Here is a 133,692-nt window from a genome sequence, read left to right as displayed (position 1 = left end):
TGCTTGCTTTAAAAAAAAATACAACATTCCTCCAAAGATTAATTCAACTAGGAAGGACTAATGCCATAACAATTGAAGTAAGGATGCACGTGTGCTCTCTGTTCTACATCCTGTTTTGATAACTTGTGTGTTTCATCACAAAGGAAGGATTTTCCTTATGGAAAGCTTCCATTTTTAGAACTGTGTATGCTTTTGATAATTATTTGTTCAATGATTAATAACAAGATTAATAAAATGTACAGAACTGAGCTTTGTGCTTTCATGGTACAAATCTCTGCCATTTTTTCCTACTGCAGGATTATGTCTGACCTATCTGTACCACAGTGTTCATTAAAGACAAAAAAGGCAGATATTAAGGAGAAAGAGAGGAAATGATAATATAGACAGACTGCTTTATCCAGCTTGTTACTGAGACCAAAGGTGAGCATTGTCTGCTTTGTCCAATGACGGAAACAGAAGGTTAGCACTGCTGTCATAGGGTGGAAATGGAAGACAAAGAACTGCAAAAGTTAGGCTGTGGCTTGCCAGAAAGGATTAACTTTTCCTTACAAAGAATAAGTTTTTAGTAAGAAAGGTTTCACCTCTGGGAATGTCTCTTTGATTTTAGGATAAAATTTCCCTTATTTTGTCTCCTCTAGTGTATTGTTTAGTGTACAAGCACCAGTCACTTTGGAGATCTGTCTGGGCCCCAGACTTAAGAGGAAATTAATTTCTTCCATCTGCATAAGAGTTTTGCATTGTTTTATACAGAGGGTTTAGGTGTGATAGGAGAAATAAACCTCAGATATTAGGGGCTACTTTCAGTTTTTGTAGTCTAAGAGACATGTTGCATCCAACATACACTTACAGCACTGATTTCCCATGCTTTATTTTATACTTAAGAATTCTAAGTACATGCAGCGTTATACCCGCGGGTTTTCTTAAACAGAGTAAATGTTTCTTGAGTGCCTTGTGTTCGCATGCAGCCTCGCAGGATGAGATTTCTCTGGTTAGAGGTGAGTTCTTGTAGCTCACAGAACAGCTGCTGTATTTTCCCATATGGTAGTACACCTAGGAGGCTTGCTGTTTTCTGAAGTGCTTAAGGACAGCTGAACAATGAAGGGTACTATGTAAATCAAATTATTTTCCCACTACATAATCACTGCTGTCCTTTTTCTTAGCTTTTATTTTTAGACATAGAGTGAAAAGTTGTACCCATGTGAAGACCAAATGTTAATTACAAATGCACCTGTGCTGAACTGTCAAGATAAGTTACTTCATTTTTACTTCATGTAAATTTTAGCAGTATTCTTTAATTTCTAAGTATATTTCTGGAATGTGGTTATGAATCTCAGAAGCAAAAATAAATTTCTAAATCAGATAAGGCCTTCTGCAGGGAAGTAACAAATAGTACTTGGGAAAACTGAAGTGATCAGAGATGCCTAATACTACCATAAATTTGAAAATGTTTAAATATTTCTTTCATATTGAATATATAAACAGATGACTGTCATGGTGAAAGTAGTTTGAAGGAAAGTGTTCATGTTCATTCTTTGAAGATTTTTCCCGGGTGGGATATAAAGATGTGCTGTTACACATAGCCTTGCTGCGAGAATGCACTGGATGCCACTGAAAATTTTCAGAAATTAAGCATAATGAAGGAGCTGTAGAGAGACAGGACAGAGAAATTAGAATATATTTTTTGGATCCTAGGGAAAAAAGTCTGAAATAAGCAATTTTTTTGTTTTATTTTCTTTTTTCACAAGCTAGGTCTTCTGTTTGTGTTTATTTGCATATATTGTTCTATTTAAAATTGGTTTCATTTTAGCAGGAAGGTAAGTGTAGCAGTGTCCACTTTTCAATAGTTTAATGAAAGAAACTTTTTTATATCTGATACTGGTATCTCTGGGAAATGAGGACATAAAGAGAAACATCACTTTTTTCTTCAGGAAATAAATCCATCCTATCTGTATTTTTCTCTGGGTTGAATATATAATACTCACATGTACATACTTCTTTCAAGATACATTTTTGGCCTGATTTCCGCTTTGCAGAGAAAGGAGAGGTTACTTTTTTCTCCCCTTGCTGTTTAACAATGAGGGTTCTTTTTACTTACGTAAATCATTAGCTGCTGCTCAAAATAGTACCGTTCACTGGCATGGAGTTCACACATCAATCCCCCCAGTCAAAAGTGAGGTTTGAGTTTTACTTACGTGGAAATAATGTTCATTATTCTTTTAAAGTGTGAAAATAAAAGGACTGTGAAAAAAGGATGGTATTGTCCCTGTCAGGATGTTATTGTCATGCTGTTAGTAATAATGGATATACTCTGAAAACCTCTGGAAGAATAGGAAGTCATTCTGAGGTATGTTTGGGAGAACTGTTCATAGATGTTATGCAAGGAGATGTTACTCCTTGCCATAACTTTTCTGTGTTTAACACTTGTGAGCTACAGCATAAAGCAGTATTAAACTGACTGAAGTATTTCATGCTTCCCTTTGCGTTTGCTGGGACTGAATCTTTTTAATGGCTTGTAGTTCAGTTTTTCTGGTGAAAACGCAGGCCCAGTGTTACATCAGTAGAGTGCAAAGAGTTTGTTTTTTCTGCCCTTGCTGTAAAGTGTAAGGTGATTTCCTATCAGGTTTGACAACCTGGATTCCATTGCCTATGGACCAGAGTTCTGGGATTTAGAGAACAAATAGGAAAAAAGCTCAGCTTTTTTAAGAGAACAGAAAGAATCCAAGAGGTTCAGGCAAATAAAAATAATGAACAGAATTCTAAATAGGAATGACTGAAATGCTTTAAAACATGCCTAAAAAATAAAGGCAATACATAACAATGCTAATTTCATGCAACTAGAGAGGTCGATAGGATGCACTTGCCAAGGAAGAAGGCTTACCTACCACACGGAAGTTGTAATTGCATCCCCTAAGTGCTCAGAAATAGTGCTTTAATCTTTGGCCACCTGAGTGGGGGTAGATAATGGAAAGCAGCAACTGTATATACTGTTGATTTCCTGGGAGTCTCTTGGGTTATGCAGATATGACCTCGGTGCTCAGCAGTGTTGACTGACTGATACACCCACGCAGAGTCTTTGATTTCTCATAGCTCACTGTTACTGCTGTGTTCTCTTCCTGAAGCTACAGATTGGGTCTAGAGAGTAGACCAAAAAAAGCCAAGCTCACTGCATCAGATTATCACTTTGCAATTATTTGTCAGCTTTGGCTAATTAATTCTTCACTACTTCTTGTAGCAGAAGTTCTAAAATGCTCTGGGCAGAACTCAAGTAGTGCTGCATGTTTTTTTAAAATTTTCATTCTAGATCTGCTAAGTTACAACTGAGTCAGTCTTGTCAGTGATTCAGCATGTTAAGTCAGTATGTAAGATTTTGTTGATGATTTGCTCTACTTGCAAGGGTCAAAAAAGGGTTTCTCTTTGTAAGGGAAAATGCAGAACGCAGAAATAATTTCACTATTCTATGCATGAAGAATATTTCTTATGTGCCAGAGCAGTGCTGCCCTTTAGCTTTTTCCCTAAGAACATCCTCATAAAGTTTGTAGATTCTTTACAGATGTCACCAAGTTTATTACTAACTTTTTTGTTCATTATCTTTGGAAGAAAAATACTTGCATTACTCAGGTGTTAGAGCACATATGCAAATTTGTGTGTTCAGTTGCACACCTAGTTGTTTGCTTCTGTGTGTGTAGTAATACTTACCTGGAAACTAAGGGGTTTTTTTCAAACCTGAAAATCTGGTTTTCTGTGCAGTGTCCAGTTCTAAAAAAAATGACTGTATAGTCTTATAGGCTTCTCTTTTGGGATGAAGAGAGTAAGTGTAGTCACTGAAATGGTTGTGCTTTTTAGCTGTTACTAGTCCTGTGCTCATTTATTGGGGTGTGTGTGTGAGGATAGGGATATTGGAATGTTATGCACCTGGTTGGTCTACTAAGTAATCTGCCCACTGCTGTTATACCAACTACAAGTTTGGGAATTCTCTCAAGCATTTTGTATTTCACATTTTTAATTTGCTGAAGAGTAAACATCTACCTGTAGTCAAAAGCTTTACGAGGACTACAAAGAATTAACTTTAAATTCTGCTTCTCCATAGTGGGCTTGGGCATACCTTGTGGGCTTGAGCAGGCCAAGTCATCTTTATTCCACCTGTAAAATGGGTAAAAAAGTTTCTTTTATGAGAGGTCTGATTTTTAATAGAGACTTGCCCCAGCATTGAGAGGGGGGAGCTCCTTCCAGTGTCTCGGAAAATGTGGGATTCATTCAGCTTTGTTTGCAGTGAGGAGCGGGGTATACTGACAGGCTTTCTGCAGGATTTGGCTGAAGATGCAGGCTTTGCTAGTCAGACTGATCTGACTAGCAGACAACCCTGATGGCATAAGTATTTTAAGAGTGAAAAGAGCATCAGTGGTGATAAAGTTCAAGGTGTAAATTAGCATCTTGTCCTTGTGAGTTCTTTAGGAGACTAGACTCAATTTTTAAGCAGGCCTTTAAGTCCCCTAATGGGCCTAGTCATGGGGTTTTTTTGGAGTGCAGAAATGCCAAATTCAAAGTATAACTCCTGACCACCTGGAAGTTTTGAGCATTTTAACTTTAAATCATAGGAGACCTGGGAACAAAACTGGTTTAAGAGTCAAAGTAAAAATACCCCGCTACTTAAAAATTTACAGTGTAGTAAAAAATCACATCTAACTGAGTGGAAAATTGCTTTCCTTGGAGAGCTGGGATAAGAGGGAAGGTACAGTCAGGTGAGGACAAAATTCCCCTGATAGCTGTTCACTGAAATTCACTTTTTGCCTCATACTGTCTTGCTTTAACTAGATTCCTTGTATGTTATGAATTGGGAATCAAGAGCTTTCTGACTGACAAACCATGCAAACCTCTCCCTCACTTGGTGTCTATAAATAGGGATAGTATCTGTTTATGTTACAGTAATGTTGTGGACATTAGTGGCTTAAAAACCTTAAAGATCAAAGAAATACGTTTACTAACAGATGTCTCTCTGACTCTGTAGGTTGGCAGCACAAAGCTTCTAAGTGTTCAGGAGTTTTGAGATCCTGTCAAAGAAAGTTTCTATTGCTGTGTATACATAGAAGGGAAATCCTGTAAGAGAAAATAGGATAAGCACTATTGTGAAGTGCATATGAAAAGAAAGTTGTAGCTAGTCATGCAACTGGGAGAACAAGAGGAGAGACTGAGGGGACTCAGATGTGGGAAAGGAAATGGCATCTCCTGTCCCAATACAACAACATATTTGAGATGTGTTTTTGTGGACCTAAGTGTCACTGCAACCTCTTTTGTCCCTTTTTTTCAAGCCCTGTAAAGGTGTTCTTCCCCGATTACTAATCTGCTTTGTAAAGTCTGCTCTTGGATTCATTTAGCACCTTATCTTGAACTGGAATGGTTCAAGATACATCCAACTGAAATGCAAATTAGTCTTAGATGTCTCTCTTCAATTCACACTTCTTGGAAGAAGTGACACAGTTCTTGAAAATATCATAATGATATTTCTGTGACGTACAGGCTCTTTGTTGCATACATAGTATAGCTAATCTGAATCATACCAATATCCTTATGGTCTGCCTGAAAGTGTCATGTATGCAAGTTGCACAGCACGTGATGTTTTTCACTGAGTATATGATCTGGTGATCTCGTGTAAAAGAAATCCCTTCAAAGACGGGGGAGAAATAGGGATGAGGAGTGGGATGGGAGATAGGTCCTTTTCCAAGAAGGGACTAAGCAAGCCATAGCAGTTAGTGAACATATGCATGGCAGCTCCTAAAACTTTTTCCTTTTAACTTAAAAGCCTAATCAGTTTCTAAATATAAGTTTATTAAAATAAGTTTAGCAGAAATGGTTTCTTTATGATGATTAGTTGCATAGTGAATAGATGTAGCTGACTCATTCCAAGTTCTCTTTGGGTTTTGCTTTCTGAATTTTTAAATTATACATTTTCCTATTTTAAAATGCCTATTTTTAAATTACTCATTTCAAAACCATGTTGCACTGAAGTATTCTGACCCATCAAATGATAGAGTATCCTTAAAAATAAAATGCTTATTCTGTATAACATCTAGAAAACTGTTTTTTTCTGTTTTTTAAAGATGCTACTTTCCAGAATATGAATCATGGAGAAACCTAATTTTGCAGCCATAACCATTTTCTGCATCTATTAGAACTAGTAACCATGATCAGAGAGCATTGTAGTAGGTGCATCAAAATATACCTACCACCTCAAAGAGCTAACACTCATAAGCATAAGAAAAAGATAAGATATGGTAGAAGAATTAAATTCTTTTGCTGTTGTGCCATGGAGAGAACTTGAGGAGCAGGTGAACACCAGTTGGTTACTCAGGGGCAGTGGCTGGTATGTGAAAGAGGAGAGCTTTATACAGACCCTGGCCCCTCACCTTCCATACTGCAATGTTATGGTGCTATTGTTTGACAGTTCTGTGTTATGTGGAGGAGACTGGCTGCTTGTAACACAAAACAGCCATGTAAGCAGGATAAATTTAGCATACCCTAAATAGTAAAAATGTAGGATAGTGGGACCTTAAATGCATGGTGTTGTATCTTAATGTCTTGCTGACCTATGTACCACATGTTGCAGAGGTGAGGAAAAGGAAGCCTTGTATTCACAGAGGAGGTAAAAGTATGACTTACCTCGAGGAAGTTCTTTTCCCAAGAACGAAACCCCATCTGTTGTGTCCTTCTGTCAGCTGAATCCTGGAGCTTTCAGGAATGACACCAACCTTCATGTCTTTTTCTAAGGTGCGTCCAGAATGAAGAGTTTGGGAGTGAAGAGTCACTGCCTTTCAGGGGTTAAGCTAGCATCATTTAAATTATTTTTACAAACCCTTTGAGCTGGTTTGGAGATTACTGACCTACCTAGCCTGTGTTACAGTCAAATACTTCTGCAGCACTGACAGAGAACTCTCACCTCACACATGGTGGCAGGGGTGGGAAATTAAAATCTTTTAATACATGAAGAAACTTCTGCACATAATGCAGACCTACTGTAGTTCTTTCTTTTTTCTTACTTCCAATCTTGTATGTTAATGAAAGTATAAACCAGAAGCAATTCCTTTGGCAGGGTGGCTGAAAATATTTGTATGATGAGACTGTAGCCATCCAAGCTGAACTATTCATAGGGTCCCAATAAATAACTATATTTGTTAGCAGTTTTCCATTAATAAGATGTTCTGGTGTAGGAGTCTGTGTATTTGGCTTTTTATTCACGCTGATGATGTTTGTTTCAGTAGAAGTGTGGTGTTTCGACCATATGCTCAAATGTTAACATGTTTAATGCCAGCAGCAGATTATTTACATTAAAGGACTTGGAGCCAAGTTAAACTCAGTTGCAATTTTATTAACTGAATTACAGTATTACTTGCAAAAAACAGCTGTGATAATCAATTGAGTATATCTTGCTTTTTTTTCCTGTCTAATTTTTCAGATGGGCTGAGGCAGACTTGTCCTTGTTAGACAATGCTCTAATCACTACTTTAATCCCTTGTGCAGCAGTGTAGAGGGGGAATGCAAAGAGGTATTCTGCTTGAACCTGAAGCTCATGAGAGTGAGGGACAGGAAGGTGAGTATATCCAGAATTTTATTCCATCCTCCCTCCCTCTTGTTAGGGGACTAGAAAATGTTACATGTCTTTCTTTTGACAATGCACAATTTAGCTATGTTAAATTAAGCAGTAGTTCTGGGAGGGAGATTTTATGGGTAGGACTGATGCAGTTGAGTAGACTGTCCCCAAAAGGCTGTTGATGCACAACATCTGAATGTATCAAATGCCTCATGAACTTTCCACCTCTCAGATCAGGCTTTCAAAGTGTTATAGCTTTGATTGTTTAACTGAAGCAAGGGTATTTTGATAGAAATGTCTATCAGAAGGATAACCAGACTGAACAAGTCAGCAGATTTGAGGAAGTGGTAACTGAGCAAAGCATGGTGTGAACAGTTAGTGATGGACATCTCTGTTGCAGCCAGAGGAAATGGTCTGTTCATAGATTATGTCAGAACTGGAACTGCAATGCAGGAATAAAATCTCTAGACTTTGTTTTAAACAGTAAGGAATAGGGCATTACTTGGTGGGATCACAGTAGTGGTAGGATGATGTGACTAACAACCTCAAACCCTGGATGATAATTAAGCCAGTTTGGAAAGAGGATCAGGTCTTTCTTTATACAGTTCCCCTTTCCATCTGAAAAAGAGAACCATCTGAGGAAGGCAGAAAGGAGAAGTTCAACGGAACTTTTATGGTTTGTTTGTTGGCAAACACTAGGCCATTTTTTTTCTTTCTTTTTTTTCCTCCCTCCCTTTTCCCCTTCCAAAGTTGTTAATTCTAGTTAGGCCCATTTCAGATGTTCATGGAGAGGCCTGACAAGGACTTAGCATCATAATATGATCCAGCCACTAGTGATTTCTGCAGAAGATGGACTGTTGGCATCCCATGTGAAATATGTCTGCCTCCAGAGGCATTCTGACTGTTTTTGAGACAAGAAGGCAGCAGAAGAGCTGTACAATAGAGAATGAAAAGCTGAGGAATTTACACAGGGGAAAAATTGATCTGCATGTGGATTAGGCAGCAGTAGAGCTCTAGAGAGTTTTTTCCTTGCTGAGCTGTTGCTTCTGAGACTGGGGATAGTGAGCGTGCAGGCAAGCTGAGGGCTTGTGCGCTCCTTTTTGGAGAACATAGATTTGTAGGAAGTGTTGGAACTGGAGTTGTCTGGGTGCTGAAGGTGAAAGAAGGTGATATATATGAAAATGAGAGACTATGCCACCTTGTGCATTACAGTTCTGATTTTATACTTGTAAGCAGGAGTGAATGAAAGAGGGCCCATGTGCTCGGGTTTGTGTCTCAGAGCCCATCATCTTTTCTATATCATTTGCAAAAACCCCGTGACACACTGACCACAGTAGCTTGTTTCTCATTCTGAGAACACGGTCAGACTGTGGTGAGGGGTTAGAGAGGTGGTAGCCTCAACTTCCCCAGATATTTTAGGCCCCAACCACTTCTGAAAGGAGCATGATCTTAGGGGGAACATTTGATTCATTCACTTCTTAAAAGCTGCCAAGCTCTCAATCTCAATTGTGTTATTTTCCTAGTTACAGTGTCTTAAAAAAAGTTCCTGTAGGGTGCAGGCATTGATCCAGGAAGAAAAATGGCAGGTGGAAATGTCAGGTGGAACAGAAGTAGTACTTCCATGTTTACAGAAACCTTTGATCATGCATTCACCATGTTTTTTTTCAAATTTTTGTCTGCCCTGTATCCAGTGGCCTGGTGCAATTCCTTGTATCGAGTTAGAACAGACAATGGTTTATTTCATTAAGGTGATCACTTATGGAAGTTGGTTGGAGAGCACAGTTGAGTGGTGTGGGCAAATGAAAAGAAATATGCTTGAAGGAGGGAGCTATGTAAATATTAAGTCACATTTAAAACTATCAAAAACAAACAGTGGTCTCAAGTCTGGTGTAATTTTCCCTTCTGAAATACTTGGAAAATTGTCTCTTGCGTTCCAGATCCCAAATTTGAAGCATGGTCACGCTTTGTGAAACTGAAGACTTACTACAGATGTTGATTTCTATATGTGATTTAGTGGTCTCAGCAAGTGGCAGATTTACAGCATCAGGACTTTCAAGTTTTATTGCAGACGGAGTCATTTAATGACCTTTGGGTGACTCTCGGTTAAGCACCTACACACAGGGAGCGTGGCCTTGAGCAGTGGGGGACGGCAGCCGCCTCCCGGTGCTCCCGCAGCGCTTGGCCCGGGGCCGGGCGAGGGCAGAGCCGGCGCGCCCCGCACTTCTGCCCGCCAGCAGCAGGGGTAGCTCCGCCGCTGCTCCCCGGGCAGCCGCTCCCCTCCCTGCCTCCTCCTGCTTCCCTGGCAGAAGGGGCCAAGGCAGCAACCACAGAGCTTCTCCCCCTCGCTGCCTGCGCTGGGACGGCGACAGGAAAGGGGAAGTGGTGCAGGGTGTCGGCTCAGAGGACTGCTTTTCTGGGAGTATGCTGCGGCCTGTGGAGGTGGGCATGGAGATGGGAGTTACTGCCGTTGCTTTTTCTTTCTCCCACCCCCATGCAGGACTTGGTTATGAAGTTTTGCTTTCTTGATGTTGAAATGAGTTTGTGGCAAATGCTGCAATACCCTGAGTGGAAAAATGCTATTTGAACCTACAGGAGGCTTTCATGAGGTATGGAAAGAAGGAAGGTGAGCTGAGGGAAAGCAAATGACAGCTTCATCCAGATTAGCTTCCAAGTTAATGCCACATGGCAGTCAGATGACTGAGCACAGCTGCATGGCTGCATGGTCACATTATTCACATCCTCACTAAGTAATTTGTTGGTTACCTCAGAAGCACAAGTCAGGGAAGGGGAAAGCAGAGGGACTGCTGGGACCCACTGTCATGTAGCACGGGAGAATCTGTGGTGCTGTACTTCATGCTGGATAGTGAAAACAGTGAAATAAATACCCTTGTACACAAAGCCTGCTTTTGTGAAAACCCAGGCCTAGAGGACAGCAAAAGAAATCTTGTCCAAATGAGTAAACGCTCAAAGATTGTTTATTTCCGCCTTCAGCATTAACTTTTTGCACACGAAGAGACATGGTAGCAGGTCTGGGACTGCTGGCAGGCACAAGAGGAAGAAGCATTGAGCTGCATGGGCAGTATTTGCTGCTCCTATTTCCTCCACAGAAACAACTGTGGGCGGGTCTGGTTTTAGTGCATATCTCTCGAGTTGGCTTTGCACATCATGCATGGTGTGGAAACCACGGGTTGGGAAACCTGACCTAGATGAAGGGAAGCTGGTGAATTACTGCTCTTAGCCTGTTTGAAACTCCAGTGTCACAAGGGAATGCTGCTTCTAAAAGGAGTTGTTACCATTTAGGTGCGGCAAGCCAGTGGTGGTGTTCCTTGTGTGATCATTAGCAGAACTGCTGAATCAGACAAGAGTTTCTCTAAACTTAGTCCAACACTAAATGCAGAAATCGGGTAGAGGAGATAGAAGCAGACAGGGTAGTGGCTGATTTAGATCTGTTCCTGTAATTCTCAGGCTTCACAGAACACATCAGAAAAGGATGTGAGAGGCACCTATGGGTTGTGATGAAGCAACTTCTGGAGAAAGTGCGTGAATTTGAAAGTCACGGAGTAGTTGAGACACCAGCTTCATTTCCTGTAATTAGGAAAAGGGGAGAGAAAACTGGAATAAGGGGTTAGACTCTGGCTAAAGGCAAGTCCTGTGAGGCAGAGGATATCCTCAAGGGATGTGGCCCTACCAGTGTCCATGGCCACTTCTCTGTAAGGGCAGGAGTAAGAGGCTCTTCACTACTGGCTGCATAGTATTTCACTGCCATTCTGCAAATGGCAAATTTTCAGTACCTTTTGCTGAATGTATATATAAAACAGCCGTGTTTATTTCATGTGGCTATTATGAAACGTCTACTCTTGTTTTTCGTGAAAGCTGCTATGCTTTGGTAAAAAAGATTTTATGAATTTGAAAGATCTCAAACAAGTTGGTTGTGATCTCTGCATTTTTTTCTTGAAAAACCCAAAGCGAACAAGCCTCCTCAAAACACAAAAGACGTTAAAAACAAAGGTAATTTTCTCATTGGGGAATTTTGAAATGTTCAAACCAAGCAGCTGTTTTTTCAGCTCTTGCGGGTATTAAACAACAGCAAGAAAATCCTCTGCTATGACCTGTCACAAGAAATAATCCTTTCTTGATCATGCTGAACAGCCAGGTTCATTGCTTCTCCTGCAGTAGTAATATTCAACTTCTCGACTTGTTACCTGCACAATGACTCATCAAAATTTTAAGCTAATGGTATAAAACATAAAATAATGAAATTGCAGATTTTTAAGTGCATCCTTGGGATTCATAAATTATGGGAGCTATAGTGAATTGTTAGGAATGAATTAGGTGTTTGGAAGTGAGTAACTTTGAAGATATTTTTTCTTTTTTAAAAATGCTGAATGCTTTTGACCTTTCTCCCCATTGCAATGCAAGTGAACACCTAATAACACCACTTCAATTTTGTTGCTTTTTTGTGATAATAAATAGCATTTACTTTCCATGGTGATACTTCAATTATGCAAATCAAATTCTCACTAATGGCTTTTTTTCAGACCCCATAAATCTGGAGTGTAATTTGTTTTTTACTAAATAAGTCAGGGGAAATGCAGCACTGACAAAGGTGGGCAGATGTATTTTGGATCCTCTGTTTAACTACATCTATGCTGTGTAATCACTTAGGAAAAAAAACCCCAAAAGTCAGAAAACCCAAAAAACTAGTGGTCTCTATAAATGTTAAGAAATGGAAATAATTATTTAAAATTACTATGGTTTCTGTTGTTCTTGTCAATAAGGGAACTGTTGCCAATTTATTTCACTTTACAAATTTCAGTGGAGCCAATCCTGAAAAATATTACTTTGTGAATATCCTGTAGGCTTCCTTTACTTGGAGACCAATATTTATTTCTGGCTTCAATCTGCTTATTGTTTAGATTAAAATCTGCTTTGCATGGTCAACATAGTTAAAGGCAAGCAGATTGGCTTCTGACTCCTACATTATCAACATAAGAGTAATTGCAATCACAAACAAAAAGGCAGGAAATAACTTGCATTACTTGAAAAAGAACACACAGCTTTCATGTACACAGATTTTTAAGGTTAACAATTACTTTCCCTTCTCTTTCTCCTGTTTTCAAATCAAAACAGAATCCTATCCTTAAAAAGCACTAAAAACTCAGGAACAATCAAACCACCCCAAAAGCTGAGAAACAGGCAGTGATCAGTAATTGCTGGTACAAATAAAAATGGACTTCTGCTGTGTCAGTTCTAGAATAATATTTAAGAATGGTACAGTGATTGAATGGTTGCTGCAGAAATAAAAGCATAGGAACATACTGAGGCAGAGCTACTTCAGCCAGACAGACCAGAAACAGTGCACTGCAGAAAAGTTTAAATGCAGTATGTAGCAATATAAAGTAATTTCTCCACACCAACCAAGGTCACTTCAGCTGGATGAGAGTCTAGAAGATTAATATTAGAAATGCAGGGTTGTGAGGAGGGGACTCGGGAGGAGTGCAGTGCTTAGGACCATCCTGTGTCTGTTGAGGGTCCTGTGATAGCTACAAAAGGTGCATTTGAACAGAGAAGATTAGATGTTTTCCGTTATATGCTTGTACTTTCCCTTTACCATCTTTTTGACATTCTAATATTTTATAAAGAAAATTAGAGTGTAAGAGCATGAGATGCCTTAAAGAATCAGTAGGTGAATAGCAGTTCTTTGAAGATAAGCACACTCTGGCTCAGAGGCCCTGTTGATTATCCAACAGCAATTTGATCTTATGCTCTGTTGGTTCAGTGATTTGACACATGGTGTTGGAATTGTTATTTAGGGTGTTTTATGTAAACCGGTAGGAGCTGGTTTATCCTGTTTAGAGTGTAAGCTAGTTCTCCCATTCTCCCAGCTGAACCTAACAATTCCACTACAGTGAGTGCTTTCCTTATTTGTCTCTGAACTGTTAACTGTGATCACAAAAAAGCAGCTATGACCTCTGTCTTTGACATGAGGTTGTCAGACTTTTCTTAACACAAGATGGGATGCTGCCTTGCCTTGCTTTGGATAGTTGTTCCCCATTATCTTCAGAAATTAAATATTTTTAGAAAAGGATGGTAGTATTTGAAGAACCACCATTGTTCAAGTGTTTCTCAGGCTGCAATCCTGGATTGCTGCTTGGCTATAAAACATGGGAAATTACAGGCAAATTATTAGCAGGTACACAGTTTTAGCATTGTTTCTTTTTGGGAAATTTTAATAAGTAACAGGGAAGCAAGCATGGCCTTGGATATTGTTTGTTTAGTTTTCTGAATGAACAGCTAGTCCTATGATTTATTTATGTCTGGGTTATTGGGAAGCACTCTGCTTGGGCTCTGTTCTGGTGGGCCTGATTATCATGGATATGAGATGCTGTCCATCCTGCCTCTGATCTGGAGCAGGGAAGTCACAAGCACTGGTCTGCAGGAAGAACTAATGCAGCTCCTATTGCAGCCTGCTTGTGGCCATCTAAATTTAGAAACCATATGATCCTTAGTTTTCATACATAAATCCTTGGACTTGGACAGTCCTGCTGTTGCCATTGTCATAAACACTTCTGGTTTTTTTTCTTCATGGCTAAGTGCTGTGGCACATCTGTGTCACCTGAGCCATACACAGGCTGCTCTCCCTGCAGTGCTCTATCCAAGCAGCTTCCAGACAGGTCATTTTACACAATGATTCAGAGTGTTCAGTTCTCCAATTTCTGAGGAAATTCAGCCCTTGCAAAACTGAACAGATGGATCTGAGTTCCAGCATGTAGACACGGAACTATGTTTTATTCCCACATCCTGAATGAGTGCTGTAACTGCTAAGGAAGGGCAAGGAAACTGCTGCTTCCTTTGCTCATGCTGTGTAGTGGAGATGTTGCCCTTCCTCATGAGAGCAAAGGGGTAGGCAGGGCAGAGCTCAGCATGCTGAACTGCAGATGAAAAGCATGGGCTCCTGTTGCCCTGCATGAACAGCCTGAGCCCCTGAAGAGGGGGATTTAAGGAGCTTCTCTCTACTCGGTGCTCCCTGGTGCTGGTTGAACCGGCTCATGCTGCAAAGAGCAGTTTACGTGGACTGTGCTCTTTCCTGCGCATTGCATGCGGAACTTGCTTGCTGAAATCACAACTGTTGCTTCTGCTGCAAAATCTGGATACTGCAATAGTTTTATGTCCTTTTGTGCAGCCCTGCTGCGCCAAAAACCTAGGTCCACAAAAAGATTAACAGCTTGTTTCTTAGGGGACATTAACACCATAACACTCTGGAAGTATGTGCTTTTACAGAGGAAAAGTAGCATTTGGCACTTCTTCCTTCCCAAACCTTCCTCCCAGCAGGCTGCATATAAAATATACATTAACTCCTCCAATAACTATGTAATTATGACAGTTGAAATAGAATTAGAGGAGCTACCATAAAGCCCAGACCCCATGTCCCACCTTCACCGCAGGCTGCTGGTGAAGCACCTGTCAGTTGTGATTTGCATCTGTGCAATTGCTTCTTCCCTGAAAGAAAAACAGAAAAAAAGCAGGCTTGCTTCCAGCCAGCTACCCTGAAAATATTACCAGTCACAGCAACAGCTATGAGACATAGCCAAGATAGCTTCTAATGTGTGCCATCACCATGCTCTTATAAGCACAGCACTGACAATCAGTTCTTTGCATCCTGTTGCACTTCAGCCGCCGGTGGGATGTCTACCAGCTGTGACAAAAAAAAAATCCAGCTGTAGCATATCCAAAGTCTGCACTGATATTTTTGTCAATCAATTTCTTAGTCCTCTATTAAGAAAGACTGTATATAGAGTACACAATATATACATATATGTACAATATACAACATACTGTATATAGAGTACACAATAAAGTAGTTGTACAAGAAAGAGTCCACTTTCTCTAGAAAGCTCTAAGCTGCCTGGGATGGTCTAACACCCAGAGTTCTGTGATATATGCATTAGCATCATTCAAGAATAGATGGCATCTTTCTCTTGAATAGGCAACATGCTTAGCAGGAGAAATAAGAAAAACTGTCTTCCAAATACCTGGTATAATGCATTGGCATTTTCAGAGGTTGTTTTGGACTTTGAGAATTTGTTCTAACTCTGAAATATCAGTATATTGTATTCATTGCTTTAGGTGGATCCCCTTGTTCTAAACTGAGACCAAGTTCTAAGGCAGTTGCAGTTTAAAGATAATAATGTCTTTAGCTAAATAAGCCCAGGACTGCAGCTTTTTTTTAAATGTAGCTCTAACCCATTTGTTGCAAATTATGACTTTCTGTGTTTGCACTGCTGTGACTATGCTGGTTCCTGATGTGGGCTCATTAATAGATTATTTCCTTGTTAGCTGTAGGTAAAGCTTTGACCTAGAGCTGATTAGGGAAAAGAACTTCTGTATCTATTATCTTTTCTCTCTCATAATTAGTATAATTATGCTTCTCTGCCCCAGACAGCAGTCTCAGACAGTCTGCTGTGGAGCCACAGAAACTGTCTGGACTCCCAGAATGGGAGTTTGCTGTTAAGCAAGGCATAGCTGGGTTCTGTAGTGTCAGGGAAAAGCTGAATTACACCATTACACAGAAAGTAACCAAACCAGTGCAGAGAGATTTCCCTTCCTCCCCACCCAGTTAAATCCAATTAATTGTGAGGAATGCAAAAAGCAGGTTTTGTCATTTCCACTTTTTTAAAGGTAAACTGGCATACCTATGAGACAGAATCAGTCAAAGGCACAGTATTTCAGTTTATAGGTGAAAATGACAGGCATTGTTGAGGAGGAGAGCACCCAGCTGAAACTGCTCTGGTTTTGACACAATACTGCAGCTTTTTAGTAATGTGTTCACCTGTTCTCCCTTAGCTGATTGAGAGGGTTTGCAGCTGGGCAGAGTGGGTTTGACTGGGACTAGTCCAGCATTGGGCTGGGGGCTGCTCTCTAGCAGTGAGGGGAGGGTTTTCCCGTCCCAGGGTACACCTGCTGCCTCTTAAGTGAGGTTACAAAATAAGAGCAAAGGAGGAGAGGTCTCTTTCCAAGGTAGATCATGGCAGCTTTTAGGGGGAAAAAAAGTTAAGAAGGTGAGTTCAGTTTAATACAAACTGTTGGTGAGTGTGGAAGGCATTGAGCAGTGTAACAGGCAAGAAATCTTGTAGCTTAAAATTTGAAGGATTTTAAGAGTGTGTTGGAGAGCAGTACCAACTGTCTTTTCTGTTGCCTCTTACCCTTCCCACCATGTCTGCACCTCAGAGTATGTGTTACTCTTCCTTGCAGTGTGACTGCTCTGACAGGATTTAGCAGGACTTTTTCTTTACAGCCATCTCGGGTATCATTGCTCTGGTACTGTGGAAGTGTAATTCCCATCATGAAATGGTAGCTGTGGCTGAAATGCGAAGCTCAATTAAACGGGAAAGATGATGGTAGTAGGTAATTGTGAGGAGGCAGCAATTTAACTCCTTCCTTGGGCTCGGGGCTTGGAGTCCTTGCCTTGTGCCTTACAGTGGAGTTTTCCAGTGAGGTAGAAACAATTGGTTTTTCAGTGGGAGCAGCCTTCATCGAACTTTTTGAATTAATCTTGCAGCCTAAGAGATCTGTAGTCTGAGTGCCTGTATCTGAAATGAAGGGGGAGGCTCTAGTGTTTCATGCTCTTCTCCATATAATGACAAATGCATGAGCAGCCACTGGAAGAGTTGAGAAAGCTCAGGCTCTGGGATAGAGCCTGAGCTTCAGTGTTAGGATGCTTTCTTGGGAGCTAAGAATTATAAAATTGTATCTCCTCCGAAATGGAGAGGGTTTAAGCTTAATCTACCACATCTCAGCTAAATGCCAAATGAGTCGTGGTCTAAAAGCAATGACTCCTGCCTTGAAAGTAGGACTAGAGGTGTTTTTTTTTAATCAGAGGATGTGCATCATAGACCAGTGATGCTGCTTCTTCAAAAAGACCTGAAGGTCCCAGGGAGGCTGGGCTCTGCCACTTGCCTGCATCTCCTGAGGAACCTGATTGTCTTTGGACTTTGGGTGAGCTCAGTGATTCTGTTGACACAGTCCCAACTTCCACCCAAGGCCTTGTGTTTGGTTAGACCCTACAATGCCACCTGTGGAGCTGCTCGAGTCCCACTGTGGCTGAATTCATTGCTGTTAGCTCTCAGCACTGTCAGAAAAGAAATCACTGAAACATGTGAAAATACTTTGTGTAAATAAAGCACCTGGTAACTGATAATGGATAGTTGGATTTTATTTTTTTGGTTGATTGTTTTTACTGTATGACTTCTAAAAAAATAAATTTAAGGAAACCCATTAAATATAACCCAGTTGGAAAATGATAAAACCACTCCCGGTTATGCTGTGCTGTAACTACCCATGTTCTTTCTGTGCTCCACATGTGATAAAATAGCCTGGGAGAGGTCTGTAATACAGTCCCAGCCTGCTTGCCTGGAGGTGTGAGCAAACCCAAGGATGGGCCGTGATGAGGGGTGTGACATCTGTTCTGGTTTGATGAGCAAGGGAATGAGTGTGAGGCTGTGATTAAGGCTCTTCTGATGGGCTGTGAGAAAGTGAAAAGCTTGTTTGTGTTGTCACTGGAAATTGAAAAGGGCTTCTGTGATTTATGGACAAGTCTGCTCCTGCATTTAAACTTTTTCAGGCTGTGATTAAATGCTCTTGAAGCTAATGATTGTCTGGTTGATTGGTTTGTTTGTTTTTAATACAGCATTGGTAAGACTATTTTGTTAATATAGTAACACATTTTGGAAGTAAATACGTGATTGAGCACAAGAGCTCGTGTGTTTAAATTAGGTTAGTGTCTTGGGGCCCAAGAAAACAGGTAAAACCTCCTCTCAAGGGGAAGGATGCCATTGAATCCTGGGTTATCAAAGAGAAATCTGAGATGCTGCCTGCATGTGGAAACATTTCAGGTTTCAGCTAGATCTTTACTAACCTTGGGACTGAATTCCAGTTAAGGAGCATGAATTAGTTTATTAACTGGCTGGTACTGACCTTTCTCACTGTTTACTCACACTGATAATGCTTTCTGTGCCTTACAGAAGGAGCCACAGCTTAGGCTCTCTTCCTGTGGATCTTGCAAGCATTTACTTTGGCAGGGTGAAACCTCTCCCTTCAGCTGATAAGGAGGACCCTGTGTTAGAAGTGTAACTATTGGAACTGAGACAGCTCCCAATTGGGCAGGGTGGAGGCTTGCAGTGCTCATTAGCAATGGAATGTCCCCGTTCCAATGGGGACAAGCCCAGCGTGAGCAAGGCTGGCACAGAGCAGGTGAAGGAACCTGGTGATCTTACAATGTTTACACAACCTACTGCCAGTTGACCAAATAAATAAACTTGCCTGCTGACTGTATCCAGAATGAGTCAGGCCATTTTACAAGAGGTCTGTTTTGGCTACAGAAGTGTAGGCGTTTTCTTCCTGTGAAAGACATTGAAAAAGAGTGGGACTGACTTGCTTGTAATGTGTAGGGAAGTTCTGGCATTTGCTCCTTGGGTTTCCTTACCTCCTGTTTGCTAGTTACATTAGAGTGTATTACTTTTTTCCTAGACTTTCAGAATATAATTTATTTCTATTAGCCATCTAGTCATCATGCCATCTTCCAGCCCAAGGGAATTAGTCATCCCCAGCTCCATTTTAACTTTCTCATTTTCAAGATGTCTTAAAATAAAAAAGTTAAAAATTTAAGGTTTAGATCTTGGTTTAGATTCCATTCCTTGCCACTCTGTGAGATAAGCTTTTTTATTAATTTTCTTACAGGTCACAAGTATTCTTTTTATAATGCTGTTTTCTGTAGGCATGATAGACAGGTTATTGAGTTCCTGAATAGGTATGATTCTTTTGGAACTTCTGACAAGCATTTTGGTGGCTGCAAAAGCTGGTATGATGTTCCCTTGTAGAGTCCTGTGCGAGCTCCTGTTGATGGTTGAAGGCTTTTGTTAATTTCCTGGGATTAGTATTGATGGCCACAGTATTAAAGATCCCCAGCAGGAAAATGTCATGAAGGCATAAGCAGGTTTGGGCATTTTTTTGACTGATGGAAGGTAGTGCACAAGTATACAATTTATTAAAATATTCCACTGTGAACAGAAATAGCACGATGGCAAGTAGAATTCACCTAATAGTTCTCAGAATGGCTTTTTATTTTTGCTCTTAAAATTTCTTTGCCAGCTGATGCTGTTGAGTTAGAGTGGTGATCCAGGCAGAAGAGGGGACAGCTCTGAAAGGCTCCTGCAAAGCTGCAGTCACAGTGCAGTGAGGTTGAAAGGTCTGAGACTATTGAGGGATGAGGAAAACAGGATTTCTTAGAAGATGTAAGAGGTCTTGTTACTGATGCATAAAAGTCTGGTGCAGGGAACGCTGGGTTCCTGAATGGTTTGGATGGATGGAGATGAGTGATCTCTGAAGTCAGGTCTTAGAAAATGTGATTTATTGTAAAAGGTGAAGGGCCCTGCTTGGAGTTGCTAGCCGCAACTCGTGGCAGGCCCAGGGGGAGAGAGGGAGAGAGGGTTCCAGGTGAGGGTCCCAAGAGGAAGGTCCAAGAGAGCGTCCGGTCCCTCGGCCACACCTTATCAGGGGGCTTCAAGGTGGGCTGGGACAGGACTTGGGCCAATGGGGTCACAGATACCTGATACTTCAGGGGAGGGTTACGGGTGTGGGATGAACCACACATTGGGGGGTGAGACAGAACATTCCACTTGACCTTTGGATCTATCTGTAGGTAAAGGACATTGTTTAATCAGAAAAGGGGGATTGCTTTCAATCTGGCTGTACTATTGTTTTCTAGTTGCTCAGTAATTAAGGTTTGGTATCTCAAATCTTGTTCTCATCTCAATATCTGTATTTTCTAAATCTTTTGCCAGGCCATCATATTTATAGGGCTTTCCTATTTCATCTTCCCCAACAGTCTGGGTGTCCCAAGCAGAAGTAACAGCCTGGGAAATGGTGTTTACTAAAGACCCTCCTTCTCTGTTAGGAGAAATGTGTTTCCAACCTGTTGTGCGACTAGATCTCTTCAGCACCTGAAAATGGATGCAAAGAAGGAAATCTTCAAAATCCCTGGAGGAATTTGCAAGCTGCAGAAACTCCCTGAGCCCTGCACAGAATTGAGAGTTTTTTGTAGGTTTTATTGACGTCCTGGTAGTCCTGTGCTGCAGCTCTGAAGCCTGAATTCTGGCTGCTGGGATCGATTTCTCTGCCATTCCCATGGATGCACCAAGCTCGGTTCCCAGGGGCTGCTCTGTAGGTACTGCTGTCTCGTCACGGTTTGTGTGGCCCATGGAGAAACTGGACACTCAGGAGGTTGTCTTTGCAGTGTGAATGATCCTCTTTGTCTCGGCCTGACTCCTGCAGCTTGGAACAGGCAATGGTGAAATGGCATCCACAGCAAAAAAGTCACAGTTTCTCCCTTCAGACTGTCCTCCCTCTCCTTCCTCTTCCTGTGTTGTGCCAGAATTGTGCTGTTTTTCACCATTTGTTACATTTTTTTTCTTTTTCCATAGGGAGAATATGGAATGAGATGAAGCATTTTCCTTTTTCTTTCTTTCATGCCAGCCTTTCCTCTGTCACATAGGATCCACTCAGAAATCCCCAGTCCACATCTTACTGTGATTGGTAGCAGTTACCAGATGGTGCTTCTGGTTCAGTGTAGCTTGTGTGCATGTTGGAGTAAAGGCTGTGGTGAGCCTGGCTGGAGTTGTGCAAACTCTGCCCAGTTGTTGTACTGCTGACTGATGGGCAAGGGTGAGTGCAGTTCACTCACATCTCTGTCAGTTCTTACACCTTTGTGGTTATTCTCTAGCGCTCTGCAGAATGGCTACATTGTCTTGCCTTGAGCTTTCCCACAAGTCCCATATCCACTATCATCTTAGTGCTTTCAAACTTTATGAATTGCCTTTTGGGAAGGACCTTTGGAGAACTAGGCTGTTGTGAGAGTTTCTTGGATCTTAAAAGGACAAGAGTGTCACAGCAGTGCCATCTGAAACAGCTCTCACTTGCTGAGCTCAGCCCTGTAAACCAAGGCTCTGAGAAAGCTCTGCATTTCATAACCAGTTCCCAGAATCTCTACTACTTATATCCCAAAACTTAGGTTTTGCAGTCTATCTGGACTGTTCTGTGAGCAATCAAAATTTGTTTAAAAAAAAGGTGTACTTTGTAAATCTACAGATTACAGATTTCTTCCCCCAATTACAATTGGAGGAAGAAAAAAAAATGTTTCAATAAGTATGGAAATGGTTGTTACTGTAGTCTGATCCACAGTTAGTCTGCACTCAAATACTTCTCAAAGTGGCCAGCTGAGTGTTGGCTAGTTAATGTGAGATGTTAAAAAGTAGTTGAAGTACCTGTTTATATTCCAATAATCAGGTGGCTTTCCAAGGTTGTCAGCATGCACAGCTTGAAGCCTTTTAAGGTTCCAAGAGTTTGTAGTGTATTTGGCCACGCTTTTTCTATAGACTTCAAGATTTGTTTCATTCTTTTGCAGAAAGTTCTGAATTGGAAGGGACCCACAGCGATGATCAAGCCCAGCTCTAAAGTTAATGGCCCTTCAGTCTCAGTGATGGGGGGTTTTGCTTTCTGCACACATGGATTTACACTTGAGGAAGAGAATTTCAGTGTCTTCACCTGTAATAATCTTACCCCAATGGGCCAAAGAATGCATTTGAGTAGAAGACTGTCGGAACCCAAGGTATCCCTCAGACACTCTTGGATGTTTTGGGTCCAAATCAGAAGCATCTGAGACCCTGGCAGGCAGCCGGAAACCCCTGTGGTTTTGAATTTGACCCATGGAACAATTTACCAACCTTGCAGGAAGAACAAGAAATCACAAAAGTTTAGATATTATAATAGAAGTAATCACAAAGTAAAAGGTAGGATTTTGGAGTGCTGTACAGGGGGGTTTTAGGCTTTGTACAGAGGGGTCTGAGTTTTGTACATGGGGGTCAGAAGTTCTAAGATGGAGGGATTTGGGCGTGCCCTGTCCTCCTTCTTTCTCCTTCCTAACCCCCATGTTCATGGTGATGTTGGCACTCACAGATTGGTTTAGAGTAGAAAGTCACTGTTCAATATAGGTGATAGGCATTGGGGAAAAACTATAAACATTTAATACATAATGTGTGATATAAAAGACGGCACCAGCCCTTGGGTGGGGGAGACGGAGAGAGAGAGACGGAGAGAGACGCAGAGGGAGAAGGAGTCAGGGAGAATGCCAGGGAGTGTGTGTGCCTTGAGATAACATGCAATAAACTACCTTGAGACCAGACAACTGAAGACTACTGAGTCTTTCTTTGAAGGCCAGGGTTGGAGGAGAGATTTTGCCACCTCCTGGGGTCACCCCAATCTGGGAGAGACTCCAACAGAAGACACCTTTTGCCCCAGGGCCATTTGCAGTCCCCAACAACTCTTCGAGGTCACTGCTGATGAGTTGGGATAGGCCCTTTCTGCCTCTAGAGCTGTCAGCCAGTGGCAAGATGCACTTTTCAGCTTGACATTTGCGGCAGTTCATTGCAAGCTGGTAAAGTTTGCGCGGGGGGCTGCTTTGTTTAGTGTTTCATGCTGTTGTTTCCAAACAAGGGAATACACTGTGTTTGTAGTGCTGAGAGCCAGTCTTGTAACACTGTTCTGGCTGTTGAGGCAACTACAAGCATGGTTGTTGAATTGTGTGGCACTTGTCCAGCTGAAAGTTGATTCTGGCCAATGGGCTTTGTTTTTTTCCCCTCACCAGTACTTGATTTGATTAGAATTGGAAAGGAAACAATTTTGTATGGACTTTTACTGGAGAAAAAAGCAGTAAGTAGATCTGCATCTCTGTTTCTGGTGTTTTTTAGTATTTTGGGTTGGTTTTTTTTCTGTTCAGCATCTTTCCCATCTTTTGATGATGCACATAGGATTTTATGGGTCATAGTGAATTATTTGATTGATCATATTATGAAAAATCAACGAAAAATCTGACAGTTTTGTGCTGCCTACTATGTATGCAGTGATGGGTTTAACTGCTCAGCATTGTGAGCAAGAAGAAAATTCCTTGGGGTGCCCAATTATAGCAGCAGCGAGAGGAAATTCAGAAGAGTAATTTTGGCTTCCTTCATTGCCTTTATGTTGGCCTCTGAGCGAGTGGCCGTTCCACTCCTTTCAGATTTCACAGCAGCAAGAGCACTAATGGCAGCTCTGTGCAATCCTGACTTCTCGTGTCTGTGAGACTGAATCAATGCTTTTCCTTCCACATTTGGTAAAACAATTTTACACACACACTGAGCAGCTATTCTTGTCTATACCTGCTTTGAGGTGGACTAGATGAGCTGGAAGATTTTACAGAAAGCTGTCTCTTTCATTCATTCTCCCTCACCCACTCTTTCTTTTTCTTTCTTTTTTTTTTTTTAATAAACTGCTTGACAATAGAACAGTTCTCTAAAGGAGGTACTTTTAAAGCAAAGATGAGGAAAAGCCAAGGGGTTTAATAGGGCTTACCTCATAACAGGGGAAGTTTAAAGCAGGAAAAAAGAAAGTTAACATTAACAGAAAAAAAAAAGTTGATCTTGCCCAGATCAAGCATACAAAAATCAGATGCTGTTACCACAGTATCTGAACACTTAAATTGATAATGTGTTTATTGCTGTAACATTCTCATGTGGTTTGGAGCAGAACCTTTTGGAAGGGAACTGTGACCTAGAAAATGAGTTTAGGGGTTTGGATATCTGAAGTAGGCTCTAAGCAGAGTTTAGATGCTGAAATCCAGACTGCAGTCTGTCTCGTCCCTCTTCAGTCCCTACTTACCCTTGGAGATGAGGAACCTCCCTGACATCTATGACCAGCTGGATTTTCCTTTCGTACCCACTCAGGACTGCTTAGAATGGGAGTCCCACAGCACAGCTTATAGGGAAATGTGACCTGACCCCAAAATGAAGAATTTCTTTGCCTAAGTTGTGATCAAAGTAGACTCAATGCTCGGGGGAACCAAGCTCCTGATAAGCATCACACCTCTATTTTGGCTGCTTTTAAATTGTAGCTGGGAAAGGAGAGAGCCTACGGGGGAAGGTTCTTGCCTGTGAAGAGGAAGGCAGGGGTCAAGTGCTATTTCTGAGCACTGTCTTTTAATGTGCTGTTTAATATTAACATCACATCCATAAGCAGAAATGAGAATAGGCAGCAAAGATCTTCATTCCCATACTACAGAGTCATGCTTCCCCTTAGGCATAGTTCTCTCCCTCTGGCCTAGCACATGCATTATTATGATTTGGGTTGAGTGGCAGGAGGAATCCCCTTCCTCAAGGAGAGGCATGTCTTGGACTAATGCTCTTTCCCCTGCACTGAAGGCTTAAAATCTCTTCAAGGCAGTCATTTAAAAACAGTAACCATGCTTCCTAACAGGAACCCAGCTGCATTTTGGAAGATGTTTGTGTGTGTGGTAGGCAAGAGATCTCTTTCCAGCCTCTGTGGCAAGAGGTTGTGTAATATATAATCTCTCTTCTTAACTGTAGTTGATTTATCGGTGTTAACTGAGCAAGCAAGCACTTTGCTCTTTTGCAGGAGTTGTTTGGGAATACTGGCTAGCAGCAGGACCTTCCAAGGATCAAACAGTGTCTGCTCACTGCTTGGTCTGTGCTTTAGAGGCAAGCAGGCAGGCCCCACATATGCAGCAAACCTTTGGTTTGTTTATCAGCACAAGTATAACACTCCTAAAAGAGGGCACTAGATTTCCTGGAGTGACAATCCATGGCTTTCTCTGTAGAAAGATCTTCACAGTGTAACTTAACAGCCACATGTAACTTGTGACTATCAACTGGCAGCAAACTGCTTTCTTAGGAAGAGGAAGAAAGTGGCTTCTAATATTCCCAGCTAGTTAAATGTCAGCTGTACCTGACCGTATGCATAGGGAAGAATAACCCCAGGCACCAGCACAGGCTGGGGGCTGACCTGCTGGAAGCAGTTCTGTGGAGAAGGACCTGGGTGTCCTGATGGAGAACAAGCCTTCCATGAGCCTGCGGTGTCCTTGTGGCCAAGAAGGCCATTGGCATCCTGGGGTGCATTGGGAAGAGCATTGCCAGCTGGTTGAGGGATGTGATCCTGCCCCTCTGCTCAGCCCTGGTGAGGCACATCTGGAGTGCTGTGTCCAGTTCTGGGCTTCTCAGCACAAAAGGGACATGGAGCTCCTGGGGTGCATCCAGCAGAGGCCACAAGGGTGATGAGGGGACTGGAGCATCTCTTAGTGGGAAAGGCTGAGGGAGCTGGGTCTGTTCAGCCTCGAGAAGAGACAACAGAGAAGGAAACTCATCAATGTCTGTGAGTATCTGAAGGAAGGGTGTCAAGGGGATGGAGCCAGGCTCTGCTTAGTGATGCCCAGCAACAAGACAAGAGACAGCAGGCAGAAACCGATGCACAGGAAGTTCCAGCTGAGCATGAGGAAGAACTTTTTTACTGTGCAGGTGACCGAGCACTGGAACAGATTGCCCAGAGAGATTGTGGAGTGTACCTCACTGGAGATACTAAAGAACCATCTGGATGCAATCCTGTGCCATGTGCTCTAGGCTGACCCTTCTTGGGCAGGGAGGTTGGACCAGACGAGCCACTGTGGTCCCTTCCAGCCTGAGCCATCCTCTGTGACATACATACTTAGCTGTGTATCTGGGTAGTTCCTTAGTGCCTAACTGCAAGTGCATGAAGAGAGCACATAGAAATACTTGCTGGATTCACAGAAACTTGTTCTCTTCAGACTTTATGAAGTTTTCTTTCCCTTGCACTTAAAATGTATTTTTCTGGGGTGAGTCTGAGAATGTGTAACGAAGTTGCTTGCCTGGTTTTCCCAAGGAAGCAGCTGCTGCTGTGCAGCAACAGAGAATGTGGTGGAGGAGGAGGCAGCACTGCTTTCTTCATGTAACAGGCACAGCTGCAGATCTGAAACCTTGTGGCTACACTTGACCTGGTTTCCTTGTCAAAAACACATCTGGTTTTCAATTTTATTTAACTTGGAATCTGCGTTCTGCTTGTGCTGGGGCTGGAAGTCCTGAGATGCAAATCCTTCTGTAAAATGCCAGTGTATTACTGCTGGGAAAATTACCAAGAGAGCAGATCTAAATGTTGTTGGTAGTCCTATGAGAGAGGTTCACCTTTGTCTTGTCACCTTATGAGGCTGGGGTTTCTGCCTGGCAATTTGAGTGTTCCAGAACTGCCAGACTCCCCTTTCTTCCCTGTACTGCTCTGGTTTGGCTGGTATCACCTGGCATCCTCTCACAGCAGCATTGTCTTAGTACAGGTGACTTTCCTCTGTGCTAGTATTTCTTACCTGGCGCTGTGGACAAGAGGAGCCCAGAGTGTCCTCTGTGACACATATGCACTGTGCCATGGACTTGGTCCCTGTCTTCCCTGGAGCAGCTCAGCTGAGGAGTTTCTGCAGCTCGCCTAAGGCTCCTGCAGGAGCTGGGTCCAGGTGGAAACAGGCTGCTCTTGGTTGCATCCTGTGCCAGAGGTACTGGAATTCTTTCATGCAAATGAACAATCATTTTCATCTTAAGAGCTGGGAGAATAAATGCCTGCAAACTGCAGCCCTCTGACAAAACCTTTGCTTGCTTCTGGTATGGAGAGTGTTCACAGAAGAGACAAAGGGGAGATTTGCCAGAGTTACTGATTATAAGACTCTATAAATTCCTGAAGAGCAGGCAAGCCTGAGGTTTTAAAATTCTGCCTTATACAATCCCTTCCAGTATCCTGGCTTAGGAGGGCTGTGTGGATGCTGCAAATGTTTGAATACAGACCCAATATTTGGAGTCTGGATGTTTTAAACCAAGGCCTGAAGGGCTGTCACACAAAACAAATGCACTGGGGTGGCAGTGGAGGATGGAACAGCTAATAGATGTTTTCCCTTTGCTTGACATCTGTCACCTTCCCCCATGCCAACCTTTCCTCTGTTTATAGCAAACCATTTGCTCCCATTAATTATAACTGGATTGCTGCCATCTGGCCAGCTTTGTGCCTGTACAAATGTCAACAGAGCCAGGACTGCATAGGTGGGGAGAAGGGCCAGTCAGGGGAGATCTGTTGCATCTGTTTGGGGAGAGGTGGGGGGGAGGGGGAAATGCCACCCCCCCTTTCCAAATCAGGCACACTGGCCTACAACAATAAATGAAATGCAGACTGGGAGCCCCAGGATGCCACTTTACCCAGCCCTTTTCAGAGCAGACTGCACTTTAAGCCATCCCCTCCAGTTGAATCTCTTTACCAAAGTGGTCTGTATGAAGTGTTACATACAAGAAGATAATGGTGCTGTCATTTTTACAAATAATCACAATGGGAGCAGAAAAATAAGAGGAAGATGATTATGCCTCAAAATACAACGAGGTTTCAATTGCTAATGCAGTGGAAACTAAAAGGAAGCTGAACCACCATCCCAAGCTGTTCCTGCCAGGCTGGCTTTTCTGCTGTGATTTAGGAGCGTACAGCTGTTGCCATGACGTTAAGAGGAAATATGCCTACCCTGGGATGGTTTTCCTTGTGTAAAATACTATGAAGACAAAGTATTTAGTGTGGTAGTTGAAGCAAATCTTGAGTGGGAGAGAAATGGGTTGTAAAAGAAAAATCCCTGCAAACCTTCCTGTGACTGCCTCCAGCAGTGGTCTGCTTCTTCATGAAACAAGAGGATGGCACTGGTTTTAACACTGAGGATTAAACCCCATTTTAAAAGGAAGGAGAACAGCAGGCTTCCGTCACTCCTTCATATAATGTTGGGAAGCGTTTCTTGGTGATGTGGGATGGAAGGGGCTGATGGGATGTGCTTGTGTGTACCCCAGAGTACTTCAAGCCTTTTAGAATGATGATGATCTGAATCTGTTCAGACATGGAGGACTTGAGTGCCGAGGTTGTGAGTACTCCAAACACCTGAACTAATGGCAAAATGGTTTTGGGGGAGAAAAAATGGTGCCTTGTTCTCACAAACTTGCAAGGAAGGAGATCTTTTGAAATCAACAGTAAAGAGATTTCTAAACAGAAAAGCCTTGGAGATGTTTTTACAGCATGTTGTAGGAGGTATGTAATTCTCTTCTCCATAGCCTATCATCTAGGGATCCCTCCTTCATGTTCCCCTGCTTGGACAGGGGCCCCTTGCCCCCACTTTGCTGCAGTGGCAGTGGTGTTTGGGGCTTAAGTGCCCCATGTTGCAACATCCAAGTCAAGTAAGCAGCTTCTAGCTTCAGTGTTCTCCCATCAGAAAGGACAGCAGCAGTAGATCTTTAGACCTCTTCCAGAGGTCTTTAGACCAGCAGACCTCTTCCTTCTTTCTCACATTCCTGCTCTCCATGCAAGATTTTTCTTCCCTCTAAAAATGAGCATTTCTTGTTTCTTTTAATCAGCAGCACTTTCTGTGCTGATGACAGATACTACCTTTGCTGGTTAGAGGTGAGGCAAATAAAACATAGAGCTGACTTATCTCCAAAATTCTGCAAGAATCTATCCTAGCACAATATTTTCCCTAATTAAACTAACTTAGGAATAATTTACAGGTCAAAGTAAATGGACTCGCTTAATGCATGAACATAGTTGGAAAGCAGAGTGTCTCAGAGTGATGCACAGAGAGCAGTCATTGTGGCTCATGGGCTGGTGGGGGTGGAACTCAGTTCTCTGAGACAAAATGTGCCTCAAAACTATTAGTTGTGTCTGCCTTAGGTAAACAGAGTCGACTGTAACAGGAACTTGACAGATGCATCTTTTTCAGGAAAAAGAAATGTTACTGTGTCAATTAAATAGCAGAGTATTAATTTGCTGCTGAGATGATACGTGCCAGTTTTAGTATCAGTGCAGCTGGATTACAGCAAGCCTTTGCAGGTTTGGGGCAGCACTCATCACACAAGTGTAGAAGTAACAGAGAGCTCTGCTGGTAGGGCCTTGCTCTTGGGAACAGCCTAAAGGCAAGAGAATGTGCATTTCTATAGACTCTGTTGTGCAGAGAGGGTAAATCATAGGGTTTATGTTTAAATCCAAGGTCTTGTTCCTCTGCTTGGATCTTTACTTGAGTGAAAAGATTTGAGCTTTTCTAAAACATTTCCTATTTGAAAGTGTGTTGAAAATGTGCATATAGCAAAACCACCATTGCCCACGACTTAATCCCTGCCTTCTGTAAGTTGCTTTGCTTCTCCAAGAGAAATGTTGTACTTTTCTTCTCATCCTTTTTGTATTGGATACTTTTCCATATCTCTGAGCATAATTACTTGTTGCTCTTAATTTTTGCTTGGGGTTTGTTCACCCTGGTTTGGCTTGTCACCACAGGCTTTCCAGTCATTCCCGTGAAAAAGCTGTATTGTCCTCTCTCTGAGATGACAAAAGGTAGGAAATGAGTGAAAAGTTGAGGCAGAAGCTGTTGGATGCTCAGCTGGGCATTCCCAGTTGTAACCACTGTATGGGGGCTACAGCCAGTGGTTTGAGTGGTGACAGTGAGTGGTCATGGCCCCCTGAGGCACAGCAGCAAACTGCCCAAGTCTTGGGAAGAGCCTGTGTTCCTGGGAGAAGTGTCATGGGAAGGTCTGGTTTGACTTCTCTGGGTCTTGGCTATGAGCACATTGTGCTGTGTTAGCACCTCTGGAATGAGATCTCTGGAAGTGCACTGAAGAAATTATGCTGAAAGAAAGCCAGTGGGGATGTTCATTAATGGCAGGATTCTTTTCCAAGGAAGGCTAAAGGGCTGTGAGAGCTCTGTTAAAGCCGCTGCATCCGTCTGTTCAGCTGGCTGATGCAGGAACGTGCACCTCTGCACAGAAAAGAGCAGCACTTGGCTGCTGCAGGGTGCTAGCCTGCCTCAAGACATTCCCATCTGGGAACACACTGAGAGCTGGAGGAACTTTACAGATTGCTGAGTGTGAAATTGCTGCGCTCCTGTGACACTGAGTGATCTGAATGTGTGTAGCAGGGGGGCTTTCCAAGGTGTGTGGCATTGATGGATGGGGTGACCAGTGCTGACAACAAACTCGGGCTCTTAAGAAAGGAAGCTTGAAAATTCTTGTTATTGTCACAGAAACAATTTTGCAACTGTGGAGAGAGTAATTTCTGTCTTCTCCCACAGAATAGGCTATTTCAGAATTCAGTCCTGATATCCCCTGAAGTTAAACAAGGGGACCAGGAGAACAAGCTTTTGTCTGATGCCTCCAAGAATGTATGTCCTGGTATTGATTCAGACACACTTTCTTTGTGCTTCTGCTTTTCTCTAGATTGTGAGTGATTTAGATTATACTTGAGGTTTTTGGCTTTAATGGTTTTGGGGTTTTTCTTGGTCACAATCATTTAGGTTGGAAAAGACACTTAAGGTCTTTAAGTCCAACTGTAAACCTACACTGCCAAGTCCACCACTAAACCATGTCCCCAGGTCTTTTGAGTGGCTCCAGGGATGGTGACTCAACCACTTCCCTAGACAGCCTTTTTCAATCTTACAACCCTCTTGGTGATGAATTTTTTCCTAACTTCCAATCTAAATCTCCCTTGGCACAATACTATTTATTGGAGCATCCCACCATTTGGGAGTGATTTGAAATAAAGCAGAAAAATGCTTAACCACGTACAGCTGAATACCCCAAACAAATGAATGAATGCTTAGAGTCTCCCCCTTGTCCTGCCTCTGCTAGGTGTGCATTTGTGGCTGTTAGTTGAGCAGTGAGGGCACTGGAACAGTGAAAAAGCCATATTAATTTGTGTACACAAACACCAGTGGAAAACCAGCAGTTAAGCTCTACTGTCTCTTCCTGCCCATAAAAAAGCCTCCCTCCTTCCCTGTAAACACAGATTTTATGGAGCAGTAGCCTGGGCTCAGCAGCCTATGTCCCATCCTCTTAGAGGTAAGAGTCAAAGCAGAACTAGGAATAAATGTGATGTCTCGGCTTCCTGTTTTGAAGTCCCTAGTGATGCACTTTGTTTGAGTGTGATGCCTCCTTTGTTGTTAGCTGGTAAAAATGACAAGGAAAGACAAGTTTCTGCAAGACAGACTTAGAGTGCATTAAATAAATATAAATTTTATTAAAAACACCCACATCTCAGCGTTATCAGGAATGATATAATAATAAACAGCTTTCAAATAACCTGCATTACATTACAATACTTACAGTATTTATAACCATCCTTGGATTCTTTTTATAGACATACCAAACATCTCATGAAAATAAATGAAACTAAAGTAAAAAAAAAAAAAGTAGAACATAAGCATAGAAAATGCACACAGAAGTTCATTACCTTAGTGTCAAACTGCTAAAGTTTCCTACACGAGTTAACCACTAGCTTTAGAAGTGAACTTTATACTGCTGTGCGTCAATCAAGATGAAAAATTCATTCAAGTAAAGTTGACAACTCTCAGAAGCATCTTCAAGTATGGCTATAATCGACCTGATAATCCTATACAAGCAACTCTGTCTGCTTTGTCATTCGTTCCAACTGAGGCAGGGTTCTGTACACCAAAAATTACAGCTCAGGTATTTACAATACAAAACTGATTCACCAACTAAACTTCCTGCTCCTGCTGCCAGCAGTTTGGCAAATGACGGTGCACGGCATATTAACCAAACATCTACTATGGATTACATGAATTAGATAGGATTTAAAAAAAAAAATCACAAAAAGATGAAGATATATAGTGATTTACTTAATCTGACATATAACCATAATTTTTTTTCCAAAAAAGGTGAAACTTTTGTTTCAATGAGTGGATAAAGTCACAGACTGAGAAAAAACAAAATTGCCATAATAAATATTTGGCCATTAAACCCAAAGGCCTCCTTTGATTTACTTGAGTTAGGTTGTGATTCTGTTGGATAGAATTTCTTTCGACCAAACTTAATCTTACAGTATATTGCACAAGATATAGCTGGGACATGGAGGTTTGCATGTTTAGGGAAGCCCTTGTACTGACTGTACCTTTTTATATTTTATTTTATTCATTACAGTATCCAAAAAGCCTTGTTTAGAGAGTGACTTGAACAACTCTAGCAAACAGTCACTTGCCAAACCCCTGCCTTACATTTTTCCCTTTAATCAGCTCAGTGCATTCTACTTTCTTTTTGTTTAATCATTTGAAACAGTCAAAACATTCTAAATCTCTTAAACACTTCTGTTACAATAAAAAGAGCTAACAAATTTACAAAATTAGTTTTAGTTACACAATACATGTACAAGAAAAATAAGAGAAGGGATTCTAAAGAGAAACATTAAATCCCTGGAAAAAAAACTAAAAAAAACAAAACAACAACAAAAAAAACAAAAAAAACCCAAAAAAAACAAACAAACAAACAAAAAAAAAACAAAACCAAAAAAAACCAAAACCAAAACAAAAAAAAACCCACAAAAAACCCAAGAATAATATATTTAACCTACAACAGCTTTACATACACACAGGTGACACGTTGGCATAGGAGAACATGAGCTGAAATATCCCTGAATTTTTAGAACCAAAAAAAAAAAAAAGTTGAAATTCAAGTTATACTTGCTAAAATGTCAAGTATTGAGAGTTTTTTTGTTTACTTTTTTTTTGTTTTTTTCAAAGGCTATTGGGGGAAAAAGATGGTATACAATATATAAACTTTCACACTCAGTTCAATATCCTATTGCCAAACTAGTGTTGAGGTATATGACAAGTAGGAACATCACTCAAACCTTTTAATGTATTTTTAGCTCACATTATGATATATTTGTAGCAGGCTGAGTAGCACCATGTTGTGAATTCAGCTCAAAACCCAAATATATATAGATTTAATATTTTTACAGTACTAAAATACTAAAGCATTGCGTTAAAAAAAGTTTTGTTTACAATTTAATTTACTATACAACTCTCCTGCTTTTTAAATTTTTTTAATAGAAATTAATGATTTAAAACCACCACAGCAAGCCAGCTGCCTATTTATTTTCTGTTAATCAACGGAATCGCACAGAACTAACCCTGTTTCATTCATCTTGTGTAGGCATCGGTCTGCTCAGTCTTTCTGGAAAAGAGGCCACTTGCACCGAGAAATGACTTGCACCACAATGTACATAATTATCAACACAAAAGCAGTTCTGCCATTCCATAGTGGGAGCACACAGATCTCTAGAAACAGCAGAAGCCCAAGCTAACTAGGTGTAATCTGTTGCATGCTGCTAATTATTACCTGTGGTTAATATAAAATTCTTTCCTTAAAACTGTACATATTTGAGCAATGAACTTGTCATAATAATAGTAGAAAAGAGTTTACAGTATAGATGTGTGAGATGAGCACCAGAAAAAAATGTGTTTTGTGTACTAAAGTATTCCCTTATATCCAGTAAGCCCATTTTTACCATAACTGACTGTATTAAAAATGGATATGTAGCCCACTAGCTGATGCATGGCTAAACCAAAAGTATTTAAAAGCTTTTTTAGTTTAAAAAATTATCTTTGCATTTTAAAATCAAAGTAAACTCTTTTTCTTTTTTTTTTTTTTTTAATGTCTTAGTACCTTAGCATTGTTCAAGTTGCCAAGCTTAGGTAGACAAAGTGCTTTTGAAACACTATTTAAAAAAAAATATCTCTCTCTCTATTTTATTGTCCTTTTCTAGGACTTGACTGGATGAGCAAAATCCAGAGGTCTTTGTAATTCCCACATGTTAAAAAGTAAGCTTATTTTAACACAAGGTAACTTCAATACATACATGAATGAAAAGGTCCTCCCTGTTGCTGAAGAACATTTGACTACATCATTGACATTTTGTTATAAAGGCATGAACTGTTTCACTGATAAAATAAAAGACACCATTCTCTTGGATAGCACCATGGTTTTAGAATATTCAAACAAATTCAGTGTTTTGCTGTCTATTTGTCTTACACTTATCTACTTTGTTAAATAAAATCAAAAAACTATTAAGATTACAGTAAAAACTGCATGTTAAAAAGCCATAATTCCAGTATTTCAGTACATCGTAGATTCAGCACCAGATGTTATTTTAAGATTCCTGCAGTTGTAATACTACAGTACTATCTTTTAGGGTTGTTTTTGCTCCTGTTCCATGACTATGCAAACTTGATGACATTAAAAGTGGCCACAGATGTGAAAAACTGTAAGAAAAAAAAATCCATTTGCAGATTATCTCTTTCAGTAATAAAGCCAGTGTTTTCCAATGTAAATTGTGAAACACTTTTTTCTTGTGTTCTCTCCTTTTTTCTTTCCTTTTATATTCTTCTTCTGTTTTTTAATTTTTTTTTTTAATTTTTTTTTTTTTTTGCATAGGATGCTTTGGTCTGTTTCCTACATGCCATCTGTGACCACTTAAAAATTAGTGGAAAACAAGTGCTCTAGTGAGATTTACCTCTTTTTGCTGGTGTGCCGAGGCTTTTTCCACCAATGAGCTCCGTAAAAACAGTTTTCTTCTCCACCCTTGCCTTCCACGAAACCTAAAGCACTACTACCCTAGTGACAAGGTGTTTTTTCAAATGAGGTAACCAACCAAGGTGTGAAGTCAGATATATCGGTTGTAAGGCCCTGTAACCCGTGTAAAGGCATATGGAGATGTGGTGACCGTGGAGTCCGTGGTGACCGACAGTGTCCTTTGTGCCAGTGACTTGATGAAGCGCAGGTATGTTGGCTCAGAGGGCTCGTGGGGCTCCACAGGCTCCCGCTTGGCTTTTTTGCCATAGGATTTCTGAGGCACGTAATCTGGGCCGTACTTCTCACATTCCTCTTCTTTCTCTCTTGCCTTCTCAGCCATCTTTGCCTCCCACAGAGCCAGACCATGTTTTGGCTCATTCATGCTCTTGTGCTGGTAAAATACAAGGGATATTCTGGTGGGATGGTTCCTGTTGGGATTTTTTAAGGGAGTCGTTGCGTGGAGCTCACGTTTTGCACACTCTATGAGAATTGACCCATGAGATGGAGCAACTGCCACTCCTCCAATTTCTGGATCCAGAAAGTTCTGCTCACTATCTGACCAGACTTCATCGGGATCCTCTGCTTTTTCTGGATTCAGCACGTCAGTTTTATCTAAACCACCCTGGGGAGTAGTCCTGTCATGGTTTTGACCTGGAAGCATGTTAGACAAACCATTAACTGCATGTGAAATCATTTCGTTATCCTTATTTTGGAGATGCAGTGAATTAGGAGGACCACTAAATATACTTGGAGCAGAATGGTAGTCATGTGATAAATGTGGAGGGGGTTGCATGTGATGATGTTCACCTGTTTTACTCATGGAGGCATAATCCATGCTTGGATTACTCAGATTAGATTTTAACCTTGAGGCAACCTCCATAAAATGGCCATTGGCCTCATGGGTTGAGTAAGAGGAAAATGACCCTACATGGTGTAAATTTGGTCTAATGGTGCAATTACTGAAGGAGTCTACCTGCATATTTTGGTTTCCATAATTCAAGTACTTGGGACCAAAACTCTGGTTATTCCCAAACCTATGCTGGTATAATGTTTGAATGGGTGGTAGACTTAGTTTAGACATATGGTCTTGGCTCTGGCAACTATACAAGTCCATGTGCTGATGCTGGGAAGAGTAGGAGCCCAAGTAAGAGGGGCAGTTGTCCATAGCTATGTTTCCATTGCATTGGTAGGAGGGATATTGGTTATTTTGACTTAAAGATCCGGAATAAGGGTTCATGGGACTGGAAGAATTCAAATAAGACCCCGCAGACTGTGATGAGGTTGGATAGAGGTTCACGGGATTGGACCCTCCATATGGATCTGAAGTGTATGAAGAGTTTGGATAAGCACTGGCTGGATTAGGCAACCTTCCATAGAGATTTGCAGAACCTGAACCCGAGTAAGAGTTAATGGGATTTGATTGAGGGTTGTTAGGGAGAGAACGCTGTGGATGTTGCTGCTGCTGCTGCTGTTGTTGTGTGGCTGGTCCTGAAAGACGTAAAAGATCTGTAGATGTAAAAAGGAAAAAACAAACAACCACACAACAAATAGGCTTTTTAAAAAAAGGCCCCAAACCAACCAACCACCCAACAAATTACATACTTTATATGAAATTTCTAAGAAAAGTAGATTCATTAACAGATGCTCCCTTTCTCATATCTCAAACATCATCCTTTAAGAAGCTGAATAAATACTAAGGCTACTCTTCCTTTTTGGCATGTGTCCAACAAGATCAGATACTAGTGGCAGTGGGGAAAAAAGGACAGTGCAGTCTGTTCAGCGTCACATGCACAAAGTCCAAAGAGTTGAATAATCTTTTAAGTAGCCCATGAAATGGAGCATCAAAGTGCTCCCAAACAGCTGTGCACAAAGTGACTTTCTTTTCCCCAAGAATAAATAATTCTTCTCATCTACATGAATAGAACTGAAAGAAATAGAACTCCAAGAAATGTGCCTAGCAGTATGTTAAAACCAACGTTCACTGATAGACAGAACAGTGCAGTAATAAGTGAGATTAACTGAAGACATAAAATAAAAAATAACATTCACTAAAGTGCAATGGCGTCATTTAATGGTCACAACCCTTGCCTGGGTCATGGGACAGCTGACTTCTATTCATAGGTATTTCAGTGACCTTCTGGGTGGCCCTGGATGTATCGCTTTTTTCCTCTCTGGAAAAACTGCTGCAACAGTAAAATAGTTCTGATAACTCCTTTGCTCAGGACTCTCAAATCTGCTGCTGAGAACTGCCATAAACTCTTAATCCACTATGGAAAACCTGCTTTGCTTTTGGTCTTGAGGCAGAGAGTATAAGTAGTGGTAAAGAGGTTATGCTTGTATCTCCTGAAATTAGGAGATGCTCTGTAACAGTGGCAGACATTGAGTGATGTGTAGGTCATTCTTTGGCAGCAGCACCACACACTTCTCTTCATGGCTTCTAGCACTACTAGTCCTTTAAAGATACTTTACGATACGCTGGATGGCAAGCAGAGTTTGTTTCTAGATTTCTGCAAGTGTTAACTATCCAACAGTAAAGGATTTCTCATTGCAACTTTTTTTTATTTTTTCTTCTCTGGAGTTGTACCAAATTTGGCACTCTAGTATTTATATAATATTGATATTCGCTTTCAAGAAATCTCTTGCCTTTTTACTTCAATACATTCTTGGGCTGAAAATAATGTTTTTCTTGAGGCTGAGTATAACTGGCCCTGATTTGTGGGATGCTTACCACTGCTGACCCCGCTCAGATTCCTGTGTTTACCTGCCAGCTGCTTTGCGTGACCTGCTGCTTCAGAGGTGCCTTGCTTGTTGCGTGCTGCAGCAGACTTCTCTCTCTCAGATTTGCTAGACCCATTCTCCAAGGAGGAAAGCTTTTCTGCAGCTGCTTTCTTTGCTTCTAGCTTCCTTTGCCGACAGGTCTTAACAGGCTCTGCTAACATCCGTACTTTTCGTCGAAAGGAGGTAAGGACCTGGATGCTGCCATTCCTCTTCTTCTCCTCCTGCCCCTCAGTGCTTCCAAACTCATCCACATCAGAGACTTTGTATAACGGGAGCACGTGGAGCTGCTCATCTTCTGGTGTTTGGCCAATTTCACGATTGTCTTCTCTAGTCAGTGTGCAGACCTGTTAGAAAAGTGTATTAGAGATCTGAAACTCTACCTCTGCATTGTGCAAACACTGTCAGCAGTGGCAGCTGGCAATCTCTTTGTAAACTGTAAGTTTCTGTGCAATTTTTGCATATCACAACAAGCCTACAAATGTAATTTCTTCCATTACTTTGTTGGACAGTGTTAGAAGAAACAGAAGGCGTATAGATATCTATTTCTTGTGCTGAAATGAACAGTATAGTTAGGGATTACCCTCATGTGAAATAAACTCTGTGATCCATTGTACCATGGCCAGAGAGCTAAAGCAGTGGAATCTGGGATTTCTACTCACCTGAAGATTCTTTCACTACAATACATGAGGTAGCTACCTATTAGAGAGTGTGCAATATAACACACTGGTGTTATACTTCACACCACCTTTACGGTGTAACTGTAATGTTAATAACAATATTTAGGGGAGTTGCTGTTGTAATGCAGCAAGCCTGTTGTATTAGTTCTAGCTAGAACAGGTATTGGGAGGATCTTTGTGGAAAAGGTGCTGATAGGGACATATTCTGCAGCAAAATCATTGTCCCAGCCTTGGGAAGAAAGCTTGGCTGGAAATGTACGTTGTATTGGTGGTGATTAACTTGTGAATTAAGTCACACCCTGGAAACAGGAAAAATTAATTTTGAATTAAAAAGGCAGATACTCTCTTTGGCCGTAATAAGAGCTGCACTGTGAATCTAGGGAGCTGCTTCTAACTACAGCCTTAGGAGTATTCTTTCCTTTGTTTGGCCCAACTGTTTTGTCACAGAAATAATCCAATGCACATTCAAAACCAGACTGCTTTTCTAGTATCTTCTACAGAACTTCTGCTGTACCTGCCAGAAATCACAACTGAGGAAGGTCAAGGGTACATGGACTTGCAGACTTTCTGCTCGTCCAAAGAAGAAATAAAATCCAAATTTCCCAAAACTCTCTCAGAGATAAGTTATTTGTTTCTACTTTTATTTTATTAAGAAGATATAATCCAAAGTTGTTAGAAAAAGAAGGGTTTCAAGAGGATTAATATGAACCGTTTTGTGCTAGGAACACTGAAACAGGCATTTCAGTGCTGCTGGGACCTTCTTTCCATGGTCTCCACAGTCCCTCTTTTACTAGGTCTGTGTTAAACCTTTCCTTAATACACCATAAGTCTCATTCATTTGAAAAAAAAATGTGGAGGGAGTAGTAAGTTAGCTCAGTTACTGCCTAATGTTTTTTTTTTTTAATTGATCTGCATTATGTAGTATAAATTTAAACAGAGAGGAGATAATGAATCAAAGCCAGGAGCTGAGTGCTGAAGTGAGGAGGCTGTTACACACCCCAGACTTACCAGAGTGCTCCCATTTTGCATATTGTGCAAGTCTCTGTGAGCATGAGCACAGAAGTCGAGGCAGGCAGTGACCCCTGAGAATGGGCGACCTTCCTTCAAACCCAAGCGACACTCGGGGGCTCTGTGTTCGTACTCGATCTGGAGAGACAGGACAGGTTTCACTGGGTGCTCCAGGACACCGAGTGCACAAGGAATGCTCTGCTGTGACAAAGGGCAGGCCTCCCTCATGTCTTGGATGTGACAACAAACACATCTTGAAAGCAAATAAACTACAGCAATTCGATGGCCGTTTTGTATCCATGCTTCATTCCTAGCTGCTTTGTTCCCTGGTACCTTCAGTCTCTGGCGGGATTGTGAAATTAGTCACTAATATTTTTCTTTGTGTATTACTCCTGATTTTCTGCCAGGGGTTGGTGTTTTTACGTGACAAATGCAATGCATTGTTTCCGTGACTGGCGCTCTGAGAGTGATATGTTTGTGTAGACTGGAAGTATACCAAGCTATTAAGGGAAAGTGGCTTTAGAAAACTGACTTCAGAATGACTTAATGAAAAATAATAATTTGCTTTTTGATTTGTAATACTTTGGCATGTTAAACATGTATTTCATTAGCTTAAGTACAAATCTAACCCCTGACTAAAAAGAGAGAGAATTCAGTTAAGACAGTACTTTGTACCCATGCGGTCATTATTAAGGAGCTTTACAAAGAACTCATAATGCAACAACACACCTTACACAAAAAGAAAGGATTCTGTAATTGAAGATAAAGCCTTAAAAAATGGTTTCTTTTTTTTTTTTTTTTTTTTTTTTTAATTAAAAATGAAACCACATTTATAAAATGCTTTACTGAAATTCCTGAATCTTTCAAGTGAATGCACAGAACATCCACACTTAATGGAACTTAGTGGATCTCTTTTTAAGTTAAGGTCAAATTAGATGCTTTGCCAAGTCTTCATTCAAAATCACTAAAAATATGTCTAGTTTGCTCACATTTATTTTTCAGATCTGGATTATTTACTTCCCTGGAATATGAAAACAAAAGCAGAAAAAACCTTGAAAACTGTGTAAACTTCTTTGGAATTAAATGTGAGTGGTCTGAAATGTTAGCCAGACTATAATTGTCTGATCAAACTATGCTCTCTGAAATGTTCTGTTTGGTCCAGTTGGGTAACAATCCCTTTCCAGTTCTTGGTTGTAATCCACAAGTGGTTCAGATTTGGATTAGAATAAATCTGGGAATTTGAAATGTGGTTTTAGTGCTTTTTTGGTTTTAGAACCTTTTACAGTATCATACAAATTAGAACTCAATCATCTCCCTTTAAAGCTACTGACAGTAGCTCAAGTACAGTTTCCCCACAAATACAAGGTCTGCATGAAACTCCTGAAATAAGCCAAGCTATACACATGCCTTATTACATAAGGTAGAAATTGGAACTTGTAAAAGCATGTATTTTCAACAAATGTTGGGCAGCACCACAGTTTACTTGAAGAAAAGTTCTTAACTGAATTTTTGTGGGAAAAGAATAGCAGCCCAAGCAAAGAAACAATTTATTGTTCACCACCTCATTTTTCTTTTCTTTCTCTTCCTATTTTCTCTTGCAGAATGTCTCTCAGATATTTGGATAGATAACCACAGCTAGTGGACACATAGCCACAGTTTTCTCCATAATGAGTCTCCAAACATTATCTGATCAGGTAAGTGAAACTGGGTATGTCTGCACTGAGTCTGTTTACCCTGTCTAGCTGCTACTAAATACGCAGTAAAGGAGTGAATTTTGCAGCAGATAATGATGGACAGTTTTGTGTTAATTTACTGTTTCTGTTAAAGCTGAGAAACTGTCTTGTGCTGGTTGTACAGTCCTGTCAATAGGAAAGCAGGGGGATGTCACAGTTTGCAGTAGATGCTGAAAGTTTGGGGACTGTAAGTTCTGTGAATGTTCCTAACAGTAGTAAACCTGAACAATGAAAATAAGGTCAATAGTTACATGTTTGCAAGTGGTGTGCTGTCAAATTTTGGTGTAACTATCTGAAAGACATTTTGTAATGAAATGTAGACAAGACATAGCCGCACTGGCAACCTCATCAGAGCTCTGAGCATGTCTGAGAACAGATCCCCTCATGCAAGAAGGCTGCTGCAGGCACTTGTGTGCATACACAGGACTGACTGTGTTCCAATATAGACCTTCACTTTAAAAGCCTGTTTATAAAGGCAGTTTTGGTGAAAACTAAATTCATCTGCTGCTTGAGAGAGCAGAACTGAAACTGTGGCTTCAGGACTTGAGTAGAAACTGTTGCCAATCTCACACCATATACATGGCAGCTTTGTTGGTTTGGATGGTTATTCATGCTAAATTGAGAAATTTGTATTTTGGAGCTGAAGAGTGAAATAATTTTATCATGTTGATGTAGCTGAAAGGTTAATTCTATTTAGTGGACCAAATCCTGTTAGTTTTACTTGTGAGAGCATTTAAAGTGAAATTGTTCATTTCTACTTGTCTTCATGCTGATATCAAAGAAATGTTGGCATGAAATGTATATAATGGTTTGGTGCAAGGCTGAAGCATTGGAAAGTATCTTAAAAAATAGGTTATTACCATGATTTCTCATACTCCTTTTTTCCCCCATCATACCTGGTTGTTATATGCATCGGGTGCAAGCTTCTTGTAGGTAGGTGCCATCAGGGTTGACAGATTCTGCAAATGGGATTCTAGTTTTTCTTCCTGTTAGAGATGAAACAGAGTTCAATGACGCTTCCATACTGTACACCTGGGATCCAACGAGTTAGGGTCTTTACACAATCGTGTTTACACTGACAGTTACGTAAAGGCATAAACCAGTATCACTGTGACTGATATGACTGCTATTAATCTCCTTTTAATGTCACTGTCCTAAGGCCTTTAAAGGAATGGAACAGTTATAGTGGTGTAGTGGAAAACCTGAAATAGAACATCATATACTATACACTTAATTTGTTTTATATTGAGAAAAATCACATTCTTCAACATGGATATATTTTAGATCTAAGTGTGATATCCTCATTATTTTCCTTTTTGGAGTTGTGAGAAAATAATACTCTTCAGAAAGCTTGAGAGAAATAACATCAGAATGGTCCAAGTAAATATGGCTAATTTAAGGGTTTTGCACATTGCAATGACAACACTTTGACATACTGAATTATTTTTACATGCAGAAATTTAAAAATATTTAAATATTGCAGCCTTCAAAAAGTTCCCAATCCTTAAGCAATGAATGGATGTGTCTAGTAATTGGTGATATGGAGGTGGGAATGACGGCACATCCTTTTTTCTATAAATTGACAGTTCAAAATAAAGTGTTTTAAAAAAAAATAATCTAATAACATACTCCAGAGTTGTTCCCTATCATCTAAGGATGAGAATCCCAAATTCAAAACCTCCTTTGTATGAGGCCCTTATCTTTCATTTTAAGTGCATACAGAATGGTGGCATACTGGAATGGTGTATTTGTTTTTAGGAGTTTTTGTATTTAAAGAAGATGTGAAGAGCTGTGAGAAAACAGGTTTCAGAGAGGAAAGCATTTGGTGTGTTGAAAGTTTGTGTTCCCTACTACGGGACAATATCCTAGTTTGGTTTGACACAAAATTGTCAAAAAATATCTCGCTGTGACCTCGTGCCTGCTGCCAGAATGTGGAGCTTTTGTATGGCCTGTAGGTTAGTATCTGTTAGTGTATCTTCTAGTTTTTATTGGTGAGGATTCTGTGCTGCCTATAAACTGTGTCTATGCTATGGAACCCAGCCCCTGGTCTGGATGTGTGCTTTGGCTGCCCCCAACTTTGGAACCAGGACTGGAGGGTAAAACCCTCTTTCCTGCATAAATCTGGCTTCCATAGGAAGTAAATCCAAGAATGCAAGTTGGAAGAGTGCCCTGGTGTGCTCTGGGCAGGTATCCATCTTAGAAATGTAGGTAGTTTAGGATTGCAGGTTGTGATAAAACAAGGCTTTGTGCCACGGCATGTATGGAGGAGAGCTATTCTGTAGTTCTTGGTGCTGTATAAGAGCAGTGGGCAGGAAAACCTCTATGTTAGTTAAGATGATATTCTGAACAGTGCATTCTTTTCAGCACAGGCTATAGGATGTGGAATTACCTGTCTCTCTGATTATGAAGACAGTAATGCTTGGATTTGTGTAAGACATCAGAATACAGTGAAACTGCACCAACATGCCAGTACACAGGCAAGGAATTAAATCTGCACATCCTTGCGAGAAAGCAGACTGGGCCACTGGAGCTTCACATGACTTGCTGGAGGTGTCCAGGACTCACTGCAGTCATAACTTCAAGGTATCTTGTGTCCAGGCTAAGGTCAGTGTTTATTACTCTGGCTCGTTTTCAACATTTGCCAGTTCGTTGTAACACAGAGCTCGGTCTGGAAACATTCAGTGGGGAAGGACTGTACGTAGAATGAGTCTTTCTATCCTCTTCTTCCTATTGTCATCTCAGAGTTTCATCATGTTTGTCTCCATTGAACCAGTCTGCTCTGGTTCCCAGTTACAGTGCTATGTGCCATTAGCTGGTAAACCTTCCATTGTGCCACTGGGGAATGCTCAATTGCAGGCCTAATACAGCCAGAATTATTCAGGCCATGCCTTCTCCTCTAATTGTGAAAGCCTGAAAACATGGTTTCAAGTCTCAAGGCTTTTACCAGCTGTCAGAATTTGGACAGTCGATTCAGCTGGCTCAGCGACTGGAATCAATCGGTTTTGACTGGCAGTTATTTAATTACCCTACATGTACAGCACTCAGGGAGGCCTCGGGCCCTGCTCTCTTGTACTGTATCTCTATTTACAGAGCGACAGAAAACATTTATTTGCAAATGAAGCTCATTTCAGAAATGGACACCAACCTCTTTTGGGTCATCTCCCATCAGCTTAAACTTTCTTGGAATCTTGCTTCTGGCAAACTTACAACCATTGTAGTACATGCTCCAGGAGCAACCAAAGGAAAATGAAGCACCACAAGTTTCAGGGTCCAGCCCTTGGCATGCACAATTCCGTCTAAAAGATAAGAGAGCACAGCTGTTAGCAGCAGGCAGGTCCTCCTGTGGTGCTCTGGCAGTGGCCATCAGCGTTCTGCCAGTACTCCAGGGAATCAGCGGTGTGGATAATCTTCCACCAGTAAATAATGAAGAAATGCAAGAGGGAGACATACACGTCATAACAGAGGAATTTATCAGAGTGAATAATTTCATGGTTACAAAGCAGGGTCTTTGGGGGTTCTACACTTGTGTGAGAAACATGGCTTTGCTTGGGTGAGGGTATGTTAGTGTGGTGCCTTGTTAGGTACTGATATTCATCGTGCCGCAGGGGCTTGTGCTGACAGCCCTGCAGGAATGTGGGAGCGCTCTGACAGGGTCTAAGCAATAATTCCTGAAATATGACTCTACCCATGAAGCCAAAGTAACAAACAGTGATAGCTGTGGTAATTTTGGTCTAAATGTTCTCATCTCTCAGAAAGGCATGGGAAAGAGATACAGTGCAATTTCTTTAGATTGAGGCTAGTCTGCGTCAGCTTACACAAGTATGATTTAGTGCACCCAGCTTTTATTTCAATGTTGAGGTACCAGCTATCCTGGCCCCTGCTGAGATCTCTTCTTTTTAACATATTGAGATGCTTCCCAACTCTGAGAAATTGTTTTTCCCTATTTATAAGAGTGTTTACTTTGGGCTTCCTAGAAAGTTTGTGGGTTTTCAAACCACATGAAACAGCTAGGAGGGTTGTAGATGTTTCAGGGTAAACAGCATGTGTAGAGGTGCTGGGTCTGAAGATGGGGCTGCAGGTTTGGTGAGCACAGCCTTTGCTCGACTTACTCTTCATTCAGGGCGCAGCGCCGGTTGGTGAGCGTGCCGTACTTCCTCAGGGTGTCGGTGAGTTCTGAGTAGAGCTTGTCAGCCAGGCTGGTTGGGATTCCCTCCCAGACCAGGATGAGAATCACGATGACGGCCGTCTCACACGTGTGTCCTGCTCGCTCGCGCACCAAGCAGAGCAGCTTCTCCTCCTGACTGCTTCTGCGGACTACCTGCATGTACAGCAACACACACCCCAGAGCCCCAACACAAACGATGCCATTCTTAATGTGAAGAGCAAGAGAGTAGGAAACCTCAGCATTACTGTGTGGTGGGGGAGGTTACTTCTACTTGTATACTCCTCTTTCTTCTTGTACTTCTACTTGTATCCTCTCTTCTGGCAGTTCAGTCTGTTTTTCTCACTGTGATATGGCAAGGCTACCCTTTGTGTTTAATGAAGCTGACTCTAAGAGGTTGCCTGATGGCATGGAAAGCTGTGATGGTGGAAATCAGCTTTATAAAAGTAGCTTCCATGCTCTGATTCAGTAGGATTCCTCTCCTGAATCTGTGCTACAATTGTGGCCCAGACCGATTGATGAGCAGTGAGGTGTCTCCCCGCACAGAGCTGGGTAGTGGTCACCTGTCTTCAGGCAGGAAGCATGCAGAGGAAGGCAGGCAGTAAGGAAGGGACTAAATAACTGGACATGGGAGCTCTCTCCCCTTCCCTTCCAAACTTAAGCAGCTATAGTCATAACCAGCCTCACAGTTTTGTGACCTCCTCTTGTTACATACAAACATTACAGTGTTGGGAGGAAAGCAGGAGATGTTTTTCAAATAAAACAGTATCCTTCCAGTAGCATAAGCACTGAGAAGCATTTCCTAAAAAGGGTGCAGTCTGGCATGCATAAAAACTGTAATGTATTCGTTTTTCCTCATGCTGTCTTGCCCCAGCAATCCAAACCACTCAGTAATCTGTTCCAAAGTACGACAGTGTTTGCTTAAGAGGGTGTCCTAACACCTCTCTCAGACGGGGAGGGTATTTTAAAGACATCACAGTGGTGCGCTTACTGGACTTATTTGTAGGCTAAAATTAAACAGCAATGAAAATGTCAGGTGGTGCAAAACTTTAAGCAACATGCCCTTCTTCTTAGGTTTTCATGCCTTTGAATTAAATTTTATTCTTGCTATTCTCCATGCAACAAGTCAATGGAGTGAGAGAAGGGTGGGAGCAGGCTACAGGCACCCCGTATTACTGCTGCTGTTGAGCTATTTGAAATTTCCTAGTGTCAGTTAATAGGACACGTCACTGCTGTCAGCTACATCAACCATCATACCAAACTAGATTAATTTGTTTACATCACTTACCCATTTAGCAATTGGACATCCTTGAGAACTTTTGCCTTCTTTCCCAGTGTAGACAACCCTCTCAATCCTTATAGCTTTACCCTTCTGTCCAAATCTTAAACAAAACAAAAATATGTACAGTAAGCAGATTCATGTGGTTCTGTGTGCACTGAAAAGATGGAGTACATTTGCCAGTCTTATCTTAGAAAAATAAACACTATGAATTACAGGGAAAGATGTGCAATGTGATTTGTCTTCATGATTTTATTTCAGTGGTGGAATGATATATTAAGAGAGGCAAATGTCTTTAATACATCCCAGACGGGTAAAAATTATCATTATCACATTAATATTACCAAATATTTTAGCCATTTCTGTAGAGCATTTGTTATAGATGATGTTTTGAAAAGTGGGTTTTTTTACAAAAATAAGTCTCTTTATTCTGGTGAAGAATTTTATATTTTTCTTTTAATTTCGGGGTTGATGTTGTTTCTGTGAAATGTATATAATTAAGTTGTCATAGAACAGCTGGCATGTAACAGTCACTTTATTAATTTTCTGTGCTTGTTTCTGGCTTAATGTGAATCAGTTAAGTCAGGATTAATTTGCTTCATATCTATTTTTTAAACTTTATAATCCGCTCATAAATTGTTACTTATTTACTTCTACTCGACTTCTCTACTCCAGATAGGATCACAAGGTGCCCTGAGATAACATCATTTGTGTGCCTTTTTCAGCTAAGGTGGGCAAGCTCGGCTCTTGCTGAAGGATTTAAACAAGGGGATTATGCTCTCAAGGCAGGCTCTAGCTCCATATGCAAGCAGTGCTGTTGCCAGAGCAAAGAGGATCCACTTTCCAAATGGAGATATGTGGCAAATGCCACGTGAAGGATATCTTGACTCAATAAAAAGTGCTGCATGTGTTGAGCCATTTCCAGGCATTTCTCTGGGATTGCTCACCTGCTGAGCCCAGGAGCACACCAGGGCTCAGGGGAGGCCGGGGCAGAACCTGCAGTGACCACAGTGATACAGACTGAGCCACCCTGGCCACTTGGCTGCTCCTTGGGCACTGGGCAAACTGCACTTCCATCACCATTTCTGGAATTCTGCCACTCTCACTGCTGTTAACTTTTAATAGCCAAGTGTGGGAACTAACTAAATCACTCTCTTTATTCTTTGCCTTTACCAATCAAGTTATATTCCTATTATGCAGCCATTTAGTGATGCCTTAGGGACTTCTGACCCTTTTTCCTCTTGTTTTTGCACTAAAATCTTGGTGACATATTTAAGGGCTAGTATCTGTATTTAAACTTCTGTCCTGTAAAGGAAATGAAAAATGCTTATTTTTAGATGTGATCTCATTGTGAAGTTTCAGTGTCACAGGAAATTATATAAACAAAATGAAGTTGTACCACACATGTTCTGCAAGCAACTGTTAGGTCACTTTTTCCTCCTTAGGCTTGGATATTAGTATTTACTTGTTTCTTTAATTAACCACATTCAAAAAACATTTTTAAATCTTAACATTTTCTATCAGTTTTCTAATCTGGATTGCAGGACAACTGTGTGGATGCCTCTATAGAACTATGTTGTACAGTACACACTGGAAATTAAATGGACTTCATCCCAATTATTTTCAACTGTCAGAAAGGAATTAGTGCCTGATGTTTGTCATGCTTGCTTTCAGGCCAAAGCTGATTGGCTTTAAAATTCACTGAGCATCAGTAGGATTGGTAGAAAGAAGAGGTAAAACATCTGTATCTGCTGCGGATTCTGCAAGAAATTAGTTGTCATGTAGCTAAAATATTAATTCTAAGTCTAAATCCAAGTCCTGGCTTCTTTAGCAGTGCTGATACCTTAACAATCAATCCATATGCATTGGAAGCCAGGTTAAAAGCTTGAGTTGTGATTAATGTCACCAACTGCACGTGTATGCTTGAGAATATCTTTATATTGAAGGGTTTGTTTCTTTTTTACTTAGGGATACAAAATTAACTAATGAGTTCTGGAGTTCAGAGAACTTCCTAGTTCATACCATACAGTTGAACACTAGCCATTGTTCAAGTGGCTGCTGCTATACTCTGCTGAACCTGGCAGATTAGTTAGTTGCACATTACCTATGATATCTCATAATTTCATTCTGTCAACATGAAATGAAATTAAATTCAAAAAAGAAAAGAAAAAAAGATAAGGTCAATATTAAGAATGAAAATCTACTTTCCAATGTAAAAAAACAGAAAAAAATTTCATCTCCATAATTGACATTGCAACAGGAATAACTTTCCTCTTTTATTTATTATTTGTAAATACTAAAGAACCAGTTGATGAGAGCTCTGGAGATAACAGATGGTAAAGAATTTCTTCAGAGAGTCAGTGTTCACTCTTCCTTCCCAGAAGGAAGCTGATTTATGTAGTTTTCATGCACTCGAGCTGCTCCCAAAGCTGAAAATTACTGGGGCAAGCCATGCACAAGAGTCACAGGGAAAGAGGTGCTAAGAAAGAGAAAGCACCTTATGATTTAATCTGAAGGGTTTCATAGGCTACAAGTGCCCCAAGGTTGTGCAGTGATGAGCACAAGCTAACAGACCTTGCTAAGAAATGGTGCTCCTTAGCTGAGACCGAGTACTGCAATAATGCCCACTTGCTTTTGGTTCTGCAGCTAGCTGGAGCTTCACTGCTGTTCTGGAGTCCAGATTTTTAAGGTACGAACAAACCAAATTCCCATCTGTCTCTGACTTAACTGAAGAGTTTTTCTTTTGCTTCTTTGTTCAGGGGGGAACTGAATTCCCAGATACCTCTAAAAATCTGGTCATTATTGGCTACAAGTAATGCAGAATTCACAGTGCAGAAATCACTTTTGTGACAGCTTTTACTTTGTATATCTTAGGTAGGCTGGTGGGGTTTGTGCTTACACATATTTTTAAACAGCACATATCATATATCTTTTCTGTGCCTTTAAAAATTCCTGGTTTGGTTGGCTTTGATGTACTAAATACACCACAGGATGCAACATGATGACAGGGATTGTCCATAATCAAGATAAGACTGGGTTTGTGCAATACTCCAAGGCAGGGGAATGTTTTCTCACAACACTACTTATCGATTCTTGGGCTGAAATCCCATCCAGCAGTTCTGTGGCACTCCTCTAGACATGAATGAATGAGATTCAGACATTTAGTAATTTTAGTGAGGGGAAATTGATGCTGAAATTTGGTATTCTGCTCTTCATCCTCCTTCTCCACTGGCATTCTCCTAGCCAGAGGGAACACCAGCTCCATGCCTGCCTTTGCAGCCACTGCCAGCCGCCTTGCTTGGCAGGCTGGTGAGAACTTGTTCCGGCTTGGGTTGGCTGGCATCTGTCTCCCAGGGCACAGCCCGTGCCAGCCAGCAGACTATTAGCCCTGTCAAATATTGTGACTCTCTGGTGAATAGCAGGGTGCGTAATGTTGGCAACACTGGAGTAGCTAAGCCTGCAAGTAATTACTTGATTTGCAGTTGTTTATTTCTTTATGTGCAAAAGCTGGAAAAATTCTGACGTCCACAAAAGGATAAAAGTTAATCTGCTCTGTGCCTTTGCACTAATTACCTTTCTTCCATGATTTCTCTAATAGCTGCCACATTAGGACCGGCTCCTAGATGGGTATAGAAGGGACCTTCATCTTTTTCAATAATTTGCTCTGTTTAAAACAAAATAAAGGTTATTACTTTGAAGCTTAATTCTTTCATGTAAAATGTCACATTACAAAGCTTACCTCTAGCTTGTTAGAAGACTGCTCTATGGGCTTGGGGCTAGTTTTCAAACACTTATGTCTGAGGCATTTGCCCACACAGTTTGTACTAAACATGCAAAGCAATGGCTAATCCTGCAAACAGCTGTGATAGGGACTGTGTGCCTTTCCCTAGCACAAACACTTATTCCACATCTCAGGCTCTACACTGATGTTCAAATTGGCATTTTCCTGTTATCAGCGAACAATTGTTTCTCCTTCTCCTACTTCCTCCTCTCCCAGTATGTAGAAAGGAGGATAAATGGGATAACAGTGGTAAATATTGATGTTAGGGAGCTGTATCGTACTTGTTTTTGACAGTGCAGGAACTTACAGCTTGAAAAACTGGCCACTAAGGTTACACAGAGAATTCCTGCCACCCACAGAAAAACTGTGAAAACGAAAAAAAAAAACAAATTTGCTGAAAAAAATCATGCCCAAGGCCTGGTAAAAACCCTTGTATGCCAAGAATGTGGCCTCAGTTTTCTGTGTGTAGGTAGGACTGTATCAGCAGTCACAATACGTGCTGTATGTTTGGTTTGATACCAGGAAGCAGGCTCCAGCTGTGTCAAAGAAATGGCCAGGCCCTGACTGGGTTCAGGAGGTGGTGGAGCTGTGCTGGCTGATGTCTGAATGCTGACTTGTTGCTTTCTGCCATGCTAACTCCACAGGCTGGATGGGTGGTGCTGCTCTTGACAGCCAGCCTCTGGAAGCACGATGAAGGCATGGTATAAATATGAACGTGTCAGTGGGGAATGGCTTAATTTAATCTTCTTAAGGACAATATTGATAAGAAAGAGCAATAAACCTATAGGTTATGCTGTGGTACTGGGTTCTTCAGAAGGCGTTTCATACTCTTGTATTTCCTAGTGTCTGCTAGGACTGAAGAATTAAAATGCAAATGTAGGATAAGTTCTTAAGTTTGCTTAGTGGTTTCAGTAGGAAAAAAAAAAGTGAGGATAAGGAAATAAGTGCTAGAAAAACTTGTCCTAACTATATGGAAGAAACAATATAAAAACCCCCCAACAAATGATAACTGTATTTTCAAAAAAACCTACATTTTGAAGGTTGTTTCTTATAAAACAAGGAACAGCAAGGAATTGGCTTCCACTGTTCTTCCTGGGTGCTCTAGAAATACATGACTTCCTGGTTTTGTTCCCACATACCATCTCTGAGACACAGCCCCACCATTCAAAATGGCAAAAAGATCCATTTTGCATTTTGGAAGAGCATTGATTCAACTTCCCTCTTTTATAATTGATACAAAATCCTAGTAACTGAAACTTTAACAAGGATTTTTATTTTCTTCTTCTCATTTTTGGTGCTGGACCTTTTGTTTCAGCCTGAATAATTTATCCAGTAGAGTCTGAAAGTGCCTGTTACACTTGGCTATGTGCAGTGTTAGTACTGTATGAAAGCTTGGGCTAGCGGACCATGCCTGCCACTCTGCTCCCCTCTGCTCTATTTTTCCAGCTCTTGGAGACAGGGTTTGCCATCAAGCAGCAACAAGGATCCCCCCACTGCTTTTTTTGGTACTGCTTGTGTAGCTTCTCTATGAAACTGTGGATCTCTTTAGCCTTTCAGGAGACAAATGCCTGAAAAGGAGGATAAACTCTTGCAACAAGTAAGGAATAATCTGACATCTGTTTTTGCTTAGTCTTTACTAAGGGAAACTTCAACAATTTCACTGTTAGAGCAAAAAATGGCCATAAGGCTCTAAAGTTTTGGACCGGGATAGTTTTTTTGAAAGCTATATCTAACCTTGACAAATAAATCAGGTCATAAAGTTATGACCTACTTTTTATCAGTATGGTTGTTGTTACATGTCTGCTGCTCAAGGAGAATGGATCTGGAGCCACAAGCATTCTGACTGAAAAATCAAATAGGTAATTGCTTTATGGAATAATGAGGAAGGGGCCATGTGTAGGGTTGGTAAGTGGAGTAGGCATAAGTGTGTAAAATCCCAGTTTTATAAGTCTTCACTAATTACTGTTCTTAAAAAACCCCAAGAAAATCTTCCAACAAAAACATCCAACTAACCCTGTGATCCCAACCTGAAGGCTCATTTCCTTCCTGTGAGCTATTATGTTTTTAGTACATCTCAGCACTTACCAACACAGCTGCAAGATGGGAAATCATACTGGGTTTTGGCAGGTGTGTCCAATAAATTTTTTACAGGCGTATCCAATAACTTGGAAGGTGAATCTAAAAAATTATTGAGAACAGTTCCAGCTGTTCTTTTGGTCGGGGTTTTCTCAGCAGACAAGTTTGCTTGCTGATCTAAGATTGGGGTTTGAGTGTCAAAATCTGCAGCACTGGTATTTCGTGACAGGATGGTAATAGGGCCTGCTGTTTCAACCTTCACATGTTTGGGTGATTTGAGAGTAAAAGTCTTATGATCAAACAGTGATTTGACCTGTATCTGTTTTAGCTGCTGCTCCATTGTCTCAATGATGCTCTTTTGTTGCAAGTTCTCGCAGCCAAAGTGCTGATTCTCTTGTTTAATTGTTTTTTTCCACATTTTGTTTTCCAGCTGTCCAGCTGATGGGTGCATGCAGACATTAGACTTTGTGCCAGCCTCAGTTTTTATAGGCTTGCGTGCTGCACTGGGACCAGTCTCAGTTTTGGGTTGCTGGTATGCTTGTTGCTCCTGTTTTTGCAAAAGATGCCACCGCAGAGCAGCATGCTTTTGAAAATCCTTAGGGGTCTGGGACTGCAAATGACAGCCTCTCTGGTCTTGGGCATGGGGGGCAGTTTGGCTGTGTGGTAAGTACTGCTGAGGGATCTGTGGAGCTTGTTTGCTTGGGAGGTCTTGGTTCAGACTAGCACCATAGCCCTGTGAGGGCTGGAGGGGTGGCAACTGCAGAACTGAGGCTTGTTGTGTCTGTTGCTCTTGTTCTTGAAAACAATGATTCACATCTTGCTTTGCGGTCAAGTTATTTGAAAAATACTGCACATGCTGCAAGTCCTGCATTTTGTTGGCTCCAAAGCGTTCCATATTTGCGGCGTTCCCTTTCTTCTCAGAAATCAGGTGTCTGTTGTTTGGGCAAGGGTGCTGGATACTGGCATTTGCCTTCTGAGTGTAAAGGGGAGCTTTGTTGTTCATGGCCTGTACCTGCTCTAGGCCTAGCTGAGGGTTAGGCAGTGGGAATGCAGCTGATTTAGCATACTTAGTCCCAGTTTGGAAACATTCATCTAGTTTAAGGTGATTGAAGGACGTCCTGTCTAGAGGCTGCTCAGTATTGCTTTGGGGGTGGGATACGGCTTGGGGCAGGTCTTTAGTTTTCATTTGTGGAGCCTGCTGCTGGTTTGGGGTTAGCTGTGGACTGCATGGCAGTTGCACTGCATGTGCCTGTTTTTGCAGCATCTGTTGCAAGATGTGTGAATGCAAGAATTGCCCGTTTTCCCCTGGCTGGGGATTCAAGTGCTGCTGTTTCAAGGGGGCCCCTGAAGGCTGTTCACCTTGTTGTTCTGATCTTGGCTGGAAATGGAGCTGCTGTGGAGGGTGTTTCTGCACCTGGGACTTGAGAAGGGAATCCACCTTTGTGAGCTGTGGCTGTGGTGAGTGTTTCTGGAACGGCAGCTGCTGGTCAGCTGGGGGATGTGGCTGCAGCTGGGAGCTCTCGCTTTTGTACAGTGGAGGAAATTGTTCCTGTTGCATTATCTTCTGGCTCTGGGCCTGTCCTGAAGGCCCCTTTAATGAATCAGGACTTCCAGCATACTGTTTTGTATAAACTGTTTGGGCTGTGCTTGCCTGGTACTGAAGAATTGACCGCAATAATGCTTCGCTGGACTTCTGGGGAGGCTCTCCCTGGCGGAACTGGGTGGAAACCAGTTCTATCCAGGCTGGTTTTGAATAATGTTGAGCCTGTTGTATGGGCTCTTTCACTTGGTCCTTTTCTTTGTCAGGAGGAGTCTCAGGTTCTCTCTGTCCTGGGAAATGCTGATAGTGTTGTTGCAACTCACCCTTGCTTCTGTGTGTGTGCAGGTTTTGGAGGGGAGATTCTGACACCAGCATCACTCCTTCGGGGCGCTGCGGAATTGAGGTGGCCACAGCAGCTTGCGGGTTGCTTTCACTGACATCTTGTTGTGACGTTTGTGCCTGTTGCAGAAGGCTCTGCTGAGTTTGAAGTTGTTGTTGGCTGAGGCTGGGACTTTCTGACATTGGTCCCTCGTGTTGCCCTTCATTTTTTATCTCCCCAGGAAGAGTTTCATGACATCTGTTGTCATAGGAGTGGTGTCCTTCTCGCTCCGCGGCAGACAGTGCACTGTTCATTTCTGGAGCAGGAGCAGTGGAGGAATCTTTGTGAAACGTTGAGTTCTGTGTAAAGAAAGCACCATTATTTTCTGCTTGCTCAGAGTACCTTTCCAGAGCAGTGCTCTGAGCTTGCAGGTTACTGCTGGAACTTAGAGAGAGGTCATGGTTGGGAATCTGCCCTATGCTTCCATGAATATTACTGTTTCCTATAGGTAACTGGTGAGGATCATAGCCTGGAATCTGTTGCTGTAGATCTGGTTTCTGAAGTGAACAGCTACCTGGCAATACAGGAGGTTTACTGGAGTCTTCTGTGTTGTAGACCTCAGTAACCACTACAGCTGGCACTTGAGGCAGCTCAGAGTTTGAGGTGTGTGGGGAAGTGATCTGCCCTGAGGTATGGGATGAATGTGTTGTCTCATAGGACAACTCATTAGTAGCCTGACTGGTAATGGCATTGATATGAGATGTGTTCTTCTGCATTGCTATGGAAACATGTTCTGGATAATATTGAGACAGTGTTTTCTCCAGGAGTTCACCATGCATGCTTTCCATGGAAGAGGCAGAAACTGTAGCACCATTAGGCATTGGCACTGCCTTGTTCTTAAGTAGTAAGACAATGTCCCTGTTATGGCAATGAATATTTTCCTGCTCCTGCTCATCCTGAATCAGAAGGTCATGAGGGTTTTCTGAACCAACACTATTGTATCTTGTAGACGGCATCAAATCTGAAGCTTCGTTTTCTTGTCTTTTAAAACTCTCAGATTTCTTCTCACTGTAACAATTGGAGACACTTGGTTTTTCACTATTGTCCTCTGGCTCAGCTTTTTCTCCATTTACCTCTTTGTCCTGTTTCACTTTCTTGCTCTCATGAAGTCCATACAGAGAGGGCTCGCTAAAAGTGCGTTTGATCCCACCATTTTGCATATATTTGGAAAATACTTTCTTTTCTTGTAAAAGGTCTGGGCTAACACAATTGTTTGGACTTCCCTTTGGGTGGGGCACTCCAAAGTTGCTTTTATTGAATAGTGGCTTGTGGTCTCCATTTACTTCCACTTCAGATCTCTCTGTTGCTGGACTCCCATTCTGTAGCTTCACTGCAGAAGGCTCTGTCTGGCAAATGTGAGAAGACTGTGGTATTAGAAATGGACTCAATCTATTGCCGTCAACATGGTTGGTTCTGTCCTGTTCCATCTGGCCTGCTTTGAGGCCATCCACAAGGTTACCCTCTGAACGTATCTGAAAAAGAAAAGAGACAGGAGAGAATCTAAGTCAGTTTTAGTTTTCATTGAAGGACAGCCAGTTACTGACAATTCCTGCAGTATTCAAGCACCCCTTGCCCTGACCAGCTCCCACACACAGCATGAGCCTGCAAGTGCACCCGAGGGGTGTTTCACTATCCTAGTGCATCTTGCACCCCCAGGTCTCCCTTTTTCTTAAAGGTTTGTTCTTCAAGATGAAAAGAGAGTGACAATACAGAGTGACTTCCTTACCCCCATTTAACACAGTAAGATATTTTACCAGAAGAAATCTCTCATAGTGGAGCAAAAAGTATTCTCTGCTTTCGAATTATTTGCATAGACTCCTCTGTCATCACATTTTGCCCTTGGTAAGACAGAAAGTCATGTTGAAACTGTGGTTCCCAGACTTGGTGCTAATCCTGTAATTTGATCAAGTGTGCCAAACCTCTTTTGTCTGACTTGAAGGAGTATTGCCACCAAGTTTCCAATTAGAGGGGAAAACTTTTTTTTCCCCTGTCCTCAGCTGTCTGACAGGGTTTTTTAAAACTGGCATTCCTGAAGACCACGCAAGTGGCACAATACACAAGATAAAGCCATGCTTGACTGCTGTCCACAGGAACTCTTACAGTTTATCAGCAGATTGGTAAAGTTGACAGAAATAGATTGATTTTTGAAAGGCTTGATGGAAATGCTTTTTTTCAGGTATCAATATACTTTCAAATTTACATATAGATATCAAGCATGCCTTAAACCGTGCTTTGGGTTTTGAATTGAGCTCTGCAGCTGTGGAGCTAGGATTTTTTTTCTTCTTTGTTAGGGTGGGAAATCCCATTTTCTCATATACTCTTTATTTACAAAGTGAAGTTTTTAGCTGGATAAAAGTACTGACAATGTGCAGTGAGCAAATTCCATACAATGACAAGCTAATCCTGTTCACATGCATCTTCCCAGAATTCACAGACCCAGTTAACATAGATAAAGCCCTTGTTTGACTCTGCTCATAATTTATTCTTTGTTGGTTTATGGTTCTCAACTAGTCACAAATGACAGAAGGCAGACTGACAGTGGGTCTTACAGATTTGAAGTTGCACAGAGAAAATTTGGATATATGCATGTCTGTTATGAAGCTTTTATTTTTGGTTTGCATAAAGGAGAATCTGAAGGGTTCTCCATTACCAGGTCAGCCCTACTCAGACTGCAGAGTCAGGAGAAGCATTACACGTGGCTAGTATTGCCACTACATAGGAAGAACTATTATACTGAAAAAAATCTCCCATCATGGTTGCTCTGCTTATGTATTTATCCTACATTAATATTTTTATGTTATTAAAATGTAATTTAAAATGTTATTTAAATGTAATTTATCTGATTTTCAGTGCAGTATTGCCTTACTCAGTTCAGTAATATGATTCTAAAATGCTTTTATAAGTAATAGTAATTCATTAAATACATTGCATCCAGCAGAATTTTCTCTGCTTGCAGCCCTGATCTCAGTAGCAGGACAATTCAAATGCACATTTTGACCAGTAAGCACCTATATGATAACTTGTATTCATTTTCTCCGAATGCCGAACTTGTTTTTAGATTTACTTTTGACCTCTTGAAGTTTGACTTTTTTTCTTCCTTTACTCAATTTATGTTTTTTTATGACAGAAGAAGAGAAATTCTCGCTGCAGGTAATGATACTTTTAAAAAGAATTTTTGCAGGGAAAGCTAAGAACAGGGAGATGGAAAAAAATGTTTGTCAGTCTTGCCTGGGTTTTTTTAACATGGTGGTGTAGGCTTATTCCCTTCTAGAGGTATTTCCCACCCTAGCTTTATAGTACCGCAAGACATGAGCCTTTGCAGCTTTCCCAGGGAGATGATGTTCCACGCTTAGCAGAAAGCTGTGTGAAAAGGATTCCTCTGATGCGTCATTCTAGGCCAGGCAGCAGAACGATGCTCCCAGAGTGTCTCAAAAATAAAATGCCAGACTAATTTGGAAGCCATTCTTTGCCTCCACACCTTTCATTCCTAAAAAGTGCAGGTGAACCACAGACATGAGTGTATAGGCTGCTGCATTTCGTAAGTATGAAATACAATAAAGGGCACCATAGTGATTAACACTGTGCTGTCAAGCTGCTTCTAAAAGATTTATTTCTTTTTAAAAAAGTTTTAGTCTGCATTACTAAGCTGTGAGAAACTTTGTCTGGTCCTCAAAATTTGCCTTGTGGCTTTTTTTCTGATGTACCTTGTGGGTTGCAACCAAATTCCTTCTGGGAATTCCCAGGCAATCTTTCTTCTCAACTCCTTACTATTATCAGATAAACGCATCATTTTCTTTAGAAATGGGGGCTCCCTGATTTCTTTAAACTTAGCTTGCAAACCCCTCAAAGGAGCACATCTGTGGTCAGAAAAGAGTCTTATGTTCATGCTGTTCTCAAAACCCACAAGGTTATCTTGTGAGATGAATTATTGTTCATGGCATTCTCAAAGATCTTATGGTATGTTCCCCCAAATTCTGACCACTTTCAGTGTAAAAGGCACTGGTGTTAGACATTGCAAAGAACATGGGAATCATTTGGTTCTTCAAAATACAAAGTTAATTCATGCATTAAAAGTGCCAGATTTGCATTCTTTGAAATGCATCTAGGATGGGGGTACCTTTGTATTATACTTTTTTCTCTCACTGTCTACACTCAAGTTATTCACTATCCTCAAGTCACACTTGAGTAAAAATCTTCCTCAAGCAACTACAAATCACAGCAAATGTAAACTAACGTAGTTTGTAATGTAGAACTGGCAAAAAATAAATGGCCACAATATCTTTATTATTGGTTTTACCTGGCACACCATGAAGTAGTACTCCTACTTGCTTGCATCTTAAAAAGTCTTTGTGGTTGTCCTTACAGAGGTGAACACTCTACCTCTCAAAGTAAATCTACCTTCCCACAAGGGCAGTATTTAGTCTTTCCCGTAGCTGTATTTTATCCAGACCATTTAGAAGCTCCACATATTTTTCTTCAGCTATAATTCATTAGAAATTCAAGTCACATCATCAGCATCTGTGAAACAATTACTGCATCTAGGACTGACTCTGCAGTCTAATCCATCATAATTATGACTGGCCTCTTTGAAGATGCCACGATGCATGACTTAAATATAGCACATTACTGTGCAAATGGATCAGCATCTCATCCCACCAATATGCATTCAAGTTATAATTCAGACTACCACTGTTTGACTTTTTCAGATGCAATCAATGTAAGTACATTTCTTTCTTGCTGCACACAGGGCACAAACTGGAAACTAGGCACTGAATGAGAGCCTGAGATTTTTTTGTTGTTTTTTTATGGACAAGTTTGTCATATTCCTGCCACCTCTTATCAGTATACTGTGAAAGGTGTTGTTACAAGCAAAACAGATATTTCTGCAGCAACAGAAGTTGTGTCATTTTCTTTTACAGAAAATCTTTAGTTTTAGCCAGTTCTGGAGGTTCATAGCTTATTTTCTATAGCACCTGTATCTGGAGAGTTTGTGAATGCAAAGCAGCTCTGATGAATGAATGAGTAAATACACCCACTGCAGGGGAGTACAGTCTTCTGCAAAACTGGGCAAGATTCCCAGGAGAAAAAGTAGGTGGGGGGATAGCTGTGGTAGAGCACTCATGGACCTAAAAGGACCAAAAGGTGGGATGTCAAATGGGCTGTTTCCCCTTCTGGGGTTAGTTGAGATAGACATTTATCTCCTCAGAGGTTTTTTTCCCCAGCAGAAATACACATCCTCAGATCAAAACCTCAGCTGACTTGTGCTCAACTGATTATCAGTATGAGACTCAGGAAAGCAGAAGTCAGATACCCAGAAGCTTGTTGATGGCTCACTGGGTTGTTCCTGGGGTGTTGCCACAGCCTCCACCCTGCTGGCACCCTTCTGCCACTGCCAGATGACACAGAGGTCTAAATTGCTCCCAGACAAGAAACCCCTCTAGCACTTTCTCGACAGGAGGTGAATTTGCCCATATGCCTTGCCAAACTCCAGTTTGGTAAGTTGTACTTTCTGCTACACTCTCCTGCTCCTGTTGTCTGTGTACAGTAGCTGGCTTCACTTGTGGCTACCTATCCTTATGTGCTGTTGTGCAGTTGTATCTCTCCTCTGAAGCTCATGCATCTGGCAGAGTTCTAAATACTGAACTTCCAACATGTGAAAAAGCTCTTGAAGTTAGGGGTTTGGGTTTTTTTCCTATTTCACTAACAAATGAAAATATGAGAAGAGGCACGAGTGTTTATTACGTAGGTAAGGGCACTGATGCATAACATTGTCAGAAAGTTCAATTTCTGTTCTAAAACCTGAAATCTTCTGGACTTGCTTAAGAGCAAAATTGTTTCTGATTAACCCTATGACAAAGCTTTCTCTTCTTTAACATTGGAACAAGGTGTGTAAGCAGTTAGAGTGATGCTTAACACCAGGATTTGATATTATGGGATGTGATTCCCTGGCGTAGCTAAAGACCAGTTGCTGCAGCTGTGCCCTTGGTTAACACCTGTAAGCAGCTGCCAGTATCCCTAGACATGCAGTGAACTCAGACGGCTAAGGATTCATAGCTAACATGTCAAAGCTCCTTATTGGTGAGACATTTCCATTATTGCTAGGACAAAAAGTTGAACACGTGGTATAGTTTAAGGATTTCTTACATGTTTTGCACTTAAGGTATTGTAGTTTAATCACAGAGAAACAATGTGAGCTTCCACGTGGAAACTTAGAGGAGAGGCAAGACCAGGACAGATTTGAGAGAGACTGCATTCATACCCAAGGTGAACTGAAGCTCAAAACCCCACAACATCCCCTAAGGATTTGCTCTGCTCCTTACCAGCAGCACTGCTGTGCTGCCCCACTGCATACGTGATGGCTGAGGAAAACACAGTGAAACTTCAAGGCGGATGTAAAGGAGGGCCCAGAAGGACAAGGACACTCTGTTGTTAGCTGAGCTCTGTGGCTTACAATAGGGTCTTTTTGCACTACATTCAATTGTCTCTTCATTTGAATAGTTTATTTATTTAGGGCATCAGCAATACTTTGGAAAAAACTTGAGTAAGGATGCCATGCATTGCATGTCCATTGAATTTTTTAGTTAAATCTATATTTCTTCCTAAAATATACATTATGCTTTCTTATTGTAGCTTTAAAGTGCAGTTAAGGGGTTAATCTGGAAACTCCTTAATGACACTGTGACTGTATTCTGCAGAAGGTCATATTACATGAATATAATTGTCTTCTCTGGCATTTAGATCTACGATAGTCTGTGTCAAACAAAAGAAAATGTGGGATGGATAAAATTTGTTACCTAATTTATAGCTAATTTATCCTTAATTTACAGGGAAAATGGTGACTAGTGAATATACGTATAAGCAGACATACAGGAATGAAGAGCATGGGATTTGTGACATATGAGGATTAATAATTCATTAAATCTTCTCCAAGCCAGATGCTTCAAAATTCATGCATTTTTAAAATCAACTAGTGCTAAACCCCCCTCAATTTACTGACACCAGTTCCTGCATTTCAGTGATACAGTGGTATAATTGCAAAAGCACTTGAATCAGTTTGATTTTTGAACTTAAGACAGAGGGCATGATAATAAAGCTAAATAGTGATTTCTCCTTGCTACATTACATAACCATCAACAAGACTGGATACTGCGTAATTTCTACCCAGATGTGGAAAAAGCGTACTATTTTAACAATTGCATAAAATCAAGGGAAGTAAAAATTAAATGCCTCTACAGTATGGGTGGAAAAAACCAATTATGCAAAGGAAATGAATTCAGGATTATAAAATATGAGTAAACAGAAATTATAATGTCACATCACACAGCTCTCCAGTTCCCATTTTTTGTGATTTGTGTTCCATACAAGCTTTGTACCTAATTGTACTATGTAGCTCTTCTAGCAAAACACCACAGTCCTAAAGTAGTTGCTTTAAATGCCACCATGGTATGACCAGATAAGAAACGTTTCCCTAAAGGTCAAACTTCAAAACCAGGTTGAATTTAAGAAACAAAAGGACCCTCCTGTTGCAATAACCAGATCATTCAAGGTGAGGTTGGCATCTCTGTCTGTTCTTGCCAGTTATCAGCTCTCTTTGTGGTTTAGGTTTGGTGTATGGTGGATCCAGGTGGTTTGTATGGACAGGCCATTCCACAGAGCTGCAGTGCTCCCCAGGTTAGCTTGTTTGGTACTACCTTGGGTGCTGGGATGCCAACATACTCTAAGACCAGTATTGCTCAATTTCTTGAGCACCACCCTGACTATTAGATGTCTTTAACAAATACAGGGAAGCTGAACTAAAGCACCCTTTCATCTTTGCTTTTTTTTGAGAATCTTTGTATCCGACAGACAGAGTTATAGCTTTAAATCTCAGGGGTGCTCAAATAAGTGTGTTGAGTGAGATGCTTTTGCATAATGAGAAAATTCTCTGTGAAGTCTAGACCAGCAAAATTATTTCAAACTGTGACCCACAAGGGACATAATTCAGTAATTTCACAGTGCCTGTGAATTAAACACTGGCAAAGATGTTTGGGTTGGAAAACAGAACAGTCTCTTGTTCTTCATCTCAGTCCATTATGTTAGGCTAGGTGCGTTGAGCAGTGTTAATCAGGTGCACAACCGGTGCTTTGACCCGTTTTTGATGTCTGGAGAAAGGATGTTATTTGAGGGATGATTTTCCTCTCAGTACTTCAGCTACTCCATGTGTCAAATGGCAATGGTGATATAGGCTGCTGATTAAAATCAGCTCCCTGAGAGCAACAGCTGACTTCTCTTGCTGTTCTGGCCAAGCTCTGCAGTGCAGCCTCTTGTGAGCACGCCAGGATAAGCAAGCGTTGGTGGCTGAACCGTTCCTCAAGGCACACTTGATGTTATCAACCTGCCGTTTAGGGAGGGTTACCAAGAGGTCACGGTCATCATTATCTTCCAGTTTCTGTGATCTTTGTCCATTTGGCTTCAGACCTGGATATAGCATGGATTTCTTGGGTTGATGACTTCCTAGCACCAGTCAAAGGTTAGTTATCCATGACGATTTCATCACAGCTTTTGGCAGAGTGAAAAACCACAGGATGGAAAAAAGAAACACTGGCAAGCTAAAAATTTCAAGGTTTCATTTTGTTGGGGCAGTAACATTAGAAAATAGACATATGAGTGGAAGAACTGATAGAAGAGAATAAAACCTTGTGGGCTGCAGTGTCCTCAGGAAACTTATTTACACAGCTCTGGCTTCCATTATCCTTTGAACTTTAAGTAGGAAATCCTGTTGGTCTCACAGTGTTGTTGAAAACAGAATTTTTTACAAAATACAGTTTTCTTAAATTTATTTTTAAAAGTTGAAGGTCATACTGAGAGGAGAGCAGGGAGAGAATGCAAGGAGAAGGTTGATGGCTCTAAGGTGTACTCTGACTGGTGCTCCTGCATGTCCAGATGGTAAAGCAGAGCTTTCAGGCCCTTCACTGGCCCCACTACAGGAGCCTTTACACCCCTCTACACATTCTTCCTCTGTTTTTCTCATGGCTCTGCCACACCTAGGCTAGGATGTTGTAGTGAACGCAACTTTTGGCTGCTGTGTTTTGAGAAATGAGAGGCAGCCAAAGAGGCAGCTCCCACACTACACAGTGTGCCATGTGTGTGCCGATATAGCCAAGGGGTAGGTTCTGGGGATCCCTGCCAGGGCCAGTAAGCCATGAGATGCCCTGTGTTCTTGTGAGAGATGCTGCCTGCCCCTACATGTCCTGCTGGGGCTTCACTTCCACACAGTGGAGCTGGAGGAGTTGAGCCAAAACAAGGGTACTTGTTTTGGAAACATCTTACACTGTTTTAATTGTTGCATGATTTAATTTCAAAATGTGTTTTCATTCCCACTTGTGATTTAGTTTTATTCCTCCCAATTTGTGCCTTTCGTGACTTACAAACCAGACCAATTGCTCATAAACACATGGGTAAAAATAGGTTTGTCGGTGCCCTGTTCCTTGGCTTAAGGGCAGCACCAGCCAGACGTGTACCAGTCCACTCCAACCTGTTTTCAAAAGTCTCTGATGATGAGGGTTGCATAATAACACACAGTTACATGCAGTAATTAATATAACTCATTAGAAAGCTTCTACCATTTAAAACATCACCTTAGATCAGCTCATCCCGTCTGCCACAGACATGCAGAGCAGGTTTTTTTTCCTTCTGTGCTATGGCTTCTTTCTCCCCATGTAACTGAAGACTGTCATTAATGCTCCCCCCTTAGACAGAATAAACAACCCAGTTCATGACATCCAATCTCCTCCCTGGGTGGATCTATATCCATACCATTTGTTCCCTGACCAAATGCATGGAGGTCACATAGCAAATCCACAGTCTGTTCTCTGGAGACATTATGTACATGCTACACTCCGCTAGATTTTCTCCAAATTCAGATGCTTGATATACAAGCAGCTATAACATGTATCTGTACAATCTTCCAAAAACCTGTATGAATTACCTTGACTTTCCCCTCAGTAACTAAGCAGTTTTATTCCCTCACTGTATAAATCACACTGAAACCAGCAGAGTAGGCTTGTTACTCCTAGCAGAGCTTTATAGAAAAGATTGTTTCCTTAAAACCTTTCAGTGTGCTTAAGTCTTCAAGCTACTCGCACAAACATCTCTTCTGACTTCCACTGTTGCTGAGGCAGCACAGAAGATAAGAATCTAATGCACTTAGGTCTATGAGAAGATGCTCCCTGAAGCTATGGTTGCCATTCAGCTTTTCTGCATTTGTGTGTGGTCTTCAGGAGCAGTTTTCTTGTGGGTTATTGCAATCTACACAGAACAATGGCAGGGATTATTGGGCTGAAATCCAGATCTGAGAAAACAGTTACCTCTCCAGATGTACCAGAGATGAAAGACAAGGTGGTTTTGATGACCAGAGCCAGCTGACAACCTAAGAACAGTTGAGGTCTAATCCTGATAAAAGCAAAACTCTGGAAGGGAAACAAAATGTGAGCTGATGTTGCCGTACCACAGTTCCAAGCCCCTCAGAGAGCTCGGCATGGGTACTGTTACCATCCTCTTCAGCTTTAGGTTTGAGATGAAGATGTGGAACTGTGTTTTCATGTTGAATAAGCAATGTACAAGCTAAGGAAGAACTTGGTCATTGATTGTCGTAGATAAAAGGGCTCAGGACCCAAACAAATTGTTAGTCAAAAGACACCAACTTCACATCGTGGCAGCATTTATTGAGGAGTTGCAGCCTAGCTTCTTAAGCCTGGCTTGAAAAACATATTTTCTGTAGTTACCACCTTGGCTACAGTATTTTTCTTCCCTTTCTAATTTTAGTTTTATATCCCTTTCCAAGAGAATTTTTAGGTTTTTCTTTAGAAGGTTGCTGTTAATCTTGTTCTGAGGATCAAGTGATAGGCTCCAGTTCGTGCTTCCACACAACCAAGGCCATTTCTCAGTTACTTTTTATCTTGTTCTAGCCCCACTTACAAAGGATGTGGGTTTTATGTATAGCCGTTTAAAACTTCTTAGTATTTAAGCATAAATGGGCAGTATATGGGGAGTTCTATGTATTTTGTGACAAGAAACATTTAAGAAAACTACTAGAGAAAAAAGGTTATTACAAGGATACCGGCTTTTTCCTTTCTGTGCAATATCACTTAGGTATTCCAGGGAAACTGGAAACCAGTAAGAAGTCTAGATTTTGTGAATGAGATGATTGCTTAAAACACAGCTCTAACATGAAAGTTTCTCCCTTTAATCAAATTAAAAGACTGGATAAAAACTTGGAATTGCTGTGCTGAGAAACAGTTGGGACCCGAGAACAAGCTCACATTCCTGCTTTTCTTTAATTTCCAGTAATTCAAAGGAACATTGTTTCTCCTGTTTAAATTTTTCCCTTTGTGGCGGGATGCAACATGAAGAGGCAGAAAATTCACTGCTGCCAAGCTAAAAGGAGCCAGGGGAACTGGCAGATTGTGATTTAACTCTCACTAAGACTTTTAGACTCCCACAGCTGACACTTGGAAGAGCGGCATTTGAGCAGTCCTGAAGGGAAGTGCAACACTTCTCTCTCTGTCCTTCCTTTTCAAATATTTTCAAAGCTTTGAAAACAGTCGGTTGTTCTTCGTTCTGGCAACTCGCCACTTGCTGCCGGCTCACATCAGTTCATGGTCTTCTGAGGTATCTAGTGGCCTGCATGGATTTGAGAGAGTTTGAAGCTCTAATGAAAGACCTTTGATATTTCAAGATATTTAAGAGACATACAGAAATGGGTGAGTTAAAAGAGCTGTTGTCAGCCTCTGCAAAGCCCACTTCATATTCTCAGTCACGAGATACCATTTCATTAATTGATTATTGTCTGTCCCCAGTACAGCCATGCTCTTAGTGCACAAAGAAGCAGTGTGGATGAAAGGCTCACCATTGTAAAGTACACACTCAACTGGATTTAGAAAGCTGGGAACTACAGACAAATCTAAGATATGAGACTACTTTGAGTGAAACTCATAAATCATAGCTGCGACTTTTTTCAGCTTAAGTAAACATCTTTCCTACAGACAATGAAAGTTAATGGAAGCCTTTTAAATGCCTCTCTTTAGTCTTCCTAAGAGGACCTAATCGGGGGAACTCTCCTCAAAAGGGTCATTCTTTAAATCCACACCTCCAGCAATGAAGACTTGATCCCACAAGCCCTGCAGAACTGCTCCTACCTGGCAAGGTTATGCAGAGTGTTTACCAGGCTAGTCCTTCAGCCAGCAGCCTCATAGCTGTGGTGGTCTTGAGCTCAGGAATGCAGGTGTAGGAGAGAACGCCCTGCATTGTGTGCTTGAGTTCCCATAAGCGTGTGCGTGTCCTCATGCACCAAGTGGATTGCACAGCACAGTCCCTGCTTTTCTTGCCAACACAAACCCCTGGTCCCTCTGTCACCCTTGCTCCCCCAAAACACAGCAGGAAGAGAACAGTTTCAGGGGCAAGACAAGGATTAAGCTCTGATATATGCAATTGCTTTTACTCAGAAGAAATACAGCGCAGACTGTGATTGGTAGTGTTACTTCTATACAGCCTCTGGGGGCAATGAACAGCTGCTTTTTTGTTAAAAAAAGAAGGCAGGGGGAGTTGGGAGAAGAGAGAAGACATCCATCAGGATACTCAATGTCTAATGCAGTCAGCTAGGCTAATATGAATGCCACTGTCAAATGCATATAAGGATACTTTATCTTTCGTTTGTTAACCTTTGAGGGTCAGCCAGGTTGATTATGAGAAAATAAGCTAATAATTTTACTGTGGGAAGGGTGGGGGACAAGAATTAATGGCAAAGTTTATCTGCTTATTACACTCCCCAGCAAACAAACCTTCCTAACAGCTTCATGTAGCTCACAAAAACTTTCTGCAGAAATGGTGTTTAATAAATCAGATGTGTGCCTCAGCTTCCCAACCCAAAATTGTCTTTAAAGTCTTTGATAGGTATTGGTGACTAAGCATATGTTCTGAAAAGTTAGTTGCACCTAAAATTAGAACTGAAAACAAGATGGGGAAAATAATATCCTGGCGTACCTGCAGTTAACCTTTAAAAAAGCATGTAGAGGATTAAAGCAAATCAGGTGAGTGCTAGAGACAGAACATGTGCCCATACTGCTGTGCATCAACTGTGCAGCATGACAGAGAGAAATTATATCATGCAGCTCTTTGGTCTCTACGTTCAGGGTGCTGATGGCTCCAAGCCCATCTTATTTCCTACCTTTTCCCTCTAGCACTTTTAAAGTCCTGTCACTGATAGGTCCCAACAAAACCATGCTCCTCTCTCCAAGCAGAGGGGCCAGCTGAGCAAGCAGTGTATACAGGGCATGTGTCAGCATCATCCAGCAGGGCCCCAGTCCCATCCTGCAAATTGATGGGGATCCCAGCAGCTCCAATCTCCCCCTGCCTGAGCTCCCTGACCCAGCCCTTGTTCCTGGAGCTGTGGAGGCAGAGATGTCTTCAGAGTTGTTAGATGTTTTCTCATACACTGCAATATAACCAGGCACCACAAAAGTCTTAGTCTGCACTTCAGTTTTTCTGTCTTCGTTGAAAAAATTAAATGTCTTGAAAACAGCTGGTACTACTTAATGATCTTTTGGTAACTAAGGCTGATTCCTTTTGTTATGCTCTCTGAAGATTAAATTTTGCTCTGGACTCTATTGCCTGAAGGAGGCTATTGTAAAACAAGATACTTGGAAATCAGCAAAAATATGTTCGAGCTAACACAGAACACCAAAACATTTTAACTCAGTGGTGCTGCTGCCAATGAGTTAGAGAGAAGATCCTGAGATTATGCTAAAACCAGTCTGATATTGTGGGCTAATGTCTGAGGAACTGTTTTGTAAAAATGTGCACAGCCTTATAAATGAATCAAACTTCCATGATACAGAAGATGCTTCTTTGAAGTTTGGTTTTAAATCCTGACTTGGTCAAACAGGCTATAATGGAAATAACTAGATGCTGGTAAGTACTGCTGTTGCTTTAAATTAAAGGAGGGAAATACAAAGCTCAAGGATTTGCAGTCCCCTTTACAAGAGACACATTGGGAACAGCCTGTGTCTACCGAATACTGAAAAGCTCAATCAGGATTCCAAAGGAAATTGCTATGAAAGATTAAATATGTGGTCAGCAGTAATAACTCGCCCTCTGTTTGTTGTGTCAGATTGTATTTGTGTTGGAGGAAAGATTGGTGTACTTCAGATAGCAACAAGGAAGAGAGAGAGAGAGATTTTGGGAGAGATTTTCCATTACAAGGTTAACAAGAGGAAGTGGATGAGGGAATGTGCTCCACAGAACTGCAGGAAGCTGAAGCTGGAGGAAGGCATTGCAGCTAGAGACTGTGGCTAAAACTTTTGATGACTAGAAACACTGACAGTAGTTTTTAGAGATGAAATTACCAAGGATTGCCAACCAATAGTCTTCAAATTTGTTGGGATGCTCCTGCAGCACCTGTGGGGGTTGGCCTGTGAACCCTGGAATTGGCAGGCAGTGACCTTTGTTGGGTGCTAATTACAGAGGCTTCCCTCTGGATCTGGCTCACTAGGAACCTGCTGCAGAATTTGCACCGATTTATTTGAAAGTTTAAGCTCATGCTTTGCAACTATGGCACTCATTTCCAAGTAACTGCAATAACTTTGATTCAAATCAGTCTTTATAGGAACTGGACCATGTGACCTTCTGACCCCTCCCAGTGCAGAGCAGCTCCATAGGCCTTCCTGGTTCTGCCAACTTGCACTGGAGTACTCTCCTCCCATCTAGCCTGGCACCAGCACACACACTGAGATCCCACCTGCAGGATTTTTGAAGCCACTTCTTTGAGGCTGTCTTTGGAGAGCCCTCCTACTCCCCAGAGAGAGTTACTGAATGATGCTGGGGCTTGCACTGACACCAGTTCCTTTATGCTCCAGCTGGAGCAGGGCAGCAGCCTTTACCAGTTATTTTGCTCATATAGGTCACAACCACAGATACAGGCTCACAGGGAACTGCAGTAACCAATACATAACTGCACAAAATGCAGCAAAAACATTTTGTAAGCACTTTGAGCATCATTGTTGCCTCTTTCTGTTAAAGCTACAGATAGGTTTTTATAATACACCGAACCAGGTTAATTAAGGCAAGTACTGCCAACATTATCTCTCAGGAGTAGATTTGCACTTCACACATGAAGACAGGAACAGTAACTAGTGTATGTTATGCTGAGCATACCTGAGTAACTCTCCCTGAAGAATTCAGGGTGGACAGACACTGTAAAACAGTGGCCACAGGCCATGAACTGTGTACAGTGTGGCATTGCAAAATGTTGAGCGCACAGGACAGGATATAGGGTGTTTTTTCCAACCAGTAGCTCAGGGATGAACTATTCATAGGCATTGTAAAACAAACAGCTATGCCTTTTAGTTTTAAATGAACTTGCTTGAGTTGAGATTTACTGGGTTTTCAATAAGCTGACTGAAAAGAGGAGCAGCTGTAACAATCTGTTACTGACTTTTTTTCTCATTTGTGGCCTTATCATCATTTAGATCTAGTTTTAGGTACAACAACTTACATAACTGCAAAATGATTTGTTACTTTATTAATACTTTCATTTCTATGGACTGTACATGGAAAAGAGGACCATAAACTTTTGCATCAACTGCATGGATGGAAAAACTGCTGTTGACTAGGCCAGATATCAGATTTTTATGCAGAAACATTACAGATTCTAGTAACTTAAAGGTGCTACCATGCATTACAGGAAAAGTAGTGGTGGTATTTTGTATATTGGTCATGCCCCAGTAACTCCCACAGTGCTCTTCTGTTGTAACACTGAGTGTTTCATGGCTTGACAATGTTTATTTGCATTCTTTGTATTTTTTGCTTGAAGGGAAACTCTTCTGTAAGCCTTTTTAAAAAAATAACCAAAAAACCCTTTATTTTTTAACTCTAGTTTCTGTATTTCTCGTCTTTTCTTAAAGAGGAAAATATAGACTTAGAGTATTTGAATGAAGAAGACAGATGATATTAAGTACCTGACACCTCAAAAGAGCAAAGATCATCAACTTTCTCTTTCAATGTTATAGTTAGACAGTGCATTTCACAAAGTTAGGCTGTCAAATAGATCATCTGCTGGGAAGATTTACACAGTTCTCTCACTTGTTATCTCTACTCATGACAGAAAGCTTAGTTAAAGTCATCCAGATGAAAAATGGGAAACTGTGCTTCTTCACTTAAAATTTTTGCTGCTTTTAAATGCACAAAGTAGATGCATTAGTTTCCTGCCCTACATGATGTTGATCCTGAATGCATATTTAGCATTTGAGGCAGAGCCCCGAAAAGTCAAAATGACAGCACAGGGTGTTAGATAAGAGGGATATTCCTGAAAGATTCCCCACACCCAGGAAGGTATGTAAATTAATGCCCCATCTGACTTCGGTCCATGTTTAGTGTCTGTCTTACAAGCAGAACTGAGAAATGCTTTGCAGAGGAAAACTGAATCGGTGTTGGATGGGCAGAAATCTTTCTTTCCTCAGTTCTACAGTCCTCACAGCTGGTTGCTGTTATTGACTTCATTTCAACTTTAGCTGTATTTGAGAGCTGCTGAGGAAGAAAGAAAATATAGGAAAATCTTGTGCTTCTACTTCTTGTCTCGCAGAAAAAGTTCTATATTCCTTTTTCTTTTATTTCTTCCAGTTGTAAAACAGAGCTAAATTTTTTATTGGCTATCTTTAGGGGTGAAGGAAAGGGATTATTTCCTAGCTTTAAATGGCATTTTAGCAATTCAGAAAAACAAGCTTTTGTTTGAATAATGAAGAACAGTATCATCACCTTGTAGCAGGTGATACAAGTAATATAGCAAGATTTTTGGTTTTGCCAGGGTCAATCCTAATTCTGTAGTTCAGATATAAAATAGGAATCTTTGTAGATAGAAAATAGATTATGCATTTCAGAAATGCATAATCCTTGTCACAGTTGACCTTTTCTCTCCTTGAGTTTATGGGTGTTTTCTCAAGAAGTAGAAATTCTTGTTCTTGCTGTGCATGGAGGACATAAGGACAGTATCACAGAGGGAGGCAGTTGTGTTTTCTTAAAAGGTAAATTACTATTTAAAGAGGGAGGGAAAGAACAGACAGAAACTGTTTGGGGGGGGATATTTTGCCCAGGGGAAGAAGAAAATATGTAGTATCACAGCTGAGACTAATTAGACTGAAAAGACTAAGAAAAAGAAACTGCAACAATGAAGAGAGGAATCCAAAGCTTGTAGAAGTAAAATGCACCCACCAAGTTAGGTAAAATAGCAGAGATCAGCATTCAGATTTGAAACTGAATTGATTTAGTGACTTTCTAGAGAAAGAAAGAGGGGGGGGTGGTTTTTTTGGATTTGTTCTTTTTTGATTTTTTAAGTAATCATCTGATGAAATGCTTAGTTCATAGCCAAGAAAAGAAAAATCCAAATACAAGAAATCTGCCTGTGCCTTCGTAAAGAAAACTCCCAGTCACTAACACAATGATTGAATCCTGTTTCAGGCAGGTAATGACTTGAAACTCCCTGCTGAAAACAAAGGTGATTCACAATGATGTCTGACAGATGCAGGGGCAATGTGACTGTGAGATGGCACAGTTATTCAGGTTTCAGGGACGACAGGAGTTTATCTAAGGATAAAGGAGGGAGGGATTCCCTGTGCAAGGTCAGTGCAGGGGAGAGATCCAGGGGGAGACCAGCTGTCTGTGCTTACTAACCTCTAATCCAGGAGGATGGCTTTGTTGTGCTGCTCCAATTCAGAGCAGGTTAGACTGAGTGCCGGTACCAGCCATCTAGGAAATCATTTTCTGTTTCGTTGATTTTGGTTCTCGTTGTTTTGTTTTCCCTTCCTTTTGTATGTAAAACGAGCGTTGAAGGAGTTCCTGAACAGAGGTCGCTCTGCTCCTCTCCAAGAGCAGCCTTGCGAGCAATGAGGCTCTGCTGGCCCAAGGGCTCACCAGCACTTCACAAAGGGCCCCGATAGTACATAAATTCAGATCTTCACCAGATAGATAATTTTATGTGGTCTGCAGAAGAATAGGCCTTTGTCAGAAGGAGATGATAGCTGACTTTGTTTGGGAGGGGGAGGGGAGGGACGAATTTTCTCATTTTCTATTCAGCTGCTGCAGAAACATTCCCATCTGTTTTGAATCTACATTTTAATTCCAAGCAAGAAATACAACAAGCTGGCTTGTTCTGCCTGGCAAAGTAAATATACAGCAAGTTGCTGAGCTGAAAGCTATTCCAAAATCTAGGAATATAAGAAATTTAAAAGCCAAGTTACCTGGCCTTGTGCTCTGTTTAACCATATGATGATGATAATCAAAAATAGATTTCATTTGTCTGTCCTTTAAATGTTGTTACTTACTCAAGATTACATGCTTTCTTTCCTATCTGCTTGGTCAGAAAAATTTGGTTTAAGGATATGAAATGAGTTTGGGTTTTAATTTCTCTGCTGAAAGCATGCAACAGAGCTTTGCGTGCTTTTCCTGCATGATGAAAGGGTAGTGAAACAGGAGGTGCAAATTAAATTGTTGATTACTGTCATTTATAACACCTATATCTGAATTCATGTAGTATGACATGACTTTTGCTAGTAGCAGTGAAATCTTGCATGGTATATATGTGTGTGTGTGTGTGTGTGTATGTATGTATATGAAAGCTCAAGGACTCATGTTAGCTTCAGGATCTCCACAGCTGGAGTTTCTGCTTGTCTGTCCTAGTGCATAAAATGTTGTCCCTAACTGTCAACAGGTGTCAGAAACAGAAGCAGCTGGAGCCAGAGTTGAACATTTCTGTTCTGATCTGATACACTTGCAAATAAACCATGTGTAACTCCTGTTGTGGACACCCAGCAAAAGCTATTTGTGATGCAGATCCTAAGTTAATTTCTCTGCCTGTTTCACAAACTACAACAGGATAGTGAGTGATATACAGACTAACTCACAGGCTCATAAGCAGAACTGCCTCTAAATTGTTCCTGGCTGAAAGGAGTAATAGAAATGCAAGTTATTTGTGTGGCACTCTAGAGAGAGTACAATTTAAAGGATTTTTTTTTTTTTGTGACAGAAAGAAAATGGACAAGCAAAACTGTTCAAGCAAACTTAAGCTGTTGTGAGAAAAGACAAAAAAGGAGAAGAGGGTTTACTGTGAGCTGAAAGGGAAAAATAATTGAAAGATACCCATTCAAATGCTTCATCTGCCTGCTAATTTTAATTAAGACTCCTCCTTTGTAACTATGCCACAGAGCCTGAATCTTTAAAAGAAAAAAATTGTCACTAGGCAGATTTCTGTGAGTCTCCTGATTGAATCATCATTTTAATCTCTTCACTGCCACCCCCCTCTCCTGAGCAGAAGCTACCCACTGCACTATGTGGCAATTAACATGCTGAGAAATGCTACTGCACTCCTCAGGGAGTTTCAGTGATGCAAAACACCGTTCTGCTGTGTGACAAAAACACCAAAACATTTAAAATATCTTTCTGGTGAAATATCATGGGTTTTTTAAACCTGGATGCACACCTTGTTTTCAGTAGGAAAAAATACTTTTCATTAACTTTTTAAGAAAAAAGTATTCCTTTCCTTCAATTCTTCTCCAGCCCTCTCCAAAATCCCCTTCAAGTTTGGAGAACGTGGTAAATACTTTGCAAAGAATTACCAACCAGTGACAAAACCTGCTCTCTGGGTTTGTGTGTCTTTGCTCAGTGTACTTTTACTTTCTCAAATCCTTCCTCATCTTTGACTTACTGCTTCATGTTTCACCTCTCTCCCCTAATAAAGCACTAGAAACAGCCTCTTGTTCTGTGCCTGGTGTGGTCCCAGCCTGCTCTTCTGCACTGTCTCACTCCAATCCCATAGGAGCCAAGCCAAGTTTATTGAACTGGGTACTGCTCCCAGTTAGATTGTACCAGTCTCCTCTCCTAGCAACAAAAAAGAGGTGGGTAATAAAAAAGCAAATTAATCCTTTCTGCATCTTCTCTCTGTCACCTTTGTAAGTCACAGATCAATCCAAGCAAGGTCTGCCCACAGGGACATGCTAATTGAGATGCTGTTTGGCAGCAGTCTCTGTCCTTGCACAAATGTTCACAAAATGACTAATTAAAAACACGCCTCTTGCCCTGCTTCCTTCCCTTGACAGGCTAACATAGGCATGTTTTTCCTTTCATTATTTTATGGACAACAATAATGAACATACCAAAGAAAGAACACTTCAGGAACAATTTTGCCTGAAGAAAATACCAAGGGTGGTTGTCCCTTTTTTCTCTCACACTCCAATGGCTGCCAGCATTGCTGGGAGGATACAGTCCAGGAGGAAGTCATCAAGTGGGGGTGTATGGGGAAAGGTGAGTCACTCCAGGCAATTCTTAATTATAGTGAAAAAGGAGGAAATATGCTTCAGCTGAAGAATTCTGTTTCTGTTATTCCAAAACAGTAATATTCTGTTATTGGGTATTTGCAAGGAGAACAAACAGATTTTCCATGCAGCCAGGAGGGTTAGGTTTCAGTGAGAAACCCTTTGGGCTCTGCTGCTCAGCTGAACGTCTGTCCTCCCATGGCCTTGCTTGGAAACCAGAAGGCACCAAGTAGGAGTGCAGAGTGGTACATTACTCCAGAAAGCATACACCATGCCAAATGGCAGAGCTCTTAATTACATCATAGATAATCACAGAGTAATCATGGAAACATGCAAGGAATGGGAGTAACTTTAATTCAGGAAAAAAAGTTAAGTGAGTTGTGTAATGGGGAAAACCAGCAAATGCAGGAAGAGAATGCAGTGGTGAGGTGACTGCTGCGAAGCAGGCAACAGAATGATTTCCACAGTCATCAGACATCATGATGCAACAGGCTGGATTTTTATCTGGCTGCTGTGCATGACTAACATCAGCTCTGTGTGTGTATGAAACACTGAGAACTACTTTCAGTGCTACTCTACTGCACGTGTGTTCATTGTTGTCTAAACTTGGGAATAATTGCTGTGAAACTTTCAAGTATGTAAGAGTTTTCCTGTAGGCAGAATGGACAAACCCCTAAGGGAGAAACAAGCTGGCACCTTCTGAGGACCTTGATCTCAAGACTTGGAGAGGAACAGCTTTGCTCTGCTGGAAAAAGCTGCATGCGCATCCGCGTGCTTTGGAGGCAGCCTCCTCGCTGGGTGTGAGCCAGCTGCTGAGGAAGCAGCTCTCCACTCACAGCCAGACTGCTGGGTGAGTGCCTGCAGTGCACAGGGACACGGAGGGGAAGCCATGGTTATTCCTGCTGAGGCTACAAAGAGATGGCAGCATGGCACTCAGCAAAACTTGACTGTGAGACTGAAGAAATGAGCGAAAGATGGGCGAAAATGTGCAGTGGTGTTTAAGCACACACACATGCAGATGGACATGTCCTGGGGATTTACAAACATAAATAGAAACTCTATGGAATTACAGAAATACCAGTCTGGCTCTCCAAACATCTGAATGCTGCTGGAGAGATGGTCCTTAGGGCTTGCTTGACCAGAAGTCAGGTATGCAGGTTTAGTGACCACAGAATGCACAGGTCAGATCCTTGTGAATGCAACTGTCCCGCAGGATACCTGAGCTCTGCTGTGGACTGCTCGTGTTTTGATAGCCCACTCTCCATAACACCAGTCTGTGCCATTCAGTTAGCAGTTCCATATGTAGTTTGTGGAACTGCTGCTGATCTCCACAAGATCCTGATAACATGTGGACAGTTGCCAGAATCAGCCTTAAGAAGCCGAGGTCAAAGTGCAGCAGCAATTTTACCTTGATACTGGGCCTCCCTTGCTAAGCAGGTATATAAACTTAGTTACAAGGAAAAGCCAAATGCTACAGGAAGTAGGATTCATATTTCCACACGTAAATCCACCTTCCCTTTATGTGAGCTCCAAACCCTCAACACAGAAAGAGGAAGTATCCTGATTTGCAGGCAGAAAAACTGGTCGTCCTTTGAAATAGTTAACTACATTTTTGTTCAGAGTAAGGAAAGGGTGGGAACTGGAAAGAGTGATCTTTATATGTTGGGTTTTTATTTATGTAAACTATCCAGAACACCTTGACAATCTTGGGGATACACAGAGCTATATATAGAAATATGAATAATTGTATAAGTGAGCATAACACTGTGTGCAAGCCAGAATACTCCTGAGTGTTTTCAGCCATATGTCTTCTTTCTTCCCTATAGCTTTGCATAGGTTATTCTAAATCACTTTAGCACTATGTAAAAGAATTTTTCTTGCCTTTTATGGTAGATACTTCAGTATGAATGCTATGTAGTCTGAGACTTCCTCAAAACCTCATAGTTAGTCTTGAAGTTTCCCCTGAATAAATACTTCTATTAGGATCCTGTAAAGCTGTACCTCTAGCCCATTGCAGTAGATCGTTCTGCAGTGAGCAGGTTATACACAAACCTTATTGCTGAAGAAGTAGAAGTGCTATAACATGAGGATTAGTAGATCAATAACCCCAACAGGCTGAATCCAGCTCCAGAATCAGTACATACCTGTCATTATCCTGAGTTGCTTAGAGAGCTTTTTAGAACCAAATGCAAACCTACAAGGTAAGGTGTTTTCCAGGGATTTCAGTACCGTTACTGTTACTTGTGTTCTGAGCATGAAGAACATGTCCTGTGAACCAATATTTGGTACTCCTGAGCTGAAATGCAAATGCTAAATTATTCTGGCTGGAGTGGGAACAATTCCTGATTTGGGATCCATGGCATGCTTTCCAAGCAGGTAGTTTCAGGAGCACCAAGCCTCAGGAAGATTAAAATTACCGTGGGTTTGCTTTTCTTGGGTGACTGAGAGTTTCAGCAGTGAAACTCTCCTGCTTCACTGGAAGCTTTTCTCAGGAAGCTTTTTGCAGGAAGATACTCCATGTTTGGGATCACAGAGAGAGGTGAGAAGGTAAGAAGTAAAACTGACCAGGCCTTTTTGAAGTAACAGACTCACCATAATTTGACTGGCTAGAGGACAGTACTTTAGATTTACAGTTGTCTTGTCTTTTATGGAGAGAAGCTTGATAAGTAATTTTTGGGGAATGTAACTCAGAAATAAAGCCTGGAGCAATGCTCTTCTGAAAGGGGGTAGGGCAGACAGGTGGTACCGTTTGGAAAAATTCTGTGCTGTTTTAATGCATACTAAGTCATGCAACTGCACGAAATTTGTGCCAGTCAACAAGTTTTCCCAGAGAACATTTCACACACAGTAAAGTGACACACACGTGAAAGGCTGGAGAGCCTCAGAACTAAAAGGGACAGAAAGCTGGGAATGTGCTAGAAGAAGTCCCTTCCTAATTTTTAATTTGGGAAGGGAACTGTTTTGGAAACAGTTGAAGATAGTTGTAAAGTTTGGTCGCAGGAACTGAAGAGAGAAGTTTGAAGGATGTGAAGGGAAGCAGGGTACTCACACAGGCAGAAAATGTGTAGGTGCTTTGGGAGCATGCAGCTGCCAAGAACTGAGTAAGGGGAGTGCTGTACATATCCAGATAGAGATGCAGACCTTGGTTAGATTATTCAGATGTCTGGCCTTCTATGGGAAAAACAGCAGTGAGATCAAAGGAAGGATCCTAAAGGAGGACAAGAAGGGATGAGTGAGAATGTGAAATGGAGAAGGCTAGATATAAAAAAAGAGGTTCTGGAGAGTGGAAGAAAAAGATTACAAAAGCATGTTTTGAAATAAAGCAGTGATATTTTTCAACTTGCAGAAAGTGAACAGAGCAAGCGAAAGGTGAAAAAGAGTTCATAGAGGCAAGAAATGAGATAAGAAATAGGATTTTTCTGTTGTCTTTTAAAACTAATCTAACAAAATTGTGAACTTCAGCTTTATGTGAATGACAGTTGTTCTTTCCTTCTAAGAGCTATTGTGGTGTGACCAAGTGGTAACAATGATGGACATGATGAGAAAAAGGTCTCTGGTGTGGCAAAAATACAGGAGGATGAATTTACCTATCTAGCTAGTTCACAAGATGTGCTGTGAACGCCCCATTCAAAATAATCAAATGGTTTATACGATATCTTTTCTGCAGCACATGTAACCAAATCTGTGTCCTGGACTAAGGTCACTACACTGTCAGCTGGGTGACAAGCCCAGTGTGAGCATTGACTCATGATTGCAGGCCACGGGCCTCAGGCCAAGGGATGTCGAGCGTGCCACAGAGGTGATACGCGCACTCCCGGCGGAAGGCTTCCAGTCTATCGGCACACCGCCATGCCGTCCCTGCGCCAATTCGTGGAAAGGCAGCCGGGCTGCCTCCAAAGGGAGTGTGACTTGTCTGCCTGTCCAGATGGATGTGGCGTTGTGCCGGCAGCAGTGAAAACCTGGCAGAGAGGAGGAAGAGAAAATGTTGGGTAGCCACTCACTGTTTGTGACAAGCTTTTTACGGAAACTGAACGCTTGCCGAGGATGCCCTGTTAGCTTTGCCCAAAAATATCTGGTATTTTGCAAGAAATAGTGGAGACGAGGGCAGGTGTTGCATTGCTGTGGGTCAGGGTAGCTCCCCTGATTTCAGCAGAGCTGTACTGGTTGAATTTTTCGCTCAAGGTCTAAGCAATGGCATTACACAGAGAGGCTTTACTGCACTCCTGTAAAATGGTACTGTTCCAGATATTCCTGGTATAACACAGATGTCAGCCTGTCCCTCAAGTGTTCCTGTTAAGATATGTTGCTACTGAAAATTTATTTGGGGTTTCTGCATTGGTTTGAAAGGTAGCAACCTCCTTGCTGCAGCTTAATGCTTCAGACAATGCCATGACAACTGTACCACACGGTGCCTGCCAGGTTCAAGCAGGGACATGGTGGAGCACACGTCAGCAGTGAAGCTGCAAATGAGGTAATGTGTTATCAGCAGACAGGTCAAGGCTCTGTGTATCGACTCCTGAAGCACAGAGTGACTAAAAATAGCTTCCTATTGCAAGTGCCCATTTCCCAAAGAAGGAAATGCCCTTGATTAACACCTTCCACCCCAAACAAACCAAGAATGACTTAATGTAGTTCCTGTACCCCTTTACATCCTGACGGTCTGGTTGGATGCCTGGCTGAAGTGCTCTGTTTTCACCCTCCAGAAGGTGACCATAAGTCAAGAGTAATATAAAGACCCGAGCAATCCCAGCCACAACCCCATCACCTGACTGTCACCAAGGATAGTATTACAGTGATGCACTGGCCTCTCTCTGTCAGGAATGTGACTGTCTGGAGCAAGTGTGGAGATGAACTACTCCTCGTGGCTTTTGAGGTACACATCATCAGGTCAGGATCTAGACTACTAAATTACCTCACACGTCAACTTCCTACTTGGGTCTGAACTGTGAACAGAGAAGCTTTGGCTTATGTTATGAAACTAGACTTTATACCCATACACAGGCACCAGAGAGATCCCAAGGAAATATTTCTATTATTTAAAAAAAAAAAAATAGTATTCATCTGTAGCTTCTAGAGTGCCCTAAGAAGTTTATTTTATCCACTAAACTGTAGTGGATATTTTGGTCTTTGCAATGTATGAAGAAGTCTATAGCACAACACTTCAGTGTGAGGGGTCTGAGTCTGTTCTCCCTAACAGTGTGGAGCAGCATGGACTTGAGGCAAGGGTAGAAGTGAGTGAGGTCCAATTTATTATTAATATTGGAGGACAAAAAAAGAATAAAATTTAGATACTCTGTGGTTTTGCATCTTCATAAAAATAGTTTATTCGATTTCAGTAGGTTGTTTCACTACCTTGTCCATCAGCTCTGATGCTTTCACTCTGGCCAAACAATTTCTATTCCTCCTGCCCTCCTAATTATACTTTTCCATACATTTACATTAGTAAGTCATAGAGTATGATGATCCTGTCTAATGAGAGTGACAGGCTTACAGCTGTGCCACTACAGTCCAATGCAGTCTTCTCCTGAAGACACTACTGCTTTGAGAACATGCAATAGAGGGCAAAAATGAAAAAGCAAAAGCATTTTGAAAAGGCACCTACTAATAGATACACCAGAAACAAGCCTGGTAAATAATTCATGGCACATCTTCTAGTGACCACAGGTGTTTTAGTAACATACATAAGCAAGGAGCTTAAGCACATCCATTGGATCTGGCAGGCTGAACTCCTCTGCATTTCCATTATCTGACTCAGGATTGGGCTTTCTTTTTTTTTTTCTTCCTGACTACACACAGTGCAGTGAGTATAAAAAGGACAATTAAGCACCACCGCTGAGCATGTCTCTTCTTCCCATGTTGCACACCCTGGCAACAAATCAATTTTGTCCTTTGCTGCAAGACTTTCTCTCTGCTGCCTCAAAATTACTCTCCCAGAATCTTCTAGAGCAACTTTTTTCTCCCCTTCACAGTTCATTCTGCCAGTTGCCACTTCAGTAAAAAGCATATAGCAAGCAATAACTTTGTGTTTTCCATTCCCTCTAAAGGTTAACTATAGGTGAATGTTTTATTCTTTAAAACAAGTAATTGACATGCATGAGCCAACTTTCTGTTCAGAACATAATTTGTATTCTTGAGAGATCTGTGCGTGTTCTTGTTCATATTGCTTCTTCCCTGCAGGGATCTGGGAGGGGGAGGAGAAGGAGAAGCTTTTAAAGTTTGGCTCACAAAAGTTACAGAGAAAGATCTAGGCTTTCACTCCATCAGATAAATGCTAATGTAACTGCACTGTGTACAGTACAGTGGCACACACTGATAGGAAAAGAACAGAGTAAATAAGGGGGAGGGAGAAGGGGAGAAGTCAGCAGGCAAAAACCCCAGAATACTCAAGTGTTCAGGCAAGCTTGCTGCTAAAATATAAATCATCAGGAACTTTGATCCCAAAGGTTGGTGTGCTCTTAAGAAATACAATTCAATTTGGTGGGAATTTAATGAAAGCTTTCTAATGAAAAGTTGATGTAGTTCTTCATAGCCTTACACCTGGGCACTTGATCAGCATTTGTTTAATTAAACTTAAAAATATGATCCCAAGATCACTGAAATTAGATTTGTTTCACTCACTTCAGTGAGTTTAGAATGAAGTTCAAAAAAGCACCATTTTAATGGGGGTGTGGTGGGGACTTTCACAGAGCAGACCTTTTTTTAATAAATCCAGAGTCTTCTCATGTGGTTACATCTTCTGGTGAGAAGATCTTTTTAGAATTTTGGTTTAAAAAGAGTGTCAGCACATATGCAACCCCTGTAATTCAGAACATATTTTGCGGGTTGTGGTCTCCTCAGCCAGGCTGATAGGTGTGATGGGTACAGCTGTGTAATCCTTATGATGCTGGCATCTGTCAGCTGCCACTTTAATTTTACCACACAATAGTGATTTTTTATTTTGTAGTAAGGATCTTCAGCCCCTTTACATATGGTTTTTTCAACATGAAACAGACCTAACATACCCTTTAGCAAACACAGAATATTTTGAAAAGCTAATGTAAAATCACATATAGAGACTTGATACTCACACTTTAACCTAAGAGGGTAGCTCCTGCTGACTAGCAGTAACCCCCTCCCTTAGCTTGTAACATTCAAATTTGTGGTTTTGAAAGAGTGAACAATATAGTTTTACTGAAGAAAATATAATTTACAGTCAGAACTGGGACAGGATTATGTATTAGTTGCACATGATCATGGCCATTTATGAGACTTAGCTAGTGGAGTCTTCACGCTACTTAGGTTACAGTATCCTCTTGTAGCCTGTTCCTTGCAGTTTCCCGCTGCACTCACCAACAAGCATTCTCCACACACAGATCCCAGTTGTCTACCAAAAATACTCTAAATAGTAAGGAACTAAGGCAACTCAGGCAGACAAAGCCATCTATCTTGTACAATAAAAGCCTGAAAGTGTACCGTGAGGTTATTCTTTCCACTCACACTTTATTTCAAACAGGTGTGCAAAGGGAACATATCAGAGAGATTTAAATAGGTTAAGCAGACTGTGAATTTCCATCGACGCTTGGTCTAATTAAATCTATGAACATACGTGAGACTGAGAATTTTGTTTAGAGTAATCCCCTTTTCAAAACTGTCATATGCCAGGAAATGTTAGATGCAGAGTTGCTTATTCCCCGTGTTGTTGAGCTACTGTGTTTGCCATTTAAATATCAACATTTCTCAACAGCTTTCAGTTTAACCCACAGAGGTTTTCCCACAGTAACTTCTGGCTGACTTGTGAGCCCCTTACTCATACCAGTGATTAGTTAATTCCACAAATGCAATTGGATCACATTTAATTATGACTGCATCAATGTAAAAGGTTTCCAGCCCTTTAGGACTAACCCAGATAATGCTATGAGATAATCTCCTAGAGGCTGTGATCACCAGACTTTTTTCTACTTCTTCTTGTGTGAAAGATAAGCCACTGCCACCACAGACAAGTGACAGAATGTTTCTATTGCAAGCCATACTAAGCATGGGTTTGGGTTTTTTTTCTATTGTTATCTTCCCACAAAGAGCTTTCTGCCTCTTCTGACTCATATTCTATCATAAAAGCAGAACTTTAAAGTCTAGGGTGCAAGGATTTTTCCAACTTTACACCATCTCACTCAATATACTTCCAAGCTTTGCACGTCTACCCAGTATTTGCACTTAAAATAATTAAGAAATTATACAGAAAAAATATTTATGTGCTATTTATGTACCGCAGGCATGTCTTCATGCGTCTGCTGAGCTAGGGGGCCTCCTGTTAGACACTGGAAGAATATAAAATGTACTTTTGACTTCCCTCACTGTTATATGTTTCTTCCCAAAGGGCTATAGAGTGAGTTCTTCCATGGATGCATGTAAGTTCTCACTGCAGTCAGTGACATTATTTGTGAGATTAAATAATTGCCACTGTGGAAAAGCACTCATGTTCACGTTCTTTTTAATGAAAGGGGAAAAAGCTTTTCATTACAGAGACTACAACCCTACATGGAGCAGCAAAGGCCAGAACTGGAAACAGGCGCTCATGGATCACACAAGTCCTCCTGAGGCCACTGAATGGGTCCAGGGCTAAGTCTACATACAGACCACAGGGCTACCCATTCCTCTAGGGCTCCTTTTGTTGCTGTCTGAGGGACAGATTTCCCTCAGCTTTTGCCTGCAAGTTACAAAGCTTTCTTTTTTAAGAACTGCTATGTAGTAGCCTAAAATACCCTGCCCCATCTATCCTGACTGCAGCCAGGCAGAGTTCCTTCATAGTATCTGTCATGCCTAAAAATATTCCTGTTATGAAAATAGAGACAGAGATCTCTGTTTTTGTGTGCTGTGCCTGTGTGTTTAATGTACCTGTAGGTGCACATGGAGATAGTCTGAGGGTGAGATTCATCATCCTCAGAGAGCGAATGCTGTACTGAAGAATTATTTAAAACAGTGAGCATCATGATAAGGGCTTGATACCTGAGTATCTTTCTATAGCTTTACTGCTGCACTGTAAAAAGCAGACAGTATGTAAAGTAGAGCAGGGAATACCTCTAACTTCAAGACTTGCTAAACTTGCAAAGCTGTGGGCACTGCTGCTCTCAGTAATACTTCTCAGGCATGAGAGAAATACAAAGAGCAATGAGGCAGTCTAAGCCTCATAAGTAAGATGGGATATACAACAGGGATGTTTGGAAGGAAAGAAACAAAAGGACAGAGCAAAGTAGGCAAGATGTACCTTGAGTGGTGTGTAGAGGATGACAGTGGCAAGGGTCACAGTGACAAAGCAGAAAAGTGAGAGGCATTTTAGATCACATGTGGTTTTCCTTCTCTGAAAATTTTAAGTCATAGAAAAAGCCGATAAAGGAATCCGATATAACCATACAGAAACAGGAACTGATGAAAGAATTTAACTGTCGGGGTAGAGGAAAACCCTATTAGTTGAGTGTTTCTCACAGTTTTGTTTTTTTTTTTCCCCTTCTTGCTTTTAAAATGATGTTCAGCTCCCTAACAGAGGCAAACTCTGCAACTGAACCTGCCCAGTTTAGGTGTTTTAAGGTACAGAGGGAAGCAGAAAACATGCAAGCACAAATACCTGCTGAGTTTAGGAGAATAGAAAGAAACAAAAGAAAGGATAAAACAAAGAAAAGGCCTTGGTTGTTTCCAGTTCCCTCTGAACCTTGTCCAGGTCAGCACTATTGCTGACTATAGTGCAAGACAGGAGTTTCTGCAGGATGCCTAGATTGTATGAAAGGATGTTTATTTCTCTCAAGTGCTATCTGTACATCTAGTGTTGCTTTGAAATCTTCTTTGCTTCATAGTCTCTACAGTTCTCCAACCAGTATCTCCATGTACTCACCCTCTGAGACTCCTGAAAACGACTTCTAAATTCCCTGGAGGGAAGGACACAATCAGAGGTAGCACTTTCCTGCTCAGTTCTGAACACAGAACCTGTAACCCTTCCAAAAGGACTGCCATTTACCCCCTTGAATATCCTGATTTAGTTCAAATCATATTCATTCATATAATTAAATTTTTAAAAGGATTTCTAAAGTCTGTGTCATAGCCTGTAAAATGCTTTGGCACATGCAGAGGAATTTAGGTGCTTTCAGGTTAAAACAATTTTGGCAAAAGAAAGAAAACCAGAGGCAGTAATAAAAAGCCCAAATCCTTGAAAGCACATGATGTGTCCTTCCCCATGCATTATTAGGCTGCAACAAGTGTGTTGATAGGCAACATTAGATATTCCAGGATGAAGTAAACAAAAAGTCCAAGGATTATGAAGTAAATATTTGGGTGTATTAGCTAACTGTTTGGGGGTGTTTTGCATTTTTAAATTTGTTTGTGTTAATGTTTGAGTCCAACATGCCTTCTAAAAAAAGATAACTGAAATGATCTGTCTCCTGCCCACAGTCATCTCCTCCATCAATATTTTTGCTTATCTCTCTTTGCATGTTTCATGTTGTTTCAAGCAGCTCTTTAGCAAGCCACAAAAATGTTAGCTATCCAACTAGGTTTGAGTGGACCCCAGCTGAAGTAAATACTCCAGGCATATTATCTCTCTTTTCCATTTCTTGGTTAGTATTCCTTGGGTCTGCTACATGTAGATCAGGAGTCTTTAAAATGTTTAGTGAGGGAACCATGCATTACAGTAACTCTTGCTTTCACAGTGCTGTTTCTATAGTAACCACCTTATTAAAGCACTGCAGCCATCTGCTTTAAATACTAACTTCACAAGACCATCAGGACTAGCTTAAAACGATATCACATGTTCATTAAATATTAAAACTGGAAACAAAAGAAAAGAACTAAAGGAGAGAGCTTTTTCCTGTTCTTTCAATCTAATCTTTGAAAAAAAACCCAACACCTGTTTGCTCTTTTTAGATAATTTAACAGTTCGTGCCACTGCTTTACAAAGAACTGTGGAAGTGGCCACACTTGCTGCTGGTGACATAAACTACAACTTTCTGGGATGTTCCAAAAATGAACAAATGAAGAAAATAGCTTCTTGTGGTAGGCGGACAGTCTGTACATGTTCCTGATAAGAGATTTTCTGGACCCTGTTTTTGCAACAGTACTCTCAGGCATACTGTGGTGAAGTCTTTACAGGAAGGAGCACACAGGGAAACAGCCAGCAGCAGCTGAGAAGTGCCACGCTGAAGCAAACAACTGTCTGCTTTTATCATGGTCTGCTAAAGGGCAAATGCCTCAGAGAAATGTATAATCGCTCAGTAATACATTCAGCCAACCTCCAGCTGATAGCCAAAATATGAGACTGTATCCTTAAGGAGCAGAAGACTAGACATGGTCCTAATTCACAGAAATGTCTGCTACTTACAAAGGAACCTGCTTAAGTGACAGGCTGTGATGGCAAGGTCTTTAGATTAAGCACACTCGCTGTCTTTGTTTCCTTTCAGCAATTTGAAATAAGTTGGCTGCTATCTTCTTTAAATACTGTCTTTCTTCAAATTGTGCTAGAAAGCCAAAAGAAGCTCCTCAGAGCCCTTCTCTGTCTTCAGTGTTTGTTATCTAGCTCACACTCCAGAGTTATTTTCACTGTGCTTTACTTCCTGCTCCCTCATTCTGTGCTGCCTGTTTTGAGGCCCTGACCCAGCACAAGCTATTGTATTTGGAATCAGAATACATGGGAACACTTATAATTTGCAAATTTAATCTGAAAATCCCACTGGAACGAGAAAGAGGAGGAGAATTCAGATCTTCCCATGGTCAAACCATACACCTCTGGCACTATAACTCAAGTGAAATATTTTCTAGTGTTTTGCATTCTCTAAAACATGTTTCTGTCTTCATTCACTACAGCTTAACAAAGCCATACATACTACTAAGATTAAGTACTGTGTTCATCTGTTTTTCCCACGTCTCTTTACTGCCACATTGAGCAAGTGCTTACACTTCAGCTGTTTATTGTATTGTCCAGATCTTCTTCTGTGGCAGAGAACTCTTTGCATCATGCACAGAAAAGCAGCAGTGTGCCCAGATGGGGCACAGTCCTTAGCCAAGAAATGCACATTCTAATGGACCACCAGACCCTCACAAAAATATGTAATTACTAAAGATCCCCCCACTATGTAGTTCCTCCTTCTTGATGTCACCAATTTCTCTGTTTCACACACTAGCTTTTTTTCTGAACTTCTTAGGGTGTTTCTTGTATTGGTAGCCTGAGGGCAATGTCTCTAAGGCAGGAACAATCATGAGCAAAACACTGAATGAGGAACAGGAGTTCCTGGAGTTAGAGTGAACATCAAGCTGAGCCGTTATGTCAACTTTTTTGAGAAAAAATGGCAGTTTTTGCACAGGCTCTTTTCTGTGGCTTTGTCAGACCTTAAGTTACTTTTCTTCTTAAGCTTTGGCAGAGCTTCAACTGGAATGCTTTATCTGTCCAAAAGGCAAAAATGTTCATCAAAATAAGAAGACTAGGAAGAGTACAGAATCACTATTAGCAGAGGTCTTCTAGAGCAGATTATCCACCTATTTATCAGAAGTGCTAGTTTTGTGATTTGGCTGACTTGGGAGAAGAAGACAGAACAAATAGTCTCTTCCATGACTATTTCATACAACTTTTAGGAACAGCTTGTCCATTTTTCTTACTGCTGTGCACTGGTACAGGGAAAGGCTGTTTAGTATATCCTGATGAGAATTTTCCTGGATAAAGGTGCAAGCAAGTTTGAACAGGCCAAAAAGGAATTCAAAAAGGAAAGATACTGACCACTCTTCCCCTCAAAATTAAACTAACCCAAATTGTCCATATCAAAACTTTACACTGAAGCATGACATTCTTTTGCATGGAGTTTCATGGAAATTGCCATTCTTGAGACAACCATACTCCACATTTGTGAACCTGCAGCAAGGATAAAAAATCAGGGAAAAAAAAAAAAAGGCTGCCAGGATATTGAAACATGAGTAGAAGAGAAGGTCTGATTTTGCTGTTTCTGGTGTATCTCTGTTGAATGAATGAATCAGGGTTTCTGCAGCTTGACTGTTAAATATATGCAGCTGCTTTCTTTCATTGATATATAACTTGACTACTAGAAATAAGGCTTTTGTCATATTTTGAAGCTTTGGAGGTTGGCCATGGCCAAAGTCAGGCTGGTGGGCAAAGCACAGTAGTGTTTCTTGTAGGACTGAAAGACATGGGAAGAAACATCAGCACCTCACTGGTTTAATCCTGTGTATATGAAGAAGAGCCATTGCTGGTATGGCTCAGCCATCTTTTGTTTTTTTAAACTCACTTTATAAGGGGGGATTTTCTTGCTTTCCTAAGAACATCTCCATGCACTTTTCCCCAGTACTGTAAAAAATCTGAAATGCTCCCTGTTCCTTTCATTGTTTTTGTTCTCTTATTCACGTATTATAGTTCTTGTGACTCTTGAATTTACAGGACTTGTTATGTTTTTAAGTAGGGTGATGGGAAACACTTTCTGCCAGTGATTTATGCTGAACATGTATTTAGGAGGCCCGTTGCATGTTCCCACCTTGCCTTTGAGTGCTGCAGGCAGTTGTTAGTGTAACTTAATGCACTGTCCAGCAGGTGTTCTGTACATTTTATTCTCTGTGCACAAAGCAGTTGGTCTGTCAAGGAACAATCTTCTGCTGAGAAAACAATGGGTAAGAGAGACAGAGGAACAATTTGACTCATCTGTCTACCTCCTAGGTCAAGAAGTCTTCTCACTGCCTCATTCAGTGCTTCAACTTTTGGAGCACAATTGATGTGCAATTCAGATCCTATCCAAGATTCCCAACTCTAAGAGACATTAATACAAAACCTTCAGGTAAATACCAGAACTGTTGTTTCATTTCTTCTCCATCTTCCTTTTTTTTTTTTTTTTTTGGTAGATTGGTTTTTCAGAGTGGTGAGAAAAGAGGAGTATTGACTGAAAAAAATGAACTGTTGAATAATGTCTTGCTCTCTCCCACACACCTAGGTGGCAGAGAGAGCTGTGGCCAAGAATAGTTGTTTATTATGCCAAGGGATTTTCTTTCCCAAACTGTGCACTGCCATGACTGTTGATCAATCCATCTAAGTATAAGAAAAATCAAAAGTCCTAAGTCTGTTCTCTGGGAGTTGAGTAAAACTCTTTAGTAAGACTTGCATCTGAAGTACCTGTGCATCTGAAGACATAATTAAACTTTAGGTGTGCCTTTTGCTGAACTTGTTAAACAAGATTTCCACTGCTTTTTTACCTAGAGGACAAACCCATGACAGAGTCTGTATTTATTTTGAGATACTCATCTAAACTGACACAATGGCGGTATTCACCCTGTAGCATACAATGGTAATCTTACACTGTTCCCTTACCTCCTGCCCCCAGCTAAAAGCATTGAATAAAATAAATTTCATCATAAGCAGCACTTCTTCCCTTATATTCTCTTCATTGGGTGACTAGAAGAAACTCTTCATATAGTGTAAGAAAATATTATAAACAATAAGAACATTCTCTGGGTAAGAGATTCAACAGACAGATTTTGTGTATCTGTATAGTCATTACACTGGTTAAGTTAAATGTACTGGTAAAGCCCACAGACATCATAAATACTAATAATCTAGTCCTTGTAAACCTCAGTACTCTCTGATTCAGAACAATTTAAAAAGTGCTTTAGGGTTTCTGAAGAAAGACTCCAGAGGATGTACAATGATGTACCCAAGAGGAAAGCTATATACATTAAGGGATGATTTTACACTAAGGCTCTAATTCTCCATTCTCCCACTCTACCCATACTTGTACAGTTTCACAGTAAGGTGGATTTACTTTCCTCAGGCAGGAGAAATGCTACAAAGAGCTCTTAAAATAGGAACACAGCAGTGACCTATTTTCAGTTCTTCCATTCTTATTTCTAGGTCTATTATGTACAGTGTAATGAACATTTAGCAGTGAAAAGACAACAATAACTGACCAAGTACATTTGCTCACATTCTAAATACAAGATTAAAAATAGTTAGGAGACTGGACAAAACTGGCAATGGGTCAGGGGCTGACCTGCAGAGCGGTTCCCCAGCTCAGGTTAGAGCTATCAGAGACCACATGAAATGAGCTAGTGACCAAGCCAGAGTGAACACGTGTCACCGTCTCTTGTTTTATTTTGCTTACACAGCAAAGAAACTTTGCAGGAATTTTGACAACTCTAATGTAGAGCTGCCATGGGTATGGTTGGAAATGATGACATCTATACTTAGAAAAATTTTATTCAGTAGCGGGATTGAACTGTATTGCAGAAGAGGCATGGAGAAGCTCATAGTGTGTCTTTCCTACAGGCTTTATCATTATGATATTTACAAACACTGTGATGTATTACAATAGAACTACCGTGTTTTTACCATCTCATCTGCTTCTGAAAAGTCAGACTTTCTATTTGGGAGGAGGAAAATACTTCTTCATCGTTTAGGAGGATTCTGCAAAGCTGAGATTAAATTCTTCAATTCCAAAAGTGAAAACTGGAAGTGATTTTTAACAAGTATGGGTTATTTTTGCTCATTTCACAGCTTTTTCAAGAAAACTCTGATTATCTTAAGCAATCACTCACAGTTATAGTACCTGTCTTCCTCCACATATGTGTATTTCTGAGACAATTTCAAGAATGCTAGAATCTGTCAAAAATGAATTGTTGGATCAGGTACTCCACTCTACTATAAACTGCTAACTTCTAGAAAGCAAGCTGCTTTGGAGTACTTTGGCATACAATACAAACCTCTTTCAAGAGCTTCAACAATGAGGAAGGAATGCTTTCTGTTTTTTCAGTAGATGTGTACTGTAAAACTTACACATGTGAAGATAGAACATGGACACTGAATAGACAGTTGAACACCGAGTGCTTAGTTTGCTGAAGCAGCATTTCTGCTATGTTTTTTTTTTTTCTTAAGGCCCATGTCAAAAAACCAAACCAGCCATGTAGTGGTATTCATGTTCTGTAGATGGAAGTGTTTAATTTGAAATTACTAAGGCATATTTTTCCTAAATGGATGGTCACAGCCTGACTACAAAGCATTCATTAGTGCCTGAGTGCAAGTGTTAATAAAGGAATAAAAAAGGAACTGTCAATCAGGAACTACATGATCGTGCAGTGTTCTTTTCTTTTAGCCAAAGTAATCCAGCTTTGCATTTCCTTCCCGTTGTGAGAATTTTATGTGCTGAGTTAGTTCAATGCAGAAACAGACTTAGAGTGCCGAAGAATACAGTCACTTCTATCCCTGAGCTGCTGAATCTCCCGCCCCTCCTGCTAGTTAATAGTAGCTATTTTTAGTTTATGGTGGAAAACGCTCTCATGGTGGCAATGATACTCAAAACAGTTTGGGAACAAAATCATCTGCTTTGAACATCTCTCAGAGCCGGTGTGGGTACGAGCGCCTCACTATCCGTTCCCAGCACTGGCGATCTAGGTCAGCCTGGCGCGCGGGATGTGGCATTCGCTGCCTCTTTCATAACTGCCCGTAGGAGTTCTGGGGTCATGTTTGTAAACACTGCTGCCATGTGCGCGTAAGCACGTGGCGAGACACCAGCATGACCTGGAGTGCCAAAGCCAAGAGGTAAAGCTTGGCGCCAGTGTGATGTCGCTAAGCCAACCAGCACCAGCGCCCCGGCTGGCGCACACCCCTCACAGCCCTGTGAGACACCACGGCGGGGTGTTTGAAGGGCAAGTGGGAACCTTTATCCTGTACGTGGCACACGTGGACGTGTGCTAATGTTGATGGTGGGGCCCCGCAGGTTTGTCTGTCAGTGTAAGCAAATGGCAGTGCTGAATTGTTCTCAAGAAAAATGGAACTCCTTTCTGCCCTCAGTCACTAAAATTGGAGCCCACATGGTCCCAGAACACAATGCAAAACTGTGACTCCTAGGGGAAAAAACTGTATAAGGGCACATTGCCAAAGTTTCCAAAATTACTTCAAAGACACATAACAGAGACGTCGTGTCTGTAATAGCTTTTTGCTGGCTTTGCACTGATGAAATTAAGACCATGTTTCAGGCATTTTAGGAAGTAGCTCCTAAATTATTTCTGTTTATCAGTAGAAGTTGCATGATACGGCCTGTACAAACAAAAGTCACAAGTCCTTAATTTCCTCTTAATGAGAAATAAGCAGGTCCAGCCACCCAAACCTATGCAAAGTTTCATCTCGTGCTGGCCACACATTTATATGCTTCAAGAAAAAAAAAAAAACAACAAAACATGTGACCGGGAGGACAGTCTGTGGTCAATACCCCTCTCCATTATAGGGGCTCTGTTTCAAGCGCAGCTGTAAGCTCATTTGCTTTGACCTTTCCTGGGAGAGCTGAGAATAGGACAAAGAGTTAAAGTGTTACCAGTCTCTGCTGAGTCTGCACTTCTCGGCCAGGCAAGCCAGAGAGGCGGCTGGAAGAGGGTGTGCACGCAGCGGAGGGTGAGCGGGAGGGGGTGCCGGGAGGGAGAGTAAAACAAAAGGAGAAAAATAAACTGTGCACACCCCCAAACAAAACAGGGGAACAAGTACAGAAAAAGTGCTTGTCTTTGAAAAACGGGAACTTTTCTGTTTGTTTCTCTCCATGTAGTTATATCTTGTTATCTGAACTTAAGGTATGGTAGATATATGAGTCCTTGAACTCTGAACTGGTGAGGAGAGTAGCAAAAGTAAGTGATTTTAGCTGAGCAGCTGGAAAGAAACAGGCTTTGTCTTTTTGTGCCTCAGCTATGGGAGGCCATTTAACACACAGCTGTTCGAACCTTTTTCTTACTGTACGCCAGTGGCGTGATAAAACAAAGCAGAACTAAGGCAGTCTTCTCTGAGTGATAATGCAACTCTGGTTTTAAATAGTAGCTGCTCCAAATTACTTGTGTTTTGTTGAGCCCCATCTCTTAAACCTGGACAAGAATTGGTCCCGGGTTTGTTAGTGAGAAATGAAAAAATAAAAGTGTCCATTCATTTCCACAGGCTTTCTCAAATCCTGCCCTACTGTAAATATTACCCAATTCCTTAGTAGTGTTTCTGGAAAGCAGAAAAGTACCTTCCTCACTGTTGTGTGTACATCTAGCTAGCGCTCTCCAGTGCTACTACGCTATCGAGCAATTAAGTTTCTATTTTTGACTCACAGTGGACAACCTTGCTCTAAACTCCTGGCCTGAATATTGCTTAAATGTAAAGTGAGCAAACCTGAACAAGCTAGCAGGCTCCACAGCCCATCATAGCCCTGCCTTCAGCCACAACTGCTACAAGCGGCCAAGACTGTGGTGAAAAACAGGAGCTCTCACAAGCTGCACTGTGGCACCCAGTGGTGCCCAGGGACCCAGGAGGGTGTTTGTAAACAGCATGGCCACGTGCACATGAGACATGTGGGGCTGGGCTGGGTGAACCTCCAAACTGCTGTGGGAGAGGAGCAACTGTGGGAGGCAAGTTCAAATGCACTGCTCCGCTCCATCTTTTTCCAAAGTATTTGCAGTGGTATTGTATCTCTAAACATGGCAGGGAAAAATCCATGTGTCCTTCACAGTCAGCTGCATCTGCCAGCATCCAGAGATGCTGCACGAGCTAAATTTCCTATTGGATTTTATTTCCAAATGCAGTTCATCATGGACTGTATCGCAAGTCCATGAATGTGTTGAATTTAAATAGGGTGGGCTCTTGGTTAAATTCACTATATAACCAGGCAGGCTGATCTATGACTATAACCCACAGTAAAGGAATTCCCAAAGGCCAGAGACATTAAAGATTACCATCTCCAATTCAGGTTGAGGAGATGAGGACGGTTCAAAGATGTTCTTTTCTCTTGAACAGAAAGCTATGAATGCTGCTATGGTTAATGTCAGGTTAATGCAGGTTTGTGCATCCCATCTCCAGCAAAGACATTTCTGCAACAAATTAAAATTGGTTTTATTTTGGTATTTTTCCCTCCTTTGAGCTCTGCTACCAAATGTGATGTCAACATGAAGGTTCGTGGACCCTGACAAACCCTTAATTGATAAAACAGATCAAATGGGAATTGTGTGGTAGATTGGAGCTGATGTACATGAACAGCTTGCAGACTGTGGGAAATCTTGCCTGAATGAATAGGAGGATCAAGGGTATTAAAGGGAGTTAACTGGAGTACCTACTTACATAAATGTCATAACTGTTTCACACACTGTGATTGACTGACACAACCTATTACTTTTAATTATTGTTATTTTAATTATTTGTTTGGAGGTACATGGAGACACCTACAGCGCCAGTAAAATGGAGATAACATTCTTCCCTGCATCCTTTCTCAACTGGAGTGGAGGGTTTAAACAGTGACGCAAAGCAAAAAGTCATCCTTTTTCCTGAGGAGATTTATTTACTTTGCTGAGTTGATTTGGATAAGCACTGCTGATTTAGAGGTATGAAAGTTTGTGAAGCAAAAGCAGAACATGTTGTCAATAAACAGAAAATGGTACTGAAAACTAAATTCTAAAAAAAAGTGAAAAGCGTGTAGTTTCTGTTTCTTAAAATTGATACTTCTGTTATCTTAGTAAGCAGAGAAAACGATCAGTAAGCTTCTGAATGAGCAGGAAGGAGGGTATCATGGGTAAAGCTCTGGGGTTTAGGAGATATGGGTTCAGTTCCCAGCTATACCACAGCTTTCCTGTAGGCCTTCTAGGGTTAAGAATAAAAAAGGCACAGAAATTAATGACTCCAGCAGGGTTTGTACTACATTGCATGATCTCTGTGTGCTTTGGTTCTCAGTTGTTGCTTATTAATTTTATACCCTTTCTCTCCTTCTTTGCGTGTTTTGCCTGCTCATTAACATCAGCACCCTGGGGAAAAGGCTGCAGCAGTTCTGCTTAGGAACTCCTCTGACACACACACACACACACACACACACAGAGCAGGCACTAATAGCAGCTTTGCTTTATTTACTGCAAATATTTAGGTTTTTGAAAGGGAGCGGCCTGCCTCTGCTATAAACAAGAGTTACTAACACTCTGGCCTCTTGTGTGCTGCCAGACCCCTTTTCTCCGCCTCTTCTACTGAATTAAATAGTAAGACAGAACAAAAATGGCTTATGTTTGTACAGCCCCAAGCACAGTGGGATTCTGTTTCGTGGCTGGGATATGAGGTGCCTCCTAATGTGCAATAATTAATTTCACTCTATCCACTCTCCTTATATTTAGAAGAATCAGAGTTGCCATCCTGAATTAGACTCATGCTCCAGCTTGTCTAACAAAGTATCTCTAACCAGCTCATTGTTTCAAGAAAAAGCAGCTATTCTGTTAGTAGCTAGACCCACTCTTCCAGAAGCATAACTTCTTATTCATCAGCTAGTCTACATTTTATAGCAAAATACACATTAACTTGCAACTGCTTTGAAAAGTTGGCATTTCTAATTAAAAATTTTGGTTTTAGCTTCTATACCTGTAGTCTTCCATCCATTTCCTGCTCCAAGTGTCTCTGGTATAGCTTGGCGAGCCCAAGATAAATGAATAGGGCTTTGTGAAAATAGTAGTTTGCAGGATCACAAGTCAGCTGACATTGGGAAAAAAAAAAAAACCCAACACCTATACTTAATGTATTGTCAACTGTACAACATAGACACAGTGGAAAAATAGATAGAAATCTGTATTTTCCTGCCTGGTTTCTCACTTCTCAGGCAGTACACAGAGTAATAGAAAGAAAACAGATCAGCATAGTTCTTGTTTTTCTTACTGCTTTCTCACACCTACAGAAGCTTCTCTGCATTAAGGATTATAGGGAAGCAGAAAAGTACAGGTCTGAAGTTATTTAGGAAAAACAAATGTTCCATGTGAAGTATGGAAAGCACCAGAGAAACAACAGAGAACTGAAAGGCTGTATTTTTCTGCTTTGTGTGGTTTCCATCTTTATGAATATCAAGAGTGTTTTTCCCTATTTGGTGTGGATTTTCACTTGCTTCTAGGTATGTGATGTGTACATTTGCAACTACCTATGCATGGAATGGGAAACACACTAGCATACATTTTCCTTCCCACAAAATGTCTACTAGATACACAAAATGAAAGAAATGTTAAATCTGACCCTTTCCAGTTGTTCAGCTTTCATGTTTTTGATTTTTAGTGTTGCCATTTACGTAGTATTTCAGAGCTGTTTTGTGCAGACCAACTTGAAATTAAATAGAAAAGTAAGCAAAGGAGTGCAGAGGGAACAGAAATTTGGTAACCAGAAAGTATGTTAAAATCTGTAATATGTGTGCACACATACCGCCACTGCTCCATATCCCAGGAAGAGGTGAGTCCATGTATTTGCCAGCTTTCATATGTTCTCTTTTAGGGATAAATTGCATTTGTTTTATTAAGCTGTACATATACTTGGAGCTTCATGGAAATACCTCACTTCTGTGGTCTTTAACTTTGGGAAAAAGTAGAAACTCCTGTTTAGAGCAACAATTCCTTTTCCTCATTTTACCATGAGCGGGAGAGTCCAATACTACTGGCATACAAGAGAAAATATGCAATCATTCTTTTCTCATTTTTGCTTACATAAGAGCTAAGAGTTTTGTGTCCTTTGGCAAGTATAAAAATTTTATAACTTCAAAGAATGTGACTTCAAACACAAGTGAAGTAGCACTGAAAGAACAAACAGATTAAACAAAGATGAAAAAAAGCATCAGGGGCATGAAGTGGGGGTGAGTGTTGCATGAACAGTTGTCTTTCATTCGAAGAGACAAATCTGGAAAGATACTAAAGGACACAGAACATGAGGGGAAAACTCTCCCACCAGAATCAGGCCCAGGGTTAATGTTTACCTTGATCTCTCTAACAGCACTAGAAGTGGCAAGAGAAGGAACAAATAGCACAAACTCAGGAATGCCTTTGTCACGTATTCTCTCACATTTACTCTTGCTTGCTACCTTCTGCTACCCAGCCAGTGCAAGAGTAATGGGAATTGTAAGTCAAAAAAAAGGCCAGAAAAGATAGTGAAAGGTGGTAAAGAGCTTACTGAAACAGAAGCAGGTTCTGGATATGACACAAATCATTTTATCCTGCAAATGAGAAGACACCACTGCAGTGTAATTACAAAATTACAGTGTTGTAATAAACATCAACATAAAATGGGAGCAACCAATGTGAATATACAACTGCTAGCAGAAGCCATGTGTATAACAAGATCTGTGATCAGCCTTCCTACTCTGTTGCATTACAGTGAACACCATGACTCATCCAGACAAATTCAGAACCTGGAAGAGGCATTTGTACCAACTGCTTCCTCGCTATGAGGAGAAAACAGATCTTAGGATTCATTTTGTAAAGCAAGTAATGTGCTTTGCACAACGTTCTGAGTGCTTCTTGCAAAACTGCCTAAGAAAGTCTGGAAACTATGCATGGGACCAGATAAGGAGCGTTAGAACCTCTGACAATAAGGTCCTACAGCACATGCAGGGCACAGGCTTCAAGTGTGTTTGAAGACCAGAACTGGCCTGACAGGTTTGGTTTAGGTCCACAGTTGAAAGCATGAAACACGTTGTCAGTTGGGTGCTTCTGACCAGCTACAGTGCATTTTCACAGAATCACAAAATTTTTGTTTCTGCAAGGTATCCCCAATAATTAACACCACTTCTCCCCCCTCCTTTTTTTTTTTTTTTTTTTTTTTTTTGAGCAACAGATTGGTGGCATTATTCATTTGGTTGGGTAAATGCAGAAATTTCCACCAAGTGTCTTACAACTAATGGAGATCCTAAACTTGCCTTGTAGTGGTATAAGCTTTCGTAACGGCAACTCCTCTTTGTGTCAACATGTCTCATTAAGTAATAAAGACTTTCAGCTATTTGATTTTACTCATAAAGTTAGTGAGATTCATGATTTCTTTCTTGTTCTTTAAAAAGGGAATTGTTCTAGTATCCTAACAGGCAGTGAATCATGCTTAATTAAGGAAAAAATATATAACCATATACAGTGGGATTCTTATATTGTAAAGAGCTGTTTTGCCATAAAAGCTTTTGGAACTTGAATTAAGTGTACATTTTTAAAAGGGGAGGAGGGGCACAAAAATAATTTGAAACCTTTGCAACAATTCCCTTAACCCCATCTCATACTTCAGGTCAGTCTGTTCCAGACAAACCCGTCAACACAGCTCAGACTGCGCTCAAGCGCAGAGGAAAAAAACAATGGCCTTCAACAAAGGATCCAGCGGTCTAGAATGCAACACAGATGCAGAAAGCTCAGCCAAAACCCAAGCTATGATATGAGTTCTTAAAACTCTGCATTTTTTTATTTCTGTCCCCCTCCTCCGCTGTCCGCGAGGACTAGGGACATTCCTAGAACTCTGTTCTCACTGCTGCGTCAAGGCAGCTGCCGAGGATGCTGGGACACTGTTTGTAAACACTCAAACCACGTGCACGCAACCACATGGAGAGTCATCGGTCCTGACCTAAACCTACCCACTTGGTAAGCCGGGGTTTCGCTGCAATGGAGCCAAATCCTTTCCCAACACATTGTGACTTAGAGTAGCTCACGCCAGGACACTGGAACACAAACTTGGACTGCTGATGCGTTATTGGAAAGGAGATTAGGCAGAAGAGTTGTTTAAATTTCAGTCATTGAAATGTGAGTTTAAGGACAGGGTAGCTCATGTAGAGTACTGAAGATGTTCTTTATACAGCTGCAAAAATTCAACTTAAACCTGGAAACTTCCCCTGCTTCCTATGCTGGGAAAACATGTGGAATATATTTGAGGTTAGAGGTAATGCTGTAGTACATGTGAAGATTATTTCATGTTGTCTAAATTGCATCATAGTATTTAATCAGAGTGTGGATGGTACTGCCCTGGACCTGGGGAAGACACTTCCAACGGGTATTTGGTTCTTGAGCTATTCCTGGTTATCTTAGCTATCTAAGCACTCACCTGCTCACTTCTTTGAAACTGTCTGTTGTGGTTTAACAAAACTTTGTACTTGATTAGGCTTAAAATGCTGAATCTTCATTTCTTGCTGAACTTGAGCATAGAACAAGCCTATTCCTTTCCACACTGCAACAGAAATGCCTCCTGTATTTAACGTTTTATTTTTGTTTTAGTAAGAGGAAAAACACACACACAAGGAATTAGGTCAAATACTGCAAGCTTTTATTTGTCTGTAAGAATAATCCTTCTGGGATTTCTTGCCATATGTATACTACAAGGCAACAACACTCCAATTTGGAATCCTCACCTCCACAGAAAACTTCACTTTTTAAAGACAGCTTCAATTTTTTTGTTCAGGTTACTAAGATGATTCAGCATTCTGGAAGGTGTTTTACAGAGATGAAAAAGCCTGCTTGAAAAGACAGACAGGAATCTAAATCTTTATGCCTTTTATTTGTTAAAGTGTTTTTCAAAGCATGGCAATTGTCTTTAAAGTGACCTCAGATTTAAAATTCTTTACTGTGAAAAACTAGTAGAAAACTCTTTCTGATCCACCTATAAGTTAGGACATGTTTTTTTCTTCATTTCAAGAACAGTGTGAGATACACAAGTAAAATTAGTTAGCTGTTCTTTCTGTTTCTCAGACCTTGTTTTTCTCTACCTTCTTCCTCCCTGCTATGTAATGCAAGGCACATTCCCAGTATTTTAATCCAAACAACCTTTTTGGGTCAGTCATCAGCTCTCTTTGGGATTAGTCCACCTGATGCTGGAGGGTCAGAATTTTGTTCCTTAACCCCACCATCTCTGTATCCACCCACTGAGCAGTTCCTTGGCAAAATGGGTGATTTTCCATATATATATATATATATATTTTTTTTTTTAAGCAAACTTATCTACCCTAAGGTAAGGCAGAAGTGATTTCTTTTCAATGGGTGACTGAGAGGATGATTACTCATGGTACTTTCCATTTGTAAGGTTTTATTATCTAGGATTATTGGGACAAGGTATGTAAATTGAACATGTAAGCAGTGATGATAAAATAGCAACTGGAACTATGGCAACTTGTTAGTAGTTACTTGTTCAGTGTTCAAAAGCATATTTTTGCTGCAGAATGTCACTAAATGAGTAAGATGGTACTCACTGCCTTATGAAGTAAAGGATGGGGATAATGCTGAAAGTGTGATTGATTCATACAATTCTCTTTTTGGCCTTCAGCCATGATGCAGTCATATGCTTTATCTCTGTCAGACTACAGCTTTTTTTTTTTTTTTAGTAATGAATCATAGTACATCCCACTCCATTTCAGAACCAGCACATTGCCTTTCAAAATGATGTCACAACACTTAATGCTGCTGGCTGACTGCCTTAACAGCAATCAGAGAGCTGGACTAAATAAATACTGTATATTATTTGCCAAAATAATTTGTGGTTGTGTTCTCCAGCGCAGTTTCCAAGATAACCACTGACTCTACTTGAAACTTGGCAACTTTGTTCTACCACTTTCAAGCTCCCGTTGTGAAGCTAGCTTTACAGATGCTGCTACCATGCCTAGAGCTACTTGAAGCAGCCCAGTGAGAGAGGTAGAGGGGTCACTCCCTGTGACCAGGCAAATTTGACAGCTCTTCTGGAATTCCACCTTGACAAATTGTCAGCTTTTTAAAAAGGACCTTACTTGGCTCCTGGCAAAACATGAAATACATCTTCCACTTGGAAATAAATGGAACAAGGGATTTGAAGTCACTGCTTAGGCACACTGATAAAAACACTACTGTCCATGCAAGTAACTTAGGAGTGAGGCACTCCCTGTAAACCTGACCAGGGTCAGTAACATTAATCCAACCTGACCTTCATGTTTTTTCGAGCAGCAGATTTGCTCCAGAATATGATTAGGGGGTTTTCCCCCCTTTTCTTTAGGGCTGTCTGGGTCTTGTTAATATTTAAGAGAACACTGTGGAAGACACAGGCCAGCAGCATCTGAAGTGCTTGGGCAAGAAGGAACAGTCCCATCCAACTTTGGCAGCTGAAATGTCCATTTCAGCAGCAACTACAGGTTCTCCCAGTTCCGGATGCAAAAGCCAAAACATTTACAACCTCGTATTTCTGCTACCCAGTGCAGCACTGGTACCAACAAGAGACCTCGGAAATCTGTCCATCATAATAACTCAATATCTCCGCAACAAGTGCACGCTTCTTTTTCTTTAAACAATGCTGACATGCCAAAGTCTAAGACCATGTGAACCATATAAAAACAATACCAGTTTTCCTGGCTAAAAGCCACCACAATGAATCACCACAATACCAAAGTTCTCATAAAAACCTTACTACCAACAGTGATAGCGCTATAGATTCAGGTGCCTCAGTGTCTTCTGTTCAGCCTTGTCTTCTTTTGAAGATTTGTTTGGAATGGGGGATACAAAACGACTTTCTGAGGTTCCCTGTATGCATTCACAAAGGGTTTTTTTATGCCACTTTCCAAAATGTAACAGCTCTTTCCACTGAAAGATAAACTTTTGAATTCTTCATGTCACATTAACAGCAGTTTAGTGCCACTACCAAAAACACTGTTGTTTTCCACAGCTTTGCATTCCTTTTTTTCCCTCTTCCCCCCACCCTGGCTTCTAGATTTAAATGTTTTCTGACTTCACTAGCAGGGCTCATTCTAAGCTTTCCATGAGGGAGACAAAATACTGCCCAACAGAGATTTTTTTTTTTTTTCATTGGTTCCAAATGGTGGTTTTCTGCGGGATAAAATCTAAGATGGGTACATTGTTTCAGAGATTTAACAGCAGCAGTCAGATCCCGCTATAACTCGAGTTTAGACATGACTATTGACCATTGACATCTCCCTGTTGAATATCTCCAGCAACCACGTCCTGTTTTGCACTTTACAACCTCCAAAGTGCTATAGTGGAATACACATGCAGATACACAAGTGAATGTGTGACTGCACTCACCCCCTGCTGCAGTAAGTCAACCTGCCATTAACACGCGACTAGAACGGCCTCATTAGCCGACAAACACCCACTGACCTGCTTTCACTAGGGACAGTGTTATCTGCTCATCTCTGAAACTCTTAGACTTCACATTGAAAGGAAGAAGAAGAAAAGAAAATTATGCTGAACATATATTCAGAGCTGCCGATCACCGCTCAAAGCCTGCACATTGGCATGCCGCTCATCATGGGAAGCAAATCTTGTGATGAGATCTTTAGCTGCAGCGTTTCGATGAAAGCACGCTAGACCACATCACTTTTCCCTTCACCTCACTCCGAAAAGGAAAATTGCTTAGCAGAAAAGAGTCTGCTGAATTTCCGACACTCAGACCGCGAGCCGAAAAGCCCCCTTTTAACTCTGGGCGAGAGAATCAGTGCTGGTGTCTAAGGGGGTGATTTAAAGCCGATAAACGCCGCGATGCGAGCGAGCGAGCGCACACTGCCGCGCGTCCGACTCAGGCGCGGTGAGGTTGTTGCTCTTGTCTGTCATCTGGCGGGGAACGAGCCTGACCTCGCCGAAAGCGTTATTTTAGGGGAACGCGCTCGGGAAAGTGATTCTCCTTTTCATCCCGTGGCCACATTGTGCCCCGACGGCGGGGTTTAGCAACGCGGGCGAAACACGCGTGTGGATCACTGCACGGAAAACGGGAGGCCTCTCTCCGAGCCCCCGCCTCGCCCGCACGCACTTCTCCCTCCCGAGCCCCCCGGCATCGCGGTCCGCTCACCACCCCGCCGCCCTCCCCAGGCCGCACAAGCCCCCCGCCTCTCTCCCCGGGCTGCGCCCGCCTTTGTGTCCGCCCGGGGCCGGGGAGCGGCACAAAGCCGGGGCGCCTCCGGCCGCCGTCCCCGTCCGCAGACAAAGGCGCGGGGAGGGGCGGCGAGGCGAAGCCTGGGTCCGGCCCCGTGGGGAGGGGGCGGCGGCGCCCCCGCCGCCCCTGTCAATCAGCCATGTTGGGGGACCCACGGCGGCGCCCCCTCCTCGCCGACCCCCGGCGGCGCGGCGCGGCGCTGCCCCGCGACACCTCCCGGCGGTGCCGGGCGGGGAAGGCGGCCGGCGCGGGGATCCCGCTCTGACCTCTGCCGCGTCCCTCAGCCTCGCCGACATCCAGCACGCACAGCCCGGGCGCCGCGCTCCCCGCTCCTACAGCGCCGCCATCTTGCTTCCTTCTGCTCCTTGGCGAGCGCGGCCGGGCCCCCGCATCAATATGCGCGCGGCGCCCTGACGTCGGTGCCCGCCCCGCGCACCGCCCCGCGCGCGCGGCACGGCTCCCCCCCGGTCCCCCCCCAGCGCGCGGCGCGGGGGCGCCCCCAGCACCGTCACCGGCGCCGTCCCCGTTCCCGACCGCGCGGGGCTCTTTTCCCGGCTGCTGACGCTCTTCTGGCCTTTTGGGGATTCCCACCCCCGCCTTCTTGCACCCCCCCGCCTTTTCTGTTTTCGCCGGTGGGTTCGCGGGACGCGGCGGGGCGGAGGGTACCGCCCTCCTGCGCCAGCCCCCGCCGCCCCCCGTGGGACACCCCCCGTCCCGCATCCCTCCCGTCCGCGGGGTCCGGCGGCACTTTCCCACGGCCCCGGGAGCCCGTTTGCTGTGCGGCGGGCTGCTCTCCCCCGGCTGCGGCGGGAGGCTTGGGAGTGCAGCTTGGTAGTGCGCGGTGGCCGGCTGACAGAAGTAAAAGAAAAGCCAAGAAAGAAAAGTGGTGGGGGGAAATAGATAAAATCTCCTCAGGCTTCCCCAAAATGGAGCCCTGTGCCCGCAGACACCGGGCTGCCAGCGGGGATTGCTCAGCGCGGGGTGAGCTGGACACTCATTCCGGGGCGCGCCCGCAGCCCCGCGGCTCGGTGCGTGACGAGCGGGACTAGCGGCACCATTCCCAAACTATGGGCTCGTGGCTCGCCGCAGGAGAAACGGTGTCGTGCCCGCGACAGCTGGAGCCGCAGAAGGAGGTCTGGTCCCAGCCTCGCAGCCCCGGGAGCGGAGGTTGGTGCCCCCCGAGCCTGCCAGTCCCCGCCGGCGGGGGACAGCTCCCCGCTGCCATCCCCTCCGTGCGCCGCTCGCCGCCTTTCACCGGCGGAGCTGGAGCCCTTCCAGCTGGGCAGCTGCGGGGAGCAAGAAGTAAAACTATGCAAAATCGCCTCTCTGGGAACCGGCGCTGAGCTTTCACACCGCCGAAACACCGCCCGGAGTCCCGAGCGTCGGACGGACACCGGGGCCGCCCCTCCAGCGGATCCCTCTACTTCTCACCGCGCCAAGTAGAGCAGACTCCAGGCTGCTTTCCTCCGACTTGTCCGGGACGCGTGCGGGGCCCGGGAGGATTTTAGGAGAGCATTAGCTTTCCGGCCAGGCCCTCTCCCCCTCTCCGGTGTGTCCTTCACCCCAGAGGGTGCCAGGAGAAGGTCTGCAAGTGCTATGTTCATCAGTGGTGCCCAAGAGATGCTGAGTCTCCATCTGTCCCCTGCTTGGCAAAGGCAGGCTGGTGAAAAAGGGCTTCAGCAAGATGACAAATCCAGTGCATTTGATGCAGATCAGAGTGATTTCTAGGAAGTTCAGGTCATCACTGAATAATTTGTTTTTCATATCACAGGTTGTACTCTGAGTTTTGGTTTTACTTTAATTTCTGTGAAACATTTCAGAAGTACATTGGAGATAAAAGTTTGCCCTTACAACTTGTTAAAATTGCTGGTGGCAGAGTATCACTTCTGTACCTTTGCGAGGCAGCTCGTTCTCCCCAGCCTTTGGAAAGGTGCTGGGCTGGCTAGCCCTATCCTGTAGGAAAATGCATGGGGTTTCTGACAAAGACCTTTGTGTTTACTTCTGCAGAGCTGACTTCAGCAGCATTTCGTTCAGCCTAAATCTATGCAAATAGACTCAGACCTCTCTCTTTTTGGAAAAGTAAATGATGCAAAAAATGCTCAAGGTCTGCCTCAATTTTGCAATTTTTTGGTGCTTTCACAGCACTTGCTTGATTTCCAGCAGGCTTTAATCAGCATTTAAAACTCTTTTAGGTTTGCCTGTTTTATTAAAGCCTGGAGTTGCTATATCCCCTGGTGTGGCACATCCAGCTGACACGACAAGGAACGAACATGTTCAGCCTCTCAGTGGGTTCAAAGAGCTGTCTTGTCCCTAAGCTGCTCTAACAGCACTGCAGACACCTCCATCCTCTGCACCGTCTTGTTCTGCCCAACCAGAGCTCGGCGTTGACAGGGTTTGGCAGGGCCTCTCTCTGTGCTTTTCTCTAGCAATTTGACTGTGCTAGGAGAGGTGACCCTCCTCTGCATGGCTCAGATCCCTCCTGTGCCCGTGAGCCTTTTGTGGCTGGAAAAGGCAGGCGGCTGGTTTTGGCAGGATACTGGTGCAGAGAGGGTAAAATGGGAAAAAAAAAAAAAAAAAAGAAAAAAAAGAAAGAAAGGAAAACCCTCCAACAACCACCAAACCCAAAAGCCACAAGCAGGAGTTTGAAACTGAGCTGGGATTCTTTTGTTTCCTGACTGCTCCTGTGCTGAAGATAAGGGACTACTCATGCATGTTTTACCTGCACACATGAATGTGAGAAATGCGTGCATTTTTTAAATGCTTCCTGACATAGGTGTGGTTCCCTTCCCTATTCTTTGCTCTCTCTCACTCTCTCTCTCTTTAAACTTTACTGCCCTAATGACAGCCTGTTGTAATCACGAGGCTCAATAAACTCAGTTGCAGTCCTGCTGAACCAGCAGTACCGTCTTGCCTCCCGGAGCACAAGGCACGTTTACTGGAGCCTCCTCTGCACCGCCAGCTTGTGCTCAGCTATCTCCTACAAACCTCCTAAGTGACCCGGTGCCATCCTGCTGCATCTTGACAAATCAGGATCTTTTGGCTTCCAGAACAATGGCTTTCTGTTGTGCATACCCCTGTCAAATGTAGTGTGCTCTATAGTACACGTTACTCGGTATCTGTTAGCAGTCCCATGGGAGGGACATGAACCTAAATTCTCCCTTGGAGTAGTTCTGTTTGGTTCAATGTATTTATTGAATGAGACATTTTGACCCATTTTGCTTTGCCGTATCTATCAAACAGAGAGAAAAATTACTGAACATGACCACAGCGAGAAGTGACATAAAACCCTCCACACACACTTTTTCACCCTTAAAGAGATGGGGGCAAAAAGTCTTTACCTCTCAAACATGCTGTTCCCTGACTTAAGCTGTATGCATTCCTCAAAGCAAGTACCTGCTGTAAAAAAACAGATATGCAGCTTCTTTGGAAATGTGCTGAAATGTGCTTAGCGCAAACAATGTTCTGAATCTGTTTCTAGAACTATCCCAGCCCATTTTTCATGGGCAAAATGTCAGGTGAAAGGCATCCTGCAATGAGAGCATTTTTGTGTACAGCATGCAATTGCACACAGTTAATCCAGCGGTTTCAAAGAGTGTGGGCTTTGCCCCTCTCCTAGAAGAAAACTTGCTCACTGTTGGAGGATGTTGGGTGGCCAGGATGAGAGTTGCAGCCAAATTCCTGCTGCAATGAGCAAATCTGACTGACTTTCTGAAGGAATGTAATGTACGTGGCCTCCTCAAAGCCCCAAATGAAACATCCAGAGAGATGTACAGTGCAGATAATATTTCATCCTGTACCCCGCATTGCAGAATAAGTGGGCTTGTATTAGCTACCCACTTCACATAGCTTGCAGGGACAAATTGAACTCTGACTTTGAATTTCTGTGCAGTAACCAGTTCAGAGCCATAATTCAATTGTTTCTACTGAGACTTCAAACTTTCTTGTTGTTTTTATTAATGTGGTCTTGCCCCCATAATAAAGTGTGAACAGCTATGTGAGGTGAGAGGAAAGAAATTTGCTAGGTACCCCATTTCACCTCCTCGAGCAAATCTCTGGAGCCCAGAGAACTGTCTGCTGTAACATGATGGGCTTGCAGAAAATCTCTCGTGTCCTTTCTCCACACAGACATTTGTCTCTGTCATGAGGGACACCGATTTCTCATGGGCCCATGTCTGGATCAAAAGAGCATCCACCAGAAGCCCTAGAGGGGCAAGGTGAGGGAAAGGCAATAGGACCAGTTCAGGGAGCTGTTGTTTTGCTTTGGTTTATACTTTCAGCAGGGCTTTTTCAGGTCCTGAGACATCTGTTCATCCATGAGCTTCAGATTCCAGCCTCAGAGCTGAGGGATCACACTGACGCTGTGGATGCAGCTATGCCAGCAGGCAGCAGGAGGTGGCCCTGCCAGACTCATGTTGATGACAGGATGCCACCTCACTTTTTTCCCCCAAATTCATCAAATATCACTATTTGTCATGTCTTTACATTCCTGCCCTGGACAGGAAGGGGCTTTTCCAGGACTGCACAGATGAGCTGTTGCAGAGGAGACACGTAGGAGTTTTGTTTGTCTGTTTGGGAGTGAAGTGCCCAGTGGCTGCGATGCCTGCAGGGATGCTGTGATGAGTTGTCTGCCCAGTGCTGTCATTCTGTTGGTGGGAGATGTGTGTTTCCTAAGAGCCGTAGATGGCTCACCTTTTAAACCCTTGCCTTTTGCCAGTGGGTGTAGATATCTTTGTGGTGCTCTTCAGTGTCTGTGGCTCTAAGGTGGCTGTAGCCTTGGGATTGCTAAGGCATTTATGGATGGAAAGCCTGAATTTTGGCACCCTAGACATCTGCTATGCAATTCCTTCCCCCAGGATCATGGTTGGGATGAATGCCCTGGGGGATGGAAGCCCCTGGCAGAGGAAAAGGGATAAGGGAGGCTTAAACAGAGGTGAAGCAGGAGGACCCTTTCTGAAGGTATAGCTTGTCTTTTTGGGATCCCAAGCTTGCTTTCTCATCATTGTAGGAGTAAAATCTTGAATCCTCTACACAAGAGAAGCAGAAGCTCTGCTTAGGGGATGAAGGGGAAAGTCTGGGCTGAGGGATGGACAACCAGGTCTGTGGTTAGTCCTGAGGAGTGGCACTTTACTTTGTTGACTTCTGGTAATAACCTTCCAAGAAAGGGCCAGAAGCTGACCTGCAAAGGAAGAACACTCAGCAGTGTGTATAGATCTTAGATGCAACTGAGTTGGTGACATTCAGGATCAAAATAAATTCTTCCTGCTCTGCTCATCCCCCTCCCTGGCCTGCCAGCATTGCTCATTTGTGTTCACTCCTGGACTGCAGCACCATTGGGAAAGGCAGAAAAGCTGGGAAAACAAGTGCAAAACCCAGTACCACAGACCAATACACACAGGGACAGGAGCAGAGTGCATGGTTGCCCTTCCCCAAAACAGCTCCTTGTGATTGGAGAGAGCAACCGGTCTCACTCCATCAGTCAGGCTTGCTGTGGAATGTTCTCCCACAGGCAAATGCCTGTCACAGCAAAGTGTGGTGAGCTGTGCTGTTTCTGTCGAGTGCATTACGCAGCCATCAGGTGTCTTGAAGCTACACCGTCAGTCAATCCAGCTCTGGGGAGGAAAACTGTGCTTTTAACCCTCCTCAGAATTGTTGAGCAATGATGTGCGACCAGGAGTGCTGCACTAGTGTCAGGTTCTGTACGTGACAGTGTGCATCTCTTGCTGAATTTCTGGGCTAGAGCAACATTTGGTAGCTGTATCCATGCATTCTCTGATTGTTGGAGGAACTAAAATCCTTTGATAACCCCTGAACTGTGAGCATTTTGCAGCTGCATTAATAGCTTAGGGCTCGAGTGGACTGGGCAGGAAAGGCATGCTACAGCTGCCAAATCCCTTACTGATTTTTTTCCCCCTGCCTTCTCTACTGATGTTTAGTTTTCTCCTTATCTTCAAAGCCTTCCACAGTCTTGTGGGTGGCACCATGACGTGGATCCTTCCGTGCTGCCCATGGGGTCTGCCGCACTGCTCGGCATCACCTCGCTTGCTGGCAGCTCTTGCCCTGCAGCTCCGCAGCAGCATTAAGGGAGCAGGCAGGTGGAGGAGGCCACGGAGTCTCCTGGGTGCTCCTCCTGGTTTCTGCTGGTGACAGTGATGGAGGGGAATCCCTTGCATATGATGAGCCCTCGGTAGCAGTGTGAGAAGAGCCTGTGTGAAGCAGGGTGCAGGAGGCTTTTGCAGGAGTTTGGTGCTTCTGTTGCTGGAAATCATCAATAGTGTTTACTCTGCTTTCTCAGCTTTACCAAAAAGTGTCCCAGTTTGAACAGTGGCTTGCTTTCAAGGGCTTCTCTCTCATCTGTCCCTGAACATGACTTTTGCTCGACTAGAAATTGAACAGGATGGATGGAAGGCTAAATTCCTACAGCTGCTGGGCCCTGAGAGGAGCTCAGTGTCTTTTCTCCCTGGAAACTGACTTCACATTCCTCAGAACATCATGGTAGAAAATGAAGGAGGGACTGGGCACTGATCTCCTGAAACCACATTTTCAAATTAGGTGTCTGAAAACAGGCTCCCTGTGTTTGTAGCACTGAGGAAAGGTGTCTCTGTTCCAGGTGAGCTTGATGTCCACTGGTGACACTAGTGACAGTCTCAGTAATCAGTACTGGTCCCTTTCAGTTAGATATTTTCCAATGTATATATTTTAACATACAGCTTTAGGTATCAGGAATTCGGTCATTTTCTACAGTTCATCTCTCAATTAGGAAGGAAGAGGTTTTGCTGTTAACTGAGAGAAGTCAAGGATATGTGCCACTTTTTGCAGTGCAGCCTGTGATTTTCTGGCATATAATGAAAGCTGGCTCCTAAGAAAGTCTTGCAAAGGGAGAAGTGCCAAGGGAAAACTAGAAGGGACTGATGAAATAGTTAAACAGGCTGATATACAGACACCTGGGATGTGATACAGCAAATGGCAGTCTTTGGAAGGAGCCTTATTTGTGTGTCTGGGGATGAGCTGGGAAAGGCAGGGGCTGCAAGGTTGTATGACTCAAAGAGCTTTACTTTTTCATTTTTAATCATTAGTCATTTTAACAAGCTCAGAAGGACTTTACTTGTTGGTTGCTGTTCTCCCAGTGCATCCAGATGAAAAACCCAAACCTTATAACGGGGTTGCCATTGCCCTGTGACTTAAAAATTCTCAGCCCTTGAGCAGAAGTGTCATGTTTGTTCATATCCTTAGTGCAGGCACAATTATATTGAGTTAAATTCTGCTTAAATCAATTTTACCCTGTAAGTGAAAGCTATATGCAAAGCTAACTGCTTTGCAGCATGCATTTAAGCAGCTAAATAGTGTTCAAAAGCAATGTAAATGCGTGTGTGCCGGTGATCTCTTTAGTGTGGATTTTCTAATCTAGAAGCAATGTATAAAGAAGATAAATGTTGTAGCTGTCTTTGTCTCTTTTGATTTCCTTCTCTGGCAGAGCAGTTTGTCTGTGGTCCTAGCTGAGCTGTCAGCTTGCTTTGATTTTTTCTTACATGTCTGCTACTGATTTAGGCAGGGAGTCACCACCATATCTCCTCAGGGGCAAGACACCCAAGGAACACCCATTTGGACATGAACTGGCAGTAGCCTAGGGTGTTGCAGCCCGAGGAAGGAGCTGTGCATTCCATCCTTTTTCTTTGGGTGAAAGTGGGGGTGTTAAATACATTTGCCCTTCTGCCCTTCTTCAAAGAGCTGTTGAGAAGCTCTGCTGAAAGATACAAGCATACATCAGAGTCACAGTCACTGCATTATATTAAAAGGTACATTTTTATCTCAGGATTTGAAGAGCGAGAAGAGTAGACTGTCAGAGCTCAGCAGCTGTGAGGCACCAGCAGAAGCCCTTGCCACCCCGAGCAGCTTAAAAACCCCACAAATTCTCTCTTCTTTCAGGAAAAGGCAGCTGCCTTCCTGGCTCATTGGGGCAGCTTTCACTATCACAAGGTCTCCTCTGTCATCAAAATGTAACAATGTGTGCCCCTTTCTGGCTGGCAGCGGGGTGAAGCAGGTGGGATTTGCTTTTGGTCACTGCCATCAGCAGGTACTTTGGGCAGGGCTGAGGGCTGGAGTCCAAAGCATGTTCAGAGGTCAGCCTTAAATGGCAACAGGCACCTTTGCATGCAGCCACTGCTTCAATGTAGTTTACCACTGTCAAAATGAAAAATAGCTGTACTGCTTTTTGGTGGTGGCAACCTGCCCTGTCTTCTGCTTCCCTTAATAAGGTGTTGAGAGACAAGGAAAAGAATGGTTTTATGAACCTGGAAAAAAGTTTAAAAAAATATATATAGCTGTTGGGATGATGTCTGCCTTGCTAATTCCATCTCTGAAAAATTAGGAGACATATTAAAAAGTAATTGCTCCGATAGAAGAAGGTTATCTGTGACTGAGGACTCTGACTGCCACATAGCCTGCAATGTACTTAATCTTATTTCCTTCCACCAAAAAGGAAGGAAATAAAGTGGGATGAGGTGGGATGAGCTCTCCACCTCTGTGGCAGGATCCTCAATTTTCTTCAGTACCAAGGGAGTAGGGATGCCACTGATGTGAGGTCCTTAAACTGAAGCACCTTAAGGGGCACGAATTGTAGAGGATATTTTATCTGTCATTTTTCAAAAAAATCAACTGCTGGATGTCTTCAGGACATCTCAAATTAGGGACTCACTTTATGAGATTTTTACTTCCAGTCCTACTTTTTACTCTTCCATTTGTAAATAAGAACACTAATACCCTTATCAGCAGAGGGATTTAGCAAAGATAAACAGATTTGGTTTTAATTCCTTCAGAAATCATGCCAGAAGTACAGAAAATAAACAGGAAGTATTTGGATACTTAGCACAGAAGCAAACCGGGATTTAACAGGCACCACAGAGACTCTGGGGGACAGATTACAGCTTGGAAAGACAGATATGGAAGGGCATGGCTGATTTAGGAAAACTAAGCAGAGAAAACGGGGGTTAAATTTTGTCACTAATGCCAGGAAAGGCTGTTCTTCATCTGACATTTGTGAGGAAGCAAGAGGAAGATTTATTGAATGACTTTGGAAACAGATAAAGAGGAAAGAGAGGAGAGTGTCAAGAGGAGGGTTGTTACAGCCCTCTTGGTGGGAAGGGAGATGTTTAGGAAGGTGCTGCACAAGCAGCTGCTGAGCAGTCACCCCCTGGCAGTGAAGGACACCTGTCCCCTGCCCACAGGTCCCCAGGAGTGGCACAGGATTGGCATCAGCAGAACCGGCTGCTCTGGAGCCAGCAGCCCAGTGGTGCTGTCTAAGGGCAAAGTGTGCCCCACAGGGAGGTATCCTCTGGTGTTCACAGCTTGGTGAAGCTTTGGATGGAGAAATGCAGCCAGCTGGAGAGCTTCCAGTAATATATTAGATGAGGGAGTTCAGAGGTCATCTGCAGGAATGACAGCTTATACAGCAAAGCTCTCCCCCAAGCAGAAGGGTTTGGAGTTGCTGAATTGGGATTTTGGCAGCTGTGAGGACATGGTAAGTCATATGTCCATGTTAAATTCTGTTAAAATGCTGAGCATCAACTGCCCTTCACATCCTCTGGAAATAAAGCAAGACAAATCTGGGCTAATTGGCAGCAATGCACATCTATTGCCACGACAATAATTTCTGACTGTAAAGATTGTTCTGCACTTAGAAAGGTTGCCTAGAGAAGGTATTACACCAGAGGCTCAGCAGGGTAAGCCCTGTCAGGAAACATCCACACAGGCCAAGGATGGCCCAGAAACCACCTACAGTCCTTCAGAGACCCATGCTTGCATCATGTCAAGAAAATGACGGACTTTTTAAAAGAGTCTCAGGAAGAACAATAATGTCCTGGTTGGAGACCATGCAGAAAATAAAATTTGGGTGCTTGGAGTAAGATAAATAGTGGAGACGTGTCATTTGCTAGGCTGTCCACACTTAGGGAGTTACAGAACACATTGTCACAAGTGAAGGAGGGGGCACACCTTACATTATTCTTTTCTAGGATGCCAGGGGGTGGACTGAACCTGGAATCAAAGACAAAACAAAACACAGTAGATGAGGTCTAAAGCTAGAGAAATTCAGCCTGAAAGATTCTAATTTTTAAAAGCAAGTGGCATTTTTTTCTTAAATTGTGGAATAATTTAGCAGGGGAAGTTCCAGAGCCTTTCCATTAAGGATTTGTCTAAAATATATGTCATAGTGCTTTAACTGGTTACCTAAAGGCTGTGCTGTGTGAAAAGTGAGGAAAGATGATTGTGTAGTCCAGTTTAGTCAGTGGATCACACTTTTAAGCCATTTGTGCTGTTACTGCGACTAAAGCATGACACAAACCTGAAGATGTCTGCCCTGTTGCTGGAGGTCTATGCAGAGAGCAGATGCCAAAGTGACATTCCAAAGTGAACAGATAAAAATCAATATGTCCTATGCAAAAGAGTTGTAATGGTATTAATTTCACAGTCCTTCCAGGGCTTTTGAAACCAGGGATTGAGAGAGGAATCAAGAGAGGGGGCTGCTAGCCCCCTAGGGAGCTTGTGAAGCTCCCACATGTGTCCTGATTATCAGAGAAACTTTGTGGGCTGTTGCTATGGGGCTCCTGTGGCTTTGACTGTTTCAGTTGGCTGTGCTTCCCTGCCAGAGCTTTTCTTAATTTTCAAGCAACAAAAAAAAAAAAAAAAAAAAAAAAAAAAAAAAAAAAAAGGTGCTCCATCTGAGAGAGGTCAAGAGAGCAACAAGTTTATGGAAAGGGCAGGACTCAAATTAATAAATGTGGGTGGGATGGAGATGGTGAGGTGCAGTTGTCTTTCACATCTAGTCACCCATGTTAATCTGTCCTAATTGCATTAGAGGGAACGAACAGGCAGCAGAGCTGATGTTTGCTGTGGCTGATGTTTGTAGTAGCTCTGGGCATCTGCTGGGAGATTTTACCAGGTCAGCTGCACTGAGGGCAAAGATGTTGATCCCAAGTGAAGGTAGACACTGCCTGTACATGTGTACTTGTGTCTGTACTAGACTAGTGACAGGGATGTAAACATATTTATGCATAAATGCTCTCAGGAAAGATAGCTTAAAAGTTGGATAAATGTAATGCCCCTTCACTCCAAACTTAGATGACACTCCCACTTTGCATGTTGAAAAACAAGCTCTTAATTTCTCATTTGCTCCTCTTGCACTCTGAACGTGATGCTTTCCCACCAGATAATATTTATAATATTCCCCCACAATGTGCTGGCTCTTTCAGACTGTTCTTCTCTGGCCAAGCTTTTGAACAATGAATTGTATCATTGAGGCTTAATTGCAGGTTAGAGTCTGAGTCTAACTAAGGACAAACTTTCCTGAGGCAAGGAGAGCAAGATCTGGTCTGGGAGCTGAACATCACAGAATTAATGGTTTTGGCATTTCAGTCTATTTAAACTCATTGATACATTTCTCCCAGCTCCATGGTTTTGCTACGTGCAAAGCAGCAGCGATGGGGAGGTTAAAATCCCCATCTGAAGCCTCCTGATGGCATCACCTGTGCATGGAGGTGACAGCTTGTTTTAACGATGCCTCCAAGCCCTTTTGACCCGTGCACGCCTGTGATGATATCTGTGGGTGGGGAAGAGTGGAGAAGAGCAGCATGGGAGTGCAGAGACCTTGTGTGCATATTCAGTTGATCCAGCAGCTGCAAGGAGTTTACATTTTTAAACAATGCCCTCATTACCTGCCCCCTGTCTTGCTCTCCTGGTTTGTTTTCTGTCTTTAGGTATGACAGTGGTGAAGGCAGGGAGCTGCCCCTCAGCAGAGCACTGAGCTGGGTATGAAATGTGACATGTAATGAAACCTGCCAGGTAAAGGGCTTGTTCCTGGGCTCATCTTCCTCTCATCCTCCCTCCTTCTCATCCCTTTTCTCAGTCACCTTTCCAGTCTACCCTGTGGTCCCACAGGAAAGCAACAGCCTTTTCTTTCTGTGGGGAACTGATTGGCATCCCCATCACTATGGCTGTAGCAGCATCCACAGAATGCAGCCATGGAAGGCTTCTCTTTAAGGTACATCCTCCCTCTCCCCAGGGCAGTTGAGAAAGCAGGGGGCCTGCATTCATCTCCTTTTCCTCATGCTGTAAAACCAACCCTGTTTTAAAGTATCACAAATTTTGGCTGGCCTGAGTGTGGGGAAAGCAGGTTGCAGGATGCTGTCGGTGCTACTGCCCAGTGAAGGGGGAACCAAACTTTGGTTTGCTCTGGGTGGGATGTTGCAGGCTGCTGAGGGTATGGGACTATTCCTCCTAATAGATTCATTGGTTGCTGTGTGGCTTTCAAGCTAATTCAGGTTTTAAAAAAATATTCCCCCCACTTTTCCCCACTTAACTGTTGGACTTTCCTTCTGCCAGTGGATTTAGAAAAAACACTCACAGTATGCCAGGCCTCATCCCGTGGGAAACACTAAATGAGATTTAATGATTAACATCTATTTCCAAGCCACCAAAAAGGTGTTGACACTCTCCCTGCTGTTAGGTGCTAAGCAATAGGCAGTGAGCTGTCTGCATGTGCTGATTCGTCTCACACGTGTGGCTGGGAGTCTTGTGAGTGGTGGCCCTCCCCACGTGCCTGCTCTGTTTGGTGCTCCTTCCCCAGAGGTGAGAGCTTGGGACCTCTTTCCAAAGTACCTCTGTGCTGGTACAGGATGAACCTCAAGGGCAGAGCATCCTGAGGAGGGATGGGCACCAACTGGTGCAGCTCAGTGAGCAGCCAAACTCACCGCCAAAGCATGGAGAAATGTTTTCAATTTAAATGCACAGGCACTTCACAGTCAGGGGAGCAATCTCAGGCAGTGGCAGTGTGACCCAGCCTGCTGGGCTTTAACATGCCAAATTGAAGAGAGCAGCACAGCTCCCAGTTGCAACAGGGGCAATTTAGAGATGGATTTCCCTAAAGAAAAGGGTAGCCCTAGGCAGCAGAAACCTCTTGTCTTCTTTTGGTGCTTTTTGCAGGATTTCAATGGCATTAAATCCCTCTGAGTCCTGCAGGTGTGTTTTTTCTCCTGAGGTAATGGTGTTGGTTGGAAAATTGCCTATAAAATGTCCATCCTTTGAGATTACAATCTGGGGAATTGACTTTTGTTTGTTAATTTTGTTGACGTATTTATTTCACATTAAGGTGTGGAAAAAATATATTTACAAGAAAGCATCCACCAAGATAGTCAGACCATCAAGCCTTGATGGTATCTCTCAGCTTTGAACAGAAAGTGTTGTTCCCTGCACTTCAATGCCAGCCCAAATCAGCACAATCATTAAGCATTAGCAAAGGCTGTGAATGCCAGTAGTCCTAATATTAAGCCTTCTGGTGCTCTCCCTGGAATTATCTGACTCAATTGCATCCTGTTACACTTCCAATCTGCTTTCTGCTATTGGTTGATAGACTGGCAGACATTTAAATTGTCATTTAGAAAAATATGAGAGTGCTTGGTTTGGGATATTTTGGGTTTTTCTCTGGCTTTTTTTCTTCTTCTGACAAAATATTATGGTTACTAGAGCACAGCTGTGGGAAGGGCTTGATCAACAGCTTGCTTTTGGGCCGGTATAGCGCACAGCTAAGAGGAAGGGTGAGCCTTTTTAGGTATGGGAGATGTCAGTGTGCTGCTCCCACCTCCATCCTCATCCTCTGTCCTTGTCCCTTACTGGATTTGTTTTCCGAGGAGACATGGGAGAAGGAGATGCCACAGCCCTGAGAGGCACAAGCCTTTTTGAGGGGTTTTGTGGTGCAAGGAGACAGCATGAGGGACATGGAGCTGGGGTTTGGGCTCAGCACAAGGATAAACTTAAGTCTTCCTCGGGAGACTTGAGGGGAAGAGAAGTTGTTGTTCTAACATGAACAGGGAGGTTCTTCTTCCTCAAACTATTGCACTCCTCCTCCTCGTGACAGAAAACACGGGGGAACAGGGAGAGCCCCCTCTTGCCATCATGCCCTCCTGCAGCCGTTTGTGCAATCCTGGCCCTCGGGGCCACATCCCAGTGCTGCGGGAGTCACTGCCTGAGTGAACAGGGCTCCTCCCGAGCCTCCCACTCTCCTCCCCATCACCTCTGCCTTGCCTGGATGAAAGGCTCTTTGCCGGAGACACCTGGCAGCACTGGCGCCTGCAGTCGCCTTTCAGTCTCATGGAAGATTTCCCTGCGCAAACTCTCCCAGCTGCCCGAGGTGAGAAGCTGCTGCTGCCAGCGGCACTGCTTGATGCCTGCCATCTCGGCGTGACACGCCACCGGGGATGCCAGCTACTGGCACAGCCTGCGGTGGCATTAAACACTAATTCATTTACTCCATTTAGCTACGGGCAAGGCATTTCCAGAGGATTTAAAATGTGCAGGGACATGAATTCCCCCTCCTGAATGCTTATGTGTAAGGCTCTCATTTGCACAACGGTGAAGGTGTCAGGAGGTTTCCTGTAGGATTTGGCTGGGATGCCGACCCCAAGGGCAGCTTTTGCATCCTTAAGTCTGCTATGTGGGAAGGATCTTTAGAAGTGGAAAACGTTCTTACAAACACGATCTACCCAGCTGCTGGATTTGGGAGACTTTGTCCTGAGGGAATATTTTCTAATTTTTGGTCGTGGCTCTATGAGATAATGAACTGTAACCATGTCCTGGCATATCTATCTGTATACAAATCATTAACCTAGTGTGATGAAAATAATTTGCCTAGCAAAGTTTAGCTCCTTGGTGCTGCTTTACACAACTAAATTCTATAAGCAAACAAAACCTGACAACCTCATTTTTGTCTGTAATGAACCACAGCTGTCCTGTTGCCTGCCTCCTGAGAGAGGGCTGCACACATCCCCCCAGTCGAGGAGCACCATCACATGTGCCTAAGCTGTGCTCGAGGACTTGAGGGATGCTTTGGTGAGCATCTTTCCTCCATGGAAGATACTTTTTTTGGAGTGGGCTGGGAAGCCACAAGATGCAGATACATGCCAGCTGATGGTACATGCCTTGACCTGCTTTCCACCAACATGTGAAAACCATCCTTCCTCATTCCTTCAGTTCTGTGCACGGGGGTAGGCTTGGCCTAGGGGCTGGTCCCCATGTGTGTGGTGGGAAGGAGAACTGCTGGGTGCTTTGGGGCAGTTTGGTTTAATCTCTTCTGCCAAAAACAGTCTCAAGAGAGTCTGAGGACAGAAACGAGTGCCAGGCTTGCCTAATGGCTGCACTGCCAGGGAGAAACATGCTAAAAACCCTCAGGCAGGTGTAGGAAGCCTAGAAGAACCAAAGGGCATTTTGGTAGATGCTCTGAAGTGCTTCAGGGGAAAAGTTAGGACCGCCAGTTGAACAGCAGGCTCATGACTCCAAAATACAGCCTCAACATGCTCTTTTCAGGTAGCTCATAAATCTCTTGCTTCCTCACTGGGCTCTGCAAGGGACCAGACCAAAACAAAGGAAAAGTGGCTACTGCATGTCTCTCCCACCTCCCTTCCCATCTCCTCATGGCTTTGTTGGGAAAGAGTGGTGGTGGTGCTCTCCCTGCCACAGCTGAGCCTCCAGTTGTATGGGCAGGTGTGGGGACTGCACACCTGCCACCGTCCCTGGAGGCCAAGTTTGTTCCTTGTAGCATCTGTTGGGGAGGAATTGGCTCCTGCCACAGAAAGGGGCTTCATAAGGGAGGGGCAAAGGGCCATTATGTCACTGCCATCTCCCCTCCAAGGAAGCAGAGATCTCAGAAGCACACCAGACACTTCCAGGGAACTTAATCCCCTACTCACAGACCACACAGGGAATGGTGACTGGACCAAGCCCTGCTGGGAAGACTAGATAAGAAGCTGCTGACATGCCCTGAGGAGAAACTCCTTTCCCTTTTCCAGGTGACAGGTTTATGACATGTGGCTGAAGGATGCTTAGTTTCTCAGAAGTCAAAAACATCCCTTAGTGCCAACAGCTGCCAAATTATGTGTGCTGTTTCCATATATACATGTGACTGCATAGGCAGGCACGCATATATACGTGCATATATATGCAGATTTACATGCATGCACATATGCATGTGCATGGCATGTGCACCCAAAGCTTTTAGCAGGGAACAGGGTCTGACTCAGTGGCACAGAGATGTCACATCATGGCACATGTTCCCCTCCCTCCCTCCCTCCTGGGGGCTTTAGGGGGTTCTCATCCAGTGTGGGGGTTCAGGGGCTCAGCAGCACAGCCTTTTGCACCAGCTGCCTCCCCTGGTTCTGCTCTGAGTCAGCACAGGTGGCAGATGATTCATCTCTTACATCAGTATGATGCTCATCTGCACTGTCTCAGGTTAGATGTGTTTTTTTCTATATTTTTCTTTTTTTTTTTTTTGTAATGGCAAGATGATTAATCTCCTTGTGCTGGTACTTCAAAAGCTTCAGTCCCAGGGGCACTGTGTTATGTGGTTGGTCTTCTAAAGAAAACTGTGCTACCACTTCCCTTTCTCTGTGCTAAGCTGCACTGTCTGGGTTTTTGCACTTTGCTCCTTCCTTTCATGTTAACTTATGGTTGGCTTTTTGTAGCATCCAGATAGCATTAGCTATCCAGAAGTGATAATTTTCCCTTCCACCTCATTCCTAATAATTTAGGAGGGCAGTGATTACCACAGCATCCTGCAATCTCACTCCTGCAGGACTTGGTCTAAAGGTGGTGAAATGGTTTGGCTGAAAATGTCTTACACTACAAGAAAACTCTCCCCAACTGCCTCTCCCTGGACTGAGTGGGCATGTCCCTCCTGAAGGAAACCAGAATGCTCACCCAGTGTAGAAAAACACACATTCAGCTTTTAGCAGCACAGAGGTGAAACCCTTTAATTTGCCAGCAATGTTAGATATGAGTCCTCCATTGTAATTGCTGGCTCCTGAAGTGGAGCGAAAGAGCTGCTGGAGGTAATGAGAGTGGGGGGCACAAGGGCTCTAAACTGGGCGTTTGCAAGCACCAGCTGGAGATGGACAAGAGGACATCAAAGAGCCATGAGGTTGATCCAGACAGTGAGAGAACATTCAAAGTACAGATATACCTACCTAGAGGAAGGAAATACCCTTTCTTCCAGGAAGAAAATATCCCCATGGATGTGGAAAAGAGGGACAGTGAAGGAGAAGGGTGAAGGTCCAGTCCCTGGCACGGATGCAGCAGAGACCACGTGGGTTTCTGGCTTTGATTTTGATTTTAGTGTTTCTTGAAATATAGTAATAGTTTCTCAGAATAATCTGGCAGGTGTGAAATATGTCCTCACCATAGATATGTTTTCACTGCTTGTGGTGTTCCCTCTCAAGTGGGCTGTAAAAAGCCTGCCTTTCTAATTGAATTTGTGTGTAGATGGAGAAGGTATAATCTAAGATAATTAATGCTAATTAATTATTGCATGGTCAAATGAGCAGGAAATGCATATAGAAGCTTGAAAAAAATTAATTATATGAAAATAGGATAATTGCTTGTGTGTTCAGATACACATTTATCTGAGCAAGCATATACTCAGCATTTTAAAAAGGGTAACTGTAGGACAAAAAGAAAGCTGTGAAGAGAACACATTTCCTAAAAGACTCCCTATTGCATATTAAGAAAACCCCAAAGCTAGCAAAAAATAGATGAAGTTAAGAAGAGGCTAGTTTCAGTATCACTTGCTTTTGAAAGGGAAAACATTGACATCACACAGGCTACCGCACTCTCACCATACAAATACACCTGGCCTCTGAATGTAGCCATTGTTAAAAAAAAAAAAAAACAAACAGAAAAGGCTAAATTTTGATAGGTTGTCTCAGAGTGTGCAGCACTTTGTTTTGTAAGGAACTGCAATGAAGCTGGAGAAAGCAAGGTGAGAAGGCTGAGGGGTGAGTGGCTGGGTCCCATAGGATGGGAGAGTGCAGAAGCAAACTGATGGTTTTTACATCTGCCACAACTTGGCCCAAATACCCATTACAGCTGCTGCAGATAGAAGCTGGTTTTCTTACAAATACAAAAATACTTGCTTAGAAAGTCTCCAGAGCTATCAGGATCCAGGTTTTCTTCCCATATGTTTTTTTCCCTGTCAGCTCCCTGACTGTGGTGCATGATGAAATGCTCCTCCTCAGCAGCCATGGCAGGGCTCAGAGCTGGTGGAGGCAGGAGGAGATGGTGCTGCAGCCTGGGAAACTGGGGCTCCTTAAAGGGACCTGTGGGATTCACCTCCCTCTCTCCACAGGCTCTTGTGCTTAGGTGGTACAGCGCTGCATTGCTAAGCAGGTGCATCACCTCTGGGGTTACTGGTGGGATGTGTGGGACAGTTTGTGATGGAAAATCTGTCCAGGGAGCATGAGATGGACTTCTGGGGGAGAGAGATCTATAACACAAACCTTTATAGCCAAAATTTCTCACTTTCTTCCTCCTCCTCGTCCAAGGATTCTGATTCTAGATAGTTTATTGAAAAAGCAAACTTGCCAAAGGTTTGCAAAAGGTTGCTTGGTGGAAAACCTAATTTCTTCCTGTAAGTGTGTTTGATTCAGAAATTCATCCTAACCCTTGTCTGAAGACTTGCAGTTCCCAGACACATTTATCTGCTTACACCTTTCCTCTGAGAAGAAAGTGGTAGTAAGATGACCAGAGCTTGGACCTTTCTCCACGGAAAAGCACCACAGTTTGCTGTTGGTGCACCTTAGTACCGACTTTCTAGAAAAAGAAAGAAAGATGGAGGAACTGTCCTTAGAAATGGATAATGGGCTCAGCATTTTCTGGGACCTGCTCTTGTCCGGAGAGCTGGAGGAGGAGCTCAGTGCTGCACCTGAAGGCACAATCAAGGCCTCAAAAATATCTAACAGCTAAATTCTCATCTCTAAAAGGCTGCAGCAACACTGGTTCAGAATTCATTGAATATTTTATTCAGGCACAGGCATCAGGTTGGTTTCCAGGAAGTGGGTGGATGAAAGTGTGAGGGGGAGTGTGTGATTTGTATTAAATTAGAAATAATCAGTTAAGCCAATAGTGATTCCAGGGAGCCCCAGAAGACCATTTCCAGTAATTGATTTTTTTGGGAGCCCCGTGGATAGAGCTTTTCTTTTTTTATTATGGATCTATCCCCTGATGATTAACTAAGTAATTCCTCTAGCAATTACATCCTCTCTGAAATGACAGTTTCATGGCTTAGAAGTTACTGGGAGCTGCTCTGATCACCAAGCCTCTGCAGTTTATGCCCCTGGGGAAGTTCCACCTCATCCCTCCAACATCCCCATCCCTCTCAGCTTTGTCTGTCCCCACAGCTTGAGCCCCATGCTCTGTCCTCTGTGCCGCCCACTTGTACATGAGAACCTCCTGGCAACACTGTAAATGTGACATAGAGATGGCAAACAGTTCCCACCCTGGCCCTGGCACAAGGGCTGTGCCTGGTCTCTCACAGGGCACTGAAGCCTGCGGGGCAGGAAGGGAGGTGTTGGCAGATGCAGGGGTGGCTGCAGAGTGCAGGAATTGGGGCACATGCATATTGTTTCTCACCTGGAACCTTGGCATTTGGTGACACTGGGGATGCAGTGGTGCTGGGCAGTAGCTCAGGCAGGAGTGACTTGTCCTCCCTCAGCAGCCATAGGGTTGGTGAGCATTTGCAGTTGGAGGTGTGACCGCTCATGGAGGAAGGGTCTCCATCTGCGTGCGGGGCCAAACGTGGCACAGATCATCTGGATGTCGATGTTGTCCACTGAGATGCATTTTGGGCATACCTAGGACATAACAGACACATTTCTGGTATTCTATTCTATTGTATTTAAAATTGCCTCTTGAACTCTAATAGTTAGTAGGGCATGATTGACCACTTTCACCTTTGAGTGGGAGCTGCACAGGCACACCTTTTCCCAGAAGAAAGCTGTAAACTTGAGGGCGTGTGATGGAGACAAGTCCCTATGGCTACAGGCCAACAGCAAATGATTACAAACCAGCATGGCACTCACTTCCTTCAGCTTCATATAAACCAGATAATTATCCTTTGGCTTGGGTATCATCAGTGCAGTGTTGGCTTGTCAAGTTGGCAGGAGCCTGTTTGGTCTAAGCAACAGGAAGTTTCCTCTGTGAATACTTAAAACTTTAATAATTATTTATTGAATATGTAGGATGAAAGCCAGGACATAGCAGATATGTGAGGAGTTTCCCAGGTGACTTTCCAAAGTCTTTGAGATACTAGCAGGTCCAGCTCTAAGGTTATTAAAAGGAAAGAAAATACTCTCTAAAGAGTTTTTGGCTATTCTTCTTGCTCTCTTTCCCTCCCCCATTTATCTGGCCAAATCTCTTCAATCTGCTTTTATTTAGTGAAGTTGAGGAAACATTTTTTTTTTTTGCTAAACTAAGTCCTTCCTGAGTGATCTTGGTGGAAGAGAATACAAAACTCACAGCACCATATTTATTCCTGACAATGGGAGCTGCTCCTGCTAGTCCCAAGACAAACAGATAAGTCCAGTAATTATAGATAAGTGCTTTTGTTTGATCTGTACAACAGTTTCTGCATTTTCAGGTAATTTCCCTTAGGCATTCACAGGCAGGTGGGAAGCTCTTCTATACAGTCTATATTTTAATCTATTTTCAATTGACTTGTTTATGAGCAGACAAACAACTTTCTTCCATTTTTAGGACTAAGCCTTTTCCTGAGACTGCACATGAGTTGAAGTTATGACAGGTTTTTAATATTATACTTTCTGACTTCTGCCCTTTCCTCCAAGTAAGTCAGCAAATAAAATAAAATACCCAATTGCTTCACTCTTTATTTTTCCCAGTAGAGAGAACTTCAAAATGCCCCATCATGTTGCAAGGCCACCTTACAATACAGAGGCCAAAAGCCCAGGTGAAGATTTGTCCTAAGCCTGCTAGAAGTTATGAAAACTTCTCCAGAGAAGTGAGAGTAGTGTGTGAATAACTCAAAGCATTCATTTTCCTAGCCTTCAGATTCCTCTGAAAGCCCACTGGGATGTTTTCCAGAGGTATGAACAGACACAGAGGCGCTTTGCTAAATCCCATTCGCAAGCTCACACGCAGTCAGAACTTCAGGGCTGCTTGCAGACACACTCCCCTGGCCAGGAAGTTCAAAAGTGGACATGAGCTGAAGCCAGCTCCATAAGGGAGTGATGAAGCCAAGCATTTGCTATCCCACCTTCAGCTCCCTGAAACAAAGCCAAAGTGAGGGGGCAGGCTGGGCTGTTAGCAGGATGGTTCATGCAGGTGTTTAGAAAGCACTTGTCTGTCTGAAATCGTCACACTCTGTTGGTGGCTTTAGGCGATTGCCTTTTGGCAGCTGCCTCCAAAGTCGTCCTTTGCCAGTGCAAGACCTCTTGTGGTCAAAAGAAACACCTCCCTTGGCAGTGTTGTGACCAAAAGCCACGTCTGAATGGATTCCAGCTCAGCTTCTTGCAATGAAGCTTCAAGGATGCTCCAATGAAGTTTCTAGAGCCCGATGAACCCTAGAGTTTCTTAAGGATCTTGTCTGTATCTGAGTTACTGCCACCATCTTAATGAAAAGGCTGATGTTAAACCAGATAAAGAAATATCAGTATAAGGCAAATGGAGAATGAGGCTCCCCTTTTGGACCAAGGAATATCTAATGGGCTCATATTGGGTAGTGTGATTATGCCTGGCAGTGAGGGAGCATGGGTGTTTAATTGTGGGCTATGTTAGTGTCAGCTAGGTGTAGAGGGAATGACAGTCTAATATTTGACACAGCTCTCTATCAGTCATGGTAAATTAAATAACAAGACATACATTAACTCATTTAATAATTAGCTACCATCATATCAACTTGATAAAAGAGTACTATTAAGTTAGTATGACATTGTGTTAATACAGTCTTTAATTTTTAACACAGAAGATTAAGTGACTGTCAAGGATTACATTGCATCACCTTTTTCAGCTATGTTGGGGTAAATACCTTTTTGACAGCATTTGACATGTTAACCCCCATGTGTGGTATTTTTCTGAAACTTTGTATTTGTATTAATTGCTCCCTTGCCTCCCTGTCCTTTGGGAAAGAGCAAACTTGGAATGGGCACCTGTCACAAAAGAGCCAGTTTCAGGGAAGGAAGGGTGAGGATGCGGTGCAGAGCGGTGACATCCCATGCTGGGAGCCACACAGAAGAAGAATGGATGAAGGACCTGGCTCAGGTCTGTTGTGGGGTTCCCCGTTCTACTCAGGGTCTCATTCACCTCTCTTTGCATTACTTTATCTGTGTAAAAATAGTACTATTGATATTTTTTTTCCCACGTCACTTTGGTATGTCACTGCTAGCGTTGCCGTACTTCATGTGGGGTTAACCACATTTCCTGGATTGGTTCGGGACGTAGTGAGAGCACGAGAGCTGCTGTCCTGTGTGTGCATTTCTGCTGACCACATGGAAAGTATGGGTTTATACTAATGTGGCAGCAAAAGTGACGTGTGGTTTGTGAGTGACTTAAGCTGGTTACACCTAGCAGATACCTTCCTCATAGTGAAATCGAGTAGGAAGTCTGATGAGAAGCAATCATTTGGGTTATGATCATGTCATATAAATTTGCTGTGTGTATATTTTGTCTTTTATTTTGCTCCATTGGTGCTGGAGGGTTTTGTGCTAGCAGTGCTTTTCTGAGCCCTTCAGGTAGCATCCTCTGGCAGGATTTTTTATCCCTTGCCTTCACGTCTGGATTTAAAAGCTGTGCAGGGGAAGACTGCTGGTGGGAATCACGCCCAGCAATAGGTCGGGTATAGCAGCCTCTGGTTCTGCTTTGTCCCGTGGCCAAAGCACTGATGGGCACCCAGGGGAAAGTCCACTGTGGTGGGGTTTTCCAGCAAAACTTCCCCATTAGAGGTGCTCCATAATGGTGCTGGAGGGATTTATTTTGTAGGAGCTCATCTAAGCCTCTTTCAAACCTGTGTAAGCTTTCAGTACCCAAGAGGATGTGCTGCCAGGATTGGCCAACCACTGTGCAGATGAGTTTCTTTCCCATCTCCAGCACACTGCCTGTTAGTTGTTTTCCATTCCTGCTTAGCTCCTATGTTAAAGTGAGTGTCTGTTGATGCATAACAATCCATGTCTGTTGATGCATAACAGCTCACTGCCTTTGCTATGTCACCGAGCAAGCCACTGCAAATTAATGTGAAGGTTTTGGGGGTTTAATTTCAGTTTAAATTCAGAAAATAGGCTTTTTTTTTTTCCCGGTGAAAAACTGATAGAAGATGAGTGTTTGGTCTCCAAATAGATATTGACTAATTTGAATATTAATTTCTGTATTTATTGCTGACATGAAAGACTAAGTGGCCACACCATAGAGGAATTGGAGAGATTTTTATGAAAGGGACTTGAGTACTGTTATACCCATGCATTCCTTGTTAAACACCACAGTAATGCCAGTGGCTGATATTAAAAAGTAATGGTGGGCTCAGAAAAAAAAAAAAAAAAACAGAAGCCAGCCTAAAATCATAAGAAGGAAAGAAATATACACTCACACACATCTGTGGAGAGGCCATTTTAGTTCTTATTTACCGTTTGGCTTTTGAGCTGCTGTTTATGTTGGTAAGCTCTTTTCCTACACTCATGCTGTATCAATACTTTTTTATTATATTGAAAATGAGGTGCCCATGATATTACTCAGCTGTAGGGCAGAGGCTTTAAGAAAAGTAAATATGACAAGATTCTTGATAAAATCATGGGAGATGACAAGCTACTGTTGCTGCTTAAACTGTCTTTACTGGTGAAACATGTTGAATAGTCAGTTGGGAGTGGGTACAGGTAATGATTCTGAAAATCACGTTAACAGTACTCATTCAGGAAAATGAGCTCTTGATGGGAGGTGCTAATTGTTATTAATTAAACAACTTACAGATGATATGATTAGTATTGACCCACAATATTAAAACAGTAAATTACTTACAGTGTGGGCAAGACTACAATATGGGAAATTGAATAAGTTAATAAATCAAAATTAATGGATGTCTGAAACAATTATAGCCATTAGTGGAACTATGGTCACTTTAAATATGTAAAGAGAAGTTCATAAAAGCTAATAGTGTTGCCCTGATAAGAGGCTTCTTGGACCAAAACAGAAATACAGACCACCCCAGATTCCATGTAATAGGGGCATCAAATAAGGGGTCACCTGTGTGGTCAGGTGAGGCTTTTCTTCCCTGTAGCTTTTTTAAAGTGGCTCAGAGAAACAGTTAAAGCTGTATGTAGTATATACCTCCCCAGTGAAGCCAATGAAAATTAATGACTGAAAATATCTCTCAAGACCAGGCCTTGATGTGAAGTCCTCCCAGAGATTTACAAAAAATACATTGCACTTAATTTAATGAGCCCAAATCCTGCTCTACACTCATAAGGGCTTTTTAAAGTGCTCTGAAACTTAGAGAATCTCTAAGCGATTAGAAGAAAAACTACTGCTTGTTGGCTGCTGCTGGAGCACTGGGCTGCCAGTGATTCATGTTGCTTTTGCTTTCTCACCAGGCTGTGTTGGTACAGCTGCTTTGTTCCAGTTTGGAGCTGGGGCCTCAGTCCCTAAACCTTCTCTCACCCTGCTGAGTCCAATGGTGATGCCTTCACTGGCTGGAGTGGCATGACATGCTTGGTCTCAGACTGTGGAATTTCCCGTATCCCTGTGAGGTTCCTGTCTGTGGAAGGGAGAGGGGCTTGTGGGATGAACTCTTTCTACCACAAGAGAACCTTGTGTTCAAATATGATCTTGCCCTTCAACATGAAGCTGTAGGTCCTGGGCCCCTCTGGAATTCATGTCCACTGGCTTCTGGCCTGAGGGGTCATGAGGACACATAGGGATACTTCTGTGGAGAGAGGGACAGGAACACACTCTGAGCATACATCAGGGCAAAGGAGGTAGCATGCTATGGACCTGCTCTCCCTTGTATGTGTTCACTTATGTGGAAACGCAGTGAAACCTTAACACCCAATCACCAGGAAACGGAATATCTCCAGCCAACCTTGTACTCTGTTACTGAGGCAGATTTAATCAACAGGAACCAGTGCTGGAGGGCAGTGACAGATAAGCAGAGAAATTAGTCCCAGACTCATTGTAATTAAAAACATCTGGGTGATGTCAGCCTGCCTAAAAGGCCATTTTCATGAAGAGTTTGTGAGTACTCCTAAACCTCTCATACTAATTGGCAAGAGCAAGCCTGTACATTACCCACCACCCTTTTTTTTTTTTCCTTGTGTTCATGTGTGCACATCTGTGCAATATTTATTGGTTTGGATATTCCCACAAATAAAATTTCCCATTTTTCAATGTTGGAAAACCAATGCCACTAGGAATTTAGAAGGACAAATTGATGGCCAGGCTCCTCAGCAGATGGAAATGTTTAACAAATTTCTACATCCGTTGGAAAGACTTCCACAGATGTATCTTACCTGGAGACTTCAGACAAGTCTTTATTTGTATATGGGGAAATGTTATTTTTTTATATGAGAATTTTCTTTTCACTGACACCAAGCAGAAACAAAAAAGCAGTACCTCTCACCCCCACCTCCGAGGCAACAGAGTTGGCTCTGGTGGATGCAATTCAGATGGAAAATGGACAGAGTTCAGCTCTCCTTCCCGGGATGTATGGCAAGGCTTTCAACATCAGTGCCCTTCAATCAGGGATGATGTCCTTTGCCTTATTATTAAATAGGGAGAAGACAAATGGGTTACTTCAGGCCAACTACTGGAGTAGGAGTTTTCCAATGGGACATTGGGAGAGTTGAGCTGAGTGCTGGGCATGGGTAGGGATGTCAAGCTGGGTGCTGCTCTGGTTTTCTCCAGCATGGGAAAACGAGGCCACAGAGAAGGAGTGGATGGGCAGGGGACACTCTCATCAAGGCACCGCAGTGCAAGGAAGCAGGGGTAACTGCAGACAGGCACCTGTGCTGCCTTTCTGGGGATGGGCACCTTAGGGACATGCAGAGGATTTCCCTGCCAGTGAAATCAGCCAGGGCAGGTACAGCCACAGGATGTTTTTCCTTTTCCAATGTCAGTAAGACTTTTTGATGAGGCAGGACTAATATGATCAATGTCTGAAAGGGACTTTTTTTTTTTTATTGCTCAGTTTAATTGACAGCTGGCTGGGGTTTTTATTGTTTGTAGGACATGCTTTGCTCCAGCTAAACCTCACATCTTATTGGTTTAGTTTACAGTCCGAGCAAGAGTCATCCTCAATAATGTTAGCATGAGACTGTCAAGTAGGAGAGAATTCAGGCCTTTTTCAGATGCTGTCCTTGTTATTTTGTGGAATCCAAAGCAGGGGAATGAATGCTTCAATGCAGACTTGCTGCTGCTGCAAAGACTGGTGTGAGAAGGGGCAGTGAGGGTCACCAAGAGCTGTTGCAAGACGTGCTATGCAGTGAAGTGTCACTGACATCTCCATTAATGAGCTGCTGCAAGAAATTGTAATTGTACTAGAATTAACCTGGGGTATTATTTAAGCATTTTATCAGACTGATCTAATCTGCTTTTGCAGGTGTTTATAACATAATCATAGTTGAGGTATTTTTGCATGCTACAAAACTCTCTTAAACTCTGTGAACAGGTTAGGTTAGAGACTGAGCTTTCTCCATGTAAGCATCTCCCTGGAGCAGAGAGGGCTTGCCTTGTCTTTCCTGTACAGAAAAGTGGAGGTTTTTTTTTTTTTGATGAGGCCACTATAATACATTACAAGTTCATTGTAACTTTATGGCTCCCTGTGGCAGAGAACCTTATCCCTTAGTCCCACACTTTCAGGAGCAGCCTCTAACATGGCTGCTGTGTGCATCAGGCCAGTTATTCTGGCACTGGCTCACAGAGGTGTGGAACTCTGATTTCCCACAGGCCTTGGCGGGATCCTCTGCAGCTCTGGAACATGCCCGTGGGCTGAGCACACCACAACCAATGTGTGAGAAAAACAGCAGCTGCTTTTGTAGGTGTTTCAAACAAAAGGGAAGGAAAAGAGCCACATTCTCTGACCTCTTTGCTGCAATGTGCTCACCATATTATTTCTCCTGGCCCACAGGAGGTCATGTTTTCTAAAGTGCATAGATAGCTGTCCCAGTAGCCAGGGCTATTTTGAAGACACCTTTCTGCTTTTTTTCTCTGCCATGTAGTCTCTTGAAAATACTTTAACTTTCTGCTAAATAGAAAGTAAGTTTTCTTAAAGAGATTTGTGTTGTAGAGGTACGCACAGAATGAAACCCTGCCATGCATTCAGAATTCCTAATTCAATTTATATTAAAATGTGTCATCAGCCCCATGAGACGAATGGGCTGCATCTGGGCAAGGTTAGACATGCTGTCTCTTAACCAAGCTTCAAGACAAGTCATGTGGTGGCAAAGTCCACCCAAGCAAAGAAACTGTCAGTCAGAGGGAGGCTTGTTGGCAGCCCTGCTGCCTCGTCCTTCTCTTCCTTCCCTTGCAGCCCCCAAAAGCTTCTTCTGTGGAGGGGATGAGAATGTCCGGCCAGAAATGCTGCATGGCTGGGATGGAGTAGAGTTATCATCTGCCCTGCCTTCCCAGAGCTAATGTGTGTCCCCAGGTTGACTGTAGTGCATTCTAAAAAAAACTTAAGGACACCAAAGGATGCCCATAGGATGGACTGGGGGAGCTTGTCCAGCTGCATTTGTTGCTGCTCTACCTCTCAAGATGATGAGAGGTGCAGGCCCTAACTTTTGTCCAGCTCTAAAGCCTCGTAAAACATAATAGACCAGATCAAAGGCCTCTGCAGCTTAATAGCCACTTCCCTCCTTCCCTCCTAGCCTTTTGCTAAGGCAGTGCTGGGAGTGCCTGAACCAACAGGTTGAGAGCAAAATCACCTGGTTTCACAGGGAATGACGTTTGTGCTTCAACAAGTAAAAAGTAAGGAGTAAAAAGCCTGAGACCAACAATTTGCTGAGTGCCACAGCCTACTAGTTACTAGGCATGTACAAACCTGAGGGAGTGACTGCTCCCACAGCCTCATGCTCAGCTGGAAGTGGGCAGAGGAGGTGGTGATGCTTTTGCTGCCCTTTGCATCGCTCATCAGCCTCAACCTTCCTTGCTCCAGCAGTGAAAACTGGCGGTAGCCGCTCCATTGGGATCTGGGATCTGCCATTCCTAACAACAAAGCACCACGGGCACTAGTGGTGCTGCACTGGGAAAAAGAGATGAAACTGCCCCTTCTTGTCACTTGGATTAACTAGAAGAGTCTGTGCTGGTACAAGGGAGGCAGGAGATCCCTAACAGGCGTATTTTTGGGTGAAGTGCTGTCTTTACCCCACAGTGTAGCTCCTGGGAGTGACATCTATTTCATACCCTACTGTTTTCCCTGCTCCCATGCCCCAAAGTGTTATTTCTGAACAACTCAGCCTGTTTATTGGGGAAGTTGATCATACCAGCTGGTGCAGATGGTATTGGAAATTAGAAGTTTTAAACTTTGGAATGTCACCAGTATTTCCAGTTTTCTTGTCATGCTGGGCTGCATTGAAAACAGTAAGTGAAACTTCTAATAATTACCTAATTCTTCCTGAAAACAAAGGCATAGAGCAACTTAGTCCTTGTTACCTGCAGTGCAGGGTGACAGATCATCATCAGAGGAATGAGATCAGGATTTATGGAATGGTTTGCTCTATAGCAAGTGGATGAATGTAGTGTGCTGATTTCCATGAATATTCATTCCCATTTTAAAAGTGACTTTACATCAGCCATTCTGGGGTAGTTGGTGTCTCTGGAGATGATTACCCACTTAGGGGTACTGGCTAATATGTTTGCCTTGAATTTTTTAAAAGCAAAGGTCTCATGCAGTGTGTTTTCCAAGTGAGATGTTTTTCACAGAGATGGGAATAGTGAACACTGGCCTTTGGGGTCCTCTCCTCCAGCCTGCCTCAAGAACAAGTCTTCCAAATGCTGGGGGGGTGGGGAAGGCTTTTTACCATGGCAGTGAAGGGAACTGAGAGTGAGCCAAATTATGGCTGCTACTGTCTTTCTGAATTTGGATGGAGATATTCTTGATATCAGGTATTTTATAGCATGCCTCAAACTTCCTCTGATTTTTTTTTCAAATTTCATGCAACAGAGTTTTATTCCAAACATGGACATCAGAGTTTAGATTGGTTACAGGGCTGTGTCCAAATATTGTGCTGAAGCTGAGTAACACCACTTTGCTAGGCAGCAGTTTTGCTCTTGATATCCAGAAGTGTGGCAGAAATGGGAACACACAACACACAACTCTGTCTCTGGAGGGGGCTGGTTGCCAGCATGCAAGGTTGCAGGTTGCAGCATGCAGGCTGACCAAGCCCAGCCTGCACAGGTTATAGGAAAAGTAGCTCCATCCACATTTCCAGAAAAGCTGGAAATGTTTAAAAGCTAGAGGTGCTGACCATCCTCGGGAGCCCCACCTGGCTCCTTTCCCTGCTTCCCACAGCTGCCTGGCAGGCAGTGACAGCTCTGCCAGCCGCTGGGAATACATTTGCTCTAAACATTTCTGAGCTGCTGTTTAGATCATTAAGAGCCTGTTTGCATTAGGAGAGGGGAAAAGGGGCCATGCAGTGAACAAAAAAGCTCTTGCAAATCTTCCAGTGTTCTCCAGCTTCAGGAGAACTGGTTACAGAAAACCTTTGTGTGACTAAAAGCACGGGGCAGCCTCTGCTCTGGTGCCTGGGACATGAAAGGGGTCTATGGGAGTTGCCAGCCCTGCCAGCATCTCTCCTTGAACTGGTCCTACCCCTGGCTACTGTGAGGCCAAGTGTGAGACCCAGAAGGAAGGACGCATGGAGAGGCAGCTCAGCAACCCCCACCAGTGCATTTTTCTTGGGGTATCAGTGTAGGTTGGTTATTTGGGTCACAAATGTTTTTTCTGTAAAACATTTACTGCATTAATAAAGAATGTTTCACAGGGCTCTGCTTTCAAAAGAAAAGCCAAAGTAACTTTGTGGGGTGTTGCCAGCCCTACCCACTCTACTACTTTTAGCTTTGAAAGACCTTATCAAGTTGAACACAACTGACAGGTCATATTTCGAGGAAGCGAGCCAAAAACATTTTCACTATTTATTTGGGTAAATTTAAGTGCTGAGCAGTTTAACCCCAATGCACCCTCTTCATCTGCTCCCTACATGCATTTTAAAATTGATTTTGTAAAGGAAAAATGTAGCTTGACTATTTATGCCCTGAAACATAAGTGTGTGTTTTCTGCAGTGTTATAAATATGTGGATGATCATTTAGTAAAAGGTAACCAGGGGGGAAGGGGAAGAAAACCCCCAAAGATGATTTCCATCAGTGCTTCCAGGCTCACTTCCACTGTTATGCAATTAAATCCAATTCAGTTGATGCATTAGTTACCCAAAATGGAAAGACAGAAGGTTTCTATCTCTTTCCATTATTATGAGTATGATGAAAGTACCTCAGGACCCCATCCCTGATAGGGACCGCTATTGTCTGAGACACAAAGCTGAGTGATAAACACAGTCCCCAGGGGAGATTCTCAGCTGGTGTAAATTATCACAGCAATTAATGTGCTATTTTGAAGTATGACAATTTACAACAGATGATAATATTCCTCCTGGCCAGGAAGAATTACTGATTTTAGCACACGATTCTATAAAGCCAGCTACAATTGCAAACTGCCCTGATTTACATGCTCAGCTGAAAACTACCTTCTCTGTCATGTTCCTCTGAATTAAGAGGATTAAGTACAACATTTGGGTTCTCCCTCTTATTTACAACAGACACCTGTTGAGCACCCACCTTCCAGGTACAGCCAGTAGTTTTTAGGCATTGCTCTTCTGGTGGAGAGTTGTCTCAGCCTCTTGAAAGCAGCCTGGACTAGCCCTCTTAACTTCACCCTGCCTGTGCTGTCTTCCAGCCTCGTGTTATTGAGGTTTGTTGCTCTAAAGGTGGGGAGTTTTATAGTTGCTGCTTTAAGGAGTCTCTGAAATGATATGGGAATGCAGGCTTTGAAAAGCAAAACAGCAGACAAAGGTGGTGTATTTCTGCAGCTGTGTTGTGGCCTGAAGGATAAGCAATGATGAGGTTAGTGAGAAACTCCTGCAGAGCCCCTTCCTTGCCACAGTAGCTACCAGCACTGGCTTCTCTTTGCTTTATAGGCTATACTCACCCAGCACCTTTGGGCACACGAGTAATCTGCTATTACTTTTGTTACCCTGTTTGGGTCTTGGTGTACATAGGATACCAACATCAAGGAATAAGCTGAAGTGACCCACAGGGATCATTGATTCCAGCTCCTGGCTCTGCACAGGAACATCCCCAAGAGTCACACCATGGGCCTGAGTGTGTTGTCCAAATGCTTCTTAAACCAGCTCTATGTGTGTGACCACCCTGGGGAGCCTGTTCTGGTGCCCAACCACACTCTGGGTGAAGAACCTTTTTGTAATGTCCAACCATGATCTCTGCCATGGCTGAAATACTTCTGTCTCTCCAGAAGACCCTTGAGGAGCACTGCTTTTTTTAAAGAGATGCATACTGACTTCCACAACATCTAAAACAGAAATTTTAGAGTCTGGCTGTGTGTTTAGGCAGCTAAATTATCT

General features: G+C 42.5%; 1 protein-coding gene across 1 annotated transcript; it reads right to left on the bottom strand.

Moving 5' to 3' along the window:
• Positions 1-34,340: 34,340 nt before the first annotated feature.
• TET2 (tet methylcytosine dioxygenase 2) lies at positions 34,341-102,577 on the bottom strand. Its single transcript, XM_053976338.1, has 10 exons — positions 102,522-102,577; positions 52,394-55,775; positions 50,101-50,191; positions 46,537-46,630; positions 45,196-45,404; positions 44,232-44,382; positions 41,983-42,072; positions 39,354-39,491; positions 37,652-38,012; positions 34,341-36,396 (listed from the first exon to the last, which is right to left on the bottom strand). Exons 1-10 carry the CDS (start codon positions 102,549-102,551, stop codon positions 34,982-34,984), a joined length of 5,961 nt encoding a protein of 1,986 aa, XP_053832313.1. The 5' UTR covers positions 102,552-102,577; the 3' UTR covers positions 34,341-34,981.
• Between the last annotated feature and the right edge of the window lie 31,115 nt (positions 102,578-133,692).

Source organism: Vidua macroura, chromosome 4 (genome assembly GCF_024509145.1).
Source record: "Vidua macroura isolate BioBank_ID:100142 chromosome 4, ASM2450914v1, whole genome shotgun sequence".
In the NCBI taxonomy this organism is placed as follows: Eukaryota; Metazoa; Chordata; class Aves; order Passeriformes; family Viduidae; genus Vidua; species Vidua macroura.
The sequence above is the reverse complement of the archived record's forward strand: the minus strand, read 5'-3'. Positions and strand labels throughout refer to the sequence as shown.

Excerpts from the sequence above, each read along its gene's own strand:
- TET2 (XM_053976338.1), bottom strand. The coding sequence starts at position 102,551 with ATGTCGGCGAGGCTGAGGGACGCGGCAGAG. Across the intron at positions 50,192-52,393 it reads CCCATCTTGCAGCTGTGTTG|AGCAAATTATTGAAAAAGAT; the intron begins GTAAGTGCTGAG and ends TGTTTTAAACAG. Across the intron at positions 45,405-46,536 it reads GATGTCCAATTGCTAAATGG|GTAGTCCGCAGAAGCAGTCA; the intron begins GTAAGTGATGTA and ends CTGTACATGCAG.